Source organism: Heterodontus francisci, chromosome 37 (assembly GCF_036365525.1).
Source record: "Heterodontus francisci isolate sHetFra1 chromosome 37, sHetFra1.hap1, whole genome shotgun sequence".
Classification (NCBI taxonomy): Eukaryota; Metazoa; Chordata; class Chondrichthyes; order Heterodontiformes; family Heterodontidae; genus Heterodontus; species Heterodontus francisci.
Genome location: NC_090407.1, coordinates 29740350 through 29884528, shown reverse-complemented (window position 1 = coordinate 29884528; position 144179 = coordinate 29740350). Strand labels below are relative to the sequence as shown.

The following is a 144179-nucleotide window of genomic DNA, read 5'->3' as shown; positions in this document are numbered from 1 at the left end:
AAAGTGCTGTTGGGTAGGGAGTTCCAGCATTTTGACTCCAAGTCAGGATGGTGTGTGACTTGGAGGGGAATGTGCAGGTGGTGGTGTTCCCATGTTCCTGATGCCCTTGCTCTTCTAGGCAGGAGAGGCGCAGGTTTAGAAGGTGTAGTCAACGAAGCCTTGGTGAGTTACTGCATGAATCTTGTAGATGGTACACTCTGTAGCCAAGTTGCACCGGTGGAAGAAGGAATGAATGCTTAAAGTGATGCAGGATGGGCCGCATATCAAGTGGGCTGCTTTGTCCAGGATGGTGTCAAGCTTCTTGAATGTTGTTGGAACTGCAGTCATCCATCAAAGTGAAGAGTATTCCAGCACACTCCTGACTTGTGCCTTGTAGATAGTGGACAGGCTTTGGGGAGTCAGAAGGTGAGGTAGCGCCACAGAATTCTTGTAGCCACAGAATTTATGTGGCTGGTCCAGGTCTGGTTCAGGTCAATGGTAACCCCAGAATGTTGACGGTGCCAAATTTGGCGCTGGTAATGCCATTGAATGTCAAGGGAAGATGATTGTTGAAGATAGTCATTGCCTGGCATTCGTGCGCCTGGCACTTGTACGGCATGAATGTTACTTGCTACTTTTCAACCCAAGCCTGTATATTGGCCAGATCATACTGCATATAGGCACGGACTGTTTCATTATCTGTGGAACTGCAAATTTAACTGAACACAGTGTAACCATCAGCGAACATCCACACTTCTAATGCTATGATGGAAGTTATTAATGAAGCAGCTGAAGATGGTTGGGCCAAGACACAGCCCTGAGGAACTCCTGCTGTGATGTCCTGGGGCTGAAATGATTGGCCACTAGCCTTGCCTTTTGCACTTTATTGCAAGAGGATTTGAGTACAGCAGTAAATAAGTCTTGCCACAATTGTATAGAGCCTTGGTGAGACCGCACCTGGAGTATTGTGTACAGTTTTGGTCTCCTTACCTAAGGAAGGATATACTTGTCATATAGGGAGTGCAACGAAGGTTCACCAGACTGATCTCTGGGATGGTGGGATTATCCAATGAGGAGAGATTGAGGAGACTGGGCCCATATTCTCTAGAGTTTTAAAGAATGAGAGGTGATCTCTTTGATGCATTCAAATTTCTTACAATCTCGACAAGGTTGATGCAGGAAATATGTTTCCCCTGGCTGTGGGTGGGGGGCGTCTAGAACTAGAGGAGATTGTCTCAGAATAAGAGGTAGGCCATTTAGGACTGAGATGAGGAGAAATTTCTTTACTCAGAGGGTTGTGAATCTTTGGAATTCTCTACCCCAGAGGGCCGTGGAAGCTCAGTCATGCAGTACGTTCAAGACTGAGATCAATAGATTTCTAGATATTAAAGATATCAAGGGATATGGGGATAGTGCGGGAAAATGGCGTTGAGGTAGAAGATCAACCATGATCTAGTTGAATGGAGGAGCAGTCTTGATGGGCTGAATGACCTACTTCTGCTCCTATTTTCTACATTCCTATGTGCTGGGCTGTGCCATCAGTGAGAATGAGGATGTTCATGGAGTCTCCTCCTCCAGTTAGTTGGTTAATTATCCACCACCATTCACAACCGGATGTGGCAGGACAGCAAAGCTTTGATCTGATCCATTGTTTGTGGGATCGCTTAGCTCTTTTTACAGCATGCTGCTTCTGCTGTTTAGCATGCTTGTCGTCCTGTGTTGTAGCTTCACTAAGTTGGCACCTCATTTTTAGGTCTACCTGGTGCTGCTTCTGGCATACTTTTCTACACTCCTTACTGAACCAACGTTGTTCCCCTGGCTTGTATTTTTTTAAAATTCGTTTCATGGCAAGTGGGCTTTGCTGGCAAGGCCAGCATTTGTTGCCCATCCCTAATTGCCCTTGAAAAGGTGGTGGGGAGCTGCCTTCTTGAACTGCCACAGTCCATCTGATGTGGGTACACCCAAAGTGCATCTTCAGCCAGAAGTGCCGAGTTGATGATCCATCTCGGCCTCCTCCTGAAGTCCCCAGCATCACAGATGCCAGACTTCAGCCAATTCGAATCACTCCGCATGATATCAAGAAACGACTGAAGGCACTGGATACTGCAAAAGCTATGGGCCCTGACAATATTCCGGCAATAGTACTGAAGACCTGTGCTCCAGAACTTGCCGCGCCCCGAGCCAAGCTGTTCCAGTACAGCTACAACACTGGCATCTACCCTGCAATGTGGAAAATTGCCCAGGTATGTCCTGTGCACAAAAAGCAGGACAAGTCCAACCTGGCCAATTATCGCCCCATCAGCCTACTCTCAATCATCAGTAAAGTGATGGAAGGTGTCATCAACAGTGCCATCAAGCAGCACTTGCTTAGCAATAACCAGCTCAGTGACGCTCAGTTTGGGTTCCGCCAGGGCCACTCAGCTCCTAACCTCATTACAGCCTTGGTTCAAACATGGACAAAAGAGCTGAACTCGAGGTGAGGTGAGAGTGACTGCCCTTGACATCAAGGCAGCATTTGACCGAGTATGGCATCAAGGAGCCCTAGCAAAACTGAGGTCAATGGGAATCAGGGGGAAAGCCCTCTGCTGGCTGGAGTCATAGCTAGCGCAAAGGAAGATGGTTGTGGTTGTTGGAGGTCAATCATCTGAGCTCCAGGACATCACTGCAGGAGTTCCTCAGGGTAGTGTCCTAGGCCCAACCATCTTCAGCTGCTTCATCAATGACCTTCCTTCAATCATAAGGTCAGAAGTGGGGATGTTCGTTGATGATTGCACAATGTTCAGCACCATTCGTGACTCCTCAGATGCTGAAGCAGTCAGTGTAGAAATACAGCAAGACCTGGACAATATCCAGGCTTGGGCTGATAAGTGGCAAGTACCATTCGTGCTACACAAGTGCCAGGCAATGACCATCTCCAACAAGAGAGAATCTAACCATCTCCCCTTGACATTCAACGGCATTACCATCGCTGAATCCCCCACTATCAACATCCTAGGGGCTACCATTGACCAGAAACTGAACTGGAGTAGCCATATAAATACCGTGGTTACAAGAGCAGGTCAGAGGCTGGGAATCCTGAGGCGAGTAACTCACCTCCTGACTCCCCAAAGCCTGTCCACCATCTACAAGGCACAAGTCAGGAGTGTGATGGAATACTCTCCACTTGCCTGGATGGGTGCAGCTTCAACAACACTCAAGAAGCTCGACACCATCCAGGACAAAGCAGCCCGCTTGATTGGCACCCCATCCACAAACATTCACTCCCTCCACCACTGACGCACAGTGGCAGCAGGGTGTACCATCTACAAGATGCACTGCAGCAGTGCACCAAGGCTCCTTAGACAGCACCTTCCAAACCCGCGACCTCTACCAACTAGAAGGACAAGGGCAGCAAATACATGGGAACAACACCACCTGCAAGTTCCCCTCCAAGTCACACACCATCCTGACTTGGAACTATATCGCCGTTCCTTCACTGTCACTGAGTCAAAATCCTGGAACTCCCTTCCTAACAGCACTGTGGGTCTACCTGCCACAAATGGACTGCAGCGGTTCAAGAAGGCAGCTCACCACCACCTTCTCAAGGGTAATTAGGGATGGGCAATAAATGCTGGCATAGCCATTGACGCCCACATCCCATGAATGAATAAAAACAAAATTAGGGAGGGAGTAATAGTAGAGTGAGGGATTTGTCGAGTCATGAGGTTACAGATTGTGGTGGAATACAATTCTGCTGCTGCTGATAGTCCACAGCACCTCACGCATGCCCAGTTTTGAGCTACCAGATCTGATTTGAATCTATTTTATTTAACACAGTGGTAGTGCACACTACATGATGGAAGTTGTCCACAATGTGAAGACAGGACTTTGACTCCACAAGGACTATGCGGCAGTCACTCCTATCAACACTGTCATGGGTAGAATGGATCTGTGATCTGTGACTGATAGCTTGGTGAGAAGAAGTCAAGTCAGTTTTTCCCTCATGTTGGTTCTCTCACCACCTGCTGCAGTCCCAGTTTTGTAGATATGTTCTTCAGAACTCGGCCAGGTCAGTCAGTAGTGGTGCTACCGAGCCACTCGGTGGCGGACATTGAAATCTCTCACCCAGAGTACATGTGCTGCCCTTGCTGCCCTCAGTGCCTCTTCCAAGTGGTGTTCAACATGAAGGAGCACTGATTCATCAGCTGAGGGAGGGTGGTAGGTGGTTATCAGCAGGAGGGTTTCCTTGCCCATGTTTGATCGGATACCATGAGATTTCATGGGATCTGGAGTTGATGTTGAGGACTCCCAGGACCACTCTCAACTGTATAGCTGTGCTGCCATCTCAAATCATGGGACATTGGTTGACAGGTATGATTCCGAGAACGTAGAAACATAGGAATATAGGAAATAGGAGCAGGAGTAGGCCATTTGGCCCATCGAGCCTGCTCTGCCATTCAAACAGATCATGGTTGATCATCTACCTCTACACCATTTTCCCCACTATTCCCATATCCCTTGATGTCATTAATATCCAGAAATCCATCGATTTCTGTCTGGAACATGCTCAATGATTGAGCTTCCACAACCCTCTGGGATCGAGAATGCCACAAAATTCACCACCCTCTGTGTAAAGGCATTTCTCTTCATCTCAGTCCTAAATGACCTGCCCCTCATTCTGATACTGTGTCCACTAGTTCTAGACTCACCAGCTTGAGGAAACATCCTATCCACAGCTACCCTATCACGCCCTGTAAGAATTCTGTAAGTTTCAATAAGATCACCTCTCATTCTTCGAAACTCCAGAGAATACAGGCCCTGTTTCTGCAATCTCTCCTCATAAGACAATGCTGCCATCCCATTCACTTAGCCTGTCCAAATCCCCTTGAAGCCTCCTTGCATCCTTCTCACATCTTACATTCCTATCTAGTTTTGTGTCATCAGCAAATTTGGAAATATTACATATGGTCCCCACATCCAAATCATTTATATAGATATTGAACAGCTGTGGCCCAAGCATTGATCCTTTGGGTACCGCACTAGTAACAGCCTGCCATCCTGAGAATGACCCGTTTATTCCTACTCTCTGTTTTCTGTCTGTTAACCAATTTTCAATCCATCGCAGTATATTACCCTCAATCCCATGTGCTCCAAAGTTGTTTATTAACCTCCTGTGTGGGAATTTATCAAAAGCCTTTTGAAAATCCAAATATCCCACATCCACTGGTTCTCCTTTATCTTTGTTATAAGTAACATCCTCAAAACACTCCAAAAGGTTTGACAAACATGATTTCCCTTTCATAAATCCATGTTGACTCTGCCCAGTTGTATCATTATTTTCCAAGTGTCCAGTTATCTCATCTTTTATAATAGATTCTAACATTTTCCCTACTACTGACATCAAACTAACAGGTCTGTAGATCTCCATTTTCTCTCTCACTCCCTTCTTAAATACTGGGGTTACATTTGCTACTTTCCAGTCTGCAGGAACCCTTCCAGAATCTATAGAATTTTGCAATTACTATCTCTATAATCATCTCCTTTAATACATTGGGATGTCGCACATCTGGTCCTGGGGATTTATCAACTTTCAATCCAATTAATTTTTTGAGTACTACATCTTTATTGATACTAGTTACTTTCAGTTTCTCATTTTACAAATCCCTTGGTTCCCTAGTATTTCTGGGAGATTTTCTGTGTCTTCCTCCATGAAGACAGACACAAAGTAATTGTTTAGTCTCTCCGCCATTTCCTCATTCTTCACCACAAACTCTCCTGTCTCCGCCTGTAATGGATCCACATTTGTCCTTGTTAATCTTTTCCTTTTCACATGCCTAAAGAATGTGAAAGTCCGCCTTTATGTTTCTAGCTAGCTTGCATTCATATTCTCTTTTCCCTTTCTTTATCAGTTTATTGGTCCTCTATTGTTGTATTCTAAATTGCTCCCAATCCTCAGGATTATCATTTTTTCTGGTGACTTTATCAGCCATTTCCTTTGATCTAATGCAATCTTTAACTTATTTTGTTAGCCACAGTTGATTCACATTTCCTATTGGGTTTTTGTGTCTTAGAGGAATGTTTTTTGTTGTAAACCATGTAATACTTCTTTAAATACTAGCCATTGCCTGTCTACTGTCAAATCTTTTAATGTATTTTCCCAATCCACCATAACCAACTTGCCCCTCACACCTTCATTGTTTCCTTTGTTCAGATTTAAGACCCTAGTTTCAGAATGAACTCTATCTCTTTCAAATTTAATGTAAAATTCTATCATATTGTGGTTACTATTTCCTAATGGCTCCTTTACAGCAAGGTTATTAATAAGCCCTTTCGCATTGCATAATACTAAATCTAAAATAGCCTGATCTCTAGTTGGTTCCTCAACATACTGTTCCAGAAACCCATCTCATACACACTCCAGGAATTCATTCTCCACAGCATTAGTGCTAATTACATTTACCCAGTCTATATGTAAATTGAAGTCACCCATTATTACTTTTTTGCCCATGCCACATGCAGCTCTAATTTTCTGATTTATACCATTCCCAACACAATTTGGTGGCCTATAAACTCTCACCAATGTTTGCTGCCCCTCGCTGTTTCTTAGCACCACCCAAACTGATTCTGCATCTTTCTCCTTTGATTGAAGATCCTTTCTCACTAATGTACTGATCTCATCCCTTATTAACAGCACTACCCCACCTCCTTTTCCCCTCTGCCTATGCTTCCTAAGTGAGAAATATCCCTGAATATTCAGTTCCCAGTCCTGGTCACCCTGTAACCACATTTCTATAATGGCAATTAAATCATACCCATTTACCTCTATTTGTGCCTTCAATTCATCTACCTTGTTGTGAATATGACTATGCATGCTGTTGCTTGACTAGTCTGTGGAGCAGCTCTCTCAATTTTGGCACAAGTCCCAAGATGCTTGTGAGAAGAACATTGCAGGGACGACTAGACTGGGTGTGCCTTTGTAGTGTCCAAATATGATGCCAAGTGGTCTGTCCAATTTTATTCTTGGTATACACATTGTCACAGTAGCTTTGTACAACAGAGTGACTTGCTGGACCATTTCTGAGAGCAGTTAAGACTCAACCACATTGCTGTGGGCCTGGAGTGATATATAGGCTAGACCAGGTAAGGACAGCAGATTTCATTCCCTAAAGGACATTGGTGGGTTTTTACAACAATCTGGTAATTTCATGGTCACCATTACTGATAACTAGCTTTTCATTCCAGTTTTAATTAATTCACTGAATATAAATTCCCCAGCTGCCACGGTGTCTCGTTAGTTGAGGACTCTGGATTATTAACCCAATAACATAACACTATGCTACCATAGCTGGTCTCTGGTACAAACAGTAATCCACAGTTATTTTTGTCAAAAAATAACACACAAACATAGCCTCCAACTACTTTGATGGTTGACATATACAAAGCACCTCACATTCAGGAAGTAGATGCACTTCTGAAGTGCACAACCCGAGAAGGAATAAATAAATTAAAAAACTCACAACTGTCTGGCACAGAGCCGAGAATAGAATCATTGAAATCATAGAAAGTTTAAGGCACAGAAAGAGGCCACTTGGCCCATCATCTCTGTGCCAGCTGAAAAACAATCCACCTATTCTAATCCCACCTTCCATAGCCCTGGTCCGTAGCCTTGCAAATTACAGCACTTGAGGTGCATATCCAGACTCCTTTTGAATGAGTTGAGGGTTTCTGCCTCAACTACCCTTTCCGGCAGTGAGTTCCAGACCCCCACCACCCTCTGGGTGAAAAAGTTTTTCCTCATCTCCCCTCTAATTTTTCTACCAATCACTTTGAATCTATGCCTCCGAGTCACTGACCTCTCTGCTAAGGTGAATAGGCTCTTCACCACCACTCTATCCGGGCCCCTCAAAATTATGTACATTTCAATCAGATCTCCCCTCAGCCTTCTCTGTTCCACGGAGAACAACACCAGCCAATCCAATCTTTCCTCATAGCTGCATTTTTCCAGTCCTGGCAACATCCTTGTAAATCTCCTCTGTACTATGTCTAGTACAATTACATCTTTTCTGTAATAAGGTGACCAGAACTGCACACAGTACTCAAGTTGTGGCCTAACCAATGACTTATACAATTCCAGCATAACCTCCCTGCTCTTATATTCTATACCTCGACTAATAAAGGAAAGGATTCCATATGCCTTCTTAACTACCTTATCAACCTGTCCTGCTACCTTATGGGATCTGTGGCTAGTCATTCCAAGATCCCTCACTTCCTCTACACTTCTCAGTATTTTCCCATTAATCATGTATTCCTTTGCCTTGTTTGACCTCCCCAAATGCATCACCTCACACTCCTCCAGGCTGAATTCCATTTGTCACTTTTCTGCCCATCTGACCAGAACATCAATATCTTCCTGCAGCCTACAGCTACACAAAGTATTCATTAAGGACAATACCAACATCTTCCACCCCTACACATAGGTTACCTTTTTGGCCTTTTATGGGACCTACTGTCTCCTTAGTTATCCTCTTACTCTTAGTGTGTTGATAAAACATCTTTGGGTTCACCTTGATTTTGCTTGCCAATATTCTTTCATGGCTTCTCTTTGCTTTCCTAATTTCCTTTTTGATTTCACCCCTCCACTTCATATACTCCTCTCAGTTTTCTGCAGTATTGAGCTCTTGGTGTCGGACATAAGCTTTCCTTTTCTACCTTATCTTGTAAGCTCCTTGACATCCATGGGGCTCTAGGTTTGGCCATCTCACTCTTTTTCTTTGTGGGAACATAGGGTCATAGAGAGATACAGCACTGAAACAGGCCCTTCGGCCCACCGAGTCTGCCAATCATCAACCACCCATTTATACTAATCCTACATTAATCCCATATTCTCTACCACATCCCCACAATTCTCCTACCACCTACCTACACTACGGGCAATTTACAATGGCTAATTTACCTATCAACCTGTAAGTCTTTGGCTGTGGGAGGAAACCGGAGCACCCGGCGGAAACCCACACAGTCACAGGGAGAACTTGCAAACTCTACATAGGCAGTACCCAGAAGTGAACCCGGGTGGCTGGAGCTGTGAGGCTGTGGTGCTAACCACTGTGCCGCCCCAACATGTTTACTCTGAACCCCTCGAATCTCCCCTTTGGATGCCTCCCACTGTTCTGACACTAATTTACCTTCAAGTAGCTGTTCCCAGTCCATTTTTGCTAAATTACCCCTCAGTTTAGTAAAATTGGCCTTGCCCCAATTGAGAACTCTAACTCCTGTTCTATCTCTGTCCTTTTCCATAATTATGTTAAAACTGACTGAATTATGATCACAATAAATGCTAGCCTTGCCAGCAACTCCCATGAACAGATTAAAAGTCAGAATATGGCTCAGCTGTGTAGACCCTCCTCTCATGGTTGAATAGTCTGTAAGCACCCACTGTTTAAACTTACACATCAAGAAGTACCAGAGTGCACAGCACCTGCAGAAATACATTGCAGCATGAGTCAGTGTGTTTAAGAGAGGGGGAGAAGTTTGGATCGGTGTGGTGGTGGGGTTGCATAAAAATAAAATGGAAAAAATGGGTGTGCTTATCTTGTCATGACATTTGGTGCATGATGGTGCATTTTCAGATAATAATGTCAAACACGTTTTTCGTGAAGATCAATGCCCTTTTAATAAAAGGTATTTTTAACTACTGCAGTCCTTGCCAACTTTCTCTCAGGAATTTTACTTTAGTTGTTATTTCCTGTAATGCTGGAAAATGTTGTTTTATATAATTGAGGAAGCAGTGACTAAAGATGAAGGAGTCACAGCTGAGTTTTATTTTCTTCACCTCTTCAATTTATTTCTCTTGCTTAAAACTCTTTTGAAGGCGGTGAGGGCAGTGGGTCACACCCTGGTACGTCATTGGAATGGCTGTTCTACATGTGTAGAATATAGTACAATTCTTTCATAGGCCATAAGCTGTAGTGCAGAATGTTAAGTAAACATTTTCTATGGAAATTTCAACGGAAAAATGTGCACACAACTTTTAATTTTCCATGTGCGGTCTGTGCATGTGGAGTGAGACACTTTTCTAGGATGCATTAGTACTGTTTAGTCGGCTGGCACACTGAAGTACTTTACGCTTCCAGCATTTTAGTATTTCATCATTATTTGAAGAAAAGCTAAAAGACAAATTATAAAAATTTAACTGAGACAATGTTTATGTTGACTATTTTCTTGAACAGAGAACTCGTGTGGGAGTGAATGAAAAATGACAGATCATATTGAACATATCTATTGCAGCTTTTATTTTTGTTCTTTATACTCCAAGAAACATGAATCAATTTCCTGTGGAATTGTACATAAGATGTTACACCCAAGTGTGGCCTTCAGATAAAGTTTAATTAGAGTGTGAAAGTCAATCCGACTAGGGCACACAGTTGTAATCTAATCCCTATTTGAAAGTCATACATTCTGTTCTTGTTTGATATGTTTCCATAAGAATTCCTACATCCACAATTATAATAGAAACTGCCTATGTAAATTTGTAAACCAACGCAAACCCGATATTAATTGGTCAGAAGAGGTAGGTGGAGTGGATAAGGGCCAGCACGGGATGATTTGCTATTGGATCAAGTAATGGGGAATGAAGCAGAGCAGATATAAGAAGTAAAAGTAGGGGAATACTGAGGAGGACGGCAACAAATTACAGGAGTACATTAATAAACTTGCAGAATGGGAAAATAATTGGCAAATGAAATTTAACACAGATAAATGTGAGGTAATGCATTTAGGTGGGAAGAGTAGGGAGATCACTTACTAGTTGGAAGGTGTAAGCCCAGATGGAGCAGAGGAACAAAGCAAATACAAATATAACAATCACTAAAAGTTGCACCACAAGCTAGCATGGCAAGAAAAAAAGGAAACCAAGCACCAGGGTTTATTTCTAGAGGGATAGAATTGAAAAATACGCAAGTTATGCAAAATGTGTATTGAAACTTGGTTAGACCACAAGAGTGCAGATAGCTATAAATATAGAGGCACTGGAAAGGTTGTAGTGAAGATTTAAAAGGATGATATCAAAGTGTGAGGATATTCATATCAGGAAAGGATGAACAGGCTCCGTCTCTTTTCTGTTGAAAAAAAGGATGAGGGGTGACCTAATAAAGGTCTTTAAAATTCGGAAAGCTTTTGTGGATATGAAGAGAATCTTTCCACTTGTGGGGAAGAACATAACTAGAGGTGATCGACATAAGATAGTCACAAAGAAATACAATCGGGAATTCAGACAAAACTTCTTTACCCAAAGAGTGGTGATAATGTGAAACTCGTTACCATGGGGAGTCATTGAAGTGATAGTACAGATACATTTATGAGGAGGCTAGACAAGCATATGAGGGAGAAGGGAATGGAGGCTTATGCTAATAGATTTAGACGAGGAAAAATGAGGAGGCTCAAATGAAGCATAAATGCCAGTATAGACTGGTCGGGTCAAACGACCTGTTTCTGTGATGTATATCCTACATAATCCTATATAAAATTACAACCTCTCGCCAGTGCTGGCAGTGCAGCCCCTCCACTAGCAGGAGGTTGTAATTAGAGCATGCCAATATGAATTTATGAATATGTAATAGTTGAAGTTGACAAGAAACATAGAAAAATAGGAGCAGGAGTAGACCATTCGGCCCCTCGAGCCTGCACCGCCATTCAACACGATCATGGCTGATCATCCAAACTCAGTACCCTGTTCCCGCTTTCTCCTATATCCCTTGATCCCTTTAGCCCCAAGAACTATATCTAACTCTTTCTTGAATATATTTAATGATTTGGCCTCAACTGCTTTCTGTGGTAGAGAATTCCACAGGTTCACCACTCTCTGGGTGAAGAAATCCCTCCTCATCTCAACAAGCATAAGAATTTTCATAGATTATAGATAGGATGCTGAAAGAGACACAGTGCCTTTTCTCATCCTATTTTGAGATCATTTTTCATAAAAGCACTACATTTTAAGCAAGCACAAAATGTTAATGATCTCATCTGTGTTTTGTTGGCTGAAAATGTATATATTCTGATTCCTGACCCTTCTGGCACAGAAAGAAAGAGACTAACAGATAGAAGGAAAGAGGCAGAATATCTATACTCATCTTAATTTGACTTTAAACATGTATGTTGAATTCGGAAAGCAAGTGAAGCCTCTATGAAGGAAATTAATAGGAAGGAAAGTAAAGGGCGATAAGGAGGAAAACAAGTTGAGAGTAACAGTGACAGAGCCTTTGGAATGAGAAATTATGAGAGGTTAATAGCAGCAGAATAAATGGAGGGAGGATACAATGGTTGCACATAAAATTCAAACAGGAAGGAATAGGGTAGCAATGGAGTAAGTAGATCTAGCAATGGGAGTGAGTAGGGTTAACAATAGGAGTGAGGGATTGTATGGAGGGAATTATTGGGGACTTTAAGGAGCAGGAGACATGATGGGATTGAGGGGATGGGGAAGGTTGAGTGATGGGGTGGCGATGGGAAGAGGGATGGTTGTGGCTACATTCTCTTTGTAACTCCCCACACTGGAAAATGCAACCTGGAGCCATTGGTGGCTCTTTTCCCCTGCCACACCAGACAAGGCTGTGCCACTGTGAGGATGGACAAGGGCTGCAGTCCTTGTCTATATACCAGGAATGAGAGTTATAGATTCAGAGGTCAAACACTTACAAGTTTATTAAGGGTTATCTGAACAGACTCAATGACAGCACTCCACACCACATGGTGATAGTTTCTGCAGAAGGTTAAGTTCAACTTTCTAGAACTCTTCCTTCTGTTTCATCTTCGAACTTTGGGTTACAATCTCATCCATTTTATATCTTTCTAACTATATTACTTCACATATATTCGAGGAGCTTTATGCACTCTGCACTAGCTTGTGCTAGACTTTATCAAGAATTTTCAGAGCCTAGCAGGAGATATTTGCATTTAGGCTTAAGCAAAGCATAGGAATTGTATCCAATTATGGAGATACCTCAGGTAAGTTAGTCAATAACAATGCCATGAATTGTGATAAAGTTCAGATCTAAATGTAATTCATGTTGTTTAACTATGTGATCTTTGAGAAGACTGCCTCATCAGCAAAGTTCTGTGAGCTTTTAACCTCATGGACTTAAAGCACAATGGCTTCCACACTCCCATTTCATATCATTCCACCTGAAAAGACAGAAGGAGAAAAAACAAAACAAAGGGAGAACATAAACAGTTTTGGGCAGAGATGCAGAAGGGATGAGAAAGTGGAAAGACACAGGCAAAAGACAAGAGACTGTGAGAAACCATATTCACTGCCTTACTGTGTGAAATGCCATGGAAGTTTCACTTGTTTGCAAAGAAACATCTTGCATAGAAAGATGTAGAATTACATAAAATACACAGCGCAGAAACAGGTCATTCGGACCAACCATCCATGCCTGTGTTTATGCTCCACTCAATGAATTGTAGGCAGAGAGTCATGATGAATGGATGGTTTTCTGCCTGGAGAGAGGTCACCCTAACCCTCATGAAATTGGATCCCCCAGCAGTCGGCGTTAGGACCATAGTTTTTCTAGTTTTATATATAATGATCAGGACTTGGGGATATGGAATACAATTTTGAAGTTTGCAGACTATACAATACTTGGCAATGTAGCAAATAGTGAGCAGGATAGTAGTAGACTTCAGGAGGACGTAGACAGACTGGTGGAATGGGCAGACAGATGGCAGATGTGATAGATTGCGGATGTGTGCAAAGAAATGCGTATTAGGAGGAACAACGTGGAAAGGCAGTATAATGGTATTATTCTGAGAATACAAAAATGAAGAAGTCATGTTGAATCTTTACAAATCAATGGTTAGGCCTCAGCTGAAATACTGTGTACAATTCAGGACACCACACTTTAAGAAGGATGTCAAGGCCTCCAGGAAGATATAGAGGAGCTTTTCTAGCAGGATATTAGTGATGAGGGACTTTGGTTATGTGGAGAGATTGGAGAAGCTGGGATTGTTCTCTTTAGAGCAGGGAAGGTTATGGGGAGACATTTGCCCGAGTGAGAGACATGGCCAGAGTGAATTTGGAAATTTGGTACATGTGGGAATTTGATGCAAAGGGGGAAAGAGGGGCTCCTTTTCCTATCTTTTTTTAGCCTTCAGCAGCTAGTGATTCTTCTTCCTTTGACTCCAAGGTAAGTGAGTGCAACTTTCCATTATTTCAGCTGTGTGAATTATTAACTAATTGATTAATTAAAAAAAATAAGGTTGTACAGAGATGGCAGTGTGGTGTCTTGCAACTGCAGCATGTGAGAATCTGTAGAATGCACTGCAATCCCGGACAATAATTCTGCAGTAAGTGTCTGCAGCTTGCACGACATCAGCTCAGAATTGCTGAGCTGGAGACTGAGTTGCAGATATTGCGGAGCATCAGGGAGGGGGAGAGTTACCTGGACACTTTGTTTCAGGAGGCAGTCACACCTTTTAGAGGAGGGAGGCCATTAGAGATGGCCAATGGTCAGGGACAGGAGAGTGTGACTGAGTGAGGCAGGTAGGGGAAATAGCATGTAGTGATGGAGGAGCCTCAGCCCACCTTGGCCAACAGGTATGAGTTCCTTGCTACTTGTGTGGATGAAGAGAAGGACTGCAAGGTGGATGAGTGGACTGACTATGGCACCATGATGAAAGATGCCATTCCAGTGGGGAGAGTGAAGAGGAATGTGGTGGTGATAGGAGACAGAATAGTCAGGGGGATAGATACTGTTCTCTGCAGCTGTGACCGGGAGCTCGACGGCTGTGTTGCCTGCCCTGTGCCAGGGTTAAGGACATCTCCTCGCGGCTGGAGAGGAAACTGGAGTGGGAGGGGGTGATCCAGTTGTTGTGGTCCATGTGGGAAACAACGACATAGGTAGAACCAGAAATGATGTTCTGTTTAGAGAATTTGAGGAGTTAGGGTCCAAACTAAAATGCAGAACATCAAAGGTAATCATCTCCGGATGGTTACCTGAGCCACGCGCAAATTGGCACAGCGTCAAGTAGATTACAGAACTAAATGCGTGGCTCAAAGAGTGGTGTGGGAAGAAGGGATTTTGACTCTTGAGCATTGGCATCAGTACTCAGGGAAGAGGGAGCTATTCCGTTGGGATAGGTTTCACTTGAACTGGGCTGGGGCCAGTGTCCTGGCCAATCGTATAACTAGGGCTGTGGATAGGGCTTTAAACTAATGGGGGGGATGGAGAGGGTTTGGGTAAAGGGAAATTTTGAAATCCAAAGAGAGGGCTCAGGGCATCGGAGCAGGATAGTGAAGAGGGTAAATGCCAACAGAATGGGAAAAGAAGGGCAGAGAGTTTAACAAAAATTGTACATCGGCAAATGTCATTGCAGGGAATAGAGGTAAAAAAATGAAATTGAAGCTCCTTTATTGAATGCACAAATCATCTGTAATAGATGAACTAATGGCATGTATAGAGGTAAATGATGTAGATCTAATTGCCATTACTGAGACATGGTTACAAGGAGATCAAGGCTGGGAAATGAATATTCCAGGGTACATAATATTTCGGAGAGACAGACAGAATGGCAAAGAAGGAGGGGTAGCCTTGATAGTAAAGGATGACATAAGGAATTAATAAGAAGGGATCTGGCCTCAGAAGATCATGAACTAGAATCAGTTTGGATAGAAATTAGGAATAGCAGGAGTCAGAAAATGCTGGTGGGAGTATTTTACAGGCCCCCTAACAGTAGTTATATTATTGGACAGAACATTAAACAGGAAATTATTGGAATGTGTAAAAAAGGGAATGTATTAATTGTGGGGGACATTAATCTGCATATAGATTGGGACAATCAAATTGGCAACAGTGGTCAATAAGATGAGTTTGTAGAACGTTTTCATGACAGTTTCTTGCAGCAATACATTGTAGAACCGACTAGGGATAAAGCTATCTTAGATCTCGTACTGTGTAATAAAGTAGGGTTAATAAGCAATGTCATCGTAAAAGATCCACTGGGAAATACTGATCATAATACCATTGAATTTCATGTTAAGTTTGAAAGTGATACATTTCAATCACAAACAAGAATCTTAAACTTAAACAAAACCAATTATGAAGGTATGAGGGGAGAACTGGCTAAGGTTAATTGGGTAACTAGACTGGAAAGTATGGCAGTAAATGAACAGTGGCAAACATTTAAAGAAACAATTCAAAGGATTCAACAAAAGTACATTCCGTTCAAAAACATAAACCCATCAAGAAAACCCATTCATGGCTCACTCAGGAAGTTGAGGAGAGTATTAGACTAAAAGAAGAGGCTTACAATGTGGCAAAAAATAGTAGCAAGTCTGAAGATTGGGAGTGTTTTAGAAACCAGCAAAGGGCCACCAAAAAGTTGATCAAAAGGGAAAAAATAAAACAAGAGTAAACTAGCCAGAAATATAAAAACAGATTGTAAGTGCTTATATAAGCAAATAAAAAGGAAGAGAGTAGCTAAAGTAGACATTGGTCCCTTTAGGGACAGGAGAAATCATCGTGGGAAATGAAGAAATGGCAGAGGCATTGAACAAATATTTTGTATCTATTTTCACAGTAGAAGACACTAGTTCCATACCAGAAATTGGCAGTAACCTAGGGGCTAAAAAGAGTGAAGAAATTAAGGATATTGATACCAACCAAGAAAAAGTATTGGAGAAACTTGAGGGACTAAAATCTGACAAATCCCCAGGACCAGATGGCCTACAGCCTAGGGTTCTAAAAGAGATAGCTGCAGAGATAGTGGATACGCTGGCTATGATTTTTTGGATTTCCTTAGATTTAGGAATAGTCCCATCAGATTGGAAGTTGGCAAATGTTACACCACTTTTCAAGAAAGGAGGTAGAGAGAAAACAGGGAAGTACAGGCCAGTTACCCTAACATCAGTCATTGGGAAGATGCTGGAAACTATTATTAAAGAAGTCTTAACATTGCACTTGGAAAAGCATAGTATGATTAGAACAAGTTAGCATGGTTTTACTAAAGGAAGATCCTGTTTGACAAATTTCTTAGAGTTATTTGAAAATGTAACTAATATGGTAGATAAAGGGGAACCAGTAGATGTAGTATACTTGGATTTCCAAAAGGCGTTCGATAAGGTGCCACATAAAAGATTAATAGGCAAGATAAGGGCTCATGGTGTTGACAGTAATATATTAGCGTGGATAGAGGATTGATTAAAGACGGGAAGCAGAGATTGGGCATAAGTGGGGCATTTTCAAGCTGGCAGGCAGTGAATAATGGGGTGCCGTAAGGATCAGTGCTGAGGCCTCAGTTATTTACACTCTATATTAATGACTTGGATGAAGAGACAGAGAGTAATGTATCTAAGTTTGCTGATGATACAAAGCTCTGTGGAAAGGCAATCTGTGGGGAGGACATAGAGAGGCTGCAAAGAGATATAGACAAGCTAAGTGAGTGGGTAACAAAATGGCAACTGGAGTATAATGTAGGGAAGTGTGAAGTTGTTCACTTTGGTCATAAAAATAGAAAAGCTGATTTTTTAAAAAAAAGGTGTGAAGCTGGTAAGTTCTGATGTTGAGAGAGACTTGGGGTACTCATACAAGGAATGCACAAAGTTAACATGCAGGTGCAGCAGGCTATTAGGAAGGCAAATGGTACGTTGGCATTTATTGCAAGGGGATCGGAGTACAGGAATAAAGAAGTCTTACTAAAATTGTACAGGGCTTTGGTGAGACCACACCTGGAATACTGTCTGCAGTTTTGGTCTCCACGTTTGAGAAAGGATGTACTTGCACTGGAGACGGTGCAGCGAAGATTTACTAAATTGGTCCCTGGGATGAGGGGGTTGTCCTATGATGAAAGGCTGAGTAAATTGGACCTGTAGTCTCTGGAATTTAGAAGAATGAGAGGTGATCTAATTGAGACATACAAGATTTGAAAGGGCTTGATAGGGTGGAAGCTGAGAGATTGTTTCCACTGGTCGGGGAATCTAGAACGTGGGGGCATAGTCTGAGGATAAGGTGCCAATCACTTAGGACTGAGATGAGAAGCAATTACTACACTCAAAGGGTTGTGAATCTTTGGAATTCTCTACCCCAGAGGGTTGTGGATGCTTCATCATTGAATACATTTAAGACTGGGATAGATAGACATTTGGGGCTGAATTTTACGCCACCCTGAAGAGCAGAATGGTGGTGGTGGGGGGGGTGGGGTTGCTGTAAAATGGAGTGGGAGACTCTGGGAGGCCTTCCCGACCCACTCCCGCCTCCGCTGCCACTTTATGCAGGGCGCGGGCAGCGGAAACCCGCCACTTAAGGGCCTTCACCCACCTCCACGTGGATTTTACATGTGGCAAGCGGGCGTCCAAGACCTGAGAGAAGCCACCTGGAAAACACAGGCGGCTCTCGAACGTCCCTGGGGACCCTTCATGATCGGGCACCCTGTGCCCGATAGAGCGCTGCCCCGCTACACCAACCACCTCCAACACACAACATGCCCCCCTTCCTCCCAATCGACCACCCTTGCCTCACCAGGGCCCGACCGATTACCCCCAGCGAAGCAACCAAAACTTACCTTCCTTCCAGGCTCCCCGGCATCTTTCCTTTGAGCTGGGCTGTAGCCCCAGCAGTGGCCACCACTCCCGATGAAGCTGCTGGGACTAAGAGCTGCCAGCCCGCTATTGGCCGGCAGCTCCATTAGGCGGGACTTCCTTCCTCAAGTGGGTGGAAGTCCCACCTCACACCAATTGAAGCCCGGTGACTTGCAAAATACGGATTTGTTCCAAAGGCGAGGCGGAAGCTTTCAGTCGGTGACCGGCTCCCGTCTGCCCAGCATAAAATCCCAGCCTTGGACTCAGAGGGAATCAAGGGATATGGGGAGGGGGCAGGAAAGTGGAATTGAAGCCCAAGATCAACCATGATCGTATTAAATGGCAGAGCAGGCTCAATGGGCCATATGGTCTACGCCTGCTCCTATTTCTTGTGTTCTTGTAAGACCTCATAGAAGTATTCAAAATTATGAGAGGTTCTGATGGAGCAAATAGGGAGAAACTGTTTCCCTGACAAGTGGGCTGGTAATCAGAGATCATAGATTTAAAATAATTGGCAAAAGAACTAGAGAGAAAATTAGGAAAACACTTTCATTCTCAGTCAGGGTTGTTAAGATCTGGAACACACTACTTGAAAGTGTGGTGGAATCAGATTCCATAGCAACTTTCAAAAGGTAATTGGACATGCATTTGAAGAAAATTATTTTTTGGAGCTGTAGGGAAAACCGTGGGGTGTGGGACTATAATTGTACATTTTCAAAGACCAGGCACAGATACAATGGGCTGAATGGCCTCCTTCTACGCTGTAAGATTCTATGATTCTATTAAATGCGTGACCCTCAGGGCCTGATTGCCCCAGTTTCATACTGGGTGACCGCTAACTTACTAAGTGGGGAATCTCATTTTTTAACCTTCTAAAGGCAGTGGTATTGTCAGATTCCTGAAAGTAAGTTCTGTGCCAACCACATCAGACCAAAAATGTTCCTAACTGCATTGCTACTGATGGAGGTTGTTCTGAGTCCTAAGTCCTTTCCGAACGGCAGTATCGTTAATGTAAATTTTGTTGAATGCCATTGAGTGCGTCATTAGTTATGTTGGTTGTGATGAAATTGCTGATATATTAAAAGTGTACACATGTCCAATTTAATTGTTCCAGCCCCAACTTGGACTAAAGTCTTGCTGTCCAGTCAAACAGAAGAATTTCACAATTTCTTTCCTGTTCTGTGTGCTCAAATCTTTTGATAAGTCATCAGGTTAGATATGCATTAATAAAGTTTAAAGACATACCTCCAATACATAATAGGCTATTTAACATTTAAATAGTTGCGGCATGTCTCCCAAATCCACTGGGCCTGACAACAGACATCAGTCTGACTGGAAGTATGGTGACTAAATTGTAATTGTTCAGAGACTGAAGAATAAAGACTCATTATTTCATGTCCTGGGCAAAGAACTAGTTGTTCTGTACATGATAGGCTGATTCCTCTAAGATATCTGAGTTTTATCTCCCAATGGATGAGTTAGCAAATAAACTGCCCTGTGTGCAACTGAGCCGTATTGACCAAAATGTCCCTGGGACTGCTGATTAGCTGACTTCAACTAGGATAATGCTTAAAAATAAAATGCAGCAAGTGTTCCTATTTAAGATCTCAAATCACTTAAGGCAGTTGGAGAGCACATGGGAGGATCAGACAAGGTCAGCATCAAAAATGGCTATAATGCCTTCCTTTGACAAATTACCTGCTGGCAATTACCACAAAGAGCATTTCAGGACATAGGAAAGGACTGCTAGGTAGCAATCTCATAACTAGTCTCCGCACACTGAACTTATTAGCAAGACAGATTAGACAAGGTAACATGTGATTCAACACAAAGTATTTTGATTGATTAATTCAAATTCTTGTATCTCTGGGACCACATCAGGGAGCAGAAGGCATCATTGGGATGGCTGTACAGTTCAGGCAGTCTTCAGCTAAAAGGAAGAGGGACATTCATAGTGTCTTACAGTTGAGAAGGTGGGGTTGGGGAAGTGGAAGGTGATTGAGGAGGAGTCAGATTGATACAGCAAGGAAAACAACAAATGATCTAAGGTACATATATGAATGCCAGGAGTATAAGAAATAGCATGACTGGGGAGCAAATAGATATGGAGGACACAGAAACCTAGATAAAGTAAGAAAATATATGAGGAACACATCTGCGGAGCTAAGCATGTTTCAGGATGGAAACAGAGAAGAAAAGGATTTGGTGGCACAGTCAGAAGGCTTCAAGCTCATATCTACTCCATCACAAATACAACCTATTTCCAACTCCTTAACATCTCCTATCATGACCCCTGCCTGAGCCCATCTTTTCGCTGAAACCCTCATCCATACTTTTGTTATGTCCAGAGTTGACTATTCCAATGCTCTCCTGGCTAGTCTCCCATCGTCCCCACTCCATAAATTTGAGTTTATCTAAAACTCTGCTGCTCATATCCTAACCTGCATCAAGCTCTGTTCACCATCACTCCTGTATTCAATGGCCAACATTAGCTAAAAGTCAAATGATAATGCTCCCCTGATTATGTTCCTCTGGAACATTTCCCCGTTAAATGTGCTATACAAATAAAATTTATTGCTGCTGTTGTGGTGGAAAGGGGAAGTAAGGATAATTGAATGAGTAACCAAGACCAACATTGCTCCTACTTTGTAGATTTTTATTCTTCCCACTTAGTGAACGCATTAACAGGGCTACCAATCATCTCATTTTGAACAAGACAATTGGTTTTTGGATATGGAGCTATCAATTTTTAGGAAAAAACAGGATGCTTTTTGACTTTTATATTACATATTGTCATGTCCTGCAAAGACATAGCAGAGTCATAGAGTCATAGAGTTATACAGCACAGAAACAGGGCCTTCGGCCCATCGTATCTGTGCCGGCCATCAAGCACCTAACTATTCTAGTCCCATTTTCCAGCACTTGGACCATAGCCTTGTATGCTATGGTGTTTCAAGTGCTCATCTAAATACTTCTTAAATGTTGTGAGGGTTCCTGCCTCTACCACCACTTCAGGCAGTGTATTCCAGATTCCAACCACCCTCTGGGTGAAAAACTTATTCCTCAAATCCCCTCTAAACCTCCTGCCCTTACCTTAAATCTATGCCCCCTGGTTATTGACCGCTCCGCTAAGGGAAAAAGTCTCTTCCTATCTAACGCATCAATGCCCCTCATAATTTTGCACACCTCAATCATGTCCCCCCCCTCATCCTTCTCTGCTCTAAGGAAAACAACCCCAGCCTTTCCAGTCTCTCTTCATAGCTGAAATGCTCCAGCCCAGGCATTATCCTGGTGAATCTCCTCTGCACCCCCTCCAGTGCAATCACATCCCTCCTACAGTGTGGTGCCCAGAACTGCACACAGTACTCCAGCTGTGGCCGAACTAGCGCTTTATACAGCTCCATCATAACCTCCCTGCTCCTACACTCTATGCCTTGGCTAATAAAGGCAAGCATCCCACATGCCCTCCCAACCACCTTATCTACCTGCGCTGCTGCCTTCAGTGATCTATGGACAAGTACCCCAAGGTCCCTCTGACCCTCTGTACCTCCTAAGGTCCTACTATCCCTTGCTTTGTTAGTCCTCCCAAAATGTATCACCTCACACTTCTCAGGATTAAATTCCATTTGCCACAGCTCCGCCCATCTTACCAGCCCATCTATATCATCCTGTAATCTAAGGCTTTCCTCCTCACTATTTACGACACCACCAATTTTCGTGTCATCTGCGAACTTACTTATCATACCTCCTATATTCACGTCTAAATCATTAATGTACACTACAAATAGCAAGGGTCCCAGCACCGATCCATGTGGTACACCACTGGTCACAGGCTTCCACTCACAAAAACAACCCTCGACCATTACCCTCTGTTTCCTGCCCCTAAGCCAATTTTGGATCCAATTTGCCAAATTGCCTTGGATCCCATTCGGGACCTTATCAAAAGCCTCACTGAAGTCCATGTAGACGATGTCAACTGCCATACCCTCATCTACACTACTAGTCACCTCCTTGAAAAATTCAATCAAGTTAGTTAGACACGACCTCCCTCTGACAAAGCTGTGCTGACTATCCCTGATTACTCCCTGCCTCTCCAAGTGGAGATTAATCCTGTCCCTCAGAATTTTTTTCCAATAGTTTCCCTACCACTGATGTTAGATTCACCATCCTGTAATTACCTGGTCTATCCTTGCAAACCCTTCTTGAATAATGCTACCACATTCGCTGTCCTCCAGTCCTCTGGCACCTCTCCTGTGGCCAGAGAGGATCTGAAAATTTGCGTCAGAACTCCTGCTATCACCTCCCTTGCCTCACACAACAGCCTGGGATACATCTCATCTGGGCCTGGGATTTATCCACTTTTAAACCTGCTAAAACATCTAATACTTCCTCCCTTTCAATGTTAATATGTTCAAGTATATCGCAATCCCCCTCCCTCATCTCTGCACCTGCATCGTCGTTCTCCACAGTGAAAGCAGATGAAAAGTAATAATTTAAAACCTCACCTATGTCCTTCAGCTCCAGACACAGATTGCCACTTTGATCCCTAATGGGCCGTACTCTTTCCCTGGTTATCCTCTTGGCCTTAATATTCCGACTTTTAAGATACTAACTTTATTCAAGGTGGACTCTTTAAAATTGACTTTACCTTTATTTAAAAAGTGGACAATGTGGCAAAAAATGGCCACCAAAGGTCAGATGATCTGGCCGATGTATTTGAGCATTGCCTCACTGTCTGCTAAGGACAAAATGCTACATTCCTGGCTAAGAGGTGTCAATTACACCCATTCTGAAACCATCAAGTGTCCTTCCTGAATTAAATGGGTTCTTCTGAAACAAAGAAGGTGTAACGGTGACACATCATAACTGAATTATACTAATCCAGACATTAATGGATGGCCATGGATTCCACATCCTGGTCCACTGTATGGTCAGAACTGGTGAGAGGGACATATGTAAGTTAATGTGAGAGTTTTTTTTAACCTTAAAAAGTAGCTCTCTGGAGAGAGAGAGAGAGATCATCACAACCTCACAGAAGGAGTCCAGCCAAGGGCTGTGGAAAGATGCAGCAAAAACAAGGAAGGAGCCCTGCTGTGAATACTATACTTCAACTTGCTGCAGCAGAGAACTGAAAGTGACCCACCATCTACAGTCTGAAATCTTAATCATCAGAAATCTACAACACCCACACAAGTCAAGTTTACAATCAACGCAGGCCTGCATCTTTAAAAAGAGACTGTTTTACTTAGAAGATTCAACAGATTAACTGTGAACCATGAACACCTACCACACTTTGAACCCTTATCCTTTCCCTTCAGTTTAGCTCCTCGAGAGTGCATGTGAGAGTGAATGCATGCATGAGTGGTGGTGTGAACATTTTGGGGAACGAATATCGTTCAATAAATAGTAAATCTTCTGCTTTAAACCTACAAGAAACCTGTCACTGTCTGTTTATTTGGCAACTAAAACACTCAGGGGCTAACTCCTCATTTTAAACAAAACATGATTGCGGTCAGTTGGGAGCTGAACAGTTGGAACCACCCATACCACTTAACATTCTGCATCTGCATGACTGCACCAATTCTGGAATTTGCTTTTCATTAAATTAATGAAAGCCTAACAATTATTGTTTCTAACATATGTCTGTTCAGTTGAATGACACCTTTCAGAGGAAGCAGAGTGGTTGAATTGGCCATCTCAATCATGATTCATAATGTGACTGAAGTGGATTTCATTTCTGATATTTTAAGATTGTTTAACCTGATTCTGAAAGTGTTAGAAGTGTTCGAACGTCTTGAGAAATTGCAGAGAGCTTGTTAAGCTTAACGTCTACCTCTTTGACCTAGCTTTTGCTCATCTCCCCTAAAATTTCCTTAAGTGACTAGTGTCAAATTTTGTTAGATAACACTCCTGTGAAATTCCTTGTGACGTATTACTATGTTAAAGGTGCTATATAACTAGGCCATCCACATAAATACTGTGGTTACAAGAACAAGTCAGAGGCTTGGTATTCTGCAGTGAGTGACTCACCTCCTGACTCTCTGAAGGTTTTCCACTGTCAGCAAGGCATAGCTCAGGAATTCTCTCCACTGGCCTGGGTGAGTGGAGCTCCAACAACACTCAAGAAGCTTGACACCAATCAGGCCAAAGCAGCCCGCTTGATCAGTACCCCATCTACCATCTTCAACATTCACTTCCTCCACCACTGGCACATAGTGGCAGCAGTGTTTATCATCTACAAGATGCTCTGCAGTAACTCGCCAAGGCTTCTTCAACAGCACCTTCCAAACCTGTGACCGCTACCACCTAGAAGGACAAGGGCAACAGGAGCATGGGAACACCACTACCTGCAAGTTCTCTTACAAGCCACACATCCTCCTGACTTGGAACTATATCGCCGTTCCATCACTGTCACTGGGTCAAAATCCTGGAATTCCTTTCCTAACATCACTGTCGGATTACCTTCATACGGACTGCAGCGGTTCAAGAACGCAGCTCACCACCACCTTCTTGAGAGATATTAGGGATGGGCAATAAATGCCAGCCTTGACAGCAATGCCCATATTCTGTGAATGAGTATAGAAATAAAAGGTGTTGTTGTTGTTGTTGTTGAAGCAGGTCCACATGCCCATCATTGGTCTGCAGAAACTTCATTTAATAGCATAAGTTAAATGTTAGGAGCTGGCTCACAGACACTGGGATCCCAGAATCAATCTGAAAGGAGCTCTTCTGAAATTGGCACCAGGATAAGGTAACCTGGCATAGCAGAGTAAACAGAGGAAACCAACTCCCAAACATTGGCTGGAAATGGAAAAGAAAAGGCAACGGAAAAGCAGCTAAACATTGGCAACCATCCTCCCCTACCACCCCCAGTCTGCATCCCACTAGTGTGCACTCACCCAATGAGGTGCTCCAATACATCTTTTCGTGCATACCTGAAATGATCCTTCTGCTTCTTGCTCCACAGATGCTGCCTGATCTGCTGAGTATTTCCAGCACTTTCTGTTTTTATTTCAGATTTCCAGCATCTGCAGCATTTTGCTTTTATTTTGGAAATATTCATTGTTGCTGTTCCTAAAAGTTCAAAGTAATTTGTGGAGCTTTCTTGAAAGGAAACTGGGATTTTAGTTGCAGCTTGGGAAGAGAAAAGCTGATTGGTACCTTTCATAAAAAGTCAAATGTGAGTATTTGGTTCCAGAGCTATCTGTTGTCCTGCATTCACCTTTCTTTCAATTGTGCCTCCAGGTCAAGAGTTTCAACAGAACTCATTCCAAAATTACTTGGCGTGTTTGATCAATTGTCTGTTTATAGTCCGTTTATTATTATCTGTATTATTTTCTCAAATAACCCATAATGGGATACTGGGGCTGGGATTTTCCTGGCACAGGGTGAGTCCCGACGTCGGGACCATATGCAGGTTCTCAGCCCACGCAGGCCGCTGCAGTAATCTTCAATTAAGGATGGCAGGCTGGCTCTCCATGCTGCCGGCCCAATCAGAGGACTGTCAGCTCTGCAGTGCCACCAAAGGAGGTGACTTGCTGCTGAGATTGCATGGAGAACTTTACACTTCCTACTGCTCCGACATGGTGCATTTTGTGTGGTTTCAGCAGAGCTATAGAGACAGGTAGCTCAGATCCTTGCCCTGTTTGCTAAGTTGCTTTTGACCTACGCCCTCTGGAATTTGGAGGCCCCCAGGACCCTGCCAAAGGCTGCTCCACCTGCATCTGTGCAGGAGCAGACTCAGCATCGGGAGACAAGGAAACATGTCAGGTTCTGGCTGAGGGGGGAAAAGCAATAGGTGAGAAGTGGGAGCACCTTCCTATGCAATCGCAGGAAGTGTTATACCTGTCCTTTTACCTCGTCTCTCCTCACTATCCAAGGCCCCAAGCATTCCTTTCAGATGAAGCAGCAGTTTGCGTGTACTTCTTTCAATTTAGTATATTGTATTCGCTGCTCACAATGTGGTAAAGGTCTGCTACCCGACCCAAACCTGACATGACCCGACGACATGTTTCGGGTTTGGGTCGGGTCGCTCTTCCGGGTCCGGCTTTCGGGCTCGGGTCGGGTCGCGCCGGGTCCGGGTCAGACACACACAGTACTACCTTTTGCTCTGCTGGGAGGATAAGGGAAGTTGATTAAGTAAGTGTCAAAATTTGAAAAGCCTGCTTGAGTTGGGACGTCAAGACGGGAAACGTGCATCCGGAATCTTCAGACTCTGAATCTGCACAGTGAGCGAGTGAGTGTCTCTATGATGTCATCGCGCTCATGCTGCAGCTTCCTTCCATTCCATCCATCCAAAAGTGGTAAGTACAGCAAGTGCACTATGGATGTAAAAGGAATGCTGTCAACTGGAGAAAGAACATTCCGGATCGGGCTCGGGTTGGGCGCAGGTCCGATGTGGTTCTGTTGGGTTCGGGTCAGGTTTTTTTTTCCAGACCCAAGCAAGCCTTTACAATGTGGTCTCCTCTACATTGGGGAAACCAAATGCAGATTGGGTGACCACTTTGTGGAACACCTGCGCTCAGTCTGAAAGCATGACCCCGAGCTTCCTGTTGCTTGCCATTTCAACAGCCCCCTTCCCCCTGCTCTCATGCCCACATATCTGTCCTGGGATTGCTGCAGTGTTCCAGTGAACATCAACGCAAGCTCGAGGAACAGCATCTCATTGACAGATTAGGCACACTACTGCCTGCCGGACTGAACATTGAGTTCAATAATTTCAGAGCATGACTGGCCCCACTTTTTTATTTTTAGTAATATTTTTTCTTTTTTTTAAATTTTATTTTATTTTAATTTGTGTCATCATTCATTTTTTTTAACCATGTGCCTGCCCACTGTTTTTTTTTCATGTCTTTGCTTATGGCCAGGGCTGTTCATTTTTCTGTCAATTAACACCCTCTCTGCACTAACAGTTTGTCTTTCAGCACACCATTAACACACCATTTGCCTTTGCTCCATGACCTTCTTGTCAGTTATTCTCTGTGACCCTCCGTCCTATCAACACCTTGCCGTTTGTTATCTCTTGCTCCAGCTCCGCCTTATTTGCTTAAAACCTATTACATTTCTAACCTTTGCCAGTTCTGATGAGAGGTCACTGACCTGAAACGTTAACTCTGCTTCTCTCTCCATAGATGCTGCCAGACCTGCTGAGTATTTCCAGCAATTTTTTGTTTTTATTTGGGAAGTGGGAGCGCTTTGCGTGGGCTTTCCACTTCCAGGTCTCTTTTCACCATTATCCTCTTCTGGGCCAGCGACGTATTGCCCCTACCCCTCTGCTGCAGACCAGCCTGGTGGAGATCAGTGTCATCCTATTTAAGGGAGCAGAAAAGTTGGCATCTAACTTTGTTACAGCTGTGGGCATGGCCTGCATGGACTCATTTGAGAGCAGTGTTTGAAACTCCATGGAGGAGGCCTCTCTGTCCGTGGCAGATATTCTTGCAATTCCTTGCACCACCAAATCTACCAGCAATCATGCTGGACTCCTCCATCCTCTCTGCTACTGTGGAGAGTGTGCATGGCACATCTGCCAGTAGCTGTCTAAGCTGCTGATGTACCTGCAGCATTCTCCTTCTCAACCATAGTCCCCCAGGATTCAGCATCTGTCAACATGTGTCAACTGAGCAGTGCTTGGACAGCATTGCACCCTTAGACACGTACAATCCATCGCTTGTGTTCACTTGTGAGTCACCAGGTGAAAACATAACTAACTGCCTAAGTGGGCCTGCTGAAGTGCGACTGTCTGCGCTGGTACATGGCTGTGTATCCAGTGATGGTGAACCTCAAGAAGAAATGAGGTCCTCTGAGGAATCGTCCTTATGGGTGTCCTGCATTACTAGCTGCACACAGGAAGGCCCTGGAAGACAAAAGAGAGGGATATGATTTAGTCATGGCAAAGTCACAATCTTGACAATCACCATACTCAGTTGTCTCTTCTTTCAGTCACTAATGAAATAAAGTCAACATGTGTGTGTGGGAGATATTTGTAATTCTGTCATCAACTACCTGCAAGCTCCCTGTTGCTCCATCACCGACTGAGATGGGCACAGATCTGCCATTGGCGTTCTCCACTACATTTCCTGTATCTTTAAATGCATCTGAGATTGCGTCATGTAGGTGTGTATCACACCCACTGCAGCGTTTGCAGATGTAAAACCCAGAAGCCAAAATTATATGGTACAATTCAGCTGAGATTGCAGATTCCAAACTGCTCATTTAACTTCCAGGTCTCATCTACCCAATTTCACCCCCATTCGGGAAACGCCTTCTTATTGACGTCGAGGCCTCTGAATCTAACTGCATGACTGTTGGGAGTAGCACAGATGTGGGTCACGATTCTCTGCTCGTGCTACGAGCTCTGGACTGCTGCCCAGATTCACTTCCCCCTCAGAACCTCTCGCATTTGTCAGAGAGACATTTTATTTTGGTGTCATGCACTGATCAAAGACCCAGAGGCTGCCTGTTGCCATAATAAAGTTGCCTACCCTCCAGGATTGCCCTGGAGTCTCCAGGAATTAAAGATTTATCTCCAACGGAGAGAGAACTCCCATGCGGCGTTAAAAATTGTGCTTCCTCAAAATTTTGTTTCAACACTTTTGTTGATTAGTTATAAAAAATTGGACATGGGGGTAAAAGGCTGTTTGACTGACAGCCAAGAATCTTCCAATCAGATAATGAAAAATCTTTCCAATTGGTGTAGGAGGGCAGAGCTGCGTGAGGGTGGATGTATTGGGTAATCAATGGTGGAAATGTGAGAACAGGACGATTGGTGACCAGATGTCATGTGATGAAATTTCCAAGAATATGTCCAATCCAAGTTGGCAACCCTAACACCACATAGCGATTGACAGGTCCAGGCAGAGTGCAGTCGATAGGGTTGTTCACTCAGGATGCCTGCCTCTCTTCCACAGATATGTCCATGCCCCAGTGTCCCAAGAGAGGGAATGTGCAGTGTCCAACTATAGACTCGAGGCTTTCCACCACCAGAAGAACAGGAATGTGCAACAGATAAAGAAAATATAATTATAATTGTAACAGTTTATTAGAATTTGGAACTTGTTGTTTGTGCCCTCTTTAAAAAGTGGGCAGTTATGGATTAAGGGCTTAAGTGCTTCAAATTAAGAACTGATCATTCTAACTAATTAACTAAAAGTCATACTCAACTTCCAAAATGATTGACATCTCACTCTGTTCAACATCTGTTGAAGTCACACTCTGAGAAGTCACACTCCTCCTTTATCTAATTTTATTCTACCCCCTCCTCCATTATCCTTGTCATTTTTGAAGACAATTCCAAAGTATTAATCGAGTACCTTGAGATCTTTTGCCTCCAAATAAGATTTCTTTCTCCAGGGGACTTCATTTGTTTTTGATGTTGCCCAAGTGTAGGTCCAAGACATCAGCTCTTATTCAAAGAGTGTCAATGGTATGACAAGGTGCCTCTGAATGAGGAAGACCATTTGACCCATCCCAACTTACCCATCCAGACCAACCCCACCATAGCTAATTCTTTCCGAAATGATTCTAGTGTTTACACCTGTATCACTCTGTCTGTTACAAGTGGTAATAACTGAAAGAGGACATCTGGTATAAGTCCTGAAGTTTATAGTTTGAACTTCTAGCCCTTTATTCCTACTCTTCCTATTTTTATATTATTTTGAGTAAACCTTTTCCATGCCATTTGCTATCATATATATCTCTACAATAAGCTCCAGATACGCTCTTCCAGGCTGAAAAGGCGAACTCTTTTCTCCTAATTCCAATAATTCCTGACAGATCTTTAGCATCTAACAGAGGCAAACAGTGAGCATCTTATACCTAAGGACAGTTACTTAAGTGTCTTTCATGCCTGGACCACGGAGTCGGTGTCAATGATATGCTCAAAAGCCCTGGAGTGAACCTTAAACCCTCAACTTTGGGGCAGAAAGAAATGTGCAACACATTGAGACATATCTGTTATATTACAATGAGCCACTTGGTAGCCTTAAAGCTTGAAAGAAGCGAAGATCCATTTCAATGCAACTTAGTCGTTCACATGTCTGTAAAAAAAAAACGGTGGGGGGGAGGTTTACCAAACTTTTATTTCAATCATGAGGACGGCGCTTTTTGAAAAAAAATCTTCACTGCGTGACAGTTCCTTAAAAGGCTATTCGAGAAGCACTTACTCGTTCTGCTGACTGCAATCCCAGACCTGATTTTGCTCTTGCAGTTCTCTCAATTCTGGATATAAACCTCATTCTGAGTGAGATCCGTCCACATCCACTGTCTGAGATTGAAGATCGCAGCATTCCCTGGCAGACTGAACCGTGTGTTCAGCAAGTCCATACGGTTTTACCGAATCGTGCTCAATACACCAGGTCGCACTGCAACTTGGCTCTAGACACGCTTCATTAGAGGCAACGGAACAAGCAAAGTTTTTCCATTTTAAGAAGAATTGAATCTTTAAAAAAAATCAGCCTTAAAATGGCTCTAAGGTGGATCCCTTATGTCAAGTAAGTAACCGTTTCTCTTGCTGACATCTGCTTCTGAGTTGTATAACTGCAGGCATTTGAGTGAAAATACCATAGGGCAATTAAGTTTCTCTTTCGGTCTGTTCTATGCTTTTTGCACCATCTCTGGTACTGCTTTAAAAGATTGTGAAATTTGGCTTTAAAACGAGAAGCGGGGGAACTCAGCGCATTTTTAATTGATCCAACATTGTTGGAGAAATTATTTTTAAGTGTTTTGCTGTGAATTTTCTACAGGGTTTAAATTAAATGTTCATTTTTTAAAAACGAGTTGCGTAGAGGGGTCCGGAACACGGCAAAAGAGGTGGGCAAATTTCCTTATTGAGAACAAATGTTTTGAAATTTAAAAGTGCAGTTAAGTCGCTGTTGTGGAAGACATCACTGACTTGGGTGGGGATTCAGTGGTTGCTACAGTCGCCTCTCTGTAAGCGTTGGGGTTCTGATTACCTTCTGTTGGATATTTTTTTCAAAAAAAAAATACACTCCTAAATTTAACAGTGAGAAACGTGTCTGAACGAGAGAGCCATATTTCCGGTAGAAGAGCGGCTTTTTCTCGAGACTTTTTTTTGTGGAAAGAACACAATTTTTAAAAAAAACATTTGTGGCATGTAAATTATCAATCTTTGGAGAAAATTCTTCTGATTAATTTGGATAACAGTAATAGGCAATTACTTAAAAAAAAAATCCCTTTCCCTATATCTGATTTCACCTGAAAGTGAGTTGTTTAAATTACAATTCCAATGGCTCACGCCTTTCAGTAACCCCAATTGTTCATTCGCTCATTGCAACTGAGTGTATGTTAACACCCTATCAGCATTTAAAGTGCATCCTCAAGCGATAACCTCCACTGTTTCAACCCTGTCAAGTAAACAGGATGAAGAATTTGGTTTTCACTTCGCTTCCCCGGGGCACTGTGGTATAGTTATGTTGCCCTTCCTTTAGCTAAGTTTGGACCAAATATCAAACCTGAGTGCTTTCTGACATTTACGGCTTTGTAGTACACAAGAGTATTGCATTTACCCGCCTGTGCTTTAAGGTTTTGAGTCTTTGCACTTGTTCTAGATTCAGTTTAGCATTGGTAATTTGGATCATTCTCATAGGGAGAGTCCCAGCACTGAGAGAGTCTTTATATCTGGGTAACTGTTCTGCCAACAATTTTTCAGTTGAATATTTTTAGCAAATGGAGCTACACCTACACCTGAACATCGTTTGTTCATGATGAGCAGAGAGACCATCAGACCTCTTACGTTTAAAAGCCATTAAACAAACTTGTTTAGCAAATAAGTAAGTCACAGTAGTAGAAATACTTTCATCTAACTCGGCAAGAAAATAATAAAGGCATTATACTTAAACTAAGTAATTTATATTATCCAGTGTTTCTTTTCATATCATTGAAGAAGGCTGTACTAATATAAACTCTCTTAGAAGCTTCAAATTGTGCCTCCTCCTCGCTCTCTCTCTCGCTTTTGAGTTTCAATCTGGTTCTTTCTCCTTGAATCATGTTGAACAGATGCTTAAGAGACACCTCAATTTTAATATACTTGTTTTCAAATCCCACAACTTTGTGGCCTTGCCACTCCCTGTCTCTCTCATATCCTCCAGCCCCACAACCCTCATACCTGTGCTCATTCTGGTCTCTTGAGCATTCCTGATTTTAATCACTGCACCATTGGCAGCAATGCTTTCAGCTACCAAGGCTCGAAGCTCTCTTTCCTCTTCCTGGCCTTCCAGAAATGCCCAGCTCCAATTATTTGCCATTTCGATTTCAATACCAACTTGTATCGTGTCTTTAATGTAATAAACCATCCCAAGGTGCTTCACAGGAGCATTATAAAACAAAGTCTGACACTGAGCCACAAAACGAGGTATTAAGTCAGATGACCAAAAGCTTTGTCAAAGAGGTAGGTTTTAAAGAGTGTCTTAAATGAGGAAAGCAATGTAGAGAGGTGTAGGGAGGGTATTCCAGAGCTTGGGGCGTAGGCAACTGAAGGCCCGGCCACCAGTGGTGAAGCGATTAAAATTAGGGAGAGGCCAGAATTAGAGGAGTGCCGATATCTTGCACGTTTGTGGGGCTGGAAGAGATTAGAGATGGGAGGTGCAAGGATGAGAATTTTTAAATCAAGACGTTGCTTGACTGGGAGCCAACGTAGGTCAGTGAGCGCAGGGGTTATAGGGGAACAGGACTTGGTACACGTAAAGACACAGGCAGCAGAATTTTGGATGACCCCAGGTTTATGGAGAGCTAACTTTTTTTAAAAAAGCAATTTTTTGGGGGTGTGTGCGAAAATGGCAAGGCTGCATTTTCATCCCCAGTTGCCCTTAAGGAATTTGAGTCCCCATTTTTTGTCACCATGGCAGGTTGGGGTGGAATGGGGGACCTTGAATGCACAATTCAATGGAATTACAACACAATTAGTGCACTGTGATGTATTCGGGGTATTCATTAACTTTTACATCTTTTTGGTAGTTGCACATAACATCCAGTCTCCTGGACCAGCTGATTTTGTTCTAAATCTGTTGACTTTACTGTAAGGGTAAACACCAGTACCATAATAAATTACAAAGGGAAGTCTTATTACAATAATTAATCCTATGTAACTAAATTGTTCTGTGTCTGTATCCACTGGCTATCTTTCAATGGAGGTGGTCATGCGCTCAAATGCCTGAGACATCATGGACTCTTGCATCTTGAGTGCAAGAGTGTGCACAGTCTCTAGAAAACATCTGGTAGATGTTCACACATTTTGCTTTGCTGCTCCACAAGTAACTGCTCAATGTATGACACCCTGAGGCTCAGCCTCTGTTAAGTTAAGTGAAGTTGGATGTGTCCTCAGTCGTCTGGGGTCTCTCAACAGCTATGTTTGCTTCCAGCTCCTCCTCCACCTTGTGTCCTTCTATCTGTGATGCATGACCCACCGAGGTGAGTGTATCTATGCTGGTGGAGGGTGCGCATGAATCATGTGATGGTGCTTCCTGAGAGTGATGCTCCTGTGCGGAGGGCACTGCCTCCTCTCTCATCTCTTGTTGCACCTCCGGCAAAGCCCTGGCAGAAATTAGTGTTGCATGTAGCTGACAGAGGTATCATTTTTCAGACTTAATATAATTCTGTATTGGAGACGACGGTGCAACATGAGTTGCAGATTAGTGATTATATAATGCTTTATCACTGTGCCACCCCATCTCTCCATTGGCAATGGCCTGCACTGCTGCCACCCTCTTTTTTTTCAGGGTATCCTCCTCCATTGTTGTCAGAATGGCCAAGGATGCAACTCTACCCCAGCTTCTCTGCCTGTCTTGCATGTTGTAGACTATCTTCTTGCGTGTGACTGAGGTAGGGGGGTGGAGCTGTTCCGGGGGCTTGTATGTGACTGGGGAGAACTCTGCAAGGGGCTTGTGTGCGCGGAGAGAGAAAATGCATCTCCATTGCCACCCCTGCCAAATGATTGGGGCAGTCAGCCGCTGCCATTATGCAGAATGGCCACCTGCCGCATAATGGCGGTGTGGCTGTTGACCTCACAGGTGGGACCGCCAAGCGATGGTAGGATCATAAAATTCAGCCCACATGTGCCTCTGAGGATATCTGTGCTGAAGACTGCTTAAGGAGGAGAATGAGTGATGGTTGTCAGCTCAGACAGTTGCATGGCACTCCCATTGCCAGACCTCGAGGGCATTAAACTGTTTCATGCACGTCCACTGCACCACACTCCAGCTGCTCACCTCTACGACCTCCATCCAAGCCTTTTTGAGGCTAGCTGGCCTCCTCCTGTCATCCTTTGGAAAAATCACCAGTCTCCGTGCCCTGACTGCTTCCAACATCACCTCCAAGGACATGTCTGTGAAACTGGGGTCAGTACTTCCTGTCTCTCGTCCACTCTCCTCTTTCGTGCCTCTCACTGAGCAAATCACACTGCACAGTGTTGCCATTATGACTGCTGTTGGTGTCCCTTTAAGTACTGATCCTTCATTTGTGCTTCTGATGCTTCATCCTGCCTGCTCTCCCTAATTGGACAGCAATCCCGGAGGCAAGCTCTCAATTGGTTGGCCCCCCTAAAGAGCAACCGGAAGGCCTGCTAATCAGAGGGTCAGGTTCCTGACCTGCCATTGCACCATGGACTAAGTCCATAAGATTCAGCCCTGAGTTTCAACAACACCCACTCCCACCAACCCATCAGCAAGTCTGCTTCCATCTCTGAAATGCTCCCAACTTAAACTCTTACTCATTCCTTCAACTGATAAAATGCTCATCCATGGCCTTGTCACCTCCAACCTCTTCCCCAGTGATCCCCCCGTGCTCCACACTGCATAAACTCCAGTTCCTCCAGAACTGTCCTCATTCTGTCTCTCACTAGGTACAGGTCACTCATCACCTGTGTCCTTGATGACCTCCAATGACTTGCTGTCTCCAAGGGCATTGATAAGCAGTTAATGGTGGATGAGAAATTGATCAAGCATTTGACTTCTGAAATATATTCTATTGGGAAATATACACCAGGAGCAACATTACATGAAAGCATCATTCTTCTGAAATACATAATCAATCTCAAACCCATTACCCACATTGGGGGGTGGAATTCACAAATGTGTGAGTATAGTGTTCACAACAATACCTTGTAGGCAGTACTGAATAGGCTGTTACAATCAGGTGTGAAAGGTGTCTAGCGGTCTTTTACTGTCTTTACCTGGTCTTATTGTAACAGGGTTTAATCTTAAACACACCGTGTTTTGAGTTCCTCCTTTGTGAATCCTTGTTCACAGCTTTCCAATTATAAGACAAAGAAACCAATTCACACAGGTTTTCTGAGGTTTAAAGAAGAAAGATGAAATTTTATTCAAACGTAAACTCTAATACGGTTAACACCTATGGATATATGACGTGCCCACGCTAGCATGCACACGCGATACACACTTGCAAATAGGGACAGAAAAGAGAGGAAAATATAGCAGAGAGGGGTTTGAGGCAATATCAGAAGAATTTCTTGTTTACTGTGCTTCGAGCTCACTTGATTGTAGGTAGTCTTGCTGTTCGTCGGGGCCCAGTGTTGTTCTTAAACGTTCACGTAGGAGACTTTTGTCTCTTTTGAGGTTCACGTGTTTTCACAAAATTCAGTTCTGTGGGAAAGAGATGGAGGGATGCAGGCAGGACTGGAGCACCGGGAGCACATGGCTTTCTCATTTCAAACACTCTCTTTTCTCCGATTTAAAACTCTCAGTTCAAACTCTGCAACAGCCAGTTAGTCATGTGACTAAAACTGGTCTGACCACTTCTTTTGTGTATTGGGGAAGCAACGACTGGGTCCCCATTGTTCCAACACTGTCTGTTACTATGAAAATGTTTTTCCAGTCAGGGGCTTGCAATTTTAAGATTTAATGTTCCAAGTGGTGAAATAAAGTGTGCCTAAGTCTTGGCAGATGGGGGGTTTGCCTGACAGCTATTGGTGCATTACTGCAACTTTAAGACATAACTTCTTACAAAAGCTGGTAAAGCATAGTTAGGTGTTCATAAACATCCACTGCCAGCGCACTGTGGCTGCATTGTATACCCCTTACAGGATGCAATGTAGCAACTTGGCAAGGATTCATCAACAGCACTTTCCACACCAGTGATCACCATCACCTAGAAGAACAAGGGCACCAGGTCCCGGGGAACACCATCACCTCCAAGTTCCCTTCTGTTCTACACCATCCTCACTTAGACACTCATCTTCATTCCTTCATTATCATTGGGTCAAAATCCTGGAACTTGTTGCCTAACAGCACTGGCATTCACTCTGCCCCCCTCTTCCTTCTCAGGATTCGACTGAAGATGGTTAAAGCAGGACTTCAATGAGACAGTAAGTGAAATGGTTCTATTTTTTAGGCCACTTTCACCCTATTTATGCTGGGCAAAGGCCAGTGAAATTGGCCCTGGAGGGTATTGATGCTCAAACAGTAAGTTGTCCAAAGCACGATCATATTGGAACTTCATTACGTTAAGTGACCCATGGTCCTACTTGCCATCTTTCATCCAACTGTAATATCCCTGTAGTGCAATCTCCACAAAGTAATGTGTCCCTGTTCTCAGGTTGTCCACTGTACCCTGCACTTATAACCCTCCCCACCTCCCCCTGCCCCTCCAAACAAAGGGAAAAATAAAGTTAAAATATTCTCAGCGTTGATATAAAGCTGTCATTCTCAAGATCCTTCCCAAATGGGAATTTCCTATTACTGTGTCGTTTGCTCGCAGTCTATTTTTAAACTGCAGGGTGCTTCAAATTAGAAAAATAATAGCAATCGCTTCCTTAAACCACCGGTACAGTCTGCACAATCCACAAGATGCACTGCAGCGACTCGCCAAGGCTGCTTCAACAGCACCTTCCAAACCGGGACCTCTACCACTTTTAAAGGGCAAGGGCAGCAGGAGCATGGGAACACCACAACCTGCAAATTCGCCTCCAAGTTGCACACGTCCTGACTTGGAACTATATCACTATTCCTTCATCGTCACTGGGTCAAATTCCTGGAACTCCCTCCCTAACAGCACTGGAAGAGTACCTTCACCGCATGGGCTGCAATGGTTCAAATAGCTGGCTTACTATGACCTTCTTGGCCAATTAGGGATTAGCATTAACTGCTAGCCTTGGCAGTGATGCCCACATGCTCTGAATGAATTTTTAAAAAATGAAGTGACTAGAAAGAGCATTCCTCAAGGTTAGTAATTTAACTTAGTATAACTGAGCTTGAAACTGACAATGTGGGTTGGCAACTGTACATTCCTGATCAATCCAGTAGATGGAAAGCACCATGCTGACGCACCATAAGGCTCAGGTTAAACTAACTTTGTTCATTCTGAAAGAGTAATATACACAGAAGGAAGTTAAATCATCAGATGAAGTGTTAAAAATTACATTCTGAAACCAAAATATTCTTGAATTTTCTGTCCTTTTTTAAAGTCAATCTTTGGATCCTTTAAGTAAACTTTATATCTCTGCACTCATGCTATGATCTAGAAATAGAGCGAGTATTTGAGACTTTCTACAACTCCTCACATCTCCGATCGGAAGGAACCTTTTCTCATTGTGAGTTGGTTTTGAAGAGGTCCCAAATTTCTTTGCAATTACGGTAGATTAACATGTTTTTAATCAATTAATATATCTCCCAAGCGGATGGAGTTTGACATCTGATGGACTTGGAACCTCTTAAGATTTGACAGACCTTGTAACTAGCTTGATCTTCAGTGACTATCTTGCATCTCCTCGCATGGTCACAACCTTGCATATCTTAATATCTCATACCTGAAGTATTGAACAAATTAACCTTTATTGAAGGATAGTTTACAAACAAAGACCTGAATGAAGGTGGACCAACCTCTTTTGCTGTTCAATGTCAGACCTAATGACATTCGGTCATCCTTCAGGCCTCACATCTTGCATCAAGACAAAGGATATCTTCTCAACGCCTTCCATTTTAAATGTACTGATGCCCAGGCGTGTAATTCAAATTTAAAGCATACGGTGAAAGAAACACTTGCTTTTATACAGCACATTTCATGATCTCCGGGCACCTCAAAGCACTTGCGAACCAAAAGAAAGGACTTCATTGAAGTGTAGTGGTTGTAATGTAGGAAACATGGCCAGCAATATAAATGGTCTCTGCTCTAGCAGCCTGTTTAACATGCTCTTCATAGCTCAAGATGCTGGGGATCTGAGTTGTTGGTCCTCATGACTACCTCTGCAGCTTGACTGTCGCAATGACCAGAGCACTTATACAATATAAAAATGACCTCCTCTGACTTGAAGTTTGTTCTTTTTGATGGTATCGTTCAGGTTCGACTGACTGACTGACCTTTTTTTTTGATTTGCTGCTCTACATTAATTGAACATGTTGAATATCAAGTCCACTTAATCCTCTGGATCTCTTTCCATTCCACCTTTAGCTAATGAAACACCATTCTATTCCTATGTTGCCATGATGAAGTTTTATGGCAGTTGCACATTTTCTTTCTTCACTGAAATGGCTGCAAGCTAATTTCAGAACAGTGTGTAACTGGGTAACAGTTATTGGCAGGAGTAGCAGGGTGAAAGTTCCTGTGGAAAATCTGTTAGCAGCAGTTCAAATTCACAGGGATGCTGGAATGTATTGGCAACTAACCTTAAAAAAAAAAATGTAAAAGCACTTGAAGATGCAAGACTCTTAAGTTAGTAAATTAAAATTTTAAGCAAGGATTAATCAACATTAGACTCCCGCAATCACTAAGTCAGAGAAGGGTAAAGAAATTAAAGAAATAAGACGAAACTGCCTCGATTTGAGCCTTGCACCCCAAACCACCCAGCCTGGGGGAAAACGAGGGAGAAGGCAGTTAAAATGACACACTGTGGGCAGACCTACCCCACATGGACTGCAGCAGTTCAAGAAGGCAGCTCACCACCACCTTTTCAAGGTCAATTAGGGATGGACAATAAATGCTGGCTTAGCCAGCGACCCTCACATCCCACGAATGAATAAAAAAAAAAGGACTTGCCAACTCCTTTTCCCACCTTTATCTGACCGACTGCAAAAAACAAAGTTATAGGTGGTAAGGTCAGCCGCCCCAAGCTAGTAGATTCCTCTTAACATCAGAACCCAATCTACATATTTAATCAGGCCCAATCTGCCATTATAGCTTGAGTGGGGGAGCAGTAGTGGCTTTCCTGCCAGCTCAGACCTGCTGGGAACCGGCAAGCCCAGTAAAGTAAGCTTTTAAACTGTGAGCCCTACAAAGAAACCTCTTTTTGTCCAAGATTGACCCACTCTACCCACCCATGCCCCTCTGCCATATTCACCAGATACCTGACTAGGAACCATTCCTCTGCGATCCTTGACGGTTGCCTCCTGCCCCTCAAATTCCTACTCCCACTACTGGCTAGACACTGATTTTCTACTGGCTTTGGGTGGGAGTTAGATTAAGGGAAGGAAGACCAGGAGTTAGTCTCGATGGAAGAATTTGTTGTTTGCCCTGGCTCATTGTGTGCATCAATTCACACCGCCAAGTTAAAATCTGGATCATGTGTTAGCATTTATGCAGTCCACTCCGGAATGTCTCAAAGCACTTCACCTGCAAAAAAAAAATTACTTTGAAGTGCAGTCACTGTTTTTATGTGAGCAAAAGGGGGCAGCTATTTTGGTGGTGGTAATTGAAGTGGGAAAGTTGGCCAGGACAACGGAGAATTCTTTGATCTTCCATGGGGTTCCGTTTAACATCTAATCTAAAGAACAGCATCTCCCAACAATTCAGCAGTGCCTAAAGTATTGGCTTAACTTATGAGCTCATGTGGCTTGCAACCTGTTGGCTTGAAGGTAAGAGGTGTAACAAGTAAGTCATGTTGAAGCAAAAAAGACTGCTGAGCTGAAATTTAGGGCCCACAGTATGGGGTTTCACAATGCAAGTGGGAGTCAGACAGGGTTCCAACATTGCAGTCCAAGATCTGTGCTCTGACGTTTGTGTCTAGCTAAGTCTCTTCCAGCTTGCCATTCCTGTCTTTGTATTGTTAAATTGTCTAAATTTTTTGGGATACTGGATAGCTGCAGCCCTGCCTAAGTGAGTGGCTGGTGCTCAAAGCACTTCTTCCGAGAGTCTGCTCGCGCTGCTTGACAGATGATTTCCATCTTCTTGGAAGCCCTTTCACCTCTCTTGGACTTCACTCGCCTTTGATTTGATCTTTGATGTGGTATCGGAGCAGCTTATGCAGCTCTACTTTGGACTTCCCCTGAGGAGTAGCAACACCACCACCAGGGCAGCTACCTTCTTGAGCACATGCCACTGTACAGGGCAGAGGGGATAGACAACAGCTCCAGCTAAAAGGAGGCGAGCCTCCCACTACAGGGTCTACGGGCAGAGGATCAGCTCTCTTGGCATATGTGAGCACCAGCGCCTCAGACTTTCATGGCAGGTTGTTGCTGATATCTGCAGCCTTCTGGAACAAGTCCTCTTTCCCAGTGGACCAGGTGGGCATGCATTGCCAGTGGCTGTCAAGGTGCCAGCCACTGGAGGAGTCCCTCCTGGCTCTCTGCCTCTCCGTGCTTTCTTCTACAAGGAGAGAAAGCAGATTTGTCAGTGTGGAGAGGAGGGAAGGACAACATATGTGGAAGGTGACCTCTGTGAGATGAGGGGGAGTGTCACTGTTGGCTCTTCAGATGGGAACATGAGTTGCCTGAACAGAGAGGGAGGAGTGTTGTGCAGGAGAATGCTGGGAAAGTCAGTGACGAGGTTGGCACCAGAAAGGGTTTTGTCACTCGCCTTTCCTGCCCTCTTGATGTCCTTGAACCTCTTTGGGCACTGTTTCCAGGTTTGCTGCTCACTTCCTTGACTACTTCCATCCAAGCCTGCTTGGTTTGAGAGGCTGATCTCTTCCTCCCATTCACTGTTTAGTCCCTCAGATCTTGCAGTAGGACCTCCCAGGTAAGAGTCTGAGATCTAGGATGGGGGGTGGGGTGCAGCTGTACAGGTCTCCTTTCCATTCCTGTGGTTGTTGAAGCCACAGAATCAATGTGCAATTCTGCCATTCTGACCCCTACCAGGGCACTTTTGAATTAGAAATACTTCCTTTGACAGATGAGGCCCATCATCCCACCCACCCTCTGGACGGGAAAGCTGGAAGTGGGATTCTAATACTGTGGCTCAGTTAAATAGCCACGTTTGGATTACAAATGGGTTTCTGAGCCACTGCGTGCGGGTCACTGATGCTAAGATTGTGCCCAATGATTTAGTTGTTAAATCTCGTCATATAAATATATTCAATACGTAGGGAGTAAGACTCCCCTGCAGGAGTTTTCTGAAATGTAAAAATATATATCTGTACTCAAAGGACGGAAGACCCAAAAAACATGTTGGTATACATCACCTCTTGCAGGAAAGTTGATCTCTGATACCTTTTTTGGTGCCTTTTTGAGCTATTGTAATTTTACTTTTTGAAGGCAAATATAATTTACATTGGCCGAATTAGCTACTAAACTAATGGTAGTTTTAATGTTAATTTGTCTCTTGATGTTTGCACCATCAGAAGATAATCAGTGGGAGTATATCATAGCATCTTCAGTATTAATAGAAATAAACCTCCAGCCTGTGTTTTATAACGTGAAGACTTGGTGTAATCTCTAGCTCTCTTTTGCATTCTGATGCCCCAGGACCCATAGTAAATAAAAGATGCTTATAAATCCTGATCCAGTTTGAGATACCAACCAGGATAATGATTTTTGATCCTGTCTCCAACGCTACTCCTTAATTTTCATTTGTTCGTGGGAGTGTCCAAAACTAGATGTCATGAATAAGTTGTTGGCACTTGATGCGGATACAGTGTTATGGCTGGGAGCTCTCTACCTTACCTGAGGTGCCATTGTGAGTCCACACAGCGGATGTCAACAGTTGGTTTAATGTGGAGTCTGTTGTGGAGTAACCCAATGTTCTCACCTGTGCACTTTCCAACAGGGATCACTGGTCAGTTATTGGGACTGGGGCCATACAAGCTGCTGTTGTCGGTTGTGGTTCAATGGCAGTAGTCTTGTCTCTGAGTCATAACTTTATGGGTTCAAGTCCCACTCCAGAAGCTTGTGCACATAGTCTAGGCTTTCAACTGGTGGAGATGCTGTCTTTTGTGTGTGTGTGTGTGTTGTGTTCTCGCAATCTCTCGTTCAGTCTCTCTCTCTCTGTGTCGCTCGTTCAAATCTGACAACACTCCCAATCTGGTTGTAACTCCCCACTGGAGCACCGATGTACTGACGAAAGGAATCTTCTGATCAACATGGCTTATTGATATACCTGGCCACTGGAATGACCATTAGAATTTCCAAATTACCGAAGGCCTCACACAGCCTCTTCTGATTTCATTAACAATTGCATTTAACCACAAGGGTAGAATAACAATGGTATTTGTCTTTTCAAACACTCAGCTGATAGATTGAGGGGTATTTTTTGTGTGACTAATATCAATCCTTAATCCAGTAATCTCCCAGTGTCCACAGTGCAACACAATGATATGGAAAAATTACTTTTCTTTCTAGATTCGAGTTGACTGAACCCAACATTGTAACTGAAATGACTTGATTCTGGTGTTCTGAGGACAAAATGACCACTCTTGGAGATGTTGAATGGCTGACAATTTTCGGAGCTATTGGCTCACCCAACATTGTCATTCCATATTGCCATCTATATAATTCTTACCTCCAACACCGCCATCCCCCAAATGTGTCAACCTTGCACATGTGCAATTGTCTCCATGTTGTCGGTGCTTAAATTTGTGAACCTGCTCTGCATTAAGTGCTTGACTGCACAGCAACTACAGCTCATCACTGTCTCTTTGGCTGTTCATTTAAAATCAAATTTAGTAGAAGCACCCCCATTACTGCCTCAGCAAGTACTTGACCCATACAGATCAGCAAGATGCTATTTTACTACTTTGTTAATGTCAACTGGGAAAACTGTAGAATTCAACATCTGGCCTTGGCTTTGATACCACCACAGGGACAGAAGCAAGCCGCTCAGCCCCTCAAATCTGTTCTGCCATTCAGTCAGATCATGGCTGACTTGTATCTTAGCTCTATTTACTTCCCTTGGTTCCATAATCTCCTGATACCCTTACCTAACAAAACTATCAATCTTTGTTTTGAAATTTTCAATTGACCCTTTAGCTTTTAGGTGTGGGAGTTGGCTTGTGGGAGAGGATTGCATTGAACTGGCTGAGATGGTGTATTGTGATAGCTCAGCATTTGTAAACTGCTATACTGCCCTCTCTGTTGGGGAGGTGTAAATAAAAAGTTCCACCATGGCTGCCTGCAGTAAGACTCATTTTAGACTCATTCTGGATACACGACAGAAAGATAGCGACAAAGATGGGAGAGATATTTTTATATATTCAGTCAAGAGATGACCGTTTGAAGGACATTGTCCAAAGAGTAAATTAAAATTAGAGTCACTTACCTGAGGTTGTGAGAGAGTGTGTCCGATCCGGCCCGAATGCCGGACCCAGAAGTGCGACCCGACCCGACCTGAACCCGACACATGTCGCCGGGTCCCGTCAGGTTCGGGTTGGGTAGCAAGCCTTTATTCTGTATCACAAAAGTGGTGATGGAGCAGAAAATGTGAATTCTTTTAAAAGGGAATTGGGCAGTTGCTTGCAAAGGAGAAATATTGAATAATATATGGAGTGGCTTTAGACTGGGTGGCTTGTGGAGAAAAACAGCAGTGAAGATTGAATGGGCTGGAGGACCTATTTCTGTGTGGTAACGTTCTGTGGTTCATCTAGATGTTTGACACTTTTTTTTTAATTTCAGGTGCCTGGTGATGAAACGGAAACACATCTGGTTGCTCCTCACATTCTTCTTCATTATCTATTTAGCAATGCACCCTGCTCTCTTCAGGTAGGGCATTCCTCTTCTGTGGAGTGGCTGTGAATGAATTGTTTCTGTGTTGTACAAGGTAACTTTGGTTTTCAGCCTGGGTAGTAGGTAGGGGGTGCTACTCTTAGGCCTTTGCATTTCTGGATTAGGGTAACAATTGGTGGGTGTTCCCTCTTCTAAGCACTATTAAATGACATCTCCTGGAAAGTGGGAGTTGAACTGGTGTTGGCTGTGATGCTTTCCACAGCCATAATCAGTCATTGATACTCTCTGTGTATGAATAATGGTCAGTTAGTTAAGTGGGCAAATGGTAGTTGAGGTCTGTGGGAATGTATCCCAGAAAGAGGGTAATAAATTGGGAGAAGATGCCTTTGAATAGCCCAGATGTCTGCTCTGCTTCTTTATACTCTTTGTTGGTGGCGTTGATGCTATGTCACAACCTTAACAATACAAAGCACTTCAAACAGAAGCACTTGTGTTTGCATTAGGTTTTGGTGCAGTAAAATCTGCTTGGATTATGTTGTCGGGTGTATTTTGGAGCCCTACCAGCCACAGAGAGGCAACTCCATTCCTTTCCCAAATTCGTAGGCTGGGGCTAAACAGTCAGACCACCTGCGAGCAGGAAGATGGCAGGCACTTAGCATTGCTAAAGTAGGACTGTGGACATCTAGTGATCAGCCATGCTGATGTCACCAGCTCCTACTTTGACATGTGTGCCGTGATGAAGTGGCATTGATTCAGGGCTTTTTCTTTACAGAAATGAAAGTAGTACAAAAACATTTTGGATAACGTTTATCCTGTGGATTAACATTGACAAATTGGTTACCTCTGTAAAGAATTAGCCTCGCCTTGACTTCAGACAAGAGTCTGGTACCCAATATGTGTTACAGATCATTGCCAATGGAAGCAATTACAAGGATCCTTTTTTGTTACGATCACCTGGTTCATGGTTTGTATTAATATTTTAGAAGTCACTTTTAGTTTTGGGGAATTAAGTGTGTAGCTGTAAGAATTTCAAAAGTTTGCAGACAACCCAGGATTTAAAGTTCAAACATCTCTCCATGAATGCTTACAGAGACAGAGAAGCGTGAAGACCCTAACATTGGGTACCTCTCTGAACGTCTTGATGGAGATGATGTGTCTGCAGCTACCTCCATAAGGGGTTTAAATTATTCATATGATTTCCCAGGACAAAGAAGTTTTGGAGTTGGAAATAGTTTAAATTGCCATCTGGGACATCCCACATGTACCATGTTGCTATGGAGATAGATAATGCAGGACTTGCCTGTTGGTGTTTTGATCTGTATGCTTGCTGAAAGAGAAAGCAGTTGGCTTTGGAGCAGCTGGGCTCAGGAGCAAAGCCGTCGGGAACCAGGAGTGTTTCTGTTTTGAGGAAGGCCATGCTCAAGCTAGGAAGTCCAGATCCAGGAGATCTGATACCTCTGAAGCTAGCTGAGGAATTAAAGAAATCAAAGTGAAATCTAAAGAGCTGTGGTACACTTTGGATTGGTTCCAGGAGAAGTGAACAAACCGCCAAGATCCTGTAATGCATAGGGGAACTCTTGGGGTGAAAGTAAAAGTCAAATGGGCGTGTATTGTTAAGATTTAAGTATAAGTGTTTTCAAATTGTAGTATTAAGTTACTAGCATTTTGCTTTAACTCTTGCACAGTCAAGTTTTTGTTTAAAACAAGAAATCTTCTGGCGAAATTCTTTCAGTAGTAACTGAGCTTTCTCTTTTTAAACGTTAATGGTTCCTAACTGGATTGAAATACTTTGCTGCTGATTCTGCCTAGTAATACTGCAGAGTGGATTCCACAGCGATGGGTGAGAGTACATGTGACAGAATCATGCATGCACATTATTAAATATAGGTCTACTGTCTGAAATATACATTAACAGCAGCTTAAGGGCCTCACACTCATCTTTGTTCCCCACACCAGTTTTTCAGCCACACATCTACCTTCCTGATCTCTGTCCCTATGCCAGTTAGCACATGACTCCGTAGTAATCCCAAGATTACCACCTGTGAAGTCTTTTTTTAAATTTTAGTTCTTAACTTCTGATATTCCCTCAGCAGGACCTCCTCCCTCTTTTTCCCTGTGTCAATTGGTCTCAACATGGATCATGGCAATTGAATCTTGCCCTCCCAAGTTCTTCTCCAGTTGCTAAGAGATATCCTTTACCCTTTCAACAGGTAGGAAACACGTCCTCCTGGACTCTGTACTGACAGCAGAAATATGGGGCTGAATTTTGGTTCCCATGGGGGGTGGGGGGGCGGGGCGGGGGGGCGAGTATGGAGATGGGTCAACAGGTAATTTCGTACCAGTTTGCTGGAACCATTCGGGCCGTTTTCCTGGAAGCGGGAATGGGGGCGGAAGGGCTACCCGCCTGCATGTGGCAGGTAGCCAATTAAGGTAAGTAGAAAGCCAGTTATTCGAGGTGGACTGGAATTTTCCAATCAGCCTCTTCTTTCCACCCCCCCCCCCCCCCACCCACCCCAACCCTGGTGTCGTGAGAAGGCCAGCTGCCTGGAGACAGTGCTTCAGGTAGGCTGTGAGGCCCTCTCTCTGACTACCTGACCATAGCTCTGTGACCAAAGGCCACCCTGTGGAGGGGTTTCCACCTCACCGCCCCCCCCCCCCCGCCCACAACGCTGCCCACAATGGTGGCCTGGCAGCTGTGGCCATCTTTTAATGTAAAAGTGTTAGAAGTTACTGGGAGGCACATTCTCTGTTCCTTATCTGCAATGGCAGTCTTCATCTCTTTCCGTGCTGGAGGGCCTCCTATTGGTGCTCCAGCTCTGAGAGACTGCCCGTCATCCTGAATTGGATGGCATGTGTGACGTCTGGCTACTAGTTGGCCAATTCAGGGAATCTCCACTGTGTGACTGCTCCCGACAGTACAGGGAGGGGACCCCCATTTGACCGCAACATCGGAGTCCCGACCCAAAACCCAGCTATTTATTCCCTAGTTATTGAATCCCTGATGATCACAACCTTTCTATTCTGCTCATAAAGAAAATTGTGGGCAATGGTAGAGTTGTTCAATAATCCAAATAAAATCATGGCAAAACAATGTTGCTATCTGGATGACAAATACAAACAAATGTCTGGTTGTACAGCAGTTTAGAGTACAGTACTTCTGGCACTATAGTGTCGTGCTGACACTAATTACAACATTAAGTTTGAGTCCTCAGCTTTTCTGCCAAGACATACTGCTGGTGGGAATGTAAAATAAGAAATCGCAAGCAGCGTTACTGGTCATGTCAATGGGATGTTGTTGCAAATGCAAGTTGGTTAGTGGAGCAGGATGGCATTCTGGTTCCATGTTTCTCAAACCCCTGTGTTGTGTTTATACCAAAGTCCAAATGGAACCTCCCTAAGTAATAGTAATGTCCTCTGGACTCAAATTGAGTACTGGGGGCTTTGAGCAAGGAATCGTGAAAGCCCTGGATTTTATTTGATATCATTTTGAAGGTACCTGGACGTGCACTTGAAGTGCTGCAACCTGCAAGGCTACGGACCAGGTGCTGGAAGGTGGGATTAGATTGGGCAGCTACTTTTTTTTCAGCTGGTGCAGATACAGTGGGTTGAATGTCCTCTTTCTGTGCTGTAACTTTTCTATGGTTCTATGCAATGCAAGAATGCCCTGTACAGTGTGTAATTACATCAGTCAGATGGGGGAAGGACAATAGAGGCAGCTTTGTTAGCATGAACGCAGGTCAAGAACAAATGGTTTTTTAAAAAAAACTCAAACATCAAACTTCTGAGTCACATGGTGTGTTGCCTTCCTGATGCCATGGTGAGGGACATCTTGATAGAGAATATTGAAGGGGGAAGATCTAGTCATTGTGATCTACGTTGGGACTAACATAGGGAAGAGTAAGCAAGCGGTCCTGTTTGGCGAGTACCAGGAACTAGGAGCTAATTTTAAAAAAAAACAAGACCTCAAGGGTTATAATCTCTGGATTATTACCTGAGCCATGTGCAAATTAGCATAGGGACAGAATCATAGAATGGTTATAACACAGCAAGAGGCTATTCAGCCCATTATATCCATGCTGGCTCTCTGCAAGAGCAACTTTCTCTTTAGATAATTGTCCAGTTCTCTTTTGAAAGCCATGATTTGATCTGCCTCTAACACACTTGCAGACAGTACATTCCAGATCCTAACCACTCGTAAAAAAGCTTTTCCTCATTGCAAAAGAAGCAACGGTGACCAATAGGAACAGTTTCTCCCCATCTACTCTATCCAGACCCCTCATCATTTTGAACACCTCTAAGGAGAACAGCCCCAGCTTCTCCAATCTATCCACATAACTGAAGTTCCTCATACATAGAACCATTCTCATGGATCTTTTCTGCAGCCTCTCGAATATTTTAACATCCTTCCTAAAGTGTCATGCCCAGAACTGGACAGAATACTCCAGCTGAGGCCAAACCAGTGTTTAATAAAGGTTCACCATAACTTCCATGCTTTTGTGCTCTATGCCCTGATATATAAAGATCAGGATCCTGTCTGCTTTATGAACCGTTTTCTCAGGCTGTCCTGCCACCTTCAGTGATTTTTGCACGTGTATTCGCAGGTTCCTCTGCTCCTGCACCCTCTTTAGAATTGTACCCTGTACTTTTATGTTGCCTCTCCTTCCTACCAAAATGAATCACTTCACACTTTTCTGAACACTTAGCTGAAGGAGTAGTGTGGGAAAGAGGGTTTTCATTCCATGAGACACTGGGACCTGTGCTGGGACACAAAGGAACTGTATTATTGGGATGAGCTCCAGCTGAACCAGGCAGGTATCGGCCTAGCAGAAGGAACAAAAGGGCAGTCACAAAGACTATAAACTAGTAATTTGTTGGGCAGTGGGTTGGGGCGAGGGGGAGAGAGCTCAAGTGGAAAAAGTAGTATAAATAATAGTTCAAAGCAAATGAAAGGGTAGAGAGTAGAGTAACCAGCACGACAAGTGAAGGGAAAACTAAAAGATATAATTAAACCAGGAAGAGAAGTGAGAAATACCTGAGTAAAATATTAGAGTAGAGTCACAAGTTAAGATGTGTGCTTCTCTCTCCACAGATACTGCCAGACCTGCTGAGTATTTCTAGCAGTTCTTCTTTTTATTTCAGGTTTCTAGCATCTGCAGTATTTTGCTTTTATATTAAGGTGTGTGGTTCTGGTAAGTGTTCTTTATACAAAAGCATAAAGAACGAATTGAATGAATTACATGCGCAAATTCAACTTGGAGGGTATGACTTGGTAGCAAAACTGTCAGGACTGGGAACTAAATATACCAGGTTATAGGTTCTACAGGAAAGATGGAGAAAACAGTAATGGAGGAGGAATAGCCTTGGTGATTAAAGATGAAATCAGTCTGATAATGAGAGGTAAGCAGGCAGTGGATGAATAGAATTAAGAAATAGAAAAGGAATTTAGACAGTAGTGCAAGTTGTGTATAGGTCCTTAGGTGACAGCTGTGAAGTGAGCTTGTATAAAAGCAGAGATTGATAAGCATGCAGCAAAGGCACTGATTTTAATGGGGGTGTCTGCCCTCCTATTCCCCCTTAATCTCTCCCTACACACATTCACAGCCACCCCCTTGAACTTAAGGCAACTGGTTTAGCCAGATCAGGTTGGACCACTTAAAGCCCGATTGGGTCCTGCACTCATCCGCCAAAACTGCTCCCTATTCCAGGATTATCCAGGAATGCAAAGATGACCTCAGGCTTCATTTCCCACACTACAAACCATCTTCCTGGAACCCTCTCTCCTTGCCTCCTTCACTCCTATCTCCAACAACAAGTGCACTTCTTTGTCACTAGAATTAAGATCATCCATCTGTTCAGCTGCCTCTGTCACATCACTCCCTTTCCTTAGCCCACTGGGCTCGTTTTGCTCTTGAGCGCCCCTCTGCCCTAGAACTTGCATCTTTCTCCGAGTTTCTCTCTCCTCATGCCCTCTCCAAACTCATCTTGTCCATGAGACCCACCTCCTACAATTCCGACCTTATTCTCAGCAAGTTGCTGACCACCCAGCTTCCCTTCCTGGCCCCCTCCCCGCCCATGTTAGTTGATACTGTTAATAGTTCTGTCTCCTCGGGTACTGTTCTTCTCACTTTCTTCAAACCTGCCATCATCAAAAAACTTTGAGCCTCTGTCCTCCTACCCATCTCCAACATCCCTTTTCTCTCACGTCCTTGAATGTGCTATCACCTCCCAAATCCATGTCCATCTTTCCTGGAACACTCTGTTTGAATCCCTCCAATCAGTTTTCTGGCCCTGCTATAGTAGCAAGACGGCTCTGGTCAAACTCACAAATGACATCCAACATGACTGAGGTGATTGTAAACTATCCCTTATCGACCTGGCTGTGGCTTTTGACACAGCTGACCCACATCATCCTTCTCCAATGCCTCTCTATTTTCCAGCTAAGTGAGACTGCACATGTGTGGTGCCACTCTTATCCAGTCATAACCAAAAAATCACCTGCAAAAGCTTGTTTTCCCACTCGCACGCCATTAACTCTGGAGCTCAGCCCAAGAATCTAGCTTCGCTACCCCGCCCTTCCTATTTCTCATCGACATGCTGCCCTCAGTTATGTCATGTGAAAACACAGCATTAGGTTCCACATGTACATTAATTACATGCAACTCTATCTCAACACCACTTCTCTCAACCCCTCCACTGTCTCTAAATTGTCAGACTGCAGCAATTTTCTCCAACCAGATATTGGGAAGGCTGAAACCATTGTCTTCATTCCCTGCCACAAACTTGTTCCCTTGCTATTGACTCCGTCCTTCCACCTGACAACTGTCTGAGGCTGAACCAGACTGTTCTCAACCTTGGTGTTGTATTTGGCCCTGAGATATGCTTCCAACCACACATCTGTGCCATCAGCAAGACTACTTACTTCCACCTCCTTAACATCACCGGACTCCAACCCTGCCTCAGCTCATCTGCTCCTGAGACCCTCATCCATGCTTTTGTTATGTCTAGACTTGACTATTCCAACACACTCCTGCCTGGCCTCCCATCTTCCACCCTCCATAAACTGGAGCTTATCCCTGTATTCTAACACACGCCAAGTCCTGTTCACCCCTCGTTGACCTACAATGGCTCCGAGTCCAGCAACACCTTAATTTTAAAATTCTCATCCTTTGTTTTCCAATTCCTCCGTGGTCTCGCTCCTCCCTATCTCTGTAATCTCCTCAAGCCCTACGACCCTCTGAGATTTCTGTGCTCCTCCAATTCTGGCCTCTTGCACACCCCGTATTTTAATTGCTGCACCAGTGGTGGTTGTGCTTTCAGCTGTCTCGACCCTAAATTCTGGAATTGCCTGCCTAAACCTCTCAGCCTCTCCCTCTCTCTCCTTTTAACACTGCCCAAATCTTTGACGAAGCTTTTGATTATTGGTCCTACTATCTCCTGGCTGGTGTCAAATTATTTTGATTACACTCCTGGGTAGAGCCTTGGGATGTTTTACTACATTAAAGGTGATATATAAAAGCAAGTTGTTGTTGTCACTGAAGTCCATATCAGGCACCTTTTCTGTATTTCTGAATCACACTGCAGTCAAATCATAGAACATAATGGTACAAACGGAGATTATATGGCCTATCAAGTGTGCCCCAGCTCTTTTCCCACATCCTTATAATGTTTTCTCCTTCCAAGTATTTATCCAATTCTTTTTTTGAAAGCTATTGTTGAATTTGTATCCACCACCCTATTGGGTAGTACATTCCAAATCTTAACCACTTGTGTTTTTTTTTAAAAAGGCTTCTCCTCATGTCGCCAATTGCCTTATATCTGTGCCTTCTGGTTATTGACCCTTCAGCCGTTGTAAATAGTTTTGCTATTTACCCCATCTAAACCCTTCATAATTTTAAACACCTCTATCGAATCTCCTTTTAGCCTTCTCTTTTCTAAGGGGAACAACCCCAGGTTCTCCATTCTTCCCACGCAACTATAATCCCTCATCCCTGGAAACATTCTCGTAAATTTCTTCTGCACATTTTTCAAAGCTTTTCATGTCCTCAACATGTGCCCAGAAATGGACACAATACTCTATGCCTCGATTTACAAAGTCCAGGATCCAATATACTTTGTTAACCATCACCTTCAAAGATTAATGCACATACAGCCCCATATCTCTCAGTTCTCACACCCCCTTTATTAGGCATTGATTGGACAGCTTGCACCAGAGAAACATAGAAACATAAAAAATAGGAGCAGGAGTAGGCCATTTGGTCCTTCGAGCCTGCTCCGCCAATCATTATGATCATGGCTGATCATCCAACTTAGTAACCTGTTCTGGCTTTTGCCCCATACCCTTTGATCCCTTTAGACCTAAGAGCTATATCTAACTCCTTTTTGAAAACGTTCAATGTTTTGGCGTCAACTGCTTTCTGTGGTAGCGAATTCCACAGGCTCACCACTCTCAGGGTGAAGAAATTTCTCCTCATCTCAGTCCTGAAAGGTTTACCCTGTATCCTTAGACTCTGACCCCTGGTTCTGGACTTCCTGCATCTACCCTGTCAAGTTCTGTTAGAATTTTATAGGTTTCTATGAGATCCCCCCTCACTCTTCTGAACTCCAGTGAATATAATCCTAACTGACTCCAATCTTTCCTCATATGTCAGTCCTGCCATCCCAGGAATCAGTCTGGTAAACCTTCGCTCCACTCCCTCTATAGTAAGAACATCCTCAGATAAGGAGACCAAAACTGCACACAATATTCCAGGTGTGGCCTCACCAAGGCCCTGTATAATTGCAGCAAGACATCCCTGCTCCTGTACTCGAATCCTCTCGTTATGAAGGTCAACATACCATTTGCCTTTTTTACCGCCTGCTACACCTGCATGCTTACCTTCAGCGACTGATGTACGAGAATACCCAGATCTTGCTGCATATTCCCCTCTCTCAGTTTATAGCCATTCAGATAATCTGCCTTCCTGTTTTTGCTACCAAAGTAGATAACCTCACATTTATCCACATTATCCACCATAGCGATGAATATGGTTTTTTGTAAGAGGTGGGCACCGAGACCAAATAGAATTGTTTAGTAATCCTTAGCAACGTTGTTTTTCCATAATTTTGTATCTGCCCTACAAATACAAACAGACATAGATCTGGTTATGTTGCTATTTAAAGTACAGTACTCCCCTTTGACACTGTAGCAGTGGGCTAATAAACACCCAAGGTGAGCAAGTCTTGCCTCATCTGTTTCATTTGAGCATATAGGTAATGTAAAGATGTTTGCTTTAAATGGATGAAGGGAGAGACCATCACTGGTTTCTTTCATTTGACATCAAGTTTGAGTCATCTGCCTTCCTGCCAGTAGATACTGCTGATCTGATCTGGTGGGAATTAATAAAAATAAACCACAAGCAGCATTACTGGCCTTCCTGCAGGGATAAGTGGATTGGCGGGTACTTTCTGTTTCTGCAGCATTGCTTTTTTCCCCCTTGGGAGTCCACAATACTGTAGGTTCCAAGCTAAGAAGGAGAGCAGCCTGTTGAGAGTGCAAGGGCATTTCACGTCCTCCTATTGATGAGGCTGCAGCACTCCTGTGGATCAACAGTTTCTGCCATTGTGGGTTTTTTTTCAGCCTGAGCACTTCATGTTAATAGTACTCAGGCCATCTCGCTTATCGAGGATAGTACTTGGACCCAGAACAGAAAGGAGGACGGCCCACCTTGAAACAGCAAGCTCGTGACATCCTGCATTTCATAATGTACCTTTAATGAAATAAAATGTCCCAAGGTATGCAGTGAGCATAATTAAGCAAAACTTGATGGCGAGCCATATGAGGTGATATTAGAACAGGTGACCAAAAGCTTGGTCAAAGAAGTAGGTTTTAAGGAGAATCTTAAAGGAGGACAGTGCAATGGAGAGGTTTGGAGATGGAATTCCAGAGCTTTGAGCCTCTGTCGCTGAAGGCAAGGCCGGGAATGGTGGAGTGATTTAAAATCGATGCACAAGAGGCAGGAATTACTGGAGCACAGAGATCTTGGAGGGTTGGAGGAGTTTGCAGGGCAGGGGTGAGGCCATGGCAGCATTTGAGAAAACAATGAGAATTTGAAAATTGAGATGTCGCCAGTGGGGATCAATGTAGACCACTCTGCAAAAGCTGAACCTGAAGTTGCCAGCACTCCTGCTTTCCCAGTTGACATCCACACAGGCAGCTCCGGACCAAGGGACTTTCAAAGCACCATAGCAAAGAACAGCACCATTAATATTCCATGCCACTGCACCAGATGCAGTGGCAACCAGTGCTGCAGTCACTACCTGTAACTTGACCGCTCACACGAGTCCCAAGGCTGCTGTTTTCAGTTGCAGCAACAGAGGTAAAAACAAAGGAAGAAAGGGATAGAGAAGAAAAGGGAAAGAGTCAAAGGTAAATGTAGAAAGTAATGGAATTGAAGGCGGAAGAGGAGAGAATACAGGTGAAGGGACAGAAAGAAGGGAAGTAGACACGAGAGAGAGAAATTGAAAGGGAGTGTTTTAAGATGTATTAGTAACACATTGATGTGAAGCAGCTCACACTAATGTTGTAGCATAGTTTGGAGGCAGTTCATTTGTTGCATCCCAAGGATCCAGCTCACTGCCCCAAAAGGTTCAACACCCCTGTTTAAAGTGCTTTCATCAGTTGCCCCATTAGTAGTTTGATGGACTGAAATTGATTCTCGAATGCATTCTCCAGAGTATACGTTGGAAAAGATTGACTAATTTAATCATTCAGCTGGTATTTCCTGGAAACCATTAGCAGATGTTTGGGAGGAAGCTACTAGAGTGGGAGCTGGCCCAGTTAGATTTTGTGAGTAAGATATACTTGGGCACATTTCCACATTATTAGATTGATACCAGTGTTATTAGCAGCACAGTAATAGCTCAGCTAGGGGAATGCTTAGAGCATAGAACATAGAACATAGAACAGTACAGCACAGTACAGGCCCTTCGGCCCACGATGTTGTGCCGAACCTTTAACCTACTCTAAGATCAAACTAACTACCTACCCTTCATTCTACTATCATCCATGTACCTATCCAAGAGTCGCTTAAATGTCCCTAATGTATCTGCTTCTACTACCACCGCTGGTAGCGCATTCCACGCACCCACCACTCTCCTGTGTAAAGAACCTACCTCTGACATCTCCCCGAAACCTTCCTCCAATCACCTTAAAATTATGCCCCCTGGTGATAGCCCTTTCCACCCTGGGAAAAAGTCTCTGGCTATCCACTCTATCTATGCCTCTCATCATCTTGTACCCCTCTATCAAGTCACCTCTCATCCTTCTTCGCTCCAATGAGAAAAGCCCTAGCTCCCTCAATCTTCGTTCGTAAGACATGCCCTCCAGTCCAGGCAGCATCCTGGTAAATCTCCTCTGCACCCTCTCTAAAGCTTCCACATCCTTCCTATAATGAGGCGACCAGAACTGAACACAATATTCCAAGTGTGGTCGAACCAGGGCCTTATAGAGCTGCAGCATAACCTCGTGGCTCTTAAACTCAATCCCCCTGTTAATGAAAGCCAACACACCATATGCCTTCTTAACAACCCTATCAACTTGGGTGGCAACTTTGAGCAATCTATGAACATGGACCCCAAGATCCCTCTGTTCCTCCACACTACCAGGAATCCTGTCTTTAAGCCTGTATTCTGCATTCAAATTCGACCTTCCAAAATGAATCACTTCACACTTTTCCAGGTTGAACTCCATCTGTCACTTCTCAGCCCAGCTCTGCATCCTGTCAATGTCCCATTGCAACCTACAACAGCCTTCCACACTATCCACAACTCCAGCAACCTTCGTGTCATCGGCAAACTTGCTAACCCAGCCTTCCACTTCCTCATCCAAGTCATTTATAAAAATCACAAAGAGCAGAGGTCCCAGAACAGATCCCTGCGGAACACCACTGGTCACTGAGCTCCATGCTGAATACTTTCCATCTACTACCACCCTCTGTCTTCTATGGGCCAGCCAATTTTGTATCCAGACAGCCAACTTTCCCTGTATCCCATGCCTCCTCACTTTCTGAATGAGCCTACCATGGGGAACCTTATCAGACGGTCTCAAAATTTCACCTGTCCACCCTTCCTACTCCTTTAGTACAATATCTGTCCAGCTCCCTGTTTAGTTCACTGCCAGTATCTGTGAGTATTGACTTCCCAAACATTCTATTCCATATAGTCATCAACATTTTTGTACAGTCAGTTGGGCGGCACAGTGGCGCAGTGGTTAGCACCGCAGCTTCACAGCTCCAGCGACCCGGGTTCAATTCTGGGTACTGCCTGTGCGGAGTTTGCAAATTCTCCCTGTGTCTGCGTGGGTTTCCGCCGGGTGCTCCGGTTTCTTCCCACAGCCAAAAGACTTGCAGGTTGATGGGTAAATTGGCCATTATAAATTGCCCCTAGTATAGGTAGGTGGTAGCGGAATTGAGGGACAGGTGGGGATGTGGTAGGAATATGGGATTAGTGTAGGATTAGTATAAATGTGTGGTTGATGGTCGGCACAGACTTGGTGGGCCGATGGGCCTGTTTCAGTGCTGTATCTCTAAATAAATAAATAAACACCTTGCTAAAATCCATATACACCACATCCACTGCTCTTCCTTCATCAATGTGTTTTGTCACATTTTCAAAGAATTCAATAAGGCTTGTGAGGCATGACCTGCCCCTCACGAAGCTATGATGACTGTCTCTAATCAAACCATGCTTTTCCAAATAATCATAAATCCTGTCTCTCAGAATCCTCTCCAATAATTTGCCCACTACCGACGTAAGACTGACTGGTCTGTAATTCCCAGGGTTATCCCTATTCCCTTTCTTGAACAAGGGAACAACATTTGCCACCCTCCAATCATCCGGTACTACTCCAGTGGACAGTGAGGACGCAAAGATCATCGCCAAAGGCGCAGCAATCTCTTCCCTCGCTTCCCGTAATATCCTTGGGTATATCCCGTCTGGCCCCGGGGACTTATCTGTCCTCATATCATTCAGAATTTCCAGCACATCCTCCCTCTTAACATCAACCTGTTGGAGCATATCAGCCTGTTTCACGCTGTCCTCACAAACGACCAGTTCCCTCTCACTAGTGAATACTGAAGCAAAGTATTCATTTAGGACCTCCCCTACTTCCTCCGACTCCAGGCACAAGTTCCCTCCACTATCCCTGATCGGCCCTACCCTCACTCTGGCCATCCTCTTGTTCCTCACATAAGTGTAGAACGCCTTGGGATTTTCCTTAATCCTACCCGCCAAGACTTTTTCATGTCCCCTTCTAGCTCTCCTAAGTCCATTCTTCAGTTCCTTCCTGGCTACCTTGTAACCCTCTAGAGCCCTGTCTGATCCTTGCTTCCTCAACCTTAAGTAAGCTTCCTTCTTCCTCTTGACTAGCTGTTCCACATCTCTTGTCATCCAAGGTTCCTTCACCCTACCATCCCTACCTTGCCTCATCAGGCCAAACCTATCCAGCAGTCGCAGCAAGTGCTCCCTAAACAACCTCCACATTTCTGTCGTGCATTTCCCTGAGAACATCTCTTCCCAGTTTATGCTCCCCAGTTCCTGCCTAATAGCATTTTAATTCCCCCTCCCCCAATTAAATATTTTTCCATCCCATCTGCTCCTGTCCCTCTCCATGACTATAGTAAAGGTCAGGGAGTTGTGATCACTATCACCGAAATGCTCTCCCACCGAGAGATCTGCCACCTGGCCTGGTTCGTTGCCAAGCACCAAGTCCAACATAGCCTCCCCTCTAGTCGGCCTATCTACATATTGAGTCAGGAAACCATCCTGGACACACCTGACAAAAACTGCTCCATCCAAACTATTTGCACTAAAGAGGTTCCAATCAATATTAGGGAAGTTGAAGTCACCCATGACAACAACCCTGTTACTTCTGCACCTTTCCAAAATCTGCCTCCCAATCTGTTCCTCCGTGTCTCTGTTGCTATTGGGGGGTCTATAGAAAACTCCCAATAAAGTGACTGCTCCTTTCCTGTTTCTGACTTCCACCCATACTGACTCAGTAGACAAACCCTCCTCGACGACCTCCCTTTCTGCAGCTGTGATACTATCCCTGATTAGCAATGCCACTCCCCCACCTCTTTTTCCTCCCTCCCTATTCCTTTTGAAACATCTAAACCCCGGAACATCCAACATCCATTCCTGCCCCTGTGATATCCAAGTCTCCGTAATGGCCACAACATCGTAGCTCCAAGTACTGATCCATGCTCTAAGTTCATCACCCTTATTCCTGACACTTCTTGCGTTAAAATAGACACACTTCAACCCATCATACTGGCTGCAACTTTGCCCTGTCAACTGTCTAACCTTCCTCACAGACTCTCTGCACTCTGTATCCGCCTGTTCAACAGCTACCCCATCCACTGATCCGTAGCTCCGGTTCCCATCCCCCTGCCAAACTAGTTTTAAACCCTCCCGAAGAGCTCTAGCAAACCTCCCACCCAGGATATTGGTGCCCCTCCAGTTCAGATGCAACCCGTCCTTCTTGTACAGGTTCCACCTTCCCCAGAAGGTATCCCAACGATCTACATATCTGAATCCCTCCCTCTTACACCAGTTCTGTATCCACATGTTCAGCTGCACTCGCTCCCTGTTTCTAGCCTCACTCGCTCCCTGTTTCTAGCCTCACTAGCACGTGGCACCAGTATCAATCCTGAGATTACTACTCTGCTCGTCCTGCCTTTCAGCTTCCAACCTAACTCCCTATATTCGCTTTTCAGGTCCTCATCCCTTTTCCTAGCTATGTCATTGGTACTGATATGTACCACGACCTCTGGCTGCTCCCCCTCCCCCTTAAGAATCCTGTGGACTCGATCCGAGACAACCCTGACCCTGGCACCCGGGAGGCAACATACCACCCGGGAGTCTCGTTCGCGACCACAGAATCTCCTGTTTGTTCCTCTAACCATTGAATCTCCTATCACTATCGTTCTCCTATTCTCCCCCCTTCCCTTCTGAGCCAGGCTCAGTGCCAGAGACCTGGCCACTGTGGCTTTCCCCTGGTAGGTCGTCCCCCGCAACCGTATCCAGAATGGTATACTTATTATTGAGGGGAACGGCCACAGGGGATCCCTGCACTGTGTGCCTGTTCCCTTTCCCTCTCCTGACGGTCACCCAGCAACCTTTATCCTGTAACTTAGGTGTCACTACCTCCCTATAACTGCTCTCTATCACCCCCTCAGCATCCTGAATGATTCGAAGTTCATCCGGCTCCAGCTCCAGTTCCCTAACGCGATCTGTGAGGAGCTGGAGTTCGGTGCACTTCTCACAGGTGAAGTCAGCAGGGACACAAGTGGTGACCCTCACCTCCCACATCCTGCAAGAGGAGCATGCAACTGCCCTAGCTTCCATCCCCTCTGTGCTAAATTGACAGAGATTTAAAAAAAAAAGGAAAACCTTACCTTACCAAACCCTCCACACAAGAGTCCTTTTTTTTGGTTAGAGGAGGAGGATGGGTGGGAGACACTACACGTGTAGTGTTTCGGGTTTAGCCACTGCCCGAATATATAAGTTTACTTACCCAGCAATCCCCGTGTCCGCCGAAACAAAAGGTAAGTTAATTTAAACTGAAACTCACTTAGTCTTGCACTTCTAACTAAAGTAGCTTTCAAATGTTTCAGCCATATCTAATGATCAGTTACTGTAATTCAATCCTAATTGTGTATTCAATAATATTCCAGGTTTATGGAAGGGCTTCTTCCTATGGATGTGTGCCATTTGCCCAAAGGATTTAAATTAAAACCTGGAAACCATGTGGATAATTACCTGGATTATTGGTACATACTTTTCCAAACTCTAATTATAATCATTAACAAATTTTATTTTGATTGCTGTTTCACATTCTATTAAATGTAAATGTTTTCAAGCATTTTTCTACCCTCTTCTCTTGAAGGTGTCAAACCCCACTGGGGTATAGCTCAATGGGTGCTGGGCAGTTCCTTAAGTAATTGGTCCTTATTCATGCTTCAGCCTAGTTGGTGAGATAATCCACTTATGTGGATGGCGTGTGGGTGTGGTTGGCATCTTGATTGTGATTGACCTTGTTCTTACCTGATATTCAAACATGTCATGAGATCGGAGAAGGAGCCAAGTAATTTTTTCTACTCTCCACTCAGTGGTGTTGGGATGCAGGGTAACAGTCAACCGATTCACCCCTTCACACTCAAGTTCTGAAATGTTTCTTATTGGTGACTGGTTATATTTCATTCAGTATAAGTAAGACTAGCACACACTAATGTCTGAGCAGTAATATCAAAGCACAATAGCATTATCATACCTGGGTAGAAGTGCAATCTCCACATAATTACTCCCTGGTCATACCCAAGATACAGCCACTGTGATATGTAATACCTTTATAATCGCTGTGCTCAGGAAATCCCTTCTTATACTTTCTTTATACAGCAAAGCCTATGGAGACCATTTAACCCAATCATTACCTCGCTATTATATGAACGGCTCAATTACAAAAGATGCCATGTACCGAACTGCCCACCCAAGCCAGGTTAGGTTCTCAGGATCTCTGATTTTCCAAGCTCAGACGCCTATCAGTTCATAAGCGGTCCAATGCCAAACTTGACTAAAGCAAGAAAAATATGGGGGCCTGGGTGCTCAGTAATTTTGTCTCAGCTCTACCTACATTTGGGCCTGGAATTCTACAAAGGTGTTTATCTTTCAGTTCCCATACAGTGGGCCATCTGTTTTCATGCTCTGCTAGATTTCTGCTGAAGTTCACTTTTTGACCATTTGGTTCCTCGCAAAACCTTTGGGGCTGATTAAAACTTTTGGTCAATGAAAGCCCAAATCACAAGTTTCCCATGATGTCCTCTCCCAGTCACTTTTACCCAGGGCATATCACAAGCAGTTTTAAAAATAGAGTTCAGGATAAGCATGATCAAATCACAACTAGTGAAAACTCTAATTTCGAGTGTGTCATAGCATTTAAGTTAGTTTTTGTTAATTAGCAAGAAAACTCGATGTAGGGATTTCCCAGGAATCTTACTGTGGGATGGTCAGTCTTGATAGCTTTATAGAGCCTTTCCACTAACAGTCAGGCAAAACTTACTAATTTTAACTTGTCTCTGGAATAAAGATTCTCTGTGAATAAAAGAAATAGACCATCGGAATGGCACCCATTCTCCACTATCACTGATCAGCCAATCTAATGCCAAGTCTTTTGAATCAGTTCATTAATCAGCATACCTGTATCCCTGATCATCCCAGTAACTTGGCCAATCTCTTAGTATTGGAGGTGAGGCTGACTGTATCTGTATCCTGGCCTTTGGACTTTAGTAACCATTGTCACATTGACACTGTCAAACATTTGTCAAATGATAGTTAACTATCAAAGTTCAGATCTAATTCATGATCATTGAAGTATAATTTTCAGTGATAATCCTGTTATCTATAATAACTCTAGAATTTTATTTTAAACATTTTTTGGTGAATTATCTATCATTTCAACATCTTCAAAGTCTTTCACAGAGATTGGTGCTGTGCATTTCAAAACCAGTTATTGTCACATGGCCTCCCACAAAAGCTATTTTGATGACGCTCGTAGTTTCAAATCACTTTGTGTTGTAGTTAATGGCACATCCCCTTTAACTCGAGTGTAGCCCAGAACTCTGGTTTTCCTCTTCTCTCTCCCTTGATTTCAGTGACCAACTCCACTCATTCAACACTGTCTACTGTCTTGTTGTTGATCCCAATCTACATTCGCCAACTTCCTTCTGATTGTACAAACTAAACCTCTGAGTGACTTAATTTGTACACCATGTTCTCCACATAGAGCCATTCCCAATGTTCATGATATCTTTATTCCTTTGACTGGGATGGTTGGGGGAAGAGACAGGAGGACAGCCATACCCCAACGTGTGTCAGTGCCTACTTGAAGAAAAGAGAACATGGGAGGCATGAAAAGGGGAAGGAGAAATGGTTTTTCTCATGGCTTTCTTTTTTTTTCTCCCGCTTTAGGAGCAGAACCGATGTGCAGACTTGTACAGATTGGAAAGCGCCAATCATTTGGGACGGCACCTTCAATCCCATGTATTATGATGAGATGTACAAGAAACAGAATATTGTTATTGGTCTCACAGTCTTTGCAGTTGGCAAGTATGTTGTTGTAATTTGTGCTGTGTGAAGTGCCATCATCAAACTCTCGATGCCTAATATGAGATATTACATAATTATACCCCTTTTATATTTATAGAACAGTTACTAGTAGAAGGAATTCAGAGTTGTATTGGAGATTCTGGTGCCCACTCCATTTACTTTGCTAGGCAGATTTCATAACAGTGAAACAGTTGCATCTAAGTTTCAGCTTTCTGACAAAAGGTCATTGGTCTGAAACATTAACTCCATTTCTCCTCTCCACAGATGCTGCCTGACCTTAGTATTTCCAGCATTTTTCTGTTTTATTTTAGTTTCAAATTTTCAGTTTTGGTTATTTGCCAGATGTCCTGAAAAAATTTTGCACAGGCTGGTGAGGTGCAAACCATATCACTAAGCTGAACTGACAAAACCAGATGCTTAGCCTGCTCACGAGGAGGCTAGAAGTTCCCCCAAAGCAATGATGTCCCACAGTCTGACAACTGCTGTCATCTGGGATGACAGTTAACGCTATAATTAGGTTTCAGCCCATTGAACTATAGAAAAATTACAGCACAGAAGGAGGCCATTCAGCCTGTTCTGTCCGTGCCGGCCGAAACAACTAGCTACCCAATCTAATCCCACCTTCCAGCACCTGGTCCATAGCCTTGTCGGTTACAGCACTTCAGGTGCATGTCCAGGTACCTTTTAAAAGAATTGAGGGTTTCCACCTCCACCACCATTCCTGGCAGTGAATTCCAGACACGCACCACCCTCTAGGTGAAAAAGTTTTTATTCATGTCCCCTGTAATCCTTCTATCAATCACCTTGAAATCTGTGTCCCCTGGTAATTGACCTCTCCACTAGGGGAAACGGGTCCTTCCTGTCTGCTCTATCTAAGCCCCTCATAATGTTGTACACCTCAATTAAGTCGCCCTTCAGTCTCCTCTGTTCTAAGGAAAACAACCCTATCCTATCCAATCTTTCCTTTATAGCTGCAACTTTCGAGCCTTGGCAACATTCTTGTAAATCTCCTCTGCCCTCTCTGCAGAGAAATTATGTCCTTTCTGTAATGTGGTGACCAGAACTGTATGCAATACTCCAGCTGTGGCCTAACCAGCGATTTATACAGTTCCAGAATTACATCTCTGCTTTTGAACTCTATACCTTGGCCAATAAAGGAAAGCATTCTACCTGTCCTGCCACATGCCCGATCTCAATGGTAGCATTCCTCATTTTCTAGAATGCCCCTTTTCCTACATTTGCCTAAATCTGGTAAAGGAAATTGGATAAGTATTTGAAAATAAAGAATATGAAAGGATATGAGGGAAGGGTAGGCAAATGAGATTCAAATTTGGGACCTTGCTGATCTGTATGATTTAGTATCTCTCACAAAATGAATTACTTAACCACCTATTAAATGAAGACCTAGCACTGACACAGATGCAGTGTGTCAAGTCGTCTCCTTCTGTGCTGTTGTTTCCACGGTTCTCGTTTTTAACTCCTATTAAGGTAAGGATTTGCATTCTGAGCAAGATGTATTCACAGGATATTAAAGGTAGCTCCTTACGTAGATGAGACTTTTTTTTAAGAAAAAACAAATTTCATCAAACTGAAAATTCCAAGAGGTGTAGAATATAAAAGCTAAAGATAATGCGCCTACATAAAACCTGGATATTTTAGAGTACCATATGCAATATTGGGTTCTACACCATTGGAAGAATATTAAGGTTTTAAAGCGGGTGCAATGCATACTCACTAGGATGCTGCTTTGCACAACAAAATACAAATATATGGAGTTGCAAGCCTGCCTTTCCCAGTATGGGTGCCGACTTGCTTGAAATATTGGAAAAGCCACAAGCCACTCCCTAAATTGCATCATAAATTATTGGGCTAGAATTGTAACCTCAAGATAACAAGCTAATGAATGAAGCAACTTGCATTTGCATCGTGTCTTTCACATTCCTCAGGCTGAATCAAAGTGCATCTGAGCCAACAAAGTTCTTCCCTGTTGAACTGTCCTCTTGTAGGCTTAACACAATAATCAATCTGCAAATAGTAAAGTCCTGCAAAGAGCAAATGAAATGATTGGCCAATGAATCTATTTTTGGTGGTGTTGGTCGAGAGTAATTAAGGCAGAATACAGCAAAGATACTTCATTTGTATATCCTTTTTTAAGCACATTTTTTTTTTTTAAATCTCTGAAACACCAGGTTCAGTGACGTTGCTTTGGGCAACAGCAGTGAAAATGAGGCTCTCATTGTGGAGACATTTACTGAGTCTTGTGTGATATTGGACATGTTGACCATGTTGTTTAGCCATTAATCAGAAAATCAAGCATACCCCTGAAAATCTGCCCAGGGCTTTCAAAGCTACAAGGTTCATCTTTCAGCAGCAATTAAGTAATGCTGAGTTTCTGCAACACGCATGCTTTTCAGAGCTCTCTTTGTGTGCGAATGAATTTGGAGTGAATCCACCTCATCTTTTGCCAAGAGCCTGGAATATTATGAAGCGAGTCTCTCAGGAAAGCATTATTTTTGTAAAAATGGTTCGAAGTATATTGGCATTTCCAGAAATGTAAACCATTTGCAGCAGACCGCAATAAGTAGAGTACACAATCCTGGGGGAATCAGCACCGTTCTAAGTTCCTTTGTGTGATGTTAGCGAGCAAAGCCATTCTCCAAAACTAATGCCTTTTAGCAGTATTGGAACTTTCCATGGTAACCCAATTCCTGATATGAATGGCACTTCCCTAGATTGTAAATCGCATTCCTGGTAAAACAATGGCGTACATACTGGGATATCTGCTGCACTACAAACAGCAAGCTATGTTAGAAAGCAAGAGTTGAAGAACTGGGTTGTCTATGATCTAGGCTTCCAGTTTTCTGACAAGGTTAAAATGAAATACTAGAGGTAAAGAAATCTCCTAATCCCACTTAATAAAAATAGAATGTAACTTGTTCAATCCCTGTAAAGCTTTTGGTCAGGTGCTTATGAGAAAAATTTAATTTAAAGGGTAGGTCTGGCTGGTATATAAAATATTGAATGTTTTTGTCGAGATAAATCCTGAGAAATCGCTTTAAAATACAGTAGGAAAAGTTGTACCAGATGTTAGAATTATGAACTAGTTAAAACAGAACCAGGAGGGACTTCATACCCTGCAAAGGGTGAGAAATGTCTGGAATAATCTGGCATATATGACAGGAGAGTTACGAGTGCTAATGATCTTGAGTTATCAGTGAGAGTGCAACTCAGAAAATCAGGGCCACAGTGTTGATGTACTGGAGGATGAAGTTGGAGTACGACGGGGGTAAGGTTCAGGAGAGCCATAAAGTCATACAGCACAGAAACAGGCCCTTCGTCCCATCATGTCTGTGCCGGCCATTAAGCACCCATATATTCTAGTCCCATTTTCCATCACTTGGCCTGTAGCCTTGTGTGCTATGGTGTTTCAGAACTTAGAACGTAGAACAGCACAGTACAGGCCCTTCGGCCCACGATGTTGTGCCGAACCTTTAACCTACTCTAAGATCAAACTAACTACCTACCCTTCATTCTACTATCATCCATGTACCTATCTAAGAGTCGCTTAAATGTCCCTAATGTATCTGCTTCTACTACCACCGCTGGCAGCGCATTCCACGCACCCACCACTCTGTGTAAAGAACCTACCTCTGACATCTCCCCGAAACCTTCCTCCAATCACTTTTAAAATTATGCCCCCTGGTGATAGCCCTTTCCACCCTGGGAAAAAGTCTCTGGCTATCAACTCTATCTATGCCTCTCATCATCTTGTACCCCTCTATCAAGTCACCTCTCATCCTTCTTCGCTCCAATGAGAAAAGCCCTAGCTCCCTCAGTCTATCTTCGTAAGACATGCCCTCCAGTCCAGGCAGCATCCTGGTAAATCTCTTCTGCACCCTCTCTAAAGCTTCCACATCCTTCCTATAATGAGGCGACCAGAACTGAACACAATATTCCAAGTGTGGTCGAACCAGGGCCTTATAGAGCTGCAGCATAACCTCGCGGCTCTTAAACTCAATCCCTCTGTTAATGAAAGCCAACACACCATACGCCTTCTTAACAACCCTATCAACTTGGGTGGCAACTTTGAGCGATCTATGGACATGGACCCCAAGATCCCTCTGTTCCTCCACACTACCAAGAATCTTGTCTTTAAGCCTATATTCTGCATTCAAATTCGACCTTCCAAAATGAATCACTTCACACTTTTCCAGGTTGAACTCCATCTGCCACTTCTCAGCCCAGCTTTGCATCCTGTCAATGTCCCGTTGCAACCTACAACAGCCTTCCACACTATCCACAACTCCAGCAACCTTCGTGTCATCGGCAAACTTGCTAACCCAGCCGTCCGCTTCCTCATCCAAGTCATTTATAAAAATCACAAAGAGCAGAGGTCCCAGAACAGATCCCTGCGGAACACCACTGGTCACTGAGCTCCATGCTGAATACTTACCATCTACTACCACCCTCTGTCTTCTATGGGCCAGCCAATTTTGTATCCAGACAGCCAACTTCCCCTGTATCCCATGCCTCCTCACTTTCTGAATGAGACTACCATGGGGAACCTTATCAAACGCCTTGCTAAAATCCATATACACCACATCCACTGCTCTTCCTTCATCAATGTATTTTGTCACATCTTCAGAGAATTCAATAAGGCTTGTGAGGCATGACCTACCCCTCACAAAGACATGCTGATTGTCTCTAATCAAACTATGCTTTTCCAAATAATCATAAATCCTGTCTCTCAGAATCCTCTCCAATAATTTGCCCACTACCGACGTAAGACTGACTGGTCTATACTTCCCAGGGTTATCCCTATTCCCTTTCTTGAACAAGGGAACAACATTTGCCACCCTCCAATCATCCGGTACTACTCCAGTGGACAGTGAGGACGCAAAGATCATCGCCAAAGGCGCAGCAATCTCTTCCCTCGCTTCCCGTAATATCCTTGGGTATATCCCGTCTGGCCCCGGGGACTTATCTGTCCTCATATCATTCAAAATTTCCAGCACATCCTCCCTCTTAACATCAACCTGTTGGAGCATATCAGCCTGTTTCACGCTGTCCTCACAAATGACCAGGTCCCTCTCACTAGTGAATACTGAAGCAAAGTATTCATTTAGGACCTCCCCTACCTCCTCCGACTCCAGGCACAAGTTCCCTCCACTATCCCTGATCGGCCCTACCTTCATTCTGGCCATCCTCTTGTTCCTCACTTAAGTGTAGAACGCCTTGGGATTTTCCTTAATCCTACCCGCCAAGACTTTTTCATGTCCCCTTCTAGCTCTCCGAAGTCCATTCTTCAGTTCATTCCTGGCTACCTTGTAACCCTCTAGAGCCCTGTCTGATCCTTGCTTCCTCAACCTTAAGTAAGCTTCCTTCTTCCTCTTGACTAGCTGTTCCACATCTCTTGTCATCCAAGGTTCCTTCACCCGACCATCCCTTCCTTGCCTCATTGGGACAAACCTATCCAGCAGTCGCAGCAAGTGTTCCCTAAACAACCTCCACATTTCTGTCGTGCATTTCCCTGAGAACATCTCTTCCCAGTTTATGCTCCCCAGTTCCTGCCTAATAGCATTGTAATTCCCCCTCCCCCAATTAAATATTTTCTCATCCCGTCTGCTCCTGTCCCTCTCCATGACTATAGTAAAGGTCAGGGAGTTCTGATCACTATCACTGAAATGCTCTCCCACCGAGAGATCTGCCACCTGGCCTGGTTCGTTGCCAAGCACCAAGTCCAACATAGCCTCCCCTCTAGTCAGCCTATCTACATATTGAGTCAGGAAACCATCCTGGACACACCTGACAAAAACTGCTCCATCCAAACTATTTGCACTAAGGAGGTTCCAATCAATATTAGGGAAGTTGAAGTCACCCATGACAACAACCCTGTTACTTCTGCACCTTTCCAAAATCTGCCTCCCAATCTGTTCCTCCGTGTCTCTGTTGCTATTGGGGGGTCTATAGAAAACTCCCAATAAAGTGACTGCTCCTTTCCTGTTTCTGACTTCCACCCATACTGACTCAGTAGACAAACCCTCCTCGACGACCTCCCTTTCTGCAGCTGTGATACTATCCCTGATTAGCAATGCCACTCCCCCACCTCTTTTTCCTCCCTCCCTATTCCTTTTGAAACATCTAAACCCCGGAACATCCAACATCCATTCCTGCCCCTGTGATATCCAAGTCTCCGTAATGGCCACAACATCGTAGCTCCAAGTACTGATCCATGCTCTAAGTTCATCACCCTTATTCCTGACACTTCTTGCGTTAAAATAGACACACTTCAACCCATCATACTGGCTGCAACTTTGCCCTGTCAACTATCTAGCCTTCCTCACAGACTCTCTGCACTCTGTATCTGCCTGTTCAACAGCTCCCCCATCCACTGATCCGTAGCTCCGGTTCCCATCCCCCTGCCAAACTAGTTTAAACCCTCCTGAAGAGGTCTAGCAAACCTCCCGCCCAGGATATTGGTGCCCCTCCAGTTCAGATGCAACCCGTCCTTCTTGTACAGGTCCCACCTTCCCCAGAAGGTATCCCAATGATCTACATATCTGAATCCCTCCCTCCTGCACCAGTTCTGTAGCCACGTGTTCAGCTGCACTCGCTCTCTGTTTCTAGCCTCACTAGCACGTGGCACCGGTATCAATCCTGAGATTATTACTCTGCACGTCCTGCCTTTCAGCTTCCAACCTAACTCCCTATATTCGCTTTCAGGTCCTCATCCAGTTTCCTAGCTATGTCATTGGTACCAATATGTACCACGACCTCTGGCTGCTCCCCCTCCCCCTTAAGAATCCTGTAGACTCGATCTGAGACACCCCTGACCCTGGCACCCGGGAGGCAACATACCATCCGGGAGTCTCGTTCGCAACCACAGAATCTCCTGTCTGTTCCTCTAACCATTGAATCTCCTATCAATATTGCTCTCCTATTCTCCCCCCTTCCTTTCTGAGCCACTGAGCCAGGCTCGGTGCCAGAGACCTGGCCACTGTGGCTTTCCTTTGGTAGGTCCCCCCCCCCACAACCGTATCCAAAACGGTATACGTATTATTGAGGGGAACAGCCACAGGGGATCCCTGCACTGTGCGCCTATTCCCTTTCCCACCCCTGACGGTCACCCAGCTACCTTTATCCTGTAACTTAGGTGTCACCACTTCCCTATAACTGCTCGCTATCACCCCCTCAGTATCCTGAATGATCCAAGTTTCAAGTGCTCATCTAAATGCTTCTTAAATGTTGTGAGGGTTCCTGCCTCTACCACCCCCTCAGGCAGTGTGTTCTAGATTCCAACCACTCTCTGGGTGAAAAAATGTTTCCTCAAATCCCCTCTAAACCTCCTGCCCCTTACCTTAAATCTATGACCCCTGGTTATTGACCCCTCCACTAAAGGATAGATGGGAAGAAATGTTTTCCTATCAATGCCCATCATAATTTTGTATACCTCAATCAGGTCCATCCGCCCCACCCCCTCAGCCTTCTCTGCTCTGAAGAAAATAACCCTAGCCTATCCAGTCTCTCTTCGTAGCTGAAATGCTCCAGCCTAGGCAACATCCTGGTGAATCTCCTCTGCACCCTCTCCAGTGCAATCACATCCTTCCTATAGTGTGGTGACCAGAACTGTACACAGGACTCAGCAGTGGCTGAACTAGGATTTTGTACAGCTCCATCATCACCTCCTTGCTGTTATATTCTATGCCTCGGCTAATAAAGGCAAATATCCCGTATGCCTTCCTAACCACCTTATCTACCTGTGCTGCTGCCTTTAGTGATCAATGGATAATTACACCAAGGTCCCTCTAACCTTCTGTACTTCCTAGGGTCCTACCATCCATTGTATATTCCCTTGCCTTGTTAGTCCTCTCAAAATGCATCACCTCCTACTTCTCAGGATTAAATTCCATTTGCCACTGCTCTGCCCATCTATATCGTCCTGTAATCTAAGGCTTTCCTCCTCACTATTTACAACACCACCAATTTTAGTGTCATTCTGCAGACTTACTGATCATACCTCCTATATTCACTTCTAAATCATTAATGTACGTTACAAACAGCAAGGGTCCCAGCACCGATCCCTGCAGTACACCACTGGTCACAGGCTTCCACTCGCAAAAACAACCCTCGACCATCACCCTCTGCCTCCTGCCACTAAGCCAATTTTGGATCCAATTTGCCAAATTGCCCTGGATCCCACGGACTTTTACCTTCTTAACCAATCTCCCATGCGGGACCTTATCAAAAGCCTTACTGAAATCAATGTAGACTACATCAACTGCTTTACCCTCATCTACACATCTTGCTACGTCCTCAAAAAATTCAATCAAGTCTGTTAGACAGGATCTCCCCCTGACAAAGCCATGCTGATTATCCTTGATTACTCCCTGCCTCTCCAAGTGGAGATTAATCCTGTCCCTCAGAATTTTTTCCAATAGTTTCCCTACCACTGATGTTAGACTCACTGGACTGTAATTACCTGGTTTATCCCTGCTACCCTTCTTGAATAATGGTACCATTTTCGCTGTCCCACAGTCCTCTAACTCCTCTCCTGTGTCCAGAGAAGGTTTGAAAATTTCTGTCAGAGCCTATGCTAGCTCCTTCCTTGCCTCACATAACAGTCTGGGATACATCTCATCTGGACCTGGGGATTTATCCACTTTTAAGTCCACTAAAACATCTAATACTTCCTTTCAGTGCTGATTTGTTCGAGTATCCCTGATCTCTACACCTACATCGTCCTTCTCCATCGTGAACACAGGTGAGGTTTTAAATGATTACTTTTCATCTATGTCCTCCAGTTCCACACACACATTGCCACTTTGGTCCCTAATGGGCCCTCCTCTTTCCTTGGTTATCCTTTTGCCCTTAATATACTTATAAAACGCCTCAGGATTTTCCTTTATCTTGTCCGCCAGTGCTTTTTCATGCCCCCTCTTGGCTCTCCTAATTACCTTTTTTAAGTACCTCCCTACACTTTCTATACTCCTCTAGGGCCTCTTCTGTTTTCAGTGCTCTGAATCTGCCATAAGCCTCTTTTTTTTGTTCCTTATCCAATCCTCTATATCCCTTGACATCCAGGGTTCCCTGGACTTGTGGGTCCTACCCTTTTATGGGAACATGTTGGCCCTGAACATTCTCTCTCTTTCTTTCCTTTTTGAATGACTCCCATTGGTCTGATGTAGACTTTCCTCCAAGTAGCTGCTCCCAGTCCACTTTGGCCAGATCCTGTTTTATCATATTGAAATCGGCCTTCCCCCAATTCAGTACTTTTATTTCCGATTCCTCTTTATCCTTTTTCATAACTACCTTAAAGCTTAGAGTTATGGTCACTATCCCCAAAATGCTCCCCCACTGACACTTCTACCACTTGTCCAGTTTCATTCCCTAGGATTAGGCCCAGTAACGCCCCTTCTCTTATAGGACTTTCTACATGCTGGCTCAAAAAGCTCTCCTGTATGCACTTTAAGAATTCTGTCCCCTTTAAGCCTATTGCATGAAGACTATCCCAGTTAATATTGGGGAAGTTGAAATCCCCTTCTATTATTACTGCACCTCTCTAAGATTTGTCTACATATTTGCTCTTCTAGCTCTCCCTGACTATTTGGACGCCTGCAGTACACTCCCAGCAAAGTGATTGCCCCCTTTTTGTTTTTAAGTTCTACCCATATGGCCTCATTTGAGGAACCACTTTCAGATTGGGCAGCCTGTGCTAACTCTCTCAATACTGGGTCAGCTCACCAAGCCTCAGCTAGGGAAAATCCAGTTAATTCATTCCCTGGGTCTCCTAACTTTCCAAGGAAAGTCTCGGACAGGTAGACTTTATAGAGAGATACAGCACTGAAATAGGCCCTTTGGCCCACCAAGTCTGTGCCGACCAACAACCACCCATTTATATTAATCCTACATCCCCACCACCTACCTACACTAGGGGCAATTTACAATGACCAATTTACCTATCAACCTGCAAGTCTTTGGCTGGGGGAGGAAACCAGAGCACCCGGCAGAAACCCACGCAGTCACAGGGAGAACTTACAAATTCTGCACAGGCAGTACCCAGAACTGAACCTGGGTCGCTGGAGCTGTGAGGCTGCGGTGCTAACCACTGCTCCACTGTGCTGCCCCTTAATTCATGGTCATGCCTATGCAGTCTCCTCCGGGGGAGCTGGTTTATCATGGCCTGACCCACTACACATTCAGGGACTCTGCAGGGGACCATCTCCTGCCACTGCCCTGCCTCTACCTCCTGCAGACTTTCTTTCACTACTGGGGGGGCATACTGCCTTCACGCCTGCCAGATCATTACCTAGGAGCAGGTCAAACTATGGACAATCCCTACGGTCACCAGTTCCGAAACTAGGTTGCGCTCCAGGTATTGGAAGGGATACAAGTACAGACATACACTCCCCTCCAATACCATTCACCACCATTTTGATGTTCACTGCCCTCTCTGGGGAAAAGGTCAGGCCTTTTCCCAGTAAAAGGGATCTAGTGACACGGGGGCTGTCCACTATTGGCTTGCTTGCCCCATTCGAGGGGTATGGGGTTACTTTCCCTTCAAACATAAAACCTGGATAACCTTCAAGAATCCTATAAACTTTTCCTGCACTGGCTGTAGTAAGCTTCCTGGGTTGTTATCTTACTTCAGTTAAAGCTTAAGCTTGTTCTGCAGTGCTTTGCATCAGGTCCCTCTCTTCACTGAGCGGGTGTGCCCTGATTAACCCGACCAGTTTCCCTTTTAGTTTCCAGCAGTCAGTTCTTAAATGCTTACAATGGAAGCACACAGGTCTCCAGGTCTCACTCTTGCTCACAGCACCTTTTTTGGCTGGAGGAGGGGTCCCTCTGTCTCCTGCTTTCCTTTCTCTCCCAGGACTGCCTGGGTGGAGATCACCTTCCCACCCTTCATCTTTTTCGGATTTGTGGGGGTGATTAGGAAAGGTTCTCCCCTGGGCATCCGAGTTATAAATTAAAGCAAACTCATTGGCCAGTACGGCCACTTGCTGGGCTCCCTGAACCCGCTGCTCCTCCACATGGGTCTTTATTGAGAATGAGAGTGAGTTTTAAGTTCCTGTAACAGGACTACTTCTCGGAGAGTCTCATAGCTGAACTGTATTTTTAAAACCCAGAGCCATTGGTCAAAAGTCAGCTGCTTAGTTCTTTTAAACTCCAGATAAGTTTGATGAGCTTGCTTTTTGAGGGATCTAAACTTTTGTTGGTCGGCTTCAGGTACTAATTCATATGCCCCAAGGATAGCATTTTTGGTCTGTTCATAATTTGATGAACTCTCATCTGGCAACTAGGAATAAATCTCATTGGCATTTCCCTTTGTATTAAAAGGGACCAGGTCTCAGCTGGCCATTTTAGCTGCCTTGCCAGTTTCTCAAAAGACACAAAAAACGCTTACACAGCTTCCTCATTGAATCTTGGAATTAATTGAATGAGTTTTAGCAATTTTGTACCCAGCCCTGAATTCTGCTTCTCCATATTGGTCATGCTTTCACTGGGGTCACTCTGTCACACCACCCGCACCCCCCCCCCCCCCCCCCCCACAGTTAACTCTCTGCCTGTCTCTCTCTCTCTCTGCCTGTCTCTCTCTCTTTTTGTGTCTTTCTACCACAATCACAAGAAAACTGTATTAATCTTGCTCTTTTTTGGTTGGGAGTAATTGGGCTTCCCACTTCCAATTTGTCTCGTTTGTGGGTAAAATCCCCGGCAAGCCCCCAAATTTCTGTTACGACCGGGTGTGAAAGGTGTCTAGGGGTCTTTTACTGTCTTCACCTGGACTTATTGTAACAGGATTGAATTTTTAAACAGTGTTTTGAGCTCCCCCTTGGTGAATCACTTTCCAATTATAAGACAAAGAAATGAGCAAAACAGGCTTTCTTAGGTTTAAAGAGGAAAAGTGAAATTTATTAAGTGATTCATGACGACGCAACAGCCCGCTGACGACATCAGAGTGCGCCAAGCTGTGCACATGAGCAGCTACATCTTGCCAGGACTAAAAGGTGCGTGCGCCGGATGATGTCATCACGCAGTGCCAACATCATCGCGCCTGGTCCATCTTTGCGCATGCGTGCTGAAGTGCCATCGGGCATCCAGCACCCCACTCGAATGGAGCAAGCGGCTGAATGGGCAACTTTGAAGCTGGAGCTCTCCCCCCTCGGCCACTCACTCCCGACCTCACTCTCCAGCCACTCGCTCCCTACTCCCCACTCCCCCCTCCCCCGGCAGCCATTAGCTCTAGGCCATGCTGCTTCCCTGCTCTCGGCCACTCGCTGCTACGTCACTCCTTGCAGCCTCCTTGCTTCGTCAGGCAGCGCGTGGAGACTGATCAAACGTGGCAACGAGTGGCCGAAAGGAGGGAAGCGGTGTGGCCTAGAGCCAATGGCTGGGGGGGGGGGGGGTGGTGGCAGGGAGCGACTGACCAGCGAGCGGGGAACAATCGACCAGGGGAGGGGGTGGGTGGGGGGGGAGCAGGGAGGTCTGGAGCGAGGGGCGGGTGGGGAGTGAAGCGGCCAGTGGGGAGGAGGGGGAGAAAGCGAGTTGCCGAGGGGGAGAGCAGCCAGCGGGGCAGGAGCTAGTAGCTGCGTTCGGGTGAAGTTAGTGCTGGTCAGTCATATAAATGAATCACGATAATGAATTGGCAGTGCATTTTATACTCTGCCCAATTTTCGATCGGGGTGACAATTCACTATCTTCTCTTGGAAATTCAATCATAAAATTCCTTTTATATTTAATAGGATTACTGGAATATTGAATGGATCTGAGGATTACAGTTAGTATCCTATAACTACATAGCATATAACTGGGCTTCCATCCAACTTAATGTAAGGTTAGTTTGCTAGAATGACCTAGTCATAAGCATTTCCTGTGATAAATTGAGTAGCGCCATCTTTAATCCTGGCAGCTGCTTGAATGTCGCAGACACTGACGTTCCAGTTGAAGAGCCTGCATTTGCATGTGCAATTACTGCACCACCTAGTGGTTGTGCTGTCAGCGCAAACAGCCATTTATTAAACCTTAAACTTAAACTCTAATTTGGTTAACGCCTATGGTGATGTGCTGCACCGCATGCTAGCATGCATGCGCAATACGCACATGCAAATGGAGACAGAAAAGAGCAGAAGAGGAATTAAGTGAAATAGTTTGAGGCAATCTCTGAAGAGGGTTTTTACTGTGCTTCGAGCTCGCTGTTGTCTTTGATTGTAGGTAGTCTTGCTGTTTGTTGGGGTCCAGTATTCTTAAAATTTGTTCACTGTAGAAGACTTTTCTTTCTTGGGGTTCATGTGTCTTCAATGGGTTTTCAGTTCTGTGAGAAAGAGATGAGAGCAGACAGGAGAGAGATGTTCTCAGTTCAGGAGCAAACTGCTTTCTGAGTTCAAATTCTCTGTGGCAAGTTCAAATTCAAAAATTCCCAACGGTCAGTTAGTCATGTGACTAAACTGGTCTGACCATGTCTATTTGTGTATTCGGCCATCTTGGCAGTTAACCTGGAATGCTAGCCTCTCCACCTTCAATGTCTGGTAATCAAAAGTCCATTGTTGATTAAATTGGAGCAGGGAATGACCCCTTTGTCAGTTCCAAGTCCTGTCTGTTACTATGCAAATGTCTTTCTGGTCAGGGGCTTGGCAATTCCTTGTGATAGGCCCTCTTTTCTTCCCAGCACAATTTTAAGTTTTAATGTTCATGTGGCGAAATAATGTATGCCTCAGTCTTGGCAGGTGGGGGCCTGCATGACAAATGTTTTAGGATGAGTGTAATTGATACCTCTTAGCTTTGAAGATTTTCCTTTTGTCTCTCAGACATTGAATACACAAAGGCCGAGCCCTTTTTTCTTTCCGTGGCCATATTGGAACATTGTTCATTTTTACAAGAAAGGTCCTTTTTTTTTTTTAAAGACAAAATCAGTTTTTATAACTCTTTCATAATTTGTATCCTCACACTTATTGTGTGCATGATACAGGCAACTCTTATCTTGGATAGGGACCCCTTGCACCCCCAATATTTAAATATTTTCAGTGCCTGGGGTGACACGGTGAATATTGCATTGCACTCCAAACAGTAACACTGCCAGAACAGGTTGTATGCCAAGATCAGAGACTAGGTATTCCAAAATGAGCCGACAGCTTAAGGAAAGATTGAGGGGAAAAAAAAAAAGGCTGGGGTGGGGTTGAGGGAGAGTACGCAGATATATTTGTGTGCATTTGACAATTGCTTCTAAGAGGAGGTTCACTTTTCCCTATTTCAGGTATTTGGACTTGTACTTGGAGGGGTTCCTGATGTCGGCCGATAAACATTTCATGCCAGGATTCTCAGTCATCTACTATGTGTTTGTAGATGATCTGCTGAAGCTGAAAGGGCTGAGGCTGAGTGGAAGGCGGAAAGTCAAGAGCTTCAAAGTTGAAAAGCACAAGCGGTGGCAAGACATTTCTATGTTCCGTATGAAGACAATCAGTAAACTGATTGATGATCACATCAGGCATGAAGCCAACTATGTGTTCTGCTTTGACGTGGATCAGAGATTCGAAGGCCGCTTTGGCACAGAGACATTGAGCGAGTCGGTGGCTCTCCTGCATGCCTGGTTTTACAGAAGGCCGAAGTTCTTGTACAGTTATGACCTTAACCCCCACTCTGCAGCTTACATGGGCACCACCGCAGGGGATTTCTACTATCACGCTGCTGTGTTTGGTGGGACTTGGCAGTGTGTCAAGAACCTGACAGAGACCTGCCACCGGGGGATCATGCAGGACAAGCAGAATAATGTAGAGGCACTTTGGCATGATGAGAGCCACCTCAACAAATACTTCTGGCTGCATAAACCCACCAAAGTTCTATCGCCAGAATACTGCTGGGACCGAAAGATCGGATGGCGAAGAGACATCCACGTGTTCAGAATGATGTGGGCTGCGAAACAATATGACTTGAGTCGACAAATTGAATAAGCTTTTAGAAAGGAAATTCTATTTTTAATACTGTGCCCCTTGTCCCAGACCAGCACAACATGGGTTAGGAGCATGTTGATGTTGCCCCAACAATGCGCCTTCATCCCCCAAACTCAGAAGGGCATCCCTATTGTACCAGTGTGACACACTCCATTTCCCCCACCAGCTATTCTTGCCCAAGAAATGGGTCACTTAGCGATTTCACGTTTTAAGTCCACTGAGTCTGAACGCTCCATATACAACCCTTACAGTTGGTACTCAGGAGACTGTCATTTATTCTGGGATGTATTTAATTTCCGACCCCAAAGGTGAAAAGATATGAGGGTGGTGGGCAGTGTTATTTGCTTGTTATTTTAGGTGCTAAAGAGACTCCGAGGTGGTCAAGTTGGGGTCTTCAGCTGGAATGTTGGTTTAGCTGGCGTTTAGTTCAAAACGCTGCCTTGGTAAAGGAATTGAAGCTTGAACTAGAAATGGCCTCCTGGAGGCTTATCATACTACTAATTGCCTGCTCATTAAGGAGGCTACATGGCATTTTAGAGTCATAGAGTCATACAGCATTGAAACAGGCCCTTCAGCCCACCGCATCCATGCCGACCATAATGCCTATCTATATTAATCCCACCTGCCTGCATTAATTCCATATCCCTCTATGCCTTGCTCATTCAAGTACCTGTCCAGATGCCTCTTAAATGTCGCTACTGTTCCTGCCTCCACCACCTCCTCTGCCAGCTCATTCCAGATACCCACTATTCTTTGTGTGAAAAATTTACCCCTTTGATCCCCTTCAAACCTCCTCCCTCTCACCTTAAATCTATGCCCTCTAGTTTTAGTCACCCCTACCATGGGAAACAGACTCTGGCTATCTACCCTATCTATGCCTCTCATAATTTTATATACCTCTATCATGTGCGCTCTCAGCCTCCTTTGCTCCAGGGAAAACAGACCCAGCCTATCCAATCTCTCTTTATAACTCAAGCCCTCCAAACCAGGCAACATCCTTGTGAATCTTTTCTGCACCCTCTCTAGCTTAATCACATCTTTCCTGTAGTGCGGCGACCAGAACTGCACGCAGTACTCCAAATGTGGCCTAATCAATGTTATGTACAACTGTAACATGACGTCCCAATGTCCCAACTCTTGGACTCAGTGCCTCGGCCGATGAAGGCAAGAATGCCGTACGCCTTCGTCACCACCCTGTCTACCTGTGTTACCACTTTCAGGGAACTATGTACTTGCAGCCCAAGGTGTCTCTGCTCAACAACACTCCCCAGGGCCCTGCCATTCACTGTATATGTCCTGCCCTGGTTTAACTTCCCAAAATACATCACTTCACACTTGTCTGCATTAAATTCCATTTGCCAGTTCCTTGCCCACTTTCCCAGTTGATCTATATCCTGTTGTAACCTTAGACAACCTTCTTCACTGTCCATTATACCACCAATTTTGGTGTCGTCTGCAAACTTACTAATCATGCCCCCTACATTCACATCCAAGTCATTTAATATATATGACAAACAACAGAGGGCCCATCACCGATCCCTGCGGCACACCGCTGGTCACCGGCCTCCAATCTGAAAAACAACCTTCCGCTACCACCCTCTGCCTCCTATCACCAAGCCAATTTTGTATTCAATTGGCTAGCTCACCCTGGATCCCATGTGTTAGAACCTTCTGGACCAGCCTACCATGCGGGACCTTGTCAAAGGCCCTGCTAAAGTCTATGCAGGCGACGTCCAGCGCCCTGCCCTCCAACCCTCTTGGTCACCTCCTCAAAAAACTCAATCAAATTCGTGAGACATGATTTCCCATGCACAAAGCCATGCTGACTATCCCTAATCAGACCATGCCTTTCCAAATGCATATAAATCCTGTCTCTCAGAATCCCTACCAATAACTTTCCCACCACTGATGTAAGGCTCACCGGCCTGTAGTTCCCTGGCTTGTCCCTGCTTCTTAAATAAAGGCACAACATTAGCTATCCTCCAGTCTTCCAGTACCTCACCCATGGCTAACGATATAAAAATCTCTGCCAGGGCCCCAGCAATCTCCTCCTTTGCTTCCCATAGCATCCTAGGATACGCCTGGTCAGGCCCTGGGGATTTATCCAACTTAATGCACTTCAAAACCTCCAACACCTCCTCCTTTGTAATGTTGATATACTCCAGGATACCGCTGTTCCCTTCCTTGAACTCACTAGCTTCCATGACCTTCTCCACGGTAAATACAGATGAGAAGTATTCATTTAAGACCTCGCCCGTTTCCCGTGGCTCCACACATAGATTACCACACTGATCCTTAAGGGGACCTACTCTCTCCCTAGCTACCCTTTTACTCTTAATCTTTAAGGATTCTCCTTTATCTTATCTGCCATGGAAATCCCATGGCCCCTTTTTGGTGGAGAGTGCTTGACCGAATACCCTTTCCAAAGAGAAACCTGCTGATTGGGAGTAAAGTAGTAATTGAAGAAGATTTTTGAAAGTAACTTAAAGGTATATCAACTTTTACTGTTCACTTGCTGCTCTTTTAAAGAGAATTTTTGAAACTCCTTGGGAGGCTTTCCTGGGACATGTCCAGATGACAACACTCCAGCAATATTTATTCCAGAAATTTTCTGAGGACTTCACCTAAAAGGAGTGAGTGATGTGCTGCTCCACCTTATTGGAGACTTTAGGATTCATCAGGAGAAAGGGTCTGCAGGAGGAATGGGAGGAGGGCATGAGGTCAGGCAGAGCAGCATCAGCTGCTGCAGGAGAGGAGGACGGGAGGGTGAGGTGGAGTCCTTCCCCACTGTGCAGGACATCCCTCCTCCTTTGGGCATCCACCAGGACCTCCAATGCCATGTTCCAGAGCCTGTGCACCCTCTCACTTGGTGCCTGAGTCATCCTGACATGTGTCATTGGTGTATCAGCCAGCACATGCCACACCTTCAGTGGCTGAGTGGAGCCTATGAATGTGGTTCCATAATAATTGCGTCTAATCAGCACTCAAGTGTGAAACCTGCATGTATCTCTGTTTTACCACCTCCAGACCACAGATTATGGTAATCGGCAATCAAGACCAAAATTGCAGACTTCAAATAGACATGCCTTATTAGCGTAGCATCCACTTAGCACCTGTTTTCTTCCTTTCATGAAAATAACTCCAATGTGTTAACCCACTGCCATATAGAAGAATGGTTTTTAATCTCGGGCTTTGGGTCAAGCAGATTAATATAAATAAACTCTATATGTTAAAAGTGCAGGGGCTTTAATGAAGCACTGCATCTTTTTTTCAAACTCGATTTGTGCATTGTGTTTACATAAGCCCATTGAGGTTCGCACTGACCTTAGATTATACACTGCCTCCTTTTCAGTATCACTGATAATGATGTACAAAGAAACCTGTTTATTAGTTGGATAATGCAAGAAACCTGTATATTTGGCTTGAGATGAATAAATTTATAATTCTGACCAAGATGTTTGTTTTCGAATAATGTACATTTTCTTGAGTTGCTTGTGCATGTCTTTATCCCTCAGTTGGTGAGTAGCAGAGTCATAGACCCTGATCTTTAGTGGGTGAGATTTCCAAGCTGGGTTGGGGTGGTGGGTGGGGAGGCGAAGGAACCATAGAATCATAGAAAAGATACGGCACAGAAAGAGCCTTTCAGCCCATCGTGTCTGCGCTGGCTGAAAAAGTTAGCTACCCAATCTATTCCCACCTTCCAGCATCTGGTCTGTAGCCGAGCAGGTTACAGCACTTCAGATGCAGGTCCAGGTACCTTTTTAAATGAGTTGAGGGTTTCTGCCTCCACCACCGATCCGGGCAGTGAGTTCCAAATACCCATCACCCTCTGGGTGAAAAAGTTTTCAGTTTTCCCTCATGTCCCCTTTAATCCTTCTACCTTAAATCTGTGAGCCCTGGTAATTGACCTTTCCGCTCTGGGAAACGGGTCCTTCCTATCTAGGCCCCTCATAATTCTGTACACCTCAATTAAGTCACCCCTATCCAATCCAATCTTTCCACATAGCTGCAACTTTCAAGCCCTGGCAACAGGAGTTTCCTTAACTTACATGACGAGCATTTCCAACAGGTTTCCTGACCTGAAGCCAACCTATTTGACAGGCTTACAGGCTTGGCTCCCTATTGGGCATAGAACATTGCAGAAGAGGCGGCAGCCCGGGAGCAACTGGAGTCATCACAGGGCAGTCAAAGAGAGATCCAGGGCAGAGATAAGGAGAGGTGGGGAGGGGGAGGGGGGGGGGCGGGGTTAGTGATTGCAAGGGGATGGCAGAGGAAGGGGATCAGTGATCATTGGCAGCAAACTTTTCAACTGCATGGCTGTCCCTATACCTCTCCACTGCTCTTCCTTTTGAAAATGCTCTTTAAAACCCAACTCTTAGGCAAAACCATTGGCCATCTATCTTGACAATCCCCTCCTTTGGCTCAGTCAAATTTTGATGGATAATGCTCTTGTTGAATGTTAAAGGCAGGATATAAATCCAAGTTGTTGGGGCGGGGGTGCTGCAGAGTTCGATCATGAGGGTAGCAGGTAGCTTGGGAGGGGTGGGGTGGGGAAGCACTTGCTCTTCCTAGCCCACAAGCAGTGCTGGAAGGGCACTTCCCTCTTCCATGCTGTAAGAAGTAGTAATTCTAAGACTATTGTAGAACTACAAGCAGTGGCAGTTGTAGAAAAAATGCTGGAGATGTGGTGGTTAGCAATAGGTTACTTTCTACAATTTCTAGGAATTCTCCAGCTGCCAAATGAAAAAACAGCAATGTCAATATAGATTAGATTTTGCAAGGGCTGTGGTCGAGTCAAAGATATGAATAATGCATAGGCCCTGGTACATAGAAACATAGAAAATAGGAACAAGAGTAGGCCATTCGGCCCTACGAGCCTGCACCACTGATCAATATGATCATGGCTGATCATCCAAACTCAGTATCCTGTTCCTGCTTTCTCCCCATATCCCTTAATCCCTTTAGCCCTAAGAACTATATCTAACTCTTTAATATATTTAATGATTTGGCCTCAACTGCTTTCTGTGGTAGAGAATTCCACAGGTTCAGCACTCTCTGGGTGAAGAAGTCCCTCCTCATCTCAGTGCCGAATGGCTTACCCCTTATCCTTAGACTGTGACCCCTGGTCCTGGACTCCCCCGCCATCGGGAACATCATTCCTGCATCTAGTAACTCATCGGTGTGTCAGAAGGTAGGTTGATTTAATAAATACCTTCCCATGCACAAAGCAGGTGAACTGCCTCTCCCCAGTGTAAACTCGCTGGTGTGTCAGGTTGGATGATTTTGTGAATCCCTTCCCACACGTGGAGCAGGTGAACAACCTCTCCAGGGCGTGACTGCATGGGTGAATTTTCAGCTCAACTGGATAATTCAATCCCTTCCCACAGTCCCCATATTTACACGGTTTCTTCCCAGTGTGACTGCACTTATGTTTCAACAGGCCAGATGATCGGCTGGTACGACGTGCCTGTTAAGGTGGAAGCTCATTCCCCATATCTGAACAAACTGTGTCTGAGCAAGGTTAACTAGATGTCCTAGCAAGGGATGAGTAGAAGGATGACCTCATGGGTCTGGAATTTGGGAAGATGGAATACTCTCCACTTGCCTAGATGGGTACAGCCCCAACAACACTCAAGAAGCTCGATGCCATCCAGGGCAAAGCAGCCTGCTTGATTGGCACCCCATCCACAAACATTCACTGCAAGATGCACTGCAGCAACGCACCAAGGCTCCTTAAACAGCACCTTCCAAACCCGCAACCTCTACAACCTAGAAGGACAAGGGCAGCAGATGCATGGGAACGCCACCACCTGCAAGTTCCCCTCCAAGCCACACACCATCCTGACTTGGAACTATATTGCAATTCCTTCACTGTCGCTGGATCAAAATCCTGGAATTCCCTACCTAAGAGCACGGTGGGTGTATCTACACCACAAAGGTTCAAGCAGGCAGCTCACCACCACCTTCTCAAGGGCAATTAGGGATGGGCAATAAATGCTGGCCTAGCCAGCGACGCCCACATCCCATGAATTAGTTTTAAAAAAAGACATCCTCCGGCTCCCTAGAAATAAGAGGCTGAATTTTATGAGTGCGCCACAGTTCGCGGTGTTGAGGGGCTGGTAAAATTCAACCCAAGGTGTCTATAAACAGGCACTCATGAGGGAAAGGTATGTCGGGCAAGGAGAGCTTTCCGAGGTGGATTCATGCTGGCTTTGACCTAACACCCTGGTTAGCTCATGAAGACTGAGAACAGAAGAGACTGCCACCGCCAGCTGAGGAGATCAGCATCACTTTGCTTCATCCATACACTTGTCCAATCCAGGACTGTTCAATTGTTCTCACTGGTTACAGATTGTGAGTGTATTCTGTCTATTTAGCTTATGTATCCTATCTAAACTGTTGCTTCGTAATAATAAATTGCTGCCAACTTGTGATCTTGACCCCTGTTTTGGGTAATCTGTGAGTCCCAGACTAAATCTTAGTGGTTATGCAAAGCCAGAAGTACAATGCCATTGGTATATCACAAGGAACAGTTGATACATAAACAGGTGTGCTTGAACGAAAAACATCCTGAGAATTTTAGAGGAGTGCGAAGGGAGTACGATTGCATTCGCTGTACACTTTCTGTGGATGTTGTTACGACTAGGTGAGAAAGGTGCCTAGGGGTCCCTTTCAGCCTTCACCGAGTTTTACTATAACAGGGTTTTTTTTTTAAACACACTGTGTTTTTAGCTCCCCCTTGGTGAATCCTTGTTCACCGCTTTCCAATTATAAGGCAAAGAAATGAGCACAAACAGACTTTCTTAGGTTTAAAGAAGAAAAGTGAAATTTATTAAAACTTAAACGTAAACTCTAATTCGGTTAACGCCTATGGATACACGGTGCGTCCACGCTAGCAGGCATACACAAGACACACATGCAGATAGGGACAGAAAAGAACAGAAGAAAAAATAAAGTGGAGAGCTTTGAGGCAATATCTGAAGGGTTTCTTGTTACTGTGCTTTGGCCTAGAGCATAGCTACCCGACCCAAACCCGACGTGTCCTGACACCATGTCGCTCTTCCAGGTCCAGCATTCGGGCTCGGGTCGGGCCGCGTCGCACACACTCTAACAGCCAACGAATTATGCTCTGAATTTGGAATTTTTTTAATTAAGTGCCCGACCTGATAAATCGCTGCTTTTAGTTTAATGTGGACTTAGTGTTTATGGATAATTAATGAAATTAAGAGGCATCTTTTATATACAAAGCTGGGCATTAGTACTTAATAGTTGATATATAATTTTGAATATATTTTAATTTCTTAATTCATGTGGCACCACTAAATACAAAGCAGTCTTAAATCAGTTAATATTTTTGTTTCTAAAAACTGACCTATTGGATTAAAATATTAAATCAAGGAGAGACATTTCAAAGATTACTGGACTAGTAATCCAGTCCAGAGGCCTGGACTCATGATCCAGTGAGAGCCAGGACGTCAAGGCGGGAAACACTCCACACTAGTCTGCAGTGAGCGATTCAATCGAAGATAGAGCACAACCTCTTTAATATAGGAATGTATATTTTATAATAATTAATCACTCATGACCTTCCTGGTCTCTGCATTTCAGCTGCTCACTGGATAAACTCGCAGCAAATATTTCAACCTGTAAAGCAGGAATCTAGGTAATGTATAATGATATTTTCTGAGCCGTCGGGCAATGCTATGTTTATTTTAAGCAATACAGATACTGGTACAGTGTGGCGCAACCTGTCTGGGCACAACTCAGTGGGATTCTGATTAACTCGTGACCAGACAATCACTAACCTCTATGATAACAATCTTCAGCTCACCACCTCCGGTACGTGACTCCAATCTTAATGTACTTTTTAAACAACCTTTCAAGTCCAGGGTCAGATGTGGTTCTGTCGGGCTCGGGTCGGGTTTCATTTGCAGACCTGAGCAGGCCTTTACTTTGAGCTCACTGCAGTCCTTTTGTAGGTAGTTCTTGTTTGCAGGTAATTCTTGCCCAATTGGGGCCCAGTATTCTTCTTAAACCTTGTTCACTGTAGGAGACTTTTCTCTCTTGGGGTTCATGTGTCTTCAATGGATTCCAAAGCTGGTGAGAGAGAGAAATGAGAGCAGACAGGAGAGGCTGTGGCGAGCCAGCCAGGAGAGGTTTTTTCAGTCCAGGAGCAAACAGCTTTCTGAGTTCAAATTCTCTGTGGCCAATTTAAAACTCTCAGTTCAAAACTCTGCAACAGCCAGTTAGTCATGTGACTAAACTGGTCTGACCACGTCTTCTGTTTATTCAGCCATCTTTGCAGTTAACCTGGAATGTGAGCTCCTCTAACCTCAACGTCTGGTAATCAAAATTCTATTGCAGATTAAATTGGAGCAGGGAGTAGCCCCTTTGTCCTTTCCAAGTACTCTTTGTTAATATGCAAAAATGTCTCTCCAGCCAAGGATCCATTGTGGTTTTTTAAACCAGTTCTTTCTTCACCCTAGTACCAGTTTAAAATTAATGTTCATGTGGTGAAATTAATATTCCTCATTCTTGGCAGGTGGGGGCCTGCATTGACAATGTCCAGAAATGCAAGCTGAAGCCAAAGAAGCACCACGATAATTTGAGCAACGGGCCACATGTGTGCGGTTTGCAGCTAACTTAAAAACAAAATTGAAGGAACAGGTAGACAAGTTACTAAAAGAAAGCAGCCGTTGGCAGGAATGCATTGTGCAGGATGGCAAGCAGTTACGGTAAAAACAGGAAGCGCATGTCCGAGTGTGTTATGCAAGGAAAAGTGCTAGAGCAAATACTGGAACAAAACATTGACCGACAGAAAATAGCAGACTAAGTGAAATGCTCTAGGAGTTTACAATGCCAACACAAAGCTCTGGGAAGAGTTGTGCACCCATTCCCGCACGGTCTGGGAGCAGATCCATAGTAACGTTCCCAGAGCATCCTCTAAGTCGAAAGTAGCAGCCGTCAAAGGCCCATTGCCCAGCTAGAGATTTGGGCACTCCAGAAACTGTGTTGAGAAGGGGTGCTTTGCTGTGTTGTTTTAATTGCAATCACCTGGGCCACTATGTCCATGACTGCTGCAATAGGTGCATTATAGAGGCTGACAGTAATGGTCAGCTCTGCTTTCCCCCTTCTTCTATACAGGTGGGTCCCAACTCTGCAGCAGCTGGAGAGGATGGAGGCAGCAATAGATGCCGTGCAGATCAGTAGCTGAGCTCCGCCGTTTGCTGCAGTGCATCAGGTACCTGAGCATGTATCACAGGATCCCCAGTGACTCCAGCAGGCCTCCCAGGGAGAGTTGGTTTTACCTTTTCAATATGATGATGGTGGGAAACAGGTAGTCCACACTTGATACTGGAGGCCATCAACCATTAATATATTATTAATATCAGTCGAGTCTGGCTCTTCTGCCACCTTCGTTGATTATCGCATGCCCCAAGTTTTAGCAGGATTTACAGAGGAGTACAGCACAGTGGCGCAGTGGTTGGGGCGGCACAGTGGCACAGTGGTTAGCACTGCAGCCTCACAGCTCCAGCGACCCGGGTTCAATTCTGGGTACTGCCTGTGTGGAGTTTGTAAGTTCTCCCTGTGACCGCGTGGGTTTTCGCCCACAGACTCGGTGGGCCGAAGGGCCTATTTCAGTGCTGTATCTCTAAATAAGTAAAACTGATGGAGCCTGGCAGTCCAATCACAATGCAATTTAAATTGGGGTAGTTTTCAAATAATCAAACATAATGGGCTATTTTGGGGGCATAAAAGGTCATCTAAAATAAGAACAAACAAACAAAATGTGTTAATAATTGGGAGCAGTTGGGAATGTATGTTTTTGGTTAAGCTGTTATGACAATATTACAGTGGACAGTCAAGTTCCTCCAGGGTTCGTGAATGAAATAGAATGATAATTAATGGGATGCTGCACTTAGGATAGAAGATAGAGGCAAGATAATCACATCACCGAATGGGAATTGGAAAAATCACCAGGCTGCAGTTCAATGGAATATATCAATCTGGTATTAATGTACTTTGTAGTGAAAAGAATGTGTAGATGAGAGTAATAAATTGATAAGTTTCTATTGGAGATATTTGTATCTTTGCCTATGAACTTTTTAATAAAACTGCATTTGATAGACTGGCCACTACCCGAGGTATCGGGACCATGCAAGGGGAGATAAGCAAAGATCTCGTGACAGACAACCCCCTGCTCTTTGATAAGATCTCCTGAAAGTCCAAGAATGGCTTGTATTGGATGCCACATGTGGCATGATGTTAGGATACTGGTGTTAATGTGAAGATGTGATTTGTTCAACTAACATGCAGAAATGCATGATGAATCTGCACTGAAGAATGGGTTCCAGACATGCTCAGCTACTTGACAACAGCACAACATAAAATGGTTAATATGGCCAGTAGAGTGAGACAGCACTTTAAATCATCAAGGCATTGACATATACTTCATAGAGAAACCAACGTTAAAACATTCAGGATAGAATTAAGCACACATGGGGAGGCAGTGGCGTAGTGGTAATGTCACTGGACTAGTAACCCAGAGACCCAGGGTATTGTTCTGGGGACATGGGTTCAAATCCCACCACAGCAGAAGGTGGAATTTGAATTCAATTAATAAATCTGGAATTAAAAAAAATTCTAGTCTAATGATGGCCATGAAACCATTGTCGATTGCTGTAAAAACCCATCTGGTTCACTAATGTCCTTTAGCGAAGGAAATCTGCTGTCCTTACCTGGTCTGGCCTACATGTGACTCCAGACCCCAGCAATGTGGTTGACTCTTATATGCCCTCTGAAATGGCCCAGCAAGCCACTCAGTTTGGGCAATTAGGGATGGGCAATAAATGCTGGCCTGGCCAGCGACGCCCACATCCCATGAATGAATTTTAAAAAACTAGTGCTTGTCAAAATTAAAGAGGGACATGGAATCTGTATTAAGAAAATGGAGGGCTAGGGAGAATTAATATTTAACAAGAACTATCCAGAAGGTGGATGTGGGTGAACAGAGAACTAGAGAAACTTTTAAGCCCATGCATGATCTGTTATTTGAAACATATGTATTTACGACGTGCCAAAAGGATAGGAATATTATTGAGGTGATCTGCAGGTGGGGAGTGCCAATCCATGTCAATTCTTGGTAGCAGATTCAGGGATTGATTTGGTTATTCTAATAATTTAAGTTGGTTACCCACTGTGCTTGATTAAGAAGTTAGGGAAACAAGTCTATAACTTAGAAATGTCTAGGTTAGCCAGGAGTCAATTGTGAGAAGTCAGTAAGGATATTTCCTTCTCAAGGTGGGAAGCCATAAGAAATGGTAGTTCTGAGAATATTATAGAATTGGTAGTTGTAGAGGAAATGCTGAGGCTGTGGCTTTTAGCAATAGGTTCCTCTCTCTCTACCCACAACCACCCCCACCCCCCTCGCCCCCCACCAATTCATGGATTTCCCCAGCTGCCTGCTCAGGGTAGCACAGACACAGCTCAGTTAAGATAGATTAGGTTTCACAAGGGCTGTTGTCTAGTCAAAGACATGAATCTTGTACAGGCCCTGGTATAAGACATTCCTAAGCCTCATAAGATTGGATCTCATATCCCATATCGAAACAAACTGTCTGAGTAAGGTTAACAAGATGTCCTAGCAAGAGATGAGTAGAAGGGTGACCTCCCAGGGCTGGAATTTACGAAGATGAGACACCCTAGAGTCCCCTAGAAATAAGGTGTCTATAAACAGGCGTTCGGGAGGGAAAAGGTATGGTGGACAAGGGAGAGCTTTCCGAGGTGGATCCATGCTGGCTTTGGCTGAACATCCTGATTAGCTCAAGAAGATCAAGAGCAGAAGAGACTGCCACTAACTGAGGAGATGAGCATGGGCAGACAGGTGGCAGATAAAGTTCAATGCAGAGAAATGTGAAGTGATTCATTTTGGTAGGAAGAACTTGGAGAGACAATATAGAATATAGGGCACAATTCTAATAGGGGTGCAAGAGCAGAGGGACCGAGGTGTATATGTACATAAGTCATTGAAGGTGGCAGGACAGGTTGAGAGAGCGGTTAATAAAGCATACAGTATCCTGAGCTTTATTAATAGGGGCATAGAGTACAAGAGCAAGGAAGTTAGTTGAACTTGTATAAGACACTAGTTTGGCCTCAGCTGGAGTATTGCGTCCAATTCTGGGCACTGCACTTGAGGAAAGACATGAGGGCATTGGAGAGAGTGCAGAAAAGATTCATGAGAATGGTTCCAGGGATGAGGAATTTTAGTTATGTAGATAGATTGGAGAAGTTAGGACTTCTCCTAAGTGAAGGCTGAGAAGTGACTTGATAGAGGTATTCAAAATCATGAGTGATCTGGACACAGTAGATAGAGAGAAACTGTTCCCACTCGTAAAAGGATCGAGAATGAAAGGGCACAGATTTAAAGTATTTGGTAAGAGAAACAAAAGTAACATGAGGAAAAGCTTTTTCACACAGCGAGTGGTTAAGGTCTGGAATGCGCTGCCTGAGAATGTGGTGGAGACAGGTTCAATTGAAGCATTCAAAAGAGAATTAGACTGTTATGTGAAAAGGAAGAATGTGCAGGGTTATGGGGAAAAGACAGGGGAATGGAACTGAGGGAATTGCTCTCTCATAGAGCCGGTGTGGACGCGATGGGCTGAATGGCCTCCTTCTGTGCTCTAACGATTCTGTGATCTGTCTGCTTGTCCAATCTGGGGCCGGTAATCTGTTCTCGCCTGTTAAGGGTCGTGAGTCTAATCTATCTACTTAGCTTATATATCCTATCTGAACAGTTAATAAACTGCTTTAAACCACTTGTGATCTCGACCCCCTTTTATGGGCAATCTGTGACTCTTGGACCAAATCTTACATGCACTTCTCCTCGCCTCCCTTTAGTTGTCTGGTTCTCCGAGGCCTAGGAAACCTGGCCAGCCAGCAGTAACACTGGAAAAGAGAGAAAATCTGAGGCATGCAGCCTTATACAATATATAAATAAACAACCTACTTCATGGGTGGGGTTTGGTTTCCCGATCTCGTCCTGCCATCGTTGAAACCAGAAGTGTGTGGGTCAAGGCGGTTTGGGTTTGAGATTTACACCCAACCTAAGCTCAGTCATTTTGGATTACAATTATCCCCATATACAGCAGAAGGTATGCAGAATTAAGGAGGGGCAGTTTGGTTAAGTTTCTTGTGCCTGATTGTGACTCAGTAGCCCCTGTTCAAGCTGTATGGACGTGTACATTGGAGGACGATTGTGTCCAGCTGAGGATCCCTCATTCAGGGATGATGTCAGGAAGCACTTCTTCACATAAAGATTGATAGATATTTGTTAGGTAAGGATATTAAGGTCTGTGGAACCAAGGCAGGTAAATTGAGTTAAGATACAGATCAGCCATGATCTAATTGAATGGCAGAACAGACATGAGGGGCTGAATGGCCTACTTCTGTTCAACATTTATTATCTAGTCTCCAGTTGGAGAAATGTCACTTTGGTGAAGGTTGCTGATCTCTATGAACCTTCAATTATGATGAGAATGTTGTACAATCTATTTAGATTAATGACCTTTCTCATCTCTATCTATCTTATGAATTGCTTGTACATGAAAGGGTTCAGTAGCACCAAAGAGTCACTGAATAAAAAGGTGGACTACTTTCAATAAAGAATGTAATCATTAAAAGCCACAAGACAACATAATTTTTAGGAATACGTTTATTTTGTGAATTGCATCTGTTTGCAATCTTCCGAAGCTTCAAAGTGGGTCACCTTAGTTGTTCATCATTTTCTGTAAAGTAATAGAATTTCCATTAGAATAAAATTTTTGGAACAATTTAGTTATTAAAAGCTTGACCCCAATAGATCATATTATAGTTAATATAATTTAATTCTTAGGTTAGAGGTTGGAAAGTGCTTTCTTTGGCAGAGCCAAGGATGTGACCAGCAGTTCAGCCTGTTGATTCTGTTGCTAAATAAAACTTATTTCCAAAACAGGAACTGACTAAATATTTAGTTCCAATGAAGCTCAATGGAAGCTCAAAGAACAGAACTTCATCTTTCGATTAGGCCTTCCAGACTCCACATTGAGTTCAACAATTTCAGATTAGAACCACTGCTGCCATTTTCTTTCCCAACGGGAATTGCTGGTAATGGTGCTGCTGTCATTTTCCAGCTTGTCTAGCCCCATCTTTTGGTTCTTTCATTGTCCCATTACCATCCCCTTTTGCCTTGACCCTTCATCCCTTTTGCAGTTTAATCTCTCCTGCCTTCCACCCTATCACAGCCCTCCTCTTTTGTTCTTCCTCCAACCTTTCCCTGCCTGTGTATTTACTTAAAATCTGTTATATCTCTTACATATTCCAGTTTTGTTGAAAGGTCATTGACCTGAAGCATTAACTCCCTTTCTCTCTCCACAGATGCTGCCAGACCTGCTGACTATTTCTGCCATTTTCTGGTTTTATTTCAGATTTCCAGCAGCTGCAGTATTTTGCTTTTGGATAAATATCTGGTTGGAAACAGGACTAGTTGCTGTAATGGCACTGATAAACAGAGGCGATCAAATACTCAAATAAAAACAGTAATACACAGCAGGTGTGAGGAGAGAAACTGAGTTAACATTGCAGGCCGATGAGCTCTCATCAGAATGCTACATAATTGATGGCCCACAATGAGGCTGAGGGAAGGAGAAAGAATGTTGTCTTTGGAGAGCAGTAGGCTATGATTGGACAGGATGGGGCAATTTTTTAATTGTTTTACTTTTAGAAGTAAGAATAAATGCTTGAGATTGTGTAAATGCTGTGAGCTACAAGATACATTATCCCTCCCCTCTAGCCTCCCCCACCTGTGTCACTGTGTATCCCTCTCCTCAACAAACATAGGTGAAGTACATGTCAGTCGCAATGGGTAATCTATCAACTCCCTCCATAAAGTAGCCTGGAGCTTTTTATCTGGAAGCTTACATGGTGCAGCTGTACAGCCACAACATCCACTAACAGTCAAGAATGGGTTAACTTGGAATGGGCCCATGAACTAGGAACCCCCATTTTCAAGCCTGCATTGGCACTGTCTTAATCCTGCAGGATCTCCCTCTGTACAGCTCGGACTCTTGATAGCCTCTTCTTCTAACGAAACCTCAGGGCCAAATCATCGTGTGTCCCAACAGCACACAGTTGCCGTGCCATGCACACCTGCACAGACTGCCTCAAGGTGCCATTGTATTCTATAAATACTGTGACAGATCCACTCCACTTGCGATCCAGCACTAGAGTGAGGGGATTATTACGGACAGCCTGCTCATCCTCCTGCTGCTAGCCAATTTGCCCCACGAAGCAATAAGCAGCATCTGAATGATGATTATAGCACTGCTGCTCTTGGTTGCCGTTTGTCCTGACCACGTGGAGCTTGCCTTTGCAGGTTTTCCCATTGCTGACCTGTACAGCCCTTCCCCCAACATCAGTGAAAGTCCATAGCGAGGAAAAAAGAACCTTGATTGTTGGAGTGTTCCCCTGATGCTACTAATAGCTTTCATTTGTAGAACTTCACAGGAGCGTTAGCAAACAAAATTTGACACTGAGCCACATAAGGACATAGTGGGACAGGTGACCAAAAAGTTGGTCAAAGAGGAAGGTTTTAAGGAGTGACTTAAAGAAGAGAGGGCGGTAGAGAGATGGAAAGATTTAGGGAAGGAATTCCAGAGCTTAGGGCCCAGCAACTGAAGATACGGCCATTAATGGTGGAGAGATGGAAATCGTGGATGCACAAGAGGCAGACATCTTGGAATGTTGTAAGGCTGGAGAGATTACAGAGATTTAGAGGGTTGGGGGTGGGGAGAGGGGGAAGCCATTGTGGGGAGGGGTTTGAACACAAGGGTAAGAATTTTTAAATTGTGGTGTTGCCGGATTCTCAAACCGACCAGCACTGTAAAACAGAGTTCACTGTGGTCAATTCTGCAATGTAAAGAGATGAAAATGTTTGTTATTACTTTGTTAACCATCAAGATTTCTGGCCCTGTACCTCAGTGATCCAGTCATTGTAGGCAGAAACACGGGTGAAGACAGTTGGCTTCTTCTTGTGGCTGCAGAAAGCGGACCCAAAGCTGACGATTCCTTGCACTTCCCAGGCACCATTAGCATTCTGGCAGTTCAAGGGGCCTCCGGAATCGCCCTGAGTGGAGAACAGAAGCACAGTTTAGTTGGAGAGCTGTGGAAGGCCTCAAATGGCACAATTTGTGAGCAATTTGCATTGGTCAACTAACATTGCATCCTGAGACGACTCCGTCACCACCAGCGCACACCATCGACTGCTTTACCATCATCCCCCACCAATCGGGCTTGGAACAAGTGGCATGATCTACGACAGGGAGAAGTGCTTGTTGCAGGACATCAGAGACAGAACCGCCAGCTGAAAGGGAACAAACTCAATTGTTACTGAGAAGGTGAGAATTGGGCAATAATTTCCCGGTTGCACACAGAGGCACTGAAGTGTTCAGGATGCCAGCTTCCAGATCCCGCTCGCACTCCCCAAGCTGTTTTGCTGATTTGGGCACACTCAAAATGGAGAGGAGCACCTCATTAGTTTTGCTGGAATGTTGTTTTAGTTAAAGCCACCTCAGGGAGATCCTATGGCCAGTCATTAATCTGTGCCAAGTTAGTTGATCTCAGCTTGGGCGGTGAGGGAAGGTGCTTCTACCAGCCTCTGTGTCCTCAGGTTAGGGAAGGGGAGAAAATGAGTTAAACTTACTGCTTCTGACCACAGTCCAATCTCATCTACTGGAAAAAGCATTTGTGTGGACAGTACGCGAAGTCCTGACTAGACTTGGCCATAATGTACCAACATGCTCAAAGGGCGAAATCTTGTGCGCTTTAAAAGAAAATCGAGGGTCGGGACCATTTCTGGGCTGCGACCCCTCACTGGCTGTCAGGGCACCCACTAGGGGGAGCTTCCCAGGGGTGGTCAATAAAGAGGCTGCCTTCCGATCCACTGGGTGGGTTCCTGAGGCTGTAGGCCTCTGGTGAAGGTCCATCTTTAGGCGCCTTCTGAAGATGTATTTATTATAATAAAAATGAAAGTTAGTTACAGCTGCGAGGCCACCCCTGTGGAGGGGAAACCCTTTCACTGGATGCAGTTGACCTATGCAGAATGTGGAAGGACAACACAGGAGGAGATCTGTGGCAGTCAACTTTTTGGGAAGAAGATGGCACCAACGAACAAACAAATGAACTGGCAGATGGAAGGAGTGCCTATGAGGGCATATGCAAATCACATGACATCCAGTTTGTATGGCAAAGTGGACTCATTGTCATGTTACCTGGATTATACTATCATATACTTAGATTTTATTTTGAGATACAGCACTGCAACAGGACCATCGAGTCTATGCTAACCAACAACCACCCATTTATACTAATCCTACATTAATCCCATATTCCCTAACACATCCCAACCACCTACCTGCACTGGGGGCAATTTACAATGGTCAATTTACCTCTCAACCTGTAAGTCTTTGGCTGTGGGAGGAAACTAGAGCACCCAGCGAAAACCCACACAGTCACAGGGAGAACTTGCAAACTGTGCATAGGCAGTACCCAGAACTGAACCCAGGTCACTGTAGCTGTGAAGCTGCAGTGCTAACCACTGTGCCACTGTGGGACAATGCAAGTTAACTCCGAATGCCAGAGGTACAGGATCGGCTTCTGGGAGCGACCAGCGTCACTGAACCCAAGAGAATAGCAATGGCAGACACGAAATCTGTAACACTAATCAAATGTGTAAAATCTAAAACGACTCGGAAATTGAAGTCAAGCACGTTGATCACGTCAGCTTTTTGTGTACTCGGCTTTTTGATGTTTTCCCTACCAAATCAGTTAAACTATTTTTGTTTTTTAACTGATCGCTGTTAAGCTCGGGTCCCATTAATGTTCAAGTAGCATAGTAAGGCTTATTGTCAAGGATGAAATGCCATGAGTGGACTGTGTAGGCTTAAAACAAAATCTAAAAACAAAGTAGCACTTTATAACAGAATTTCAAGATTTCCCTCCAATAACAGGTGTCCAACTATAAGCATCTTGATGAACTGGCTCTCCCCCACTTTCCCACCAATCAGAACTGTCCAACCACTTGCCAATCACTCGCTGGCCACAAACAGGAAGCTTCAACATAAGACTCCCAGCATTGGTCCAAAGGGAGTAATTCTTATGCAGTTACATTCTGCCCTTTCAGTAACAGTTCTCTTATCTGAGTAATGAAAGGATAGTGCCCTAACCCAGACATGTCATGCTTTCTATCTTTGTAGGTGTCTTAGCTGCCTCATAGATCATAATGTTTAAGTCAATGTTCCCATAATTTGAATATATCTCAAGTTGCAGCTCCTAAAAAATATTAGTTTGCGAATTTAGGATTTATTCATCAATGTGGTAACAGCCTTTTTAAAACACCGGGTCCACGAAATTCAAATTGTTTTTTGGCTTCTTTCCGATCTTTGTTGTATTCTCTTTCGTTTTCCTCTCCTTTGTTGTCCATGTACTTAGTGTAGGCTTTTTCCTCTAGTTTTAATTTTGCCCTTATTTCTTTATTCATCCATGGTGTCTTATTACTCGACAGTTTATTCTTGCTTTTTTAGTAGGATAGATTTCTCTTGAACTCTGAATCGACTTTATTTGCTTTGCTTTTTGATGTTTGTAAAATACACTTATTTGGCCATAAATCCCACTCGCCTTCAACTTATTAATTGACACAATGGTGTCAATAGACATTCTACAAGATGTTAACAAAAAAACTCTGTGCTACAGTTAACCATATTTATGGCCGAAATAAACACAAAATGGAACCCTCACATTGATTTACAGATGCAGCCTAACAGGTAAAAAGCACAATGGGTGTGGCACTAAGCTAACCAGACACAAGTTTGATTCCTAATCCCCGCTGAGTTCGCTGATTTCTGCAAAGTAGCAGTTGGAGTACAACAGTTGACCACAATGCTTCAGTTCCACATACTTCAAATGGGACAAACCAATGAGCAGGCAATATAAGTGCAAATAGATCTGTGTTGCCCAGGCTTTGCCTGATTATCAATATTTGTGGGACATATGTGGTCCTAAGGCCTTAGATTGGATAATCCTGCTCAAATGCTGTGAATCATCCCATCATTAAATAGTCCTTTGTTTAGATATGTCTCCAGGTATATCTCCATAACTTGACTGATCAACTCACCCTTCAGGAGGCCCCAGCCAGTGATATAACAACTGTAGTTATTGGGGAGAAGAGTGCCCAGGGCAGGGATGCACCCCAATTCAATTTTGTCATCTAAGACCACTGATGCTGCAAGTTTGACAAGAGCGATATCATAACTGGAAAAGAAAAGCGAAAACAGTGTTGAGTTGTGTTGTCCCAGCACACAATTATCAGGGGCCCATTCGGCCCATCATTCCTGTGCCAGCTCTTTGAAAGGGCTATCCAATTAACTTCACCCCCCTGCTCTTTCCCCACAGCCTTAGAACATTCTCTCCTTCAAATCCATCAAATATAATTCAACCTGCCACCTTCGAAGTCCCCTGTATGGAAATATCCAGACCCCTCCGTTCCTACACACCCACCAAAATTGTACCACTTAGTCCTCCACTGCTCCAGATTGCTGTAATCACCAGTGACCCACCAGCACTCTGCTCCAGCATCACAGCTCCAACTGTTAAAACACCTGTGCCCTGTAAAACTGCTGAAATTGTTACAACATCTGGAGCTTGCTTCCCTTTCATCTGAATACTTTGAAGGATTTCTTACTCTTTATGTATGTACTCTTTATGTACTCTTTCATCTATGTACTGCCCAATTTACCACATGTTGCCACACCAGGGATTTTGAGGTATTCCTTCCACTACGCTGACAGAGGAATGTCAGTTAGGTGTTCATGCATTCTTAAGAGCTCCATTCACAATATAGGAAATTCCAGTTTTCATACAATAATATGGAATATTTTTCTCCCATTTGTAGTGGGGAAAGGCCAGACCTGAACTTGGTATTTTGGTCATAGCTGAGTGGGCTTCTGACTTCAGTCAATGTGTATGGATAATTACAGACCTGGGCCCCCCTCATGTACGTAGGAAAAGATTGCTTGGAATTGTGGTTTACAACAACATGTGGTGACACCATTCCCGCGCGGAGCCTGTACGACTCTAAGCGACTGGGATTGGTTTTATGCATGAGTTCTGGTTGCTGCAGTTTGTAGACAGTCTTTTTAAATAGACTGTACAAAGTATTCCAAAGTATTTACAGTACAGAAACATTGGGCCCAACAGGTCCATGCTGGTGTTTATGCCCCACACCCCTCTTCATCTAATCCCATCAACATATCCTTGTATTCTTTCCTCCCTCCCATACATATTTAGCTTTCCTTTAAATGCATCTAAGCTATTCACCTCAACTACTTCCACTTTCTAACCACTCTTGGGTTAAAATAGCACCTTGGGACATTTTACTACATTAAAAGTACTATGCAAAGACAAGTTATTTTGGTAAAGGATTTTCTCCTGAATTACCTATTGGATTTATTACTGCCTATCATATTTGTGACCCTTAGTTCTGATCTCTCTCGCACCTACCCTATCACGAATCACAGAATAGTTACAGCACAGAAAGGGGCCATTCTGCCCATCGTGCCTGTGCCAGATTTCCGAAAGAGCAGTTTACCTAGTGCCATTCCCCAACCTTCTCCCTGTAGCCCTGCACATTCTTCCTTTTCATATAACAGTCTAATTCCCTTTTGAATGCTTCAATTGAACCTGCCTCCACCACACTCTCAGGAAGTGCATTCCAGACCTTAACCACTCTCTGCAAGAATAAATTTTTCCTCATGTCACCTTTGCTTCTCTTACCAAATACTTTAAATCTGTGCCCCCTCATTCTCGATCCTTTCACGAGTGGGAACGGTTTCTCTCTATTTACTCTGTCCAGACCCCTCATGATTTTGAACACCTCTATCAAATCACCTCTCAGCCTTCTCTTCAAGGAAAACAGCCCTAACTTCTCCAATCTATCTTCATAACTGAAATTCCTCATCCCTGGAACCATTCTCATGAATCTTTTCTGCACTCTCTCCAATGCCCTCACATCTTTCTTGAAGTGCGGCAACCAGAACTGGATGAAATACTCCAGCTGAGGCCGCGCTAATGTCTTATACAAGTTCAACATAAATTCCTTGCTCTTGTACTCTATGGCCCTATTAATAAAGACCAGGATACTGTATGCTTTGTCAACCACTCTCTCAACCTGTCCTGCCACCTTCAATGACTTATGCACATATACACCCAGGTCCCTCTGCTCCTGCACCCCCTTTAGAATTGTGCCATTTATTATATATTGTCTCTCCATGTTTTTCCTACCAAAATGAATCACTTCACATTTCTCTGCATTGAACTCTGCCACCTCTCTGCCCATTCCACCAACTTGTCTATGTCCTTTTGGAGTTCTGCACTATTCTCCTCACAGTTCACAATGCTTCGTATCATCTGCAAACTTTGAAATTGTGCCCTGTACACCAAGGTCTCGGTCATTAATATATAACAGGAAAAACAAGGGTCCCAACACTGACCCTTGGGAAACTCCACTACAAGCCTCCTCCAGCCTGAAAAACATCCATTAACCACTACTCTTTGTTTCCTGTCACTCAGCCAATTCCATATCCATGTTGCTACTATCCCTTTTATTCCATGAGCTATAACTTTGCTCACAAGTCTGTTGTGTGGCACTGTATCAAATGCCTTTTGAAAGTCCATGTACATCACATCAACAGCATTGCCCTCATCAATCTTCTCTATTACCTCTTCAAAAAACTCCAGTAAGTTAGTTAAATATGATTTTCCCTTTAGAAATCCATGCTGGCTTTCCTTAATTAACCCACAGTTGTCCATCTGAATACTAATTTTGTCCCGAATTATTTTTTCTAGAAGTTTCCCCACCACTGAAGTTAAACTGGCTGGCCTGCAGTTACTGGGCTTATCTTTACACCTTTTTTGAACAAGGGTGTAACGTTTGCAATTCTCCAGTTCTCTGGCACCACACCCAAGTCTAAGGAAGATTGAAAAATTATGGCCAGTGCCTCCACGATTTCCACCCTCACTTCCCTCAGTATCCTTGGATGCATCTTATCTGGTCCTGGTGTTTTATCTACTTTAAGTACAGACAGACTGTCTAATAATCCTGTTTATCAATTTTAAACCCTTCTAGTGTCTGAATTACTTCCTCTTTCACCATTGCATGGGTTGTATCCTCTTCCTTGGTAAAGACAGATGCAAAGTATTCATTTAGTACCTCAGCTATGCCCTCTGCCTCCAGGTGTAAATCCCCTTTATGGTCCCTAATAGGCCCTACTCCTCCTTTTACCACCCTTTTACTATTTATATGTCCATAGAAAACTTTGGGATTTCCTTTAATGCTAGCTGCCAATCTCTTTTCATGCTCTCTCTTTGCTTCTCTTACTTGCTTTTTCACTTCCGCTCTGGACCTTTTATATTCAGCCTGGTTCTCAATAGTATTTTCTAACTGGCATCTGTCACACTTTCTAACTGCACACATTTTCTTCTTTATCTTAATCTCTACCTCTTTTGTCATCCAGGGAGCTCTGGGTTTGTTTGCCCTAACTTTCCCCTTCGAGGGAACATACTTTGACTGTGCCCGAGCTATCTCCTCTTTGAAAGTAGCCCATTGTTCAGCTACCGATTTTCCTGCCATATTTTGACTCCACTTGATTCGCTCTTGCTCCATTCTTACCCCATTGAAGTTGGTTTTCCACCAGTTAATTATTCTTACTCTGGATTGTTCTTTGTCCTTTTCCATAGTCAGCCTAAACCTTATGATACAATGATCACTGTCCCCTAAATGTTGTCCTACTGATACTTGATTTACTTGACCCACCTCATTCCCAAGAACCAGGTCAAGCAGAGCCTCCTTTCTCATTGGACTAGAAACATACTGCTGTAGAAAATTTTCCTGAACACACTCTAGGAACTCTTGCCTCTCACTGCCCTTTACACTACTACTACTTTCCCGTCTATGTTTGGATAATTTAAGTCCTCCATTATAATTACCTTATAATTTTTGAACGTCTCCGTAATTTCCTTGTAAATTTGTTCCTCTATGTCCTTCCCACTAGCAATGTAACTGCACCATTTTTGTTCCTTAGTTCCAGCCAAATTGATTCTGTCCTCAACCCCTCTGGGATATCCTTTTTCTCCAGAACTGCAATGCTCTATACAAATTATTATTATTCTTTCACAGGATGTGGCATCGCTGGCTAGGCCAGCATTTATTCCCCATCCCTAATTGCCCTTGAGAAGGTGGTGGTGAGTTGCCTTCTTGAACCGCTGCAGTCCCTGTGGTGTAGGTACACCAATAGTGCTGTTAGGAAGGGAGTTCCAGGATTTTGATCCAACGACACAATATAGTTCCAAGTCAGGATGGTGTGTGGTTTGGAGGGGAACTTGCAGATCGTGGTGTTCCCATGCATCTGCTGACCCTGTCCTTCTAGGTGGTAGAGATCACGGGTTTGGAAGGTCCTGTTGAAGGAACCTTGGTGAGTTGTTGCAGTTGCGCTGCTTTGTCCTGTGTGTGGTGTCAAGCTTCTTGAGTGTTGTTGGATCTGCACTCATCCAGGCAAGCGGAGAGTATTCCAACACACTCCTGACTTGTGCCTTGTAGATGGTGGACAAGCTTTGCAGAGTCAGGAGGTGAGTTACCACAGAATTCCTCACCTCTGACCTGCTCTTTTAGCCACAGTACTTATATGGCTACTCCAGTTCAGTTTCTGGTCAATGGTAGCCCCCAGGATGTTTACAGTGGGGAGATTCAGTGAGGGTAATGCCATTGAACGTCAAGGGGAGATGGTTGGATTTTCTCTTGTTAGAGATTGTATTGCCTGGCACTTGTGTGGTGCGAATGTAACTTGCCACTTATCAGCCCAAGCCTGGACATTGTACAGGTCTTGCTGCATTTCTATAAGGACTGCTTCAGTATCTGAGGAGTCGCAAATGGTGCTGAACATTGTGGAGTCATCAGCGAACATTCCCACTTCTGACCTTTTGATGGAGGGAAGGTAATCGATGAAGCAGCTGAAGATGGTTGGGCCGAGGACACTACCCTGAGGAACTCCTGCAGTGATGTCCTGGGACAGAGATGATTGACCTCCAACAACTACAACCATCTTCCTTTGCGCTAGGAATGACTCCAACCAGTCGAGAGTTTTCCTCCGATTCCCATTGACTTCAGTTTTGCTAGGTTCCCTGATGTCACATTCGGTTAAATGCTGCCTTGATGTCAAGGGCACTCACTCTCACCTTCTCTGTTTTTCAATTCTAACCCTCTAGAAATGAATCCCAGTGCTTTGATTGCTTTTCTTATGGTCTGCATCACTACTTTTAGTGACCTGTGTATCTGTATCCCCAGATCCCTCTGTTCCTTTACCCCATTTTGGCACTTATTTTCCAAGCAGTATGTGGCCTCCTTATTCCCTTACCAAATTGCATTACCTCACACTTATCTGTGTTGAAGTGATTTTGCCAATTATACGTCCATTCTACAAGTTTATTTGATGTCTTCCTGCATTTTGTCACAGTCCTCCTTGTATTAACTACATTTCCAAATTTGGTGTCATCCACAAATTTTGAAATTCTACTTTCTATTCCAGAGTCCAAATCATTTATGTAAATTGTGGACAATAGTGGTTCCATCACTGTCCCTTGTGGAACACCACATCCCACCATTTACCAATCTAAGCAACTAACTTTAACCCCTACTCTCTGTTTTGTAGCTAGCTTGCTATCCATTCTTCCACTTGTCCTCTGACTCCACAAGTTCTGACCTTAGTCATAAGTGTATTATGCGATACCTTATTGGAGTCTTTTTAAAAATCCAGATATATTACATCTACTACATCACCATTGTTCACCCTTCTGTTACTATTTCGAAGAATTCAATAAGGCTTGTCAAGCATGACCTTCCCTTTTGGAATCCTTGCTGACTGCTCTTTACTATATTTTCAGTTTCTAGATGTTTTTCTATTACATTTTTGATTAAGAATTCCATTATCTTCCCTATGAGCAACATTAAGCTGATTGTTTCCTGGACTTGTTCCAGCTCCTTTTTTATATATAGGAATCACATTAGCTATCTGCCAGTTCTCTGGCACTACTCCCATTTATAGCAACTTTTTATCTACATGTGTGTGTGTGTGTATAAATGTGCCTCTGCTATCTCTTCCCTAACTTCTTTTAATACATCCAGATGCAATCCATCTGGACCAGGGTTTTACCTTCTCTAAGTTTGTCCATTTTCTGCAACCTTTCTATCTTAAACGTCTTTATATTCTTTTTGATTTATTTTTCTAATGTCATGCCCACCATCTATGTTTCCCTGGTAAATAGCAAGGCAGAGTAATTATTTAATATTTCTTCCATTTCACTGTCATTGCCTGTGAGTTTATCTTGTACATCCTTTAGAGGCCGTATCACTATCCTGATTTTTTTTTTGTCATTTATCAGTCTGCAGAACACGTCACTATTTCTTTTCATATGCCTCAATGAGTTAATTTTGTAGTTTCCCTTTGCCTTCCTCATTTTTTTTGTGGCTTCTTTCCAAAGCTTTTCATGTCCCCTTTTGTCATTGTCTCCTTTGTTGTCTATGCACTGAGTTTATGTCTTTTTCTTCAGTTTCAGTGTTGTCCTTATTTCTTTATTCATCCATTGTGTGTTATTGTTGGCTAGTTTATTCTTGCTTTTTAGTGGGATCTATTTCTCCTGGACTCTGTAAACAGACTTTGTTTGCTTTGCTATTTGCCTTGTTTGCTGTAAAATACACTTGTTTAGCCGTAAATCCCACACACATTCAAGTCATCAATGACACAATAGTGTCGATGTACATTCCACAAAATGTTAGTAAAAAAAAACTCTGTGCTACAGTTAACCTTATTTATGGCCTAAATGAACACAAAATGAAGCCCTCACATTGATTTGCAGATGCAGCCTAGCAGGTAAAAAGCACAATGGGATGTGTGACTAAGCTATCCAGGCAAAAGTTTGATTTCTAGTCCCTGTTGAGTTGGCTGCCTTCTGCAGAGTAGCAGTTGGAGTCCAACAATTTACCTCGGTGCTCCTCATCCAGAAGGGTGCAAGAAATTCAGCCAAGATTCCTACTCCTGATCACTAGCGGAAAGTGTAAATGTGAGGACATTGGGTGAGGACAGAATCTGCCTTAGTTGCAGTGCCTTCTAAGGTTAAAAAGAATGCAAATACTCACTCTGTCTAAGCTCAAGTATGAAATATGGCCACATAAATGAGGTAAAAGCAGTACCTTTGGAACTGTACCCTAACAAGATTGAGCAGCATCAGGAGAGGGTGGGGAGGCGGTGGAGAAATCTTTTCTAATCAAAATCTCTTTCTTTTTTTACTGACCCATTGGCAGCAAAGATCATGCTGAACTTTTCATGGCGGAAGGTCTTCTCAACGGGAGCGAAAACAGACCCTGCTTCATTGGCTGAAAGGACCTGTTTGCCGAGAGCCACTCTGTAGGTATTCTTCTTGCTGTGTGTAAAAACCAAAACTTGTTAAAATAGTGAAAGGCTTCAGAAGATGTCATACAGTGAACTAGAATCTCACTCACACTTGTTAATTCACTTGAAGTCAGGATTAGATGGGTCTATGGCCTAGAGACCATCTTTCATCACTAACCCTGAACCTAAGAACATAAGAACTAGGAGCAGGAGTAGGCCATTTGTCCCTTTCAGCCTGCTCCACCATTCAACAAGATCATGGTTGATCTTCTACATCAACTCCACTTGTCCCCGTATCCCTTAATTCCGTTAGTACCGAAAAATCTATTGACCTTTGTCTTGAATATACTCAAAGTCTGAGCATCCACAGTGCTCGAGGGAAGAGAATTTCAAAGATTCACAACCCTTTGAGTGAAGAAATTTTTCCTCATCTTAGTCCTAAAAGGCCAACCCACTTATTCTGAGACTGTCAGCCCATGTTTTAGATTCCCCAGCCAGGGCAAACATTTTCTTAGCATCTACGCTCAAGCCCCTTGAAAATGTTATATGTTTCAATTAGATCACCTCTCACTCTTCTAAACTCCAGGGAATATTAGACCTAGTCTACTCATAGGAGAATCCCCTCATCCTAGGATCCAGTCTAGTGCACCTTCGTCGCACTCCCTTTGTCCTTCTTTAGATAAGAAACTAAATAATTCAGTCCAGGCTGATGGGATGAAACCCTCCACTGAAACCTGTAATTGTGACTAGGGCTTGGAAAGGAATGTGGACTGGGTCCTTGACTGAGACTGAGAGTGGGGAGTTGGTAACGGGACATGGGCTGGACCTGGGACTGCGTGACTGGGGCTTGTGATGGGAATTGACCATAATAGTCCTAATGTGAAGCGAATTTGGGCCCTTCTCAACCAGTTACAAAATGTCTGATGATCTGGTAGCCTGGTTCAGGCAGGATGGCTACTGCAGAAAATGGAAAAAGTCACATTGCTGTAACAGCTAGAGTTAGGTCACATTGTTGGAGCAGACGAAGGAGAGCTTTATTGTGTATGTGCTGTAAATGACTTTGGAGTACTTGATGCACCCTAAATGGGACAATGTTGCAACAATACCAGCCCTCACTTTAAATGGCACTAACTTCACCAAAAGGCAAATCAGCTTAAAATGTATTAATATCCATTTTTAAGGAGTAACTTACTTAATGCAATGTGCAGCGGTCATAACCCATCTCTGATCAATTAACGTTCCCCCACAAGTGTGAAACCAGTTATCTCCCCTCGCAACTTGGAGAGAGATCTGCAAGAAATTCAAATGTTCAGCTTCAAGAAATATTTTAGCAGAGAAATACTGCTTCAAGCTCCGTAAACTGAGGTCATCCAAAAACTCTGCTGCCCACGTTCTAATTTTCACCAAGTTCCTTTCACCCACCAGCCCTGTGCTCGCTGACCTACACTAGCTCCCATTTAAGCAACATCTCGATTTTAAATTTCTCGCTCTTCTTTTCAAATCCCTCCATGGCCTCACCTCTAGCTATCTCTTAAATCTCCTCTGGCCCTACAACTCTCAGATATCCGCACTCCTCCAATTCTGGCCTCTTGTGCATCCCCAATTTTAGTCACTCCATCATTGGTGGCCGTGCCTTCAGCTGCCAAAGCCCTAAGCTCTGAAATTCCCTCTGTAAACCTCTCTGCCTCTCTACCGCTATATCAATGCAAATTGTTGTTGTCTTCATTGAACTGTTTTTCCAGAAAATGCTTTCCCCAATTTTCTCCTTCTTTCATGGAATCATGATGCCATTGTATGGTTCATAGATGCTAGTACCTCACTAAAGTGTCAGTGTTGGGACATCCCAGCTGACCACATCTGTTTTCAGTCAATGGGCACACAATAACAAAAATAACAACTTACATTTATATAGCACATAATAAAATGTCCCAAGGCATTTCACAGGAGCACTATCAGACAAAATTAACACTGAGCCACGTGGGCAAATGCCACTTGAATGGCATTTTCCTCATTGCCCATGTGGCTAGACATATATTGATGTCAATTTTGCAGAAACCTATGCAGCATGCTGTGCTGGAAAGGATGAGGAAATAGAAAGAAACAATAATAATTCCATCCTCTTCATTTTTGCTGGGCACAATTCCGCAGGCGCTTGCCATTCTCCTATAAGTGGACATCCTCCATGTTGTGCATCAAAATTGGGTGTTGAAAGCTGTTTGTATATGGGCTGCACATCAGGGTCAAACTCAGTGCTGTTCTTGCCCAATATTAACAAGTGTGCTCTTCCAACAGGGATCACTGGCTAACAATCAGGAATTGGAATTCAGGCTCGTAATCTCCAACTCTAGCTCCATGCTGAGTTCGGCCAACTCCCAACATGGACATTCCTGGTTTGCATGATGCAATTCCACAAAACATTGATAAAGAGGAGGCATTAGATAGGCTGGTTGTACTTAAAGTTGATAAATCACCAGGACCGCATGAAATGCTTTCAAGGATACTTAGGGAAGTAAGGGTGGTAGTTGCGGAGGCACTGGAAATAATCTTCCTCCTGCTATATAGATGTGATGCCAGAGGACTGTAGAATTGAAAATGTTATACCCTTGTTCAAAAAAAGGTTTAAGGACAAGCCCAGCAACTACAGGCCAGCCATCTTAACCTCAATGGTGGGAAAGCTTTTAGAAACGATAATTTGGGTTAAAATTAATATTCACTTGGACAAATGTGGATTTAATTAAGGAAAGCCAGCACTGATTTCTTAAGGCCAAATCATGTTTAACTAACATGACTGAGATTTGTTGAGGTAGCAGAGAGGGTAGATGAGGGTAATGTGGTTGATGTGGTGTACATGGACTTCCAAAAGGCATTTGATAAAGTGCCACTTAACAGGCTTGTCAGCAAAGTTAGAGCTCATGAGATAAATGGGACAATGGCAGCAAGGATACGAAATTGGCTGAGTGACAGGGGAAAGAGAGTAGTTGTGAACAGTTGTTTTTTCAGGCTGGAGGAAGCTATATAGTGAGTTTCCCCAGGATTTGGGGTTAGGACCCTACTTTTCTTGATATATATTAATGACGGAGACTTGGGTGTACCCGGGCACAAGTTCAAAATTTGCATTGACACAAAACTTGGAAGTATTGTGAACTGTGAAGAGGATAATGATAAACTTCAAGAGGACATAGGCTAGTTACGTGGGCGGATAAATGGCAGTTAAAATTTAATGCAGAAAGGCGTGAAGTGATTAATTTTGATGGGAAGAATGAGACAGGCAATATAAATTAAAGAGTACAATTCTAAAGGGGGTGCAGGAAAAGAGGAGCCTGGGGGATATATGTACACAAATCATTGAAAGTTGCAGGGCAAGTTGGGAATTGATTAATAAAGCATATGGGATCCTGGGCTTTATAAATCGGGGCATAGAGTACAAAAGAGAAGTTACGATAAACCTGTATAAAACACTGGTTTGGCCTCAGCTGGAGTATTGTGTCCAGTTCTGGGCACCACACTTTAGGAAGGATGTGAAGGAATTAGAGAGGGTGCAGAAAAGATTCACGAGAATGGTTCCAGGGATGAGGAACTTCACTTATGTGGATAGATTGGAGAAGCTGGGGCTGTTCTCCTTAGAGAAGAGCTATTCAAAATGATGAGGGAGCGGGACAGAGTAGATAGGAAGAAACTGTTCCCATTGGCTGAAGGATCCAGAACCAGAGGACATTGATTTAAGGTGATTGGCAAAAGAAGCAACAGCGACATGAGGAAATACTTTGTTACACAGCAAGTGGTTAGGACTTGGAATGCTCTGCCTGAGAGTGCGGTGGAGGCAGATTCAATCAAGGTCTTCAAAAGAGAACTGGATAATTATCTGAAGAGAAAAAATTTGCAGGGCTACGGGGAGAAGGCAGGGGAGTGGTACTAGGTGAGTTTCTCTGGCAGAGAGCCAGCACGGGTGCAACAGGCCGAATAGCCTCCTTCTGTGCTGTAACCATTCTATGACTCTATGACTTCTAAAACATGGTGCATTTATCAAATGAGACATCAGGACAGCTCAAAAGTTCAAACATATATTGCTCACTATTTGGAATATTAAGCCTTTTGAATGTAAATACAATCTGTTTTAAGAGTTTATGTACCTGCCACGGCCAGCTGTTGGGTCTTGCGTCCATACCCCCTACTACTCTGGAGAGTATAGGTTGGTATGTAGGCGTCCCACAACCGTAGACTGGAAAACAAAACATGGTGTTAGCCTCAAATGTTTTATGTTTCTAATTTTGTCCTGGTTCTTCTCCCCCTACCTAGCTCAGAGATATTGAGGTTAATTGTAACATCCCTATCACTGCCCAGCTAGTTTAGTACAAACCTGGAATCAAACCGACCAGCTCATTGTGTCTTAGTACCACACTGGGATGTGAATTTACCCATCAAGTCATGAGGGAAGACTGCGTCAGCCAATGTGTATTTATAGGTAACAGAGTTAATCAAACCAACAGGGCTATTTATAAAGATGATGGAGTATCAGACTTATAATTAACTCTTGGAAATGTTTGTCCAGTTCTGCTAGGTTTTTTTTTTCAGTGTTAGTTTGTGATGATACCCGGGCAAGTTTCCTCTTTCACCTCCTGGCCTGTTGTCTGAATCTGAGGGATGGTGCTTCATCCTCCATCCAAGTTGTTGTAGTTACCATTAGGAGGTGTTAGAGAGTTCTCTGTTCCATATTATCTTTAAAGGGATCCTGATGATGGATCTCCCTTAAGCCTGAGGAGGAAGAAGAAACCACTTAGGTAATAAATAATAACTCACCGGTTGCGACAAGTAGAGCAGCCAAAGCAAAACGTATCATGTTTGCAAACCACTGGGGTCTCTGTACACACTCTGTGACTTTATTTATACCTGAAGAGGAAATGACCTTCGGACATATGTCTCCTCACCATGTGACTACCCTTTACATATTAATTGTGGGAAGAAATAGCATTTAACAGAAGCTTATGTCCTTGTAAAATACCTATTGATTCAGTCATTTTTCTTCTTTATCTTATACAAGCTCCACTGTTGGTACGGTCACATAATTCCCATGGTTCTGGAGGAAAAATAACTGGGCACAGGTCAAGGAAGGAAAATAAGGAAAGCTGGCGTGAATGAGAGAGAAACATCAGGACGAATTACAAAGATCGAGTGACAGAGAGATGCCCAGGAGAGGGATACAGTGAGACAGAGAGAGCAAAGAAAGATAGGTAGGGAGAGGGTGAGAGGAGAAAGGACACAGGGATAGGGACAGAAAAGAGGAAGAAACATAAGAACTGGAGTAGGCCAATTATCCTCTCAAGCCTGTTCTGCCATTCAATTAGATCATAGTTGATCTGATCGTGAAGGCATAGAGAAGGAGGGAACAAAAGAAAGAGAGACAGACAGAGGAAGCGTGAAGATAGAGAGAAAGCTATCTGGGTATACTAATCTTCCATTTATAGCCTACTAACAATCTGTAGTGTTAATAAAATTGGGGCCTATCTCTCTCCTGGGTCAGATGGCAAAGGTGGCAGAGAATTGAGTCATTCAGATCTACAACATCCTGGCCGGGATTTTATGGGCCCCCTCGAAGCAGGGAAGGAGGAGGGGGGGCACGGAATATTGCGATGGGTGGAGGGGATGGTGGGGGGGTGCGTTAGGGTGGAGGCCCCTCGCCTCCCCATCACCAAATGATCTTCCCAGAGGCAGGATAGGCCAATGTCGGCCTTCCTGCCCAGAGGCCAATTGAGGCCATTAAGTGGCCTATTAACAGCTAATTAAGGGCCTAGTCCCACTATTGCTGGGATCTTACTGGGGATGCCTTCGCTGTGCAGGGAGGACACCTTGCAACACGAGGTGCCCTCCCTGCGGGCTTTGGGGGGGGGCCTCCTCCATGGGCAATTTGTGGCCCACGGAGGTCTCCCACTGGGAACAACTTTATCCCCAGGACCATGCCCCACCTCCCCTCGCCGGGGGCTTCCACACTTCCTGCGCTCCTGCCTCACCTACCTCTTGTCTGGGGTACCAGCGCTGGGTCTGGGTCCGAGGCCTCTGCAGCACTGGCAGTGGCCACCGCTCTCGGTGGCGTTGCCGATACTACTGAGCTGCTGGCCCTCTGATTGGCCGGCAGCTCAGTGAGGCAGGATCCCCGCTTTTAAAGGGACGGGGATCCTGACTCGTGAATCTTTAATTGAAAAACACCGGAGGGTTGCTCCGGCGGATGGGGGGGGAGCTGCGAAAATGCAGAGGTGGGGTTTCCCCTGCCTTTCGGCCCGACACTGGAAGCCCCACCCCTACACAAAATTCAGGCCCCTGAATTCAATCCCTAGCCTCTACTGAGTTGGCTACACTCAGTCAGGCTAGCAAAAAGAGGGTCTTCAAATGGTCTCTGTCCCTGGGATTCTTGAGGAGAAAAATTAGCCAGACCTCCTGCTCTAGTCCCTATCTTTTGCTGAAATGAGGACATGCGTTAGATGAGAGCAGGATTTAACTTAGCTGTGATATTCCTCCCGCACAGTAGAATACCTTGCTGACACTCACTGTCTAGATGCACACATAAAGAATGGCCACTGGAGGGCTTTCAGCAGCCAAGAAGTGCACCCCAGTAAGATTCAGCATCTTCAACAGAGGAGGAGAAGAAATCAAAGATGTTTTACATCAACATCTATTTTTACTACAGAGCTTCTTTCCATTCCTGTGGTGTGTGTACTATACTGGGACAAGGGTGGAATTCACTATAAAGTATTAATGGAAAACCACTGAAGTGTTTTTACATTGAACAATGAATGCCAATGGAATGACATGTTGTGTGCCAATTCTGTACGTACAAACTGTGTGGACAATTGCAGTGGGATTAGAGACTGATGGTTCTATGGAAGAAAATATTTCAATAGCAAATGCTCCTGTCACATTACCTCGCCTGAATCTTCAAAGCAAATTTCACAAACTATCAGTGTGTTTTTTGGACTGAACATTATTTCCCTTCCCATCCTTCTTCTGAAAGCATGGCTTACACCCAGAGTCCCCTAATATCTGTGACAAGATCAACTTGAGGTTGAGAATGTTGATTCTGTCAGAAATCTGCAGCTGGGGGAATGTCGCAAATCTCTGCATAATAGACACCTTTAAAGTACCCCTCAATGTAATAACGATTTTCAAGTTAACGTGTTAGACACTTCTTCTCGTTTAGCAAAGTGGGGGCATTTTAAACTATCTAAAAGCAGTCGATTGTGTTCAGCTTCCAACATTCAAAGCACTGCTTTGCTATTTACAGTAAGAACTGCCATTTAACACAAAGCTATCTCATGACTTTTCACCTAACCAGATTAGATTGGTAGGTATTAAGTGATAGCTAGGTGTTAAGTGGTCGCCTGCTACTCTGGTGGCTTTTTAGTTGCCAGTGTTTATAACATCTCAGGCTAGATTTTTCACAGGGATGTGATGCCCACCAGAAGCATGATGGGAGTGGGACCTCCATTGACCTGATGATACACATACTGGCTCAGCCAAAATTTCTGGGGTCAAGATAACTTGCATATTTAGGGTGGGCTCCTGGTGTCGCAGACTTCTCCAGGGAATAGAAAAGGCTCAGTGATGGGAAAAGAGGCCCTATTTGGAATTAAAAGACAAATGGCCCCAAAGAGTGGCTCTGAGCCAATAGTGTGAGGTGGCCTGAATTATACATCCAAATTCCATCACTCTATCTTCAGAAAGAAGCTTAATGTCCTTACCAGAGCAGGTTAGGTAAGAGCCACACCTTCTAAGAATGCATTGTGCTAATTCAGGTTCACAGAAAGTTCTGATTGTCATCCTTAAATACTTGTCATTAATTGTCATGAAGTCCTCATGTCATTCCTTCGAATACAAGGGAAATGATCTCGAATGCTTCGGAAGCCATTTTAACCTTCTTTGCTCATTTCCTGCTCTATATGTGCCATAGCATGAAGAAGACAAAGGCTCTTCTGCATCTGTTGATGCAAACACTTTGCAGCAGACACCATTGCTGAATCTAACCCAACCAAGCCATTGTTGATAGTGGACACTGAAGTACCTAACTCACAGTACCCTCAGTGTTCCCTCCAAGTGGTGTTCAATGTGGAGGAGCACTGATTCATCAGCTGAGGGAGGGCAGTCAGTGGTAATCAGCAGGAGACTTCCTTGCCCATGTTTGAGCTGAGGTATGAGAGTTCATGGGTCTGGAGTCAACGTTGAGTACTCACGGGCTAATTGTTCAATACTGTATTCCAATGTGCCCCACATCGGGATGGTGTTGGAGTATCTGGGACATTGGCTGAAATGTATTACTGTGTTAGGCTGTTGCTTGACTGGTCTGCAGGCCAGTTCCCCTAACTTTGGCACCAATCGCTAGATGCTAGTGAGGAGGGCTCTATAGGATTGACTGGTCTGGATGTGCATTTGCCATATCCTGATTTGATGCTTAGTCTGAGTGATCCGTCCAGTTTGATTCAACTGAGTGGCTTGCTATGCCACTTCAAAGAGCAATTAAGAGTCAAGCAGAGGAGGGTGGGACTGGAGACACAAATGGGCCAAATTGGGTAATGATGGCGTTTCCTTCCCCACTGAACCAGTTGGGTTTTTACAACAATGCAACAGCCTCATGGCCACTTTCAGCAGTTTATATGTTTGGTTGGCATCCTTCCATCTACGAAAGTTGATGGACACACAGCAAAGAATCCATTTCAGTGGGGTGTCTTCTCTTGGTGAACCTTTGCTAATGGCTGTGAAGCCCAATCCTTGAGAGGCAGGTTCTGCCACAAGTGCTGCACGTGAAGCTGCCAAGTGACGTTGTGAGTTGTTCTTTTTTACGTTGGTGCCTGTTGTTAAGCTGCTGTAGCCACTGGTCATCATGGTAGTGCACACCGGTCCACAGGACGTGTCTTCATTGTCATTTCCCTCGTTCGCCTGCTAGTGACTCCCAAGTACGATAGCCGACATTTAGGGCCTCCATGTCATGCTTGCAAGCATCCTTGAAGTAGAGCTCTGGGCGCCCCACTAGTTGTCTGGCTCCGGCTACCTCACCATACAGAGGTCCTTGGGTATGCGACTGTCTTCCATCTTGCAGACGTGTCTGATCCACCGAAGCCGCCTGTGTTTGATTGGTGCCAACACACTTGGGAGCTCTGCCTTTGAGAGTACTGCTGCTTTTGTGATTTTGTCCTGCCAGGATATACCCCTAATACACCGTAGACAGCGAAGGTGAAAATTATTGAGCTTCTTTTCCTGGCAGCTGTAGATCGGCCATGTTTCACAGCCATACAACAAGGTGCTGAGAACACAGGCCTTATAAACCCCGAGCTTAGTCCTAAGGGTCAGCTTGGTGTTATCCCATGCCTGTTTCGCAAGTCAGCCAAAGGTGGTAGCTGCTTTCTCTATGTGTGTATCGAGCTCTGCATCAAGGGACAGATTGTCTGTCACCATGGACCCAAGATAGCAGAAGTTGCTAACCACTTCCAATGGGGTGTTATTTAGTGTGATCAGAGGCGGAAAGCAGCACCTTGTCCCATGACCACAGTTTTCTTGATGCATATAGTCAAGGAGAACAAGTTACAGGCATGAGAGAGACAGTCCATGAATCTTTAGAGCTGAGTTTCTGTGTGAGCGACTAGCACAGCATTATCAGCGTAGAGGAGTTCTCTGATCTGGACGTGATGTGTTTTTGTCTTTGCATTCAGCCTTGATAGATTGTAGAGCTTGCCGTCTGACCTAGTATGTAAGTAGATTCCTTCCACATCTTACCAACTTATTATTTACAGATTTATTTTTAAGCTGAGCTCAAACTATCAAATTGTCGTGATGTAATTTGAACTCGTTTCTCTAGATTTCTGATCCAGTAACATAACCACTAAGATACTGTCCCCAAGTGCACAGAAAGAAACCAAGGTTGCCTGAGGCTTAATTCCAATCAGTGCTCAGATGTTTTAAATTGAGAGTCTCATCAAATTGCACTGACATGTTGAAAACTGCTTTGAATTGAACAGTAAGAAGAATAGAACAAGAACTTGTTTATGTACAACAACGTACCCAGTTTCAGGCTGTTCCAAAGTGCTTCACAGCCTATGAATTACTTTTTAAGTGTAGTCACTGTCAATATGTCAGCAAGTGTAAGCAAATATAGTAGCCAGCATACAGATAGCAGGATTCCACAAAGAGCAATGAGGTGAATCATCAGTTGATGGTGTTGATTGAGGGACGAATGCTAGTTAGGATACTGGGAGAACTCCCTGCTTTTCCTCAAATAAAGCACCAGGGAATCTTTTATGTCCACCTACACAAGGTCCCAGTTTAATGGCTCTTTTGAAAGATGGCGGGCAGAATTTTCAGGCTCTGCCAAAGTCAGGAACGGAGGCGGAGACTGTTGTGCTGGTTTCCCGACTCCGTTCCCTGCAACAGCCATTTTAGGGGAGGTAAGTTTGGGGCCCTACAGGCCCTCCCTGCTTGCCTGGGTGCAGGTGTAGCCAAAGGCTGACCAGGAGAGGGACACCACCCATTGCCCAACCCCACATTGGTTGGCTGACTGCTTTTTCTATTTTTTGTTTGAATTTTTAAAACAGTTGGTGAGAGGGCACCTTTATGTTGAAGAGCCCTCTCAGTTACTTACCCTTACTGCAGCCTTCTGCTTCTGCCCTCCAGCTTCGATAGCCTGCCTGCTGCCCTTAATTGGACCAGGACATTGGCAGGTCCGGGACCCGGAAACCATCCTGGCTCCTCTTTCTCACCCCAAAGCAAAAATTCAGCAAGGTATCCCTGACAAAACTATGCTCCCTTTGTGGTGCACTGAAGCGTCAACCTACATTATGCTCAAGCCTACAGTGGATTTTGAACCCACTACCATCAAACTCAAAGGCAGAAGTAGCTACCATTGTACCAAACTGCCACTACCTTTTACAGTGAGAATCATAAACTGCATTTATGTTGGTCCCACATCAATTAGAATCCCAGGAGACCAGTATTCCTGAGCAGTTCCCAGCATTTAATATTTCAAATCTGACTGTAAGAGATAGTAATATTATTTTAATGGAAATTTGTGGTTGAGATTTGCGGGGCTATCCAACCTAATTTAAATGAAATACAGGAAGCTATGCTGTAAACAAGTGTTCAGAAAACTGACCAGATCTGACCAGCTTGCATTGTGAAGGCCAAACGGGTTTTTTGAGTTAAAGTATCCTGTCAACAGCTGCAAACTGTTTACTTTACAGATAGACAGAGTCACTGGTGAAAAAACATTTTAAGGCTATGGAATGTTTAGCAAAAAGCAGAAAAGTGGTAAAAATTGAAATGAATAATCAGACGTACTTCAAAGCTATGTTTTGCTTTAATGCCAGTTAGAACTTTGGAGAAACTTTACATACACAAAAGCATGGAGTCATGATGTCAGGAAACATGAAGATAAGAGATTGAGATGTTTTTAAAAATGCTAATTTAGTTGGCCTATGTGGTCCAAAGCATTTTGAAAAGCTGCGAGACAGTGACACAAACTGACGTCGATTGATGATGTCAGAGTTTGCATTCCTTTCAAATGCAGAGAATCTAACTCCACAAGAAGCTTTTTTTACGTGCTTTATCAGATAAACTTTGTCTTTAGTTTGTCAAGCAATAACTTGTAAGAAGTCAATAATTTAAGGGAATAAAAGCAAAATACTGCGGATGCTGGAAATATGAAATAAAAACACAAAGTGCTGGAAATACTCAGCAGGTCTGGCAGCATCTGTGGAGAGAGAAGCTGAGTTAACGTTTTAGGTCAGTGACTTTTCATCAGAACTGTAGTAATTTAAGGGACTCTGATTGTTTAATCATCCTATGGTTTTAAAATATGTGTGTAAGAGCTGGAAAGGAAGCTGCTATTGTGTTTACTGATAAAGATCTTGAAGATGTATCATCCACAAGAGGTGAAGAAATTACTGAAGGAAATGTAAACATATGCTGATCATCAAGGCAGTCTCAAATATTGCAATTCAAAAAAAGAATTAGATGCCTCTTTGGACAATTGTAGCTTAGTGTGGATTTTGATAGGACAGTACGATCTTGTCAATGAAACCTCCTTCCCACCTTGGAAAGAAAGGTATAAAAATTATTGCAAATAGTGATTCGGAGCTTGATCAGCTATTGAAGAGAACAGTCGGCAGGGAGGTGACTAATCATTGAGTGATCATGTATGTATGATTCCATGTAACGTATTTGTGACTAACAGGTGTTTTGTATTGTTAACTGCGATTCCTATTGAACCTAGTAAAGACATCAGTGTTTAATTTGGGATTTGACTGTTGTCTCATTATTTCTCGTAATTCTCATATTGAAACAGTAGAGTAACCTGTCAAGGGGTAGAAGGTTATATCTTACAGTTATCATGGAAGCTGAGCTGTCGAGCTAGTTTTTCGTGGGTCTGTGATGCTGCCTCTGGGATTAGAGAGCTGGATTTAGGAGTGTAAGTGGCAGTAGCTGCTATATGGCCATCATCCTCCATTGCTCCAAATTAAAATGATGTTGATATAAAAGCATTTTCATCTCTGGAGCTGCATCTCCTAATGGTTCGAGAGAGAAACATCTATTATATTTTGCAGCATCTTTGCTGAGGATTAAAGTGCAAAATTTCTAGTGAGGAATGTTGGGGGATCAGATTTTCCTGTTCAAAGTATCTCCAAGATGTCCATCAGCTCATCTTTACCTCACAGCAATCTTTCCTCTGAGTCGGAAGATTGTGGGTTCAAGCCCCTCTCCAGTACAAAAGTCTAGGTTGACACTTCAGTGCAGTACTGAGTGAGTGCTGCACTGTTGGAATTGTTAGTCATCTTACAATCTTACAGCACAAAGGGAGGCCTTTTCACCTATCGTGCCTGTGCCAGCTCTTTGAAAGGGCTATCCAATTTAGTCCCATACCCCAACTTTTTCCCCATAACCCTGCAAATTAATCCTTTTCAAGTACATGCCCAATTACCTTTTAAATCTTTCAATGCAATCTGCTTCTATCACCCTTTTCAATGACTGGGTTCCAAATCTTAACAAATTCCTGTGTGAAAAGATTTCTCCTGATTACCCCTCTAGTTCTTTTACCAAGTATTTTAAATCTATGACTTCTGGCTACTGACCGAGTTGCCAGAGGAAACAGTTTATCTCTGCACTCTCTATCAAAACCCTTCATAATTTTGAACACCTCTGTTAAATCTCCCCTTAACCTTCTCTGCTCTAAGGAGAACAATCCTAACTTCTCTCGTCTCTTCACATAACTGAAGTCCCTACATCCCTGGTATCATCCTAGTAAGCCTCCTCTGTATCTTCTCGAAGGCCTTGACATCCTTGCTAAAGTATGGAACCCAGAAATGGACACAATACTCCAGCTGAGGCCTAACCAGTGATTTGTTGCTCTTCAGATGAGGCATTAAACAGTGTTTAGCTGGGCATAAAAGATCCCATGGAACTCCTCAAAGACGAGCACGGTGTTCTCACAATATCCTGGTTAACATTCTTCCCTCATACAACACCATCAAAAACAGGTTCTTGCATTCAGTAGTAATTACACATTAGCTGCCATGTTTATCCAAGTAAGTGTAATTGCAGTTCAAAGTAATTTGCTATTTGTGAAATGGTTTGAGGGACTTGATATAAAGAAAGACAATGAATTATATAGCACCTTTCACAATCTCAGGATGTCTCAAAGCACTTTACAACCAATGAAATGCTTTGGAGTGTAGTCATTGTTGTACTGTAGGAAATGCGGTATAAAATTTGTGCACAGCAAGCTTCCACAAACAGCAATGTGGGAATGACCAGATAATCTGTTTTAGTTATGTTGATTGAGGGATAAATATTGGCCTGGACACCAGGGAGATCTTTATGTCAGTCAGAGGGCAGACAGGTTTAACGTCTCATCCAAAGGACGGCACCTCCGCCTGTGCAGCACTCCCTCAGTAAGAGTGCTGCAGTGCCACCATTGACACTGACAGATAAGGCACTAGGGCCATTTTCCAGGGTTTCTGTGATTCCATCCACCAGGCTATGGCAGACAAGTGGGAGAACCCTCCTGAAAATTCACCGCCTATGTTCCTTGTCACAGGCTGCTCCAGTAATGTGATTGAGTCCCAGAGTGAGTCCATTCATTTAAATGCGGCTGTAAGTTTGGATTGGCCAAGGGGTTGAACAGGAGGGAAATGTAACTCAAAGAAATTATGCGGCATGCCCAACTGATAAACAGAATAGGGGGGCCGGGGTGTTGGGGGGTGGTGAAGAAATCAGTCAGGGTTCCTGCTGGGTGAAGCCTGCAGGAAAGTACTTGCGTGGTGTGACTGTAAGGATGCCTATTGGATACCCTGCTGACACCTGAGGGGATTTTTACCAAGCAACGAGCTGGGAGGGAGGAGTCGGGGTGCAGCAGGGGGGAAGGGGGCAGGTCCTGGTAGCACATGTAAAGAAATGCTGGAAGGCATTTGCTTCTCCCCAAGACTTTCCTCTCCTCACTGCAATTGCCAGGTACCCCGAGGTCCAGGAAACTTGGCTGGCCACAATTAAACCTGCAAAGGTGGTTAAATCCAAGGCTTATTAACATATATAAAACATTGACCTGCCTCCTGGGAATGGGTTGGCTGGAAGTTGGCAGGTTGAGCTGGCTTCCTGATGTGTCCAGATTTTTGCCAATTTTAACCCCCCCGACCCACTCCCCACCAGCACACAATCCCACCCACCCACCCATGTTAAAATGTTGAAAAAGTGAGTTGTTATGGTTTCCTACATTGGAGCACTGACTATACTTCAAAAGTACATATTTGGATGTAAAGAACGTTGGGATGTCCTGAAGTCTTTGTTACACTCAGGTAAGGAGGGTTCAAAGGGCTCCCCTTTTCTCCCCCACCTTGTTTGACCACAACAGGTTAACTTCATTGTACTTAAACTGACCTAAGTAAAATAATAAAATATGCTCCAACTTTCTCTCACGCACACACACACACAAGGAGGTTACAGAGTGGGGAAGGATAGATTAGTCAAATTAGAGTCCAGAGAAATAAAAAGGGTATACAGTCTATGGAGGTTGGTGACTCGGTGGTCATGTGACTTTCCTTTGGTGGTCCTGAAGCTTCTGGTTTGAATATTTTAATGCTGATTCGGTGGTTCTCCGGGATACAGCAATGCGGCTGATTTTCTTCGAGAGGGGGTTGCTGTCTGTTCTTTCCGGAAAATTCTCTACTCTCAGATCGGTGAACAGACTAACACAATCAAACACAGATCAATTAAACCACTGAACACAACAGCCTGCAGCAGGGAATATGCCTCGGTGTTCATGGTCAGCAGGCAGAGTTCAAAGCTTGCAAGCTTTGAGTGGTTCGTCTCCACCAGTTTGATATTCAGGTTTCCAGCTGGTGGGCTAAAAAAAATCATCATTCGACTTGGCACATTTTTGTGACATCATGAGAGGCGCTTATATAAATGCAAGCCTCACTTTTGCTTTTACGACATGTATTGGTTTGAATCCAATATCCTTAGAAGGAACAAGCAGCAGGTTGGCCAGAGTTACATCACTGTCACGCTCTGACCCAGAGAAATGAAGCTGTGCCAGTTCTGCCAAAACCCACCAGTCTCCTGAATTGCAATATTTAATGCCAGCAGTTTACACATGCAATTTAAATGTGTAGATCATTTGCCTAAATCTGGGTAAATTGTGCATGTGGGCGAACTTGCCTCACTAACATTAAAGAGATTTAAGAAACCTATGGAAAGTTTCCAATGTAGTGATCCAGGAATGTCTTATAGTTTACAGCTGGTGAGAAGTCAGAGTACTGTGGGATTTATTCCCTGAGATAATTTCTCAAACTTGGCTAAAATTTGATTTGGCCAAGCTCACAACATAGTTTTATCACACATTAAAAGAAATTAGGAACCACTCCACATCAGTGCTATATAAAAGGTGGCAGTATTGGCAGATTATACTTTGTACATCTGAATGCGCGATGTTGATGCACTCTGTGGATATAATCCTGCATCAAATGAAGTAATTTGAGACACGAAACCCCCATAATGTTTGGTGCAGAAATTGCCTAATTTGGACAAAAACTTTCACCGTTCTGAAAAGAGGTCATTGACGTGAAACGTTGGGCTGAATTTTACCACAGGGTGTGGAACCTCAATGTCACGACCATATGGGGGGAGTCTCAAACCAGCATTTGCTGGCAGCTTGTTCAGATCAGCGATTTTGCTGAAGGTGGTCTCCTAATTGGTCACCTCGTGGCCCAGCATCCAATTAAGGACGGCCCAATCAGAGGCCTGGCAGCTCTGAAGCCTCAGCAATGCCACCAGGAGAGGTGAGTGCAGCTAAGGTATCTAGGAGACCTCGGGGCACCTCAAAATGGAGGTGCCCTTGAAGAGGTACGTATAATTTAGTATTCTGGATGGCCGAGGGTGGAAGGCCCTGCCGATGGGAAGGGAAACCTCTCGGGGGAAAGCACTGGGGCCATGGGGGCTGCCTTTCCTGCCCACGCCCCCTCTTTGGGCCATGGAGCCTTTGGCTCTGATGGCCTTCCAGGCTGCCACAGGGAGACTGCCTCCATGAAGCTGGCGGCCTCCCCACTTGGGGGGGCAGGAGGTGCAGGGGAGGGGACTGCTCCGCCAGTGGCAAAGTGCCAGTGGCCCCTAATAGAGGCCTTAATTATGCAAATCAGCTGTCCGCCTCCGTGGAGCAGGCCCCTGATCCACACTCTGGCCCACCTCCTGCCCGCCACTGGGAAACCTGATACTGTCCTGACATGGGTCCCTGCTATTTTACTGACACCACCCCATTGCCTCTCCTCCCGCCAACCAGGGGCTGGTAAAATTCAGCCTGTTAACTCTGTTTCTCTTTCCACAGATGCTGCCAGAGCTGTTCGGTGTCCCCCAGATGTGTGATACCATGTGTTGGAGATCTTTGTCCTCATGCTTGATCTTGCCCTTGCTCAAGTTCCACACACATGTGCACTTCAGCAGGGGAGACCGCTTACCAATCAGGAATGGAAACCGTGGCTGAATCGTTCTCTTCCCCAGCAAAGGCCAATTGTTGCATGCATACTCAACTGAGACTAGTTAATCCAGAACAGAATGGAGATTGACCCTGTAACTTTCTGGGCTAAACATCTCTCCGTACCACACCTGATATCTATATATAGGCTAGTACAGGAGCCAACGCTGAAAATTCAATGTGCATCCCCTCTGACAATGTAGATTACAGCAATCCTAGTGGAGTTTATTACCCTGCTGGAGATATTTTTTAATATTCAATCCACTATTTTAGTTTATTAATGTCAACTTAGCTCAGCTGATAGTGTTTTTACCAGAGTCAGGATGCAATGGTTGTGACCTTCCAAAATTCCCTAAATTCTCCTCCAATTACAGTCCTCCAAGTTACGCATATCCAGAAAGGTGAAAGTCTCGGTTCAAAACAGAGATGCAAAGGTCACACTTGTATCTAGTTTAATCTGAACACCTGCCTGATTTCACACTGTATGTGTACAGGGTTTACAAAGATTAACAAAACTAACCATTAAAGCCAAGGTTATGGGAAGATTTGAAGGGAATGCCCGTGTGTTTTCACGATCTTGGCTTGAAGGATTGAGTAACTCAGCCAGATGTCAGAGGCTAACATTGGACCATGTCATAAAATAACACCTGACCATTCTCCATTGTCTTAGTTTTTAACTCTTAACGTGACAGGTAGAGCTTTGAGTGTGTATGAGGATTTTTTTCATTCAGGAAGGCTAAGGTTTTATATTTGCCACTTACTAACTGACTTACAGGCTAATGAGGTTCTTGGTTCAATCCAGGGTTGTGTTGAGTTAGATGATTCCAACCAGCGATTGTTGATTGGGGAACTATAACTGACGTTAGCACTTGGGATTAGAAAAGGGAAATCAGTCAGGGCTCCTGCTTGTGTGATTGTCACTCTTCATTTGTGTGGACATTGGGCTTAATTGTCCACAGTCAAATAGACTGCCAACTCTTCCTTTCTAAGCTTAAGAATTAACATTCATGGAATCATGTCCTGGTATGTTTTCCAACGTGCACCCGAAGCCAGAGTCCCAAGGCTGACCTGAAATTGGGCTTCAGGCCTCATTGCAATATTACAGGCGAGCCATGGGCTTCCAGAGGCAGCTCGCGGGTTTGGGGATGTCCAAGTTGGGCTGACTGCATCTCCAGTAGCAGACATCAGGTAAATCCTTAAGGTGGTGAGTAGAGTAGGAGAAGAGGACAGGGGCTAGTGGGTCTGTCAGTGGTCAGCAATAGGTCGGTGGAGCCAGAAGAGGATTCTTGGTTGGCTGGGAAATGCCTTATCATTGCTGTAAAGTAAGGAAATGAGGCAGACAATCTACACACAGCAAGATCCCACAAACAACAGAGATAAAATGGCCAGATGGTCTGTTTTTAGTTGTGTTGAACAAGGGATTAATATTGGCGTGACAAAATCTTTTTCAAATACATGAATGAACTGTTTTGAGGAATCTTTTGTTGATGACTGGAACACTTAAAAGAAAATAACATTCTCAAAGGAGGGTGAGAAAATGGAGTGCTTTGGCCCTGTTCCGACTTTCTTTCGTGTTTTGTTCCAAGAGTTTAATCAATCTATGAATAGGTTTTGGGGCTCTTTTCACTAGAAAAGGGAAGACTGAGGGGTGAACTAATAGAGGTCTTTCAAATTATGCCAGTGTTTGATCAGGTACACAGGGAGAAGAGGTTTCTACTTGTGGAGCAGTTCAAAACAAGGAGCCATAAATGTAAGATTGTCACAAATAAATTAATGATGGAATTCAGGAGAAATTACTTTACAAGTGAGTGGTTAGAAAGTGGAACTCGCTACCACAAGGAGTTAAGAGGAATAGCATATGTAAACAAATGAGGGAGAAAGGAATAGAAGGATATGCTAATCGAGTAAGATGAAGTACAGTGGGAGGAGGCTCGTGTGGGGCATAAACACTAGCATAGACCAGTTGGGCTGAAAGGCCTGTTTCTGTGCTGCAAGTAGTATGTAATAACTAAACATAGAAGAAAAGAAAGCAAATGGGTGTGGGGGGAGGGGGTTGGTGGGTTTATTAAGAACAAAGCAGCAAATGTTTTTTAAAATTCACTATGAACCTTAGAGAAGAAGTAGAACATAGATGGTCATCTTTGGCAAGCTGCTATCTAGAATGGTAGTGTTGATGGTTTCAAACTAATCTGAAGAATTTTATCTAATCTTGTTGTGCCAGAAGTGTTGCCAACTATTGTTCCACTGCAGAATCAGTAAGAACTGATATTAACTATGTGAGTACGTGTAGCAAGTTTTTAGTTTAGTATGATTGAGCAGAGTGATGGAGAAATACTACAAAATACTGCAGTACAGAGGGATCTGGGTCTTCTTGTGCATGAAACACAAAAGATTCGTATGCAGGTGCGGCAAGTATTTAGGAAGGCAAATGGAATTTTAGCCTTTATTGCTCGGGGGTTAGAGTTTAAAAGTCATGGTACAGCTGGTGCTGGTGAGGCCACACCTGGAGTACTGTGTACAGTTTTGGTCCCTGTATTTAAAGAAGGATATACTAGCATTGGAGGCAGTTCAGAAAAGGATCACTAGGCTGATTCCTGGGATGAAGGGGCTGTCTTATCAAGAACGGCTAAACAGGTTAGGCCTTTATTCATTGGAGTTTAGAAGAATGAGAGGTAATCTTATAGAAACGTATAAGATTTTAGGGGGGCTCGACAGGGTAGATGTTGAGAAGATGTTTCCACTCGTGGGGGAATCTCGAACTAGGGGACATAATTACAGAATAAGGGGTCACACATTTAAAACTGAGATGCGAAGGAATTTCTTCTCAGAGGGTGGTGAATCTCTGGAATTCTCTGCCTCAGAGAGTTGTGGAGGCTAGGTCACTAAATGTGTTTAAGGAGGAGGTAGATAGATTTTTGAAATCTCGGGGAGTAGAGGGTTAGGCAGAGCAGGCCCGAAAGAGAAGTTGAGGACTGGGACAGATCAGCCATGATCTTATTGAATGGCGGGGCAGGCTTGAGAGGCTGAATGGCCTATTCCTGCTCCTATTTCTTATGTTCTTATTTTCTTTTTATAGTAATTTTGTTCATTGTTTAAAAGACAGAAATTGAAGTCAAGATTCTCCGTTATTGAATGGAAATTTTCCTGATGTTAGGAGAGCAAAAGTAGGCTGTAGCTGTTCAGTTTTTATTTGGACACTTGGATTTTGATGTTCTGATCAGTTCATTTTAACAAAAATGTGTTTGTAGGCATGTTCCTCATATGCTAAACTTGGGGCAAAAAATTGGACCCAGTGTTCAACAGAGTTTCAAACCTAATTACAATCAGGTGAGGAGGGCCCTCTTTTCTCTCTCCCTGTTTGACCACAACAGGTTTATTTATTTTTGAAGTGGATATACTTGCTAATTTGGTGAGTGTTTAACTGTTTATGCACCATAATCGTAAAAAGAACCAATCAGACAGGTTTTCTCAAGTTTGTCAAAGTGGTTAACTTTATTGTACTTAAACTGGTCTAAGTAAAATAATAAAATACGCTCCAACTTTCACACACACACACACACACACACACACACACACACACACACACACACACACACACACACACACACACACACACAGGTTACAGAGTTGTAAAGATTATTTGAATTAGAGTCCAGAGAAATAAAAGGAGTGTACAGTCAATGGGGGTTGGTGACTAGGCTGGTTTCAGGCTGAATTGGGTGGTCGCGCAACTTTCCTTTGGTGGCCCTGAGGCTTCCGGTTTGAAGACATGGGTGCTGATTTGGTGATTCCTTCAAGAGAGATGTCTGTATATTCTTTCCGAAAAGTTCTCTACCCATTAGCCCCGTCATCAGGCTTAAGTCATTAAGCACAGTGAGCATTGATCAGCGAACAGACTAACACAATCAAACACAGATCAATTAAACCATTGAATACTAATCAGCAGCAAGGAATATGCCTCGGTGCTCATGGTGACAGAGTTCGAAGCTTGCAAGGTTTGAGTGGTTCATTTCCACCAGTTTATTATTCAGGTTTCCAGCCGATGGATTAAAAAATCATCAGTCGACCTAGCACATTTTCGTGAAACTACTTATGGAAGATTCTGCTGGAATGGTATAACAAGACACTTAATTTGTTGATTGATATGATTGAAAAAACATTTCTACCTTCAATTATTAGGACTAGATTCAGAGATTATGGATGCCTAATTAAGTTAAATTTCCTTGAAGTTTACTGTTAAATTGGGAGGAAGTAGAATGTGGCTGATTAACTGTAATTTGCTTAGTTAACCAGCTGTCTTGTTGTTTGGTGTAGCTCCTCTGACGTAATTGTAAAGTTTTGTCATTTCAAATCATTCCTTCATTGTAATGAAGTTTCCAATTATAAAAATCATGTCATCAGAATGTGACTTTGCTGAGACCACTGATTACAAGTTATTCACAAGTCCCATTCATTTGGGGATTTATTCTATAAATAATGAAGATCAATAGAGACAGAGAATGCAGTAAAAATACAGAAAAAGATTTAGATTGATTATACTATTGGGAAAAGAAGTGAGAAATTACATTTAATGTTGGTAAATGTGAAGTAATATACATTGGGTGAAAAGTGTTGAGAAATTATTGGAACTAAATTCAAACGAGATTTATTAAGGGACTTCTGAATAATAGTAAACATATGCTTTTCATATCCAGACAACATGGCAGGGCAATTAAAAAAGTTTATAGAATACTCAGAAACATAGCCATTGCAGTAGAAACAAGTCCACCGAAATTATGCATTGTAATGCACTTCAATATAGGTAAGTGTGAAGTATTGAAAGGAGGAATTCGGAGGCCACATGCTCTGTGGGAAATAAAGAGCCTAAATGGGATAGTGGAGCAAAGGGATTTGAGATACAGATTCACAAATCATTAAAAGTATCAGCACAGATTAACAAGACTATAAAAATGTAAAGAAAACACTGAATGATACCAGAACTGAAAGATTATAATTATCAGGATAAACTGAAAAGACTAGGGCTATTTTCTCTAGAAAAAGAACATTGAATCGTGACTTATTAGAGGCATTTCAAATTATAGAGGGGGTTTGATAGCGTTGATGTAGACAAGATGTTTCCACTTGTGGAGAGTCTAAAACTAGAGGTCATTAATAAAAGATAGTCACTACTCAATCCAATAAGGAATTCAGGAGTAAGATTTTTACCCAAAGAGTGGTTAGAATAATGGAACTTCCTACCTGTTATGATTGAAGTGGGAGTAATGCACTGTCAATTCAGTCCCATTACTCCACAGGTCAGAGCATATTATTAAAGTTTCCCACCTACAGGAAATTAGCCAAATTAAACACTTTATTAACCCCCAAACCAGTTATACACACCAAACCAGGTATCTTTAAACAACAACAAATTAACTATTTATTAATAAGCTAAATCTTAACCAATACTGCGATAAATCTATGTCTGAAAAGACTTTATAACTTCTTATTTCTGCTAACCCTCATACACACACACATACATTCAAAAACTAATGGTTAACCCGTTCTAAAATGATGTTTTAAATTAGAGCTGTTTCTTAGGAATAATAAAACAACTGTGTTGTAAGTCTTGGTGGGTTACGTTCCCGATTTGGTGAGGTGTCCCAGAGTTGAATAGTCAGATGCCACTCAACATCGCCAGGTGAGTTTGATGAACAGTCTGTCATGGATAGGTGTTCAAATTACCTCGGCTAGAGTAGGTGTCACACAGATCTTTCAACAAGGAGTATAACAACAGGTCTATTTAGATTTTGAATTAGCAGTCTATCAACAGAAACTTTACTGAGTTTCCAGAACTCCCAGAAACAAGAAAGACAACAGAAAGTCACTCCTGAGGCAGAGACTTCTTAGAGACTGGAAGTAAAAAGGAATTTGCTACCTCCAATAATGCAAATTTTCTAGCCAGTCTTTACACACAGTCAAACTGATACAATACGGCATACGATCTCTCTCTCTTGCTGATGCTTAGGAAACAGGCCTGCAGCTCACACACTGTTCCCAGAGAATAGAAAAATTGCCCTCAGTCCTAAAGGCACACAGACCCCTTTAGTTTTCAAACAGAGGAAAAAAACACTTCCATGACACTGCCACATGAAGTAGTTGAGAGGAATAGCATAGATGCATTTAAGGGGAGGCTAGATAAACACAAGAGAAAGGAACGAATAGAATGTTTTGCCGATAGGGTTAGATTAAGTAGGATAGGAAGAGGCTCGTGTAGAGCATAAACACTGGCATAGAGCAGTTGGGCCGAATGCCTGTTTTTGTGCTCTACAGTCTGTGCAACAGGGAGCATCCAGCACAGATCCATTAGGATTCTGGCTGGTATAAGGAAATAGAGGTATGGAGAAAGACCAGAAAAATTATGGCTTTTTTTAATAAAAGGAGATTAAGGGATGATTTGATCGCGGTGGTTAAAATTATAAATGTATGGGACAGAGCAAATAGAAACAGATAGCTTCCAGTGATTGAGGGGCCTCAAAAAAGGGACGTAGATATTGGATTATATATGAGAAATTTAGGACAGAGAGCAGGAGAGAGTCTTTACACAGTGGGTTGTGGGACTGTGGAATGCATTACTGGAGTAGGAGCAGAGACTACATCAACATTTAAGAACAGGTCACAAAGGAGTTTGAACAAAAAGGAACTAAGAGGATATGGGAACAGATCAGGCCCATGGGATTCGGACTACTGCTTGTGTGGAGGATAAGCAGCAGCACGGACTGCTAGTACTGAGAGCCCTGCTTCTGTGCTAGACTTTCTGTGTAATTCTATCTAATTAAAGCAGGACCAATGTAGAAAGTAAACCCCTTATCTGCCTTCACATGTGCAGTACTCCTAATCCAATCTTCCTTTGTCTTTCCATTTTCCTACAATTAACAGACTCGGGGAAATACAAACCTGGTGTCACCTAAATCACTCTTCTCTGACCCCCAATTTTCCTCCTATGCTTTGCGGAGGACTAAGTACTGATGTCCTAAATGGAGTAGAAAATGTTCATGCTGAAACAATACTTTCAGTACAGCATAACTTTAGGGCATGGGGACAGAGATACAGAATGGTAAAACACAAATTCCAGACTGATTCAGGAAGCTCTTCATGGTTTTCTGAGTACGGTAATGATGGCAAAAACTCCATAATCATGCAATATCATTTCGATGCTGTGACGGGGAGGATTGTAGGTTTCTGTGGGGTTAAGCTCCTTTTATACTGCACTTTGTCTTATATTGCGCCTTGGGATGTTTTACTATGTTAAAGCTGCTATGTAAATGCAACTTCTTGTTGTTAGTGCTGACTTGTGACGTGTGTAGCCCACAGCAACACTTTCCAGACTGCCTTTGGCCAACAAAGATCCAGTAAAAGAAACTGACCTTAGTGAGCCTACGAGGTGTACATAGATGTCGGCTCCAGCTGGACAAAGCGCACAGGTCAGGGGTCCAGGGCTCGCAGCTCTAACATGACACTGAGCGTAATACAAAAACAGCTGTGGATGCACTGAGTGACCTCCCCCATCCTTGCTTATCTGTCTGATCTAGTCAACCTTGCTGTTATCCCATATTACCGGTACAACCTGTCAGCTTGCTTTCTCAACAGTAAGAAGCCACCATTGTTAATGAAACTCAGTGTAACTTTGAGCACCTGCTAACACTTCAGGGACAAACTGCCCATTTCCCACAAGTGGTGTTGCCCTTTATTTTCCGGCACTAATTTGACACTTAGATTAATAAGGTGCTAGATAAGAAGACTGACAATGTTTCTATAAATATTATGAAGCTGGGACTGAGAAACAGTCGCAGAAATGATTTCGCTCATAGTTGCAGCTTTGCTCCTGGCTGGTGGTAAGCATCGTTTTCTCTTAGTTCAGAACTAGCACCAGTTCTTTAGCTTTTATATTTTCTCTCTGTCCACTGCTGAGGGTGCTAACTGCTTGCCAAGGAACAGTCTCCTGGGCACTGCCAGCCATCTGGTATCTCAAGTACGTGACCAGACTTCATGTATAAACTCAGATGTTGTTTGTCAGTGAGCTATTCAACCAGAGGAAAACTCACACCTGAATCTAACTCTGAGGTCAATTTTAACCCTGAATGAGTTTCGGACCAGGTGGGGCTGGCAGGGCAGGGGTGTGAATGCAAAACGCACTTGCTGATTTGAATAGCAAGCATTTTAACTTCCAGGGCTCTATTTAAATACTGTCCACTTAGTGTCTGGAATGGGAGGAAACAAAGGATGTCTTTAGGGAAAAGTCAGCTTGTCGGTGGGGCAGGGTGTTTGAGAGGGTATGTGGGAGGGATGAGGGGGTAATCCAGGACAGTAGGAGTTTTTTTTTATTATTTGTTCATGGGATGTGCGCATCACAGACAAGGCCAGCATTTATTGCTCATCCTTAATTGCCCTTGAGAAGGTGGTGAAGCCTTTACGAACCCCTTCAGTCTGTGTGGTGTAGATATACCCATAGTGCTGTTTGGGAGGAAGTTGCAGGATTTTGACCCAGTGACAGTGATACATTTCCAAGTCAGGATGGTGTATGGCTCGGAGGGGAACTTGCAGGTAGTGGTGTTCCCGTGCATCTGCTGCCCTTGTCCTTCTAGGTGGTAGAGGTCGCTGTTGAAGGAGCCTCAGTGAGTTGCTGCAGTGCATCTTGTAGATGGTACACATTGCTGCCACTGAGCATCAGTGGTGGAAGGAGTGAATGTTGAAAGTGGTGGATGGGGTGCAAATCAAGTGGGCTGCTTTGTCCTGGATAGTGTTGAGCGTCTTGAGTTTTGTTGGAGCTGCACTCATCCATGCAAGCGGAGAGTAATTACATCACAGTCCTGACTTACACCGTGTAGATGGTGGACAGGCTTTGGGGAGTCATGCGGTGAGTCAATCAATGCAGAATATACGGCCTCTGACATACACCTATAGCCACCGTATTTTTGTGTCTGGTCCATTTAAATTTCTAGTCAATAAATCACAGAATTGTTACAGCGCAGAAGGAGACCATTCGTTCCATCATGTCTGCGCTGGCTCTCCGAAGGAGCAATTTACCTAATGCCACTCCCCCGCCTTCTCCCCATAGCCCTGCATATTCTTCCTTTTCAGACAACAATCCAATTCCCTCTTGAATGCCTCGATTGAACCTGTCTCCACCACATTCTCAGGCAGTGCATTCCAGATCCTAACCACTCGCTGCGTGAAAATGTTTTCCTCGTGTTGCCATTGCTTCTTTTGCCAATTACCTGAAATCTGTGCCCTCTTGTTCTCAATCCTTCTGCCAATGGGAACAGTTTTTCACTATCTACTCTGTCCAGACTCCTCGTGATTTTGAATACCTCTATCAAATCTTCTCTCAACCTTCTCTTCTCCAAAGAAAACAGTCCCAACTTCTCCAATCTATCCACGTAACTGAAGTTCCTCAACCCTGGAACTATTCTTGTGAATCTTTTCTGTATTCTCTCTAATGCCTTCACACCTTTCCTAAAGTGTGGTGCCCAGAACTGGACACAGTACTTTAGATGAGGCTGAACTAGTGTTCTATACAAGTTTAACATAACTTCCTTGCTGTTGTACTTTCTGGCCCTATTAAGGATGCCTAGGATGCTGTATGCTCTATTAACCATGCTGTCAACCTATCCTGCCACCTTCAATGATGTATCCACATATACCTCCAGGTTCCTCTGCTCCTACACCCCCTTTAGAATTGTACCCTTTATTTTATATTGTCTTTCCATGTTCTTCCTACCAAAATGAATCACTTCACAATAAAAGCAAAATACTGCGGATGCTGGAAATCTGAAATAAAAACAGAAAGTGCTGGAAATACTCAACAGGTCTGACAGCATCTGTGGAGAGAGAAGCAGAGTTAACGTTTCAGGTCAGGTTCACTGTTCTGATGAAAGGTCATAGACCTAAAACGTTAACTCTGCTTCTCTCTCCACAGACGCTGCCAGTCCTGCTGACTATTTCCAGCACTTTATGTTCTTGAATCACTTTACACCTCTCTGCATTAAATTTCATCTGTCACTTGTCTGCCATTCCACCAACCTGTCTATGTTCTTTTGAAATTCTACACTATCCTCCTCACAGTTTGCGATGCTTCCAAATTTCATATCATCTGCAAATTTTGAAATTGTGCCCTGTACACCAAGGTCTAGGTCATTAATATATATCAGGAAGAGCAAGGATCCCAACACTAACTCTTGTGGAACTCCACTACAAACCTTCCTCCAGTCTGAAAAATATCCATTAACCACTACTCTCTGTTTCCTGTCACTCAGCCAATTTTGTATCCATGTTGCTACTGTCCATTTTATTCTAGGAGCTATAACTTTGCTCACAGATCTGTTGTGCAGCACTTTATCAAATGCTTTTTGGAAGTCTATATGCACCACATCAACACCATTACCCTGATCAACCGTCTCTGTTACCTCATCAAAAAACTTCAGCAAGTTAGTTAAACACGATTTAGTAGTATAAGGGGTTGAAAGGGTTAATGTTTGGGACAGTGTGAGTAACACCTTCCACTATGATGATGTAAGAGATCACATGAGAAATAGACTTGAGAAGCAGAAGCATCATGACCATCAGTGGAGTTAGACATACTTGTATAAAGTGTAAATAGTGCTCTAATATGCAAGAAACTAGTTATTGTTAAACCTTACCAAAGACTCAGTAATCTCTGCTAGCTAGACTAACCAAACATACAACATGGTGAACAGTGGTGGTTCTTGCCAAAGAGCACCCAGAAAATTCTGAAAAAATTCTTTGAAGAAGGCTGACCAGAAGTAGTACCAAAACTGCAGAACTCGAGAAGAGGCTGTGAAGAGCGCCAGAGTTGCTCTGTCGACCAACTGGAGGCATGGAGAGTCAGGGAGTTCACTTGCAGAGGCATTCAGGCTGCGCCACAGAGGCACAGTGATCTGTGAAAAAACATCCCGGTCCAGCGATTGCAGACTTCGAGTCGGGGAACCAAGTAATGCCTGGGATCTGGTGAGCAGCCTATAAAGAGGGTATAAAATTGGCGCACTAGACAGGCAGCACGGAGAGAAACCAAAAATTCTTAACAAGGGCGGATCCGAGGTTGATGCCTTTACATGAGACAATGGAAGGCTGAAAAGTGCAGGAAAACCTTTGAAAAGCACGGTAAAAATTCCAGTGCAAGAAGGAACTGTATGGTTTCTGGAGGTTCCTGAACGAATGTTTATCTTCAAGTCTCAAGATTGCTGTATTCTGCTTAAGGACATCTGCTTGTCTCACCATGTGTATTCCTTTGTCTAGGGTGAGGTCTTCCTTAGACAGCAATAAATCTGATAGGGGTTATTCAGCAATACCTACTACAATGCGGTCTCATATTATTTCTGCTTTTAGGTCTCCACATTCACAGCCTTCAATTAGCCTGTAAAGGTGATCAATAAAATCATCTATCAGTTTACCTGGTTTCTGGACCCTTTTGTTGAATTTGGTCCTTTCTAGAATCTTCTTGTTTCTTAGGTTGAAATAATTATTGAAGGCTTTTAAGACTTCTTCAAATTTATCCAGTGTCTCATTAATGCCTTGTTGTGCAATAACATCATCTGCTATTGCTCATATAGAATAAAGTAATGAATTGGCTTGCTCTGCTTCAGACTTGCTGTCTAATTTTGAAGCAATTCTGTACCTCAAAAATCTGTTTCTCCAAAGTGACCATGGTATAGGAGGGTCAGTGTCAGCTTTGATAAAAAAAAAAAAATTGGCTTAAGGACAGAAAACAGTGAGTCATGTTAAATGTTTGGTTTTCTGACTGGAGGATGGGAGACAGTGCTAGGACTGTTGTTTGTTTGCTATATATAAATAACTTGGATATTGGAATACAGAGTAAAATTTCAAAATTTGCCAATGATATCAAACTTGGAGGTGTGGCAGACTGTGATGATGATACTAATCGATTGCAACAGGACATAGATGGGCTAGACGAAAGGCAGACAAGTGGCAGATGGAATTTGATGAGTGCATTGGGCTAGTTGAGTCTAGAGGTAACAGACACAATGGGGCAAGTGGCCGCTTTCTGTGCCATAAAGTTTCTATGATTCTATAAATGTGAGATGATGCATTTTAGCAAAAAAGACTAGGGACGGGCAATGTAGACTAAATGGCTCATTACAAAAGAGTGTTCGGGGACAGAGGGACCTGGGGGTTCGTGTGCATAGATCTTTGAAGGTGCTAATGGCAACATTCTCTCTGTAACACTCTCTGTGTAACACTCTCTCTGTAACACTCTCTCTGTAACACTCTCTCTGTAACATTCTCTCTGTAACACTCTCTCTGTAACACTCTCTCTGTAACATTCTCTCTGTAACACTCTCTCTGTAACACTCTCTGTAACATTCTCTCTGTAACACTCTCTCTGTAACACTCTCTCTGTAACATTCTCTCTGTAACACTCTCTCTGTAACACTCTCTCTGTAACATTCTCTCTGTAACACTCTCTCTGTAACATTCTCTCTGTAACATTCTCTCTGTAACACTCTCTCTGTAACACTCTCTCTGTAACATTCTCTCTGTAACACTCTCTCTGTAACATTCTCTCTGTAACACTCTCTCTGTAACACTCTCTCTGTAACATTCTCTCTGTAACACTCTCTCTGTAACACTCTCTCTGTAACATTCTCTCTGTAACACTCTCTGTGTAACACTCTCTGTGTAACACTCTCTCTGTAACACTCTCTCTGTAACACTCTCTCTGTAACATTCTCTCTGTAACACTCTCTCTGTAACATTCTCTCTGTAACACTCTCTCTGTAACACTCTCTCTGTAACATTCTCTCTGTAACACTCTCTCTGTAACATTCTCTCTGTAACACTCTCTCTGTAACACTCTCTCTGTAACACTCTCTCTGTAACATTCTCTCTGTAACACTCTCTCTGTAACACTCTCTCTGTAACATTCTCTCTGTAACATTCTCTCTGTAACACTCTCTCTGTAACACTCTCTCTGTAACATTCTCTCTGTAACACTCTCTCTGTAATATTCTCTCTGTAACACTCTCTCTGTAACATTCTCTCTGTAACATTCTCTCTGTAACACTCTCTCTGTAACACTCTCTCTGTAACACTCTCTGTGTAACACTCTCTCTGTAACACTCTCTCTGTAACACTCTCTCTGTAACATTCTCTCTGTAACACTCTCTCTGTAATATTCTCTCTGTAACACTCTCTCTGTAACACTCTCTCTGTAACATTCTCTCTGTAACACTCTCTCTGTAACATTCTCTCTGTAACACTCTCTCTGTAATATTCTCTCTGTAACACTCTCTGTGTAACACTCTCTCTGTAACACTCTCTCTGTAACACTCTCTCTGTAACATTCTCTCTGTAACACTCTCTCTGTAACATTCTCTCTGTAACATTCTCTCTGTAACACTCTCTCTGTAACACTCTCTCTGTAACACTCTCTCTGTAACATTCTCTCTGTAACATTCTCTCTGTAACACTCTCTCTGTAACACTCTCTCTGTAACACTCTCTGTGTAACACTCTCTCTGTAACACTCTCTCTGTAACACTCTCTCTGTAACATTCTCTCTGTAACACTCTCTCTGTAACATTCTCTCTGTAACACTCTCTCTGTAACACTCTCTCTGTAACACTCTCTCTGTAACACTCTCTCTGTAACATTCTCTCTGTAACACTCTCTCTGTAACACTCTCTCTGGACAAATGCTTTGTCTTTTACTAAGGCTATTACCATTTCCTTTACCTTTTGTTCCATGACATCTTTGTCCTTTAATCTCTCCCACCCTCTACCTTATCACAGACCTTCCCTTTGGTTCTCCCTCCCCCTTCCCCCTTTCAATGGCAGAAACCTATTCCCATTTCTACCTTTCTGGTTCTGAAGAAGAGTCATATCCGACTTGAAATGGCAACTCTGTTTCTTTCTACACAGATGCTGCAAGAACTGCTATTTCCAGCACTTTCTCTTATATTTAGAACCATAGAACCATAGAAAAGTTACAGCATGGAAGGCCATTCAGGCCATTGTGTCTGTGCTGGCTGAAAAAACTAGCCGCCCAATTTAATCCTACCTTCCAGCATCTGGTCTGTAGCCTTGCCGGTTTCAGCACTTCAGGCGCAGGTCCAGGTACCTTTTAAATGAGTTGAGGGTTTCTGCCTCCACCACCGAACCGGGCAGTGAATTACAGACACCCAGCACCCTCCGGGTGAAAAAGTTTTCCTCATGTCCCCTCTAATCCTTTTCACAATCACCTGAAATCTGTACCCCCTGCTAATTGACCTCTCCGCTAGAGAAATAGGTCTTTCCTGTCTACTCTATCTAGGCCCCTCATAATTTTTTACACCTCAATTAAGTCACCCCTCAGCCTCCTCTGTTGTAAGGAAAACAACCCTAGCCTATTCAATCTTTTCTCATAGCTGCAACTTTCAAACCCTGGCAACATTCTTGTAAATCTCCTCTGTACTCTCTCCAGAGCAATTATGTCCTTCCTGTAATGTGGTGACCAGAACTGTACGCAATATTCAAGCTGTGGCCTAACCAGCATTTTATACAGTTCCAGCATTACATCTCTGCTTTTGCATTCTATACCTCAGCCAATAAAGGAAAGCATTCCCTGTGCCTTCTTATATAAGTTATCCTGAACCTTTATAAAGCTCTGGTTAGGGCACAATTAGAGTACTGTGTCCAAATCTGGTCATCACATTTTAGGAAGGATGTGAGGGTCCTTGAGAAGGTGTGGAGGAGATTTACCAGAATGGTTCCAGAGATGAAGGATTTAAGCTAGAAGGTTAGGTTGGAGGGATTTTAGCTATAAGATTAGGTTGTAGAAGCTGGGGTTCTTCTTAGAGCAGAGGAGATTGAGGGGAGTTTTGATGGAGGTGTACAGATTATGAGAAGTTTAGATGAGGGAGACAATGAAAAGCTGTTCCCATTAGCTGATGGTACAAGGATTAGAGGACACAGATTTAAGATTTTGGGCAAGAGATGCAGGGGCATATGAGGAAGAACCTTTTTACGCAGGGTGTGGCTGTCAATGGGACAGAATACAGAGGTTCAAGAGCCAACAAGTCTCTATCAAGGAGTTCCTTACAATATAGACTCCCCATAAGAGGATGGATGGACTTCCCTCTCCCATATCCCCTGCTAAGGCTGAATGGTAACCAGTCACTAGGTGACATGCATCATACACCCTCTTTTTTTTGTGTCATCATATTCTCTATCTCCCTTGTCATCCAAGGAGACCTGGCTTTGGTTCCCTTACCTTTCCCTCTTGTTGGAATGTCCCTAGCCTGTACCTGAAACATCTCCTCCTTAAGGATTACCCATTGTTTCATTACAGTTCTTCGTCAATGTATAGTTCCATTTTACCCTGGATAGACCCCCCCCCCCCCCACCGACCCCACAATCCCACTGATCTTAGCCCTCTTCCAATTTAGAATTTTTCTAAAATGTCGGTCAAATTGAAGGTGAGTGATCTTTGTGTTGCAGCTTCTGGATGTGGTTCTCCTGCCATTCCACCTATAACCTCCAGGGTTGTGGGCGGTGTGGATGCTCAACCCCACACTTGGCCGTGGCAGGTAAGAGATTCTTCTACATATTCCACAATGAAAGTAATAAGGCATCAGTAAGCCAGTTGACGAACTTCCATCCAAATTGATCCATGTTGCCCAATTTCAGATTTTCCCTCTCCCCAGCAACTAATTTGGAGCCCTTGTCATGCAGAGCCCCGTTTATCTAATCCTTTCTCTATTGGTGTTATTTATAAATGATTTAACCTTCATTATTCGTGTTTCTTTGAACATAAAAGCGATCTACCTAATTTTCAATTGGAGGCCAATTTGTGTCAGTTCAAAGCAAAATTAATTTACAGATGAACTGGTTTGTTGTGTACATTGTTTATTCTATTTAATTGGAAGTTTCCATGAACTCTGCAATGACCGCTTGATCATTCCTTAATTATTTCTACATAAGATTTCAGTGTGAGCTGGAAACAAAACCACGTGGAGGTGATCTAAACCACTTAGAGGTGCACCTTAACGAGGTCTGAACTTACTGAATACACAAAATAGCTGGTGCACTTAACACATTGTAAGCAGCAACTATGTAATTGGCAATATGATCATCAAAAATTGGTTTGCACTATTTGGCTGATTTAACCAATTCTTCTTTGGCCTCCTTATCTCGAGAGACAATGGGTAAGCGCCTGGAGGTGGTCAGTGGTGTGTGAAGCAGCGCCTGGAGTGGCTATAAAGGCCAATTCTAGAGAGACAGGCTCTTCCACAGGTGCTGCAGAAAAATTTGTTTGTCGGGGCTGTTGCACAGTTGGCTCTCCCCTTGCGCCTCTGTCTTTTTTCCTGCCAACTGCTAAGTCTCCTCGACTCGCCACACTTTAGCCCCGCCTTTATGGCTGCCCGCCAGCTTGCCCAATTTTAATGGGGGTGGTTTAAGTATTGGGGACTGTGTCTATTTAGCCTTGGGAGGAACCATAAATAATCACAATTTCAAGGGAGTGATCTGCTCCAGCTTTAACAGCTATGTTGTACTGTCGTATGATAAAAAACACTTTCATCTGAATTTTTGTCGGACTTCGCCATTGACAGATTCTTGCAACTCTGGGAAAAATGGCCGAGAACAGCCATTTGCACTGTTTCTCCATGGTTACTGCCAATCTTGTGTCAATATTACAGTGGGTAATCTAGAAAACCCTGCAGAAATTCCCCCTCCCCCAACTTTAGTGGACAATCGTATGCAAACCTACTATAAAATTTCTCTATGCTAATTCCCATCTTTATTTTCAAATCCCTCCATGGCCCACCCCATCTCTACAACCCTCCCAGATTTTTGCACTCCTCCAATTCTGGCCTCTTGCGCCTCCCCGATTTTCATTGCTCCATGCCATCAGCTACCTGGGTCGACAAGCTCTGGAATTCCCTCCCTATACCTCTCCACCTTGCTACCTCTCTCTCCTCCTTCAAGACACACCTTAAGACAACCTCTTTCACCAAGCTTTTAGCCACCTGCCCTAATATCTCCTGGTGTGGCTCGGTGTCAAACTTTGTCTGATAACACTCCCGTGAAGTGCCTTGGGGCATTTTAGTTCGTTAAAGGCGCTATATAAATACAAGTTGTTGATATTACATTAAAATGAGTGCAATTTTATATATAAGAGCAACACTGCCATCTTCTGGTGTATAATCAACATTGCAGTACGAGAAGATCTATGCTACAAAAAGTGTTATTATCCCTTAAAGGTGAAAGATTCCTACTTTGTGAGGGTAATATTCTCCCATCTTAATTTTTTTGTTTATATTTGTTCTTGGAATAAGGGTGATACTGCTCAGGCCAAATTGATTGCCCAAATCTCGTTGCCCTGAAAAGGAGGCATATAGCCTGTGCATCCGCCATGGTATTACTGAACCTTGTGGGACAGTGCTGTCGTGATGGTGTTAGGTAGGGAATTCCAGGATGTTAACCCAGCAATGCTGAATGATCATATATGTCTAAGTTGGGATGCTGTATGATTTGGAGGGTCTCTTGGCGTTGACGGTGTTCCCACAATGTTGCTGCTATTGTCCTTCTCAGTGATAGAGGCTACAGGGTGGGAGGTGCAGTTGAAATAACCTTGGCCAGTTGTTGCAGTGGATTCTGCCAATGGCACTGAAGCCATGGTGGTGGAGGAGCTAGGTATTGAGCCCAGTGCTTACAGGGCTGATCAGGTGAACTGCTCTGTTCTGGAACGTGTCAAACTTCTCGAGTGTTGTTGCGGCTGCACCCGTCCATCACTGTCCTGATTTGAGCTTTTTAGAAAGTGGGTTGGCTTTGAGAAATCTGGAGATGCACAGCTTCTGCCCTACTCTTGCAGCCAGGGTGTTGACCCTGGTCCAGTTAAGCTTCTGATCAACAGTGACCCCAAGATATTGATGGTGGCATTGTTGAAGGTGAGCAGGAGATATTTCCTTCACTTTGAAGACATTTCTCTGATTCAATTTCTCTGGAGATACGGCTCAAAAGTTGTTGTTTGCTAATTCATTGATAAGCACCCTAATTATTCAGGGCACTTTAATATGTAAAGGTTCCCCATCAAGACGTTGTAAAAGCATTGACAAATATACACAGTGGGGTACAATTTTATTCTGAATTGGCTACGTTCTAGAGGATAGCCCATTTGCCACTAGCAGCTATGCAAGTGAACACTAAAGGCAACCTGCACTCACCCGTAGCAATCATACCAGAAGATTAGCTCACATTGAAGGTCAGGGGAGGGGACAAGCTGTCATTTTTCTAACTATGTTCCTGGAAGTGAAAACTACCTAGCTTTTGAAGCTTCTGGATGACTTGACTTTAATGTCACAAAATGACCATCTCCAATAAGAGAGAATCTAACCATTTCCCCTTGATGATCAATGACATTACCATCGCTGAATCCCCACTATCAACATCTTGGGGGTTCCCATAGACCAGAAACTGAACTGGACCAGCCACATAAATACTGGGGCTACAAGAGCAGGTCAGAGGCTGGGAATTCTGCGGCGAGTAACTCACCTCCTGTCTCCCCAATGCCTGCCCACCATCTACAAGGCACAAGTCAGGAGAGTGATGGAATACTCTCCATTTGCCTGGGTGAGTTTGACTCCAACAACACGCAAGAAGCTCGACACCGTCCAGTACAAAGCAGCCCGCTTGATTGGCACCCCATCCACCACCATAAACATTCACTCCCTCCAACATCGGCAAGTGGCAGCAGTGTATACAATCTACAAGATGCACTGCAGCAACTCACCATTACTCCTTAGACAGCACCTTCCAAACCCGTGACCTCTACCACCTAGAAGGACAAGGGCAGCAGATGCATGGGAACACCACCATCTGCAAGTTCCCCTCCAAGTCACACACCATCCTGACTTGGAACTATATCGCCATTCCTTCACTGTCGCTGGGTCAAAATTATGGAACTCCCTTCCTAACAGCACTGTGGGTATACCTACCCCACATGGACTGCAGCAGTTCAAGAAGTCAGCTCATCACCACCTTCTCAAGGGCAATTAGGGATGGGCAACAAATGCTGGCCTTGCCAGTGATGCCCACATCCCATGAAAGAATAAAAGAAAATTCAACAGCAGATAGATTTATTGGTGGGGAGAGAAATATTTTATTTCAAAGCCTGCAGCCTGATTCTGTTCCTTTTGTTTCAAATTCACCAAGGTCTCTCTCCAATATTTAAAAAATGATAATTGGGCTCACACATGTGGAGGGTCCCTCATCGCACCCAACTGGGTAATGACTGCTGCTCACTGCATCAGGTGAGTTATTCACTGTAACAAATCAACACTTGGCAGCTACTCTACATGTCTCATCTGATGGGTGATCCATCTTTTACCTCTTTATTTCAGCTTTACTTGTTTTGATTTTTTTCATAGCGCTGTGCTTCAGCACTCTTCTGAAACTTCCCTCTGTTGTGCCTCCTAAACTGCAATTACAACATCCTACACCCATCTATACCCTCAATGTTTTTCAATCAAGACTCATCGCAATAGTTTAGATGAGGAGGAGGAGGAGGAGGAGGAGGTGGAAGGTGACATTCATCTTGAGTGGTGAGGAGGGTGACATTAATCTCGAGGGCAGAGAAGGATGGTAATGATAACTTGCAAAAGGGAATCGGATATATACTTCAAAAGGAAAACAAATTGCAGGGCTATGGGGTAAGTGCAAGAGCAGGGGAGTGGGACAAATTGGAAAGCTCTTTCAGAGACCTTGCACAGGCACAATGGGCTGAATGGTCTTTTTCTGTGTTAAATCTTCTGCTGTAACTCATTCTTTCCCAGGACCTCAAAACTGTAGAACTCAAAAGTTTCCCCTTCTTCCTATGATCTAAAGGCATTTAAAACCCAGGCTTGGTGTCAGACAACTACCACTGCTTGATTAATCTTGTCTTCTTTCCTACTCTCTTCAACATTTGGTGGTGTCCTGCATCACAGACCAATGCCCTTCATCGAACTTTCTTTATTAATTCAAGAAATGCCCGCCCAGAGGACTGAAATGTCTGATTTTTCCCTTTTTAAGCAAGAGCAAGACTTATCGGGTAGTGCTCGGTAAACACAATCTCCAGGCTTCAGAACAGGGATCAGTTTCAGTTGAAATCGCTCCAGGGAACATGTTTGTCCATGAGAAATGGAATCCAATTCTTGTTGCCTTTGGGTAAGTACCAATTTCCTTTCTTGTGCTGAAGATAAAGTGTTATATCCCAATATAATTTAACACCAATTTCAGGAAGACTTCCTACCTAAATGATATTTGCCGTTCCACATCATTCTTCCATCTCTCAGGGGCCACCTCAGAATCCAATAGTTCTTTGTGGTTGCGTGAGGTAATCGTACACGACTGGCCACAATATACACCAGTTAGCACTCACTCATCAGTCTCATTCAAACTCATCTAACAAAGGTTTTCTGGACCAATACGTTGAGGAACCAACTAGAGAACAGGCCGTCCTAGACTGTGTATTGTGTAATGAGAGAGGAATAATTGACAATCTAATGGTGCGAGACACCTTAGGTTTGAGCAACCATAATATGATAGAATTCTTCATCAAGATGGAGAGTGACGTAGTTGATTCTGAGACAAGGGTCCTGAATCTTAGTAAAGGAAACTACGAAAGTATGAGGCGCGAGTTGGCCGTGACGGATTGGGAAACGTTACTTAAAGGGATGACGGTGGACAGGCAATGGCAAACATTTATAGAGCGCATGGATGAACTGCAACAATTGTTTATCCCTGTCTGGCGCAAAAGTAAAACGGGAAAGGTAGCCAAACCACGGCTTGCAAGGGAAATTAGAGATAGCAATAGATCCAAGGAAGAGGCATATAAATTTACCAGGAAAAACAACAGCCCTGAGGATTGGGAGCAGTTTAGAATTCAGCAAAGGAGGACCAAGGGATTGATTAAGAAGGGGAAAATAGAGTACGAGAGCAAGCTTGCGGAGAACATAAAAACTGACTGTAAAAGTTTCTATAGGTATGTGAAGAGAAAAAGATTGGTGAAGACAAATGTAGGTCCCTTACAGTCAGAAACAGGGGAATTTATTATGGGGAATAAAGAAATGGCTGACCAACTAAATGCATTCTTTGGTTCTGTCTTCACAAAGGAGGACACAAATATCATACCAGAAATGTTAGGGAACACAGGGCTTAGTGAGAGAGAGGAACTGAATGAAATCAGTACTCATAGAGGAACGGTGTTGGTGAAATTGATGGGATTGAAGGCCGATAAATCCCCAGGGCCTGATGGTATGCATCCCAGAGTACTTAAGGAAGTGACCCTAGAAATAATGGTGGTCATCTTCCAAGATTCTATAGACTCTGGAACAGTTCCTACAGATTGAAGGGTAGCTAATGTAACCCCACTATTTAAAAAGGGAGGTAGAGAGAAAGCAGGGAATTACAGACCAGTCAGTCTGACGTCGGTAGTGGGGAAAGTTCTAGAGTCCATTATCAAAGATTTTATAGCAGAACACTTGGAGAACAGTGGTAAAATCGGACAGAGTCAGCATGGATTTACGAAAGGGAAATTATGCTTGATGAATCTACTAGAATTCTTCGAGGATGTAACTAGTAGAGTTGATGAGGGGGAGCCAGTGGATGTGATTTATTTGAACTTTCAGAAGGCTTTCGACAAAGTCCCATATAAGAGATTAGCATGTAAAATTAAAGTGCATGGGATTGGGGGTAGTGTATTGCGATGGATAGAAAATTAGTTGGCAGACAGGAAACAAAGAGTAGGGATAAATGGGTCTTTTTCCGAATGGCAGGCAGTGACTCGTGGGGTACCGCAGAGATCGGTGCTAGGAACCCAGCTATTCACAATATACATTAATGATTTAGATGAGGGAACTAAATGTAATATCTCCAAATTTGCAGATGACACAAAACTGGGTGGGAGGGTGAGTTGTGAGGAGGATGCAGAGAGGCTTCAGGGTGATTTGGACAAGTTGGGTGAGTGGGCTAATGCATGGCAGATGCAGTATAACGTGGATAAATGTGAGGTTATCCACTTTGGTAGCAAAAACAGGAAGGCAGATTATTATCTGAATGGCTATAAACTGAGAAAGGGGAATATGCAGCGAGACCTGGGTGTTCTCGTACACCAGTCGCTGAAGGTAAGCATGCAGGTGCAACAGGCGGTAAAAAAGGCAAATGGTATGTTGGCCTTCATAACGAGAAGATTTGAGTACAGGAGCAGGGATGTCTTGCTGCAATAATACAAGGCCTTGGTGAGGCCACACCTGGAATATTGTGTGCAGTCTTGGTCACCTTATCTGAGGAAGGATGTTCTTGCTATAGAGGGAGTGCAGCGAAGGTTTACCAGACTGATTCCTGGGATGGCAGGACTGACATATGAGGAAAGATTGAGTTGGTTAGGATTATATTTGCTGGAGTTCAGAAGAGTGAGGGGGGATCTCATAGAAACCTATAAAATTCTAACAGGACTTGACAGGGTAGATGCAGGAAGGATGTTCCCGATGGTGGGGGAGTCCAGAACCAGGGGTCATTGTCTAAGGATACGGGGTAAACCTTTCAGGACTGAGATGAGGAGAAATGTCTTCACCCAGAGAGTGGTGAGCCTGTGGAATTCGCTACCACAGAAAGTAGTCGAGGCCAAAACATTGAATGTTTTCAAAAAGGAGTTAGATATAGCTCTTGGGTCTAAAGGGATCAAAGGGTATGGGGCGAAAGCCGAAACAGGCTACTGAGTTGGATGATCAGCCATGATCATAATGAATGGCAGAACAAGCTCGAAGGGCCAAATGGCCTACTCCTGCTCCTATTTTCTATGTTTCCATGTTTCTAAAGGGTCCTCACAGTCTAACGAGTGACGAGACTGCCAGGGGGCGTTCAATCTTGGCTGGATTTTAGGAATAATTGGACAGCATCACAGTCCATTTTACCGGAGAATCTGTAGTTTTCATTGAATCTGGTTTTGATATTACTAAAACTTGTTTCATTCTTTATGACCTTCTAACCATTACACATTTAGCACTTTGTAGCAGCTTTGCCAATGCAATATTTGAGCCAGGCCAGTCCTCAGCACTCCAGCTGGTTAGCAGTGGAAATCCGCATTCCTTTGCCTGGTTAAACTCCAGTAGCATCTTGCCACATTTGGGCCTTCATTACAAACTTACATTTAAATTCTTTGGATTAAGGCAAGTGGGATGCAT

At 43.7% G+C, this 144179-nt stretch overlaps 3 protein-coding genes across 11 annotated transcripts in view; 2 read left to right on the top strand and 1 right to left on the bottom strand.

Moving 5' to 3' along the window:
* Positions 1 to 30581: 30581 nt before the first annotated feature.
* Positions 30582 to 80946, top strand: LOC137352224 (N-acetyllactosaminide alpha-1,3-galactosyltransferase-like). Of its 9 annotated transcripts, none has more exons than XM_068017456.1 (6): positions 30582 to 31014; positions 36820 to 36860; positions 44311 to 44397; positions 60075 to 60170; positions 62365 to 62502; positions 76751 to 80945. In XM_068017456.1, the coding sequence occupies exons 2-6, from the start codon at positions 36853 to 36855 to the stop codon at positions 77442 to 77444; spliced, it is 1023 nt and encodes a 340-aa protein (XP_067873557.1). In that variant the 5' UTR covers positions 30582 to 31014; positions 36820 to 36852; the 3' UTR covers positions 77445 to 80945. The 9 variants fall into 9 exon arrangements, with proteins under 9 accessions (XP_067873557.1, XP_067873556.1, XP_067873559.1 ...); XM_068017463.1 differs by lacking the exons at positions 30582 to 31014; positions 36820 to 36860 and adding exons at positions 46455 to 46571; positions 71200 to 71263 and having other exon boundaries at positions 44318 to 44397; positions 76751 to 80946; XM_068017455.1 differs by lacking the exon at positions 36820 to 36860 and having other exon boundaries at positions 76751 to 80944.
* A 10207-nt stretch (positions 80947 to 91153) lies between these two features.
* Positions 91154 to 108822, bottom strand: LOC137351921 (chymotrypsin-like elastase family member 2A). The gene is made up of 8 exons (XM_068016799.1): positions 108770 to 108822; positions 108103 to 108191; positions 105165 to 105262; positions 103875 to 104003; positions 96649 to 96785; positions 93695 to 93840; positions 93454 to 93603; positions 91154 to 91228 (listed from the first exon to the last, which is right to left on the bottom strand). The coding sequence occupies exons 1-8, from the start codon at positions 108807 to 108809 to the stop codon at positions 91211 to 91213; spliced, it is 807 nt and encodes a 268-aa protein (XP_067872900.1). The 5' UTR covers positions 108810 to 108822; the 3' UTR covers positions 91154 to 91210.
* Positions 108823 to 128796: 19974 nt separating this feature from the next.
* LOC137352223 (chymotrypsin-C-like) overlaps positions 128797 to 144179 on the top strand; it is a 22411-nt gene continuing 7028 nt past the window's right edge. Inside the window, exons 1-4 of the mRNA XM_068017454.1 lie at positions 128797 to 128836; positions 136456 to 136544; positions 140170 to 140267; positions 141028 to 141162. Of these exons, the coding sequence (XP_067873555.1) occupies positions 128797 to 128836; positions 136456 to 136544; positions 140170 to 140267; positions 141028 to 141162 (362 nt within the window). The remainder of the gene's footprint in view (positions 128837 to 136455; positions 136545 to 140169; positions 140268 to 141027; positions 141163 to 144179) is intronic.

Excerpts from the sequence above, each read along its gene's own strand:
- LOC137352224 (XM_068017455.1), top strand. The coding sequence starts at position 30,986 with ATGGCTCTAAGGTGGATCCCTTATGTCAA. Across the intron at positions 44,398-60,074 it reads ATGCACCCTGCTCTCTTCAG|GTTTATGGAAGGGCTTCTTC; the intron begins GTAGGGCATTCC and ends ATAATATTCCAG. Across the intron at positions 60,171-62,364 it reads GATAATTACCTGGATTATTG|GAGCAGAACCGATGTGCAGA; the intron begins GTACATACTTTT and ends CTCCCGCTTTAG.
- LOC137351921 (XM_068016799.1), bottom strand. The coding sequence starts at position 108,809 with ATGATACGTTTTGCTTTGGCTGCTCTACTTGTCGCAACCG. Across the intron at positions 108,192-108,769 it reads TGCTCTACTTGTCGCAACCG|TCTACGGTTGTGGGACGCCT; the intron begins GTGAGTTATTAT and ends TTTGTTTTCCAG. Across the intron at positions 93,604-93,694 it reads GAGTCGTCTCAGGATGCAAT|GGCGATTCCGGAGGCCCCTT; the intron begins GTTAGTTGACCA and ends TTCTCCACTCAG.